This window comes from Sus scrofa, chromosome 7, assembly GCF_054392235.1.
Source record: "Sus scrofa isolate SSC_HxYL_T2T_F1_AM1 chromosome 7, Sscrofa_HxYL_maternal_Yorkshire_Landrace_v2.0, whole genome shotgun sequence".
Lineage (NCBI taxonomy): Eukaryota > Metazoa > Chordata > Mammalia > Artiodactyla > Suidae > Sus > Sus scrofa.
Window position 1 is genome coordinate 84691119 of NC_139389.1, and position 141448 is coordinate 84832566.

The 141448-nt window shown below is 46.5% G+C and overlaps 4 protein-coding genes and 2 pseudogenes across 58 annotated transcripts; 1 reads left to right on the top strand and 5 right to left on the bottom strand.

Annotated features, from left to right (window-relative positions):
* Positions 1-8516: 8516 nt before the first annotated feature.
* MMP14 (matrix metallopeptidase 14) lies at positions 8517-19937 on the bottom strand. Of its 2 annotated transcripts, none has more exons than XM_084966746.1 (10): positions 19561-19937; positions 15066-15214; positions 14693-14815; positions 14033-14340; positions 13052-13217; positions 12358-12514; positions 12054-12192; positions 11772-11922; positions 11182-11297; positions 8517-10542 (listed from the first exon to the last, which is right to left on the bottom strand). In XM_084966746.1, exons 1-10 carry the CDS (start codon positions 19660-19662, stop codon positions 10211-10213), a joined length of 1743 nt encoding a protein of 580 aa, XP_084822872.1. In that variant the 5' UTR covers positions 19663-19937; the 3' UTR covers positions 8517-10210.
* SLC7A7 (solute carrier family 7 member 7) lies at positions 10530-69425 on the top strand. Of its 51 annotated transcripts, none has more exons than XR_014808818.1 (13): positions 10530-10705; positions 14422-14600; positions 32270-32389; positions 36096-36229; positions 36640-37185; positions 63486-63611; positions 64678-64822; positions 66269-66417; positions 66652-66755; positions 67044-67140; positions 67216-68313; positions 68507-68690; positions 68901-69425. XR_014808818.1 is itself a non-coding variant. In XM_084965772.1 (13 exons), exons 5-13 carry the CDS (start codon positions 36687-36689, stop codon positions 69005-69007), a joined length of 1536 nt encoding a protein of 511 aa, XP_084821898.1. In that variant the 5' UTR covers positions 10530-10705; positions 14422-14600; positions 32270-32389; positions 36096-36229; positions 36640-36686; the 3' UTR covers positions 69008-69425.
* On the bottom strand, positions 21463-25629 carry MRPL52 (mitochondrial ribosomal protein L52). 2 transcript variants are annotated; one of them, NM_001185151.1, is made up of 5 exons: positions 25580-25628; positions 25417-25477; positions 25271-25338; positions 22840-22904; positions 21463-22035 (listed from the first exon to the last, which is right to left on the bottom strand). In NM_001185151.1, exons 1-5 carry the CDS (start codon positions 25605-25607, stop codon positions 21883-21885), a joined length of 375 nt encoding a protein of 124 aa, NP_001172080.1. In that variant the 5' UTR covers positions 25608-25628; the 3' UTR covers positions 21463-21882. The 2 variants fall into 2 exon arrangements, with proteins under 2 accessions (NP_001172080.1, XP_005666327.1); XM_005666270.4 differs by having other exon boundaries at positions 21861-22035; positions 25417-25474; positions 25580-25629.
* OXA1L (OXA1L mitochondrial inner membrane protein) lies at positions 66819-100428 on the bottom strand. Of its 3 annotated transcripts, XM_084969247.1 has the most exons (11): positions 100008-100153; positions 99749-99937; positions 98506-98579; positions 89962-90175; positions 72223-72366; positions 71884-71969; positions 71533-71697; positions 70786-70890; positions 70534-70696; positions 70362-70442; positions 66819-70274 (listed from the first exon to the last, which is right to left on the bottom strand). In XM_084969247.1, the coding sequence occupies exons 2-11, from the start codon at positions 99882-99884 to the stop codon at positions 70147-70149; spliced, it is 1296 nt and encodes a 431-aa protein (XP_084825373.1). In that variant the 5' UTR covers positions 99885-99937; positions 100008-100153; the 3' UTR covers positions 66819-70146. The 3 variants fall into 3 exon arrangements, with proteins under 3 accessions (XP_084825373.1, XP_013833683.2, XP_084825374.1); XM_013978229.3 differs by lacking the exons at positions 98506-98579; positions 100008-100153 and adding an exon at positions 100352-100428 and having other exon boundaries at positions 99749-99910; XM_084969248.1 differs by lacking the exon at positions 98506-98579.
* Positions 100429-100896: 468 nt separating this feature from the next.
* LOC102160893 (elongation factor 1-alpha 1-like) lies at positions 100897-111818 on the bottom strand (annotated as a pseudogene).
* Positions 111819-112902: 1084 nt separating this feature from the next.
* LOC100157923 (rho-related GTP-binding protein RhoG-like) lies at positions 112903-113431 on the bottom strand (annotated as a pseudogene).
* Positions 113432-141448: the final 28017 nt, after the last annotated feature.

A 141448-nucleotide genomic window follows, 5' to 3' on the forward strand; every position in this document is an offset into this window, starting at 1 on the left:
CCAAACAAGATTGTGGAACTCTAGAGTCCTTGTCTTAACCACTGTGTGTTACTGCTTCTGTGTGTATGGGAAGCTACATTTTACAAGACTTAAAAGATTTAATCCAGAGGAGGGTGATAGGAATGGTGGTGGTGGGGTCTCCAAGCCACTTCATATGATAAGCTGTTTGTGGAATGAGAAAAGCTTTTTTCACCTAAAAAGAAGCTTAACTTTAGTGAGGGATTGTATAGATGAAAACTAGACCCAAGGGAGTTCCCGTCGTGGCTCAGCGGAAACGAATCCAACTAGGAACCATAAAGTTGCGGGTTCAATCCCTGGCCTCCATCATTGGGTTAAGGATCTGGCGTTGCAGTGAGCTGTGATATGGGTTGCAGATGCAGCTCAGATCCTGTGTTGCTGTGGCTGTGGTGTAGGCCAGCAGCTATAGCTCCGATTAGATCCTAGCCTGGGAACCTCCATATGCCAAGAGTGTGGCCCTGAAAAGTGGGAAAAAAAAAAAACAAAAATAAAACCAGACCCAAATATCTGAAGAGTTGTACTATGGAACGAGAATTTATCTATTCTGTACAGTCTGAAGGGCAGAAACTGGAATTAATGAAACAAATAAAGGCACTCCTTACTCTAGGTACAGAAGCTGAGGGCACAGATAGGGCACAGAAGCAGAGGGACCCCAGTCCTGGGCCTTCAGGGCTCTTGCTAACTCTGTGACTTGTGGATTATAGGATGGCAGAACTTCCCAGAAGACAAGGGCAAAGGAGCTTCTCGAACCACCTTGTGTTAGATGCTAACATGAGGCCAAAGAAAGTGAAAGCAGAGAAGACACCTTGAGGTGGAAAGAGTGGTTTCAGGGAGTGGTTTCAGTAAATGCCTGGTTGGGATACAGATGTAGAGGGTTGGGTTAAAAAGAAATGTCTGGGAGTTCCCATCGTTGTGCAGGAGAAATGAATCCGACTAGGAACCATGAGGTTGTGGGTTAGATCCCTGGCCTTGCTCAGTGGGTTAAGGATCTGGCATTTCTGTGAGCTGTGGTGTAGGTCACAGATGAGGCTTGGATCTGGCATTGCTGTGGCTCTGGCACAGGCCGGTGGCTACAACTCTGATTAGACCCCTAGCCTGGCAACCTCCGTGTGCTGTGGGTGCAGCCCTAAAAAGATAAAAAAAAAAAAAAAAAAAAAAAAAAAAGAAAGAAAAAGAAAAAAAAGAAAAAGAAAGAAGGAAAGAAATGACTGGGGAAGGAATGCAGACAGCTTTTGAAAAACCTTGGCTTGAGAGAAAAGTGGAAAATGAGAAAAAACCATTCAAGACTGCAGCAGCATCCAGGAGAGCTTTTCAAGATGGGGAAACCTCTGTGTTTGAAGAGAATGGGGATTGAAGACTCTACCATATGGCACGGGAGCAAGTTTCCTTGTGCTTTGGAAAGAATGAGATGTGGGTCAGGGACACCCCTTGGAGGTTTGAGAGCAACTGCAATCACATCCATTTTGGGGGCTACTGGCATGTTAAAAAATTAATACTGAGAAGGTTTTGAAAATATTTGGTGTATTTTAACTGTTTGTATTTAAGAATAGAAAACTTTTAGCATATACAGGCAATAGTATAATGTATTCACAAGACAGCTATAGGCCTTTTTTTGAATTACGAAAATTTAAGACTTCAGAGTTCCCCTAGTGGCTCAGCAGGTTAAGAACCCAGCTAGTGGGAGTTCCTGTCCTGACTCAGTGGTAATGAACTCAACTAGTATCCATGAGGTTGAGGGTTTGATTCTTGGCCTCTATCAGTGGGTTAAGGATCCGGCATTGCCGTGAGCTGTGGTGTAGGTCACAGACAGGACTCGGATCCCACATTGCTGTGGCTCTGATTCAACTCAGCCTGAGAGCTTTCATATGCCTCGGGTGCGGCCCTAAAAAGACAAAAAAGAAAAAAAAGAACCCAAGTTGTATCCATGAGTATGTGGGTTTGACGCCTGGCCTCAACCAGTGGGTTAAGGATCTGGCACTTCTGTGGCTTTGGCGCAGGCCAGCAGCTGCGACTCACATTCGACCCCTAGCCTGGGAACTTCGTGGCCCTAAAATGAAAAAAAGAGACAAAGGAAAAAAAAGAAAAAAATTTAAGACCCCAGCCCCAGGGTGCTGATGAGGTTAGGAGGATGGGTGCAGGTTAGAGGCCCCCCCCCAAGAGGCTTGGACATGACCTCCAAAGGTCTCAGAGAAGTAACACAGAAATGTCCCACTCTTAGAGTTACCAAAGCCTGCCTGTCTTGGCCAGAGGGAGTTGTGTCATAGCATTCTGAGGTCCAGGAGTGCAGACCCATCTGGACCACTGACCCTGAAGAGCCCAGGGGACTGGCCTCCTGGAGGGATCGGTGCCTGAGGCGTCCACAGGAGGGCAGTGTGGCAGCTCAGAGGAACTCTGAGGACCGGGCTCCAGATCCTCCATTACTTCGTCCCGCAGACCTTCTGTCCTGAATCCCCTCCACTCCCTCTTCCTTCCTGGAGTTATTCGAGGGCTGTTCACTAACCCCTCGCACAGGGACAGCTGGCGGAAACTCTGACTTTTCCCCTTCTGCAGCTGGAAGACTCAGGCTTGTCATCCTGTCGCGCCCAGAGCCCCACCCCTTTAAGTACAGGTGCTCTGGGTGCAAGCATGGAAAGTCGAAAAGGGGAAGGGTCAGACGGGTGTTATCCTTGGCCCTGGACGTTTGCTAGCTTTGCCCTTGCCTCTCAGTTCTCCGGGTTTGGTTTGCAGTGCCAACACCCAGCACGAGGGGGCGCTACCGCCCCGCGAACCTGCCCAGCTGGTCAGCTGCGGTAGGGGCGCGGGGGTGGGGTGGGGGGGGGGCGGCCAGAAAGAACCGAGAGGGCGTTCCTCTGGGCCCCTTCTCCAGCGTTTCTCCATCTAGAACTTATGCGCAGTTTTGTGCAGGAGCGGCGTGGGGGTGGGAATGCCTCTGGAGCGCAGGCCCGTAGAGTGGCGGAAAGACCTCTGGGGACACCTGGCATGGAGCTTAGAGGGGTGTAGGGAAGAGAGACCTTCTTGCTGGGTGCTTGAGAGTCCAGGTGCAGGCTGCAAAGGGAATGCAGTTTGGAGAACTGGTAATTCCAGAAGAGCTGGATGGACGTAGCCTAGTACCAACCACTATAGGGACAAAGCAGTTGTTCTGGAATTAAGAACCGCTTTACCTCGATATATTTTCTTTCTTCCTTCCTTCTTTCCTTCCTTCCTTCCTCCCTCCCTTCCATTCTTCCTTCTTCTTTCTTTCATCCTTTTGAAGATTGAGGTGAAGAAGTTCTGTAGCACAGTGGGGGTTAAGGATCCGGCATTGCCACGGCTGCGGCACAGGTTGCAAGTGCGGCGGGGGTTCGCTCCCCCAGCCGGGGGAACTTCCACATGCCATGGGTGCAGCCAAAAGAAAAAAAAAAAAAAGATTGGGTGAAATATATAGTAAAATTCAAAATATTCTAAACTTAGATATACAGCTCAATTTTTTTTAGCTTTTTAGGGTCACACCTGTAGCGTATGGAAGTTCCCAGGCTAGGGGCTGAATTGAGCTACAGCTGCTGGCCTGCGCCACAGCAGCACCAGATCTGAGCTGCATCTTTTACCTACACCACCGCTCACGGCAATTCGGGATCCTGAACCCACTGAGCGAGGCCAGGGATCAAACCTGCACCCTCATGGATCCTAATTGGATTCGCTGAGCCACAGTGAGAACTCCCTGATTTTTTAACTTATGTATTTATTACATATACAAACACTTATTACATGTAGGTACAATGCTTATGTATTCACAACTATAGCTCTTTACATATCATGGCTCACACTGGCAATTCAAGCCAAACTTTTATTAAGGGGCTCCTGTGTGACCAGCACCATCCTTACTCTTTTGTAAGGAAGTGAGGACAGAACATTTGTCTGGTGGCTGTGATAGGGTTGGCATTATTCTGAATCATAATCACTCCTCGACGGAACGATACCACTCGTGCATTGGAAGGCAACCGCTGGCTGTGTGATCTACCTGCAGTGGCCATATTTTTGGAGTCTGAAGTGGGACGAGTTGTCTGCTGTGTCTGAATATACACACTCACGGAACCTCAGGAAGATATTATTGGATCCAGGATATTCGGTCAAGGCAGCCACGCTTCTAGCACAGAGCCAGGCGTGGAATGGCCAAGGAGGGCGTTTTTTTGGGGAATTGATCTTGCTCTCTGGCCTGGGGCTACATGTCTCTGGAAGCTGGATGAAGGGTGACGTCTTTGACCACAGGCTGGATCAAAATGAGCTGGAGCCTGTCGCGTGTGTGTGAATCCGTTGGGCCCTTCCGAGGCACCCGTCTCTCCCCAGCTTTGTGGTCAGCCTGGCCTTGCCCCACCCAGACCCCATCCTGCCCCAAATCAGGGAAGTGCTCTAGCGGGAAATCAAGTGAGTGGGCAGGATGTGACCCATGGTGAGGCAGCTCCCAGATCTGGCCTGGCCCCTGAGTCAATGAGCTACTTCGGGCTCTTTAAGGAAGCCCTTCCGCCAAGTCACTGCAATGTGGATACCTCTTCTTTTCCCTCGGCTGCTCCTCCCCATCCAGGTGTGGGTCTTTGGGGGCGGGGAGCTGGTCTCCTCCTCCTTTAAGCCACGAAGGGCCCGAAGAGCCGAAGGGCCGTTTGGAAGAATAAGGGACACCAAGAGACCTGGCCTCAGCCTGGGGGCAGAGGAAGCTGCTCCCTTGGGGGTTTGGTGACAGCCCTGGCCTGGGGGCCTGGTCTTTGGTGGAACCCTGGGGTCCAGGCCTGGTGAGGGACTGGGGAGGATAGAGGGGGCTGGGCCTGGCTGGGGAAGGCTGGCCTGGAAGGCACCCAGCCACGGCCCTGGGCCAGGGTGGAAAGTATGTGTGTGAGCTCATTTGGAAGGTGGCTTCTGGCCAGTCAGGCCCTGCCTCCTTTCCAGGCCCTGGCTGCCCAGCCCCCTCGAAGAAGGCTGCCTCTGGGTCTCCCCAGTCTCCCAAAACTGTCTGAAGGAGGAAGGCTGAGACCCCCCCGCCCCAGACTAGGTGACAGGAGTTGATCTCCTAAAGGAGGTGAATTCAGATTTGGGGGAGGCAGAGTTCCCCTTGTGGCTCAGTGGGTTAAGAACCTGACTAGTATCCATGAGGATGCAGGTTCAGTCCCTGACCTCGTTCAGTGGGTTAAGCTGTGGTGTAGCTCGAGGATGTGGCTCAGGTCTGGCATTGCTCTGATTCGACCCCTAGCCCAGGAACTTCCATGTGCCATGGGTACGGCCCGGCCCTAAAGAGACAAAACAGGAGTTCCCGTTGTGGCACAGTGGTTAATGAATCCGACTAGGAACCATGAGGTGGCGGGTTCGATCCCTGGCCTTGCTCAGTGGATTAAGGATCTGGCGTTGCCGTGAGCTGAGGTGTAGGTTGCAGATGCGGCTGGGATCTGGGATGTGGCTGTGGCGTAGCTCCGATTAGACCCCTAGCCTGGGAACCTTCATATGCCGTGGGTGCGGCCCTAAAAGGACAAAAAAAAATCAAACCCAGATTTTGGGGGGTGGGTTCTATGGGGGTCCAGGGACTGTAGAACAATGGAGAAACCTAGCCTGGGGTTCCCCTAAGGCTTTAGGGAATGGGCCCTGAAGGCTCCCAACACCCCCCCACTCCCTCCTAGGCCCTGCCTCAGACCTTCAGGACCCCATCCCTCTCCCAACTACTGCCATTGTCCCATTCAGTTCCTCTGGTCTCTGAGTCCTGCTGCCTCCTCCCCTCCCTCAGAATACCTGTTTCTGCCCCCAAGAAGGAAGGTGACTCCTGGCCAAGTGGATTCCTGAGGAAGAGCCCGTCTCCCTGTGCTCCTGCTACGCAGCACAACAGGTAGGCACGCATATGCTGACAGATTCCACAGAACACACACTGCCCCACAGACACCCAGCTACACACGGGCCACACTGAAAGAGACACTCAAGAGATGTGGTTGGAATGTGTGGAAGAAAAAGTCCGACAGACCTGTGTTTTTAATTTGAATGAGCGATGAGCTTGAGCAAGTCTCCTCTGGGCCTCAGTTTACACATCTGTAAAATGGGGGCCGTGTTGGTGCCTGTGTCCTTGAGTGTTGTGAGGACCTCTGCGGACGCTGGTTTCCTTCCACCTCCCCTTCGCTGGAAAGGGAAGTAGACACAGCAGATACAGAGAGGCCTGGGAAACCTACCAGACTGCGGGGAGACAGGGCCTGGGGGGAGGGACAGTGAGTGTGCGTGGGGGTCGCTCTGCTCAGTCTTCTCTCCTCTAGGGAGCCTAGCTCCTCTGAGATCTTCCCTTCCCTTCTCATCCCGCTGACCCAGCACCTGGCTGGCAGCCTTGGAGGGGTGGGCCCTGCTGGTGGCAGGAGCCCCGAGAAAGGAGGTGATGACAAGGGAGTCCGGGGCTCCCTCTCCAAATGTGTGGGGTGCAGTGGTGGGCAGAGTACAGCCTCTGCTCAGCGCTCGCCCCCGGTCCAGGCTCCTTAGCGCCGGCTTCCCTGGGTTCTGCCCAAACCTCTTCGCAGATTCCCCTTGGCTCCCTCCTGGCTGCTCTAACTCACATGTGCTGCTTTCGAATAAAGGAACTTGGAACCATAGAAACTGGGTCAGGCCCAATGGACAAAGCAGGGTAGGGCCAGCGAAAGCAGTGTTTGCAGGTCTCTCAGGAGCCCCAGGGCCCTCTGATCGCCCCTCGCCCCAGCCTGACCTGCTGGTTTGCTCAGTTGGGGCCCAGTGGGGTCCTGGGGCAGTTTCCCTGGGCTGGATCCCTCAGGCCTGAGGCTCGTCAGAAGCACGGGACCTTGCAGCCTCCACCCCGCAATTCTCTCTGCTTGGGAAGCCTCTTCTACCTCTTCCCCCTTTGTCTCTGGTCCTCCATTCCCATCTCTCCCCCTTGGCTTCAGAGAGCATCTTGTGATTCCAGAATCAGGGCCAAACAATTTCCTCGTGATGGGGAAACCACACTCCAGCCGCGGGAGCCCTAGGCTCCCCCTCTTCTCCCCTCTGGCGGTCCCCCCTCCCCATGCTCCTCCGCTGGCTCCAGCTGTGTTTTGCAGAACTCCCACTGGATAACATCTGTAATTGCCTCCAGATGTGGGCCACAAAAACACAAAGGGGCCATGAGCTCATCTTTGAGCTCCTTGCCACACGCACTGGCCCCACTGCCCCCAGATGCCCCTGAATTCTCAGGGTCCCCATCCTCTCCAGTGAGGGTGGCAGGGAGGTGGTGTCCAACTCCACTGAGACGCACAGGCTGTGCCAAACAGCTGTTGGCAGGAGAGGCACAGGAGGCCAGGCGTAGGGTCAGGGTTCCTGGCTGGCAGGAAGGTGGGGTACCCCTTCTGCCAAAGCAATCACACGAGTCAGCCCTGAATAGCAGCTGGACAGAACGCCTGGCTTAGGTGGGGCCAGGGCTCTTGGAGGCAGGCCCTGGAGGGGGCCTGGGCTGCAGCCCGGGGAGGGCTGGACTGAGGCAGGAAGGGAAGGAGGGAAGAAAGAGGGCTGCTCCCCTCCAGCTGAGCTGACTCAGCAGCTGAAGGATTCCTCCCTCCAGGCTGGTTTGGAGAAAGAGTGGGTCAACAGCCCAGGAACTGTGTCTGGGGCAGCAGTTTTGAAGGAAAGAGGAGACAAAGCCCTGTCATTCCGCCCTTCCAACCCAACCATCCTCACCTCTTCTGGGCCTCTGGGGGGAGACCCCTGTTTTGCCGCTCCTAACTGCCTATGGGGCAACCCCTTCTTTTCCTTTCTGTGGCTTCTGGCCCTGAAGAGGAGCTCTGGACCGGGGAGAGGCTGAGGTCCTGAGGGCCGGGGTGAAGGGCCTGTCCCCCAGCCTGAGGCTGACTGTGACAGGGAAATCCCCCAGCAGGCCGCATGAGGCCTGACGAAACCCAGGGTCTGCGGCTAAATCACACGACAGGGTCTCGCAATTTAGGAAGATTTTCCGAGCGGCCTCAGCTTGGCCACTTCCTCTTGCCTCTGAAGTCCTGGTCCTCAAAGGTAGCCTCTTAGGCCAGGTTGGGAGAGAGCAGCTAGCGGGCTCTGTGGACCACTCCCCTGGCCCCCCGGAGTGTGCCCGCCTCCCCAGCTCTGGGCCCTGCATCCCTTTTGTCCATCAAGAGTGAACAGATTCAAGGAGTTCCTGTCACGGCGCAGCAGTTAACGAATCTGTAATTCGTTGAGGTTGAGGGTTTGATCCCTGGCCTCGCTCAGTGGGTTAAGGATCCGGCGTTGCTGTGAGCTCTGGTGTAGGTTGCAGATGAGGTTCGGATCTGGTGTTGCTGTGGCTCTGGCATAGGCCAGAGGCTACAGCTCCAATTCGACCCCTAGCCTGGGAACCTCCATATGCCACGGGTGCAGCCCAAAAAAGGAAAGCAAAAAAAAAAAAAAAGAGTAAACATATTCCTTTATGAAAAATACCAAAAACCCACCTCACAGAAAACACTGCATGGCCCTCCTGCTTTCCATTCCCCTCGTAGCCACATCCCAAGGCACACAAATTGCAGCCACACAGAGAATGTGAAACACTGTTTATTCTTCGTGGAAAGGATGAACAAGGTCAAAAATGTCCTTAGAGGGCACTGACCCAGCCCCGCCCTGCAGGTTCCTGGGGTCGGATGCCTCTGCCCCCCCACCCCCACCCCTCCCTATCCCCCTTGTTAACAAAAAGGAACGATTTGAAGGGAATTCATATATAATAATTATAATAAAAATATACATTAAACAAAACAAAAAACCCAAACAAGACAATTTAGCCGAATTGCCAGCACCGTTCACCTCATTCCTCCCACCCCCCTGCCCCCGACCCCTGACATCCCTCTCCCTTCGCTGCCCCCCCCACCCCTGTCCCCAGGGTCTCTCACTCTCCCAAGTCTCCAGTACCATAACCACCTTCGGTGGCCGAAGGAGACTTCAAATGGGTGGGCTGGGTGGGAAGGGGGGCAGGACACCTGTAGGATGGGCTGAGCAGTAGGAGGATCGGGAAGGGAGGGGCTCACCTGACCGAAACGCCCCGGCGCCTGCCAGCCCCATCACGCAGCCTGGCTGATCCTCGGCTCCCTAACTAGGTGGTTGCTCTCACTTCGGTCCCCAGTCCCCAGTCCCAGGACGTGTGCCCTCGCTGCTCCTTTTTCTGGCTCCCTGCCTTCTCCTCCCTGCTGTCTGATAGAAGCAAAATGGCACCACACAGGAGCAGGTGTGCCTTTCTCGGGCCCTTCCTGAGAGCGCCCAGAAAACAAGCCCTCCTGGTACCACAGCCCACCCTGACGCCCTGCCTGCTGGCCTGGCCAGCCCGGCCCCTAGCCGTCCACTCCCGCCGCACCTCCCTGGTTCACTTTTTGGTCCTGTCCTGTTCCCTCTGACTGCTCTGCCCCTGGGTCCCTACCCCAGCTGCCTGTGTTTGAGCAAGGTTCTCTCCACGGCTTCCAGTCTCCCCCCCAGGGCTCCGGGCCAAGTCACCATCCTGGGCTCCACCCTGGGGAGCTGCACCCCCTGGCCTCAGCTCTTCCAACCTTGACGTCCCCATTGGAGGCTAACATTTGGGAGGGTAGGGCTGTCAAGAGTTTCTGCAGCCCCAGTTTAGTCCTTAATGGCTCAGGCTCCTTCCGAGGAAGTTCTCGGGGGCAGGTGGGGTAGAGGCAGATCTTTGTGGAGAGGACTGACCCTCTCTGAGCTTTCCTCCCAAGGTCTTAGTGCAGCCCCCACCCTGTCACTCCCCCAGAGTCTCCCGCACAAGGGGAATAGATTTCTTTTCGCCAGAAAGAGTGGTGGGAGGCTGTCAATTGGGAACACCTGGGGGCTTGTGGGGTGGGAGTGCCCAGAGCCTCCTGAGGTCAGAGTTCAGAGGTTAAAGGTGTGTCAGGGAATGGAAAAGGAGCAGGTGACCCCACTTGACCTTTACCAGCGAGGTCCGAGGGTCCTGCCTTCAAGTGCAGAGCCTAAGACATTCAGATGGGGCTGAACACACACCAAGCCACGGGGGGGCCCCTGAGGGGCAGGGGCCGCTCAGCCCCCAGGGGACTCATCTAGGGAAGAAGCGATGCCAGCGTGGAGGGTGGGACAGGCCAGTCATGGGACAGAGAAGAAGGGAGGTGGGGGGGGTTGGGAGGGGGCTCGGGACGGCTGGGAGCAGCCCACCCACCACCACCTGCTGCCACTGGCCTTCAGAGACAAAGTTCTCGTGGTAGGAGTGGGCGGGCGGCAGTGGGGGTCAGACCTTGTCCAGCAGGGAGCGCTGGCAATAGAGCAGTCGCTTGGGGGTCCCGTGGCGTCGGAAGAAGAAGACGGCGAGGCCCACAGCCAGCACCAGGAGCAGCAGCAGCACGGGCAGCACCACGGCGGCCGCGCTCACTGCCCCGCTGCCTTCCTCGTCCACCTCAATGATGATCACCTCTGTCTCCTCCTCAGTCCCCTCATCCGGCCGGCCCCCCGACGGGCAGCCCATCCAGTCCCGCAGGGCTGACTTGGGGTAGCCCGGCTCGACCTTCAGCTTCTGGTTGTTGAACTTCCAGTATTTGTTCCCCTTGTAGAAGTAAGTGAAGACTGCGGGGTCAGCGAAAAGGCGGCACGGAAGACAGGAGGTGGGGGCAGCGTCCAGAGACGGGCCAAAGAGAGAAGAGCATTAGGAAATCCATCAGGGGACCAGCCAGATGAGTTAATCTCTTCATCTTTCTGAGCATCAGTTTCCTCAGCTGTTTAAAACCAGGTAATTCTAGCACTGAGTTGAGAGAGGGCTGGGGATTAAGGGATCTGAAGCGTGGAGAGCACTTAGCCATGCCTGGCCCATGGCAAGGGCTCCCCTCTACTCATCATTATTTTCTATCCAATGCTCTCCATCTCTCCTCCTGTTCTTTCTTTCTTCTCTTTTCTTTTCTTTTTTTTTTTAGGGCCGCACCTGCGGCACATGGAGGTTCCCAGGCTAGGGATCGAATCGGAGCTGCAGCCACCGGCCTACACCATAACCACAGCAACGCAGGAGTCGAGCAAGGTCTGTGACCTACACCACAGCTCATGGCAACGTCGGATCCTTAACCCTCTGAGTGAGGCCAGGGATCGAACTTGCATCCTCGTGGATGCTAGTCAGATTGTTTCTGCTGAGCCACGATGGGAACTCCCTTCCTGCTCTTTCTCAACTCCCTGTCCCAATCCTCCCCTCTCAGACACCTCCTGTGCCCCTCTCACCTTCATCGCTGCCCATGAATGACCCCCTGGGAGACTCAGGGATTCCTTCCCAGACTTTGATGTTTTTGGGGTACTCGCTGTCCACTGCCCTGAGCTCCTCGTTGAAACGGTAGTACCTGGAGGACAGGATAGGAAAGGAAGTGGTTGGACCCTGGGCGTGTCCTCTGAGGGGCGTGGGACCTGAGACTGAATTCAGCAGTGAGCTGGGGGTGCTGCGGACAGGGTGGGGGACAGGGGTTTGGAGTAATGAGGGCCTACAGCTGAAAGCAGCGGAAGGTGGGGGTGGAAGGGAGGGCCCAGGCTGCAAGGAGCCACCAGCAGCCCTTAATGACAGTGCCGGGCAGCTGGGGCGGAGGCACGGTGTTGGGGGCAGGAGGCGTCAAATGACCAGGTCTGAAATGGTGACCCGGTCATATCCCACTCATTCAGCACCCAGTGGAGGCTGCCCGTTGCTAGGTCACAGCAGAGGCTCAGCCAGCTCTTTCCCCAGGGAAGCACCTCAGGGGGAAGTGGGTCTTCCTCCAGAATGGAAGGAAGCTGGTGGTTCAGTCTGAGGGGGAAGGCCTGCGGCCGAGAGGCTGAGGTCTTACTTGTTTCCCCGGAAGAAATAGGTCTTTCCGTTGGGCATCCAGAAGAGAGCAGCATCAATCTTGTCAGTAGGCAGTCCTCGGCCCAGCTCCTTAATGTGCTTGGGGTAGCCAGGCTCCAGGGAAGCTTCATCAAACACCCAGTGCTTGTCTCCTGGTGGGGAGAGGGAAGGGCGGGACCTGGGTTCCAGCTGGGCTCTAGAGTCTTTGGAGGAGTCAAGTGGAATCCGCTCCACCAGGGAGACCCTGCCCACACCCAAAGACTACGGCAGAACGTCAGGTTACCTTTGAAGAAGACGAATTTGCCGTCTTTCCTCTCGTAGGCAGTGTTGATGGATGCTGGCAGGCCCCGCCAGAACTGGCCGATGGGCATGGGGTATCCATCCATCACCTGGTTTTTCCTCACCCGCCAGAACCAGCGTTCCTGGGAGGCAGTTTATCACGCTTTGTAGCTTAGTCCTCCAGCTCAGTCCCCATCGCGCCCCCACAGGCTCAGGTTTAGTATTTAGTCCTCCTGCTGCTGTTTGCACCCAGCCACCTGGTCACAGAGCCCTTTCACCTCTAATTCCAGCCCATTTGTTCCACTCACCTTGAAAACAAACATCTCCCCTCGGAGCATGGCCACGGTGTCAAAGTTCCCATCACAGATGTTGGGCCCATAGGTGGGGTTTTTGGGCTTATCAGGAACAGAGGGCTTGGAGGTGGTCCTGGGTTGAGGAGGCATCTTGGTGGGAAACCCTGACTCACTTCCTGGAGCAGAGAATACGAGGGGCACTTCAGATTTGGTGGCAGAGTTGGAGGAAAGGACAGACATATGGGCAGACCACACCTTTGGAAAGGTGAGGATGGTCCTTTTGGGGGAGGCTGAAGAAATCAGCTGGGAAAGTGGAACCAAAAGCAGGAGTTGGGGGAGTTCCCATCGTGGCTCAGCGGTAATGAACCCAACTAGTATCCATGAGGACTCGGGCTTGATCCCTGGCCCCACTCAGTAGGTTAAGGATCTGGCGTTACCGTGAGCTGTGGTATAGGTGGCAGACGCATCTCAGGTCTGGCGTTGCTGTGGCTCTGGCATAGGCTGGCGGCTACAGCTCCGATTGGACCCCTAGCCTGGGAACCTCCATATGCCGTGGGTGCTGCCCTAAAAAAAACCCAACAATGACAGGAGAGGGTGGTGGCAGGGTTAGTTGGGGGGCTGGGGGGAGACCGTCGGGCATGAGGGAGGGGAAAATGCACAGGCCAGAGAGAACAGGAGCGGATAAAGAGCAGATGTGGGCAGAGATTACTTGCCATAAAGTTGCTGGATGCCCCGGCGGTCATCATCGGGTAGCACAAAATTCTCTGTGTCCATCCACTGGTAAAAGGGTGCCATGATGGCCGAGGGGTCATTGGAGTGCTCAAGGCCCAGGGCATGGCCCAGCTCATGCACAGCCACCAGAAAGATGTCATTCCCTGGAGGGGTGGGGCGGTTAGGATGGCAGCCTGGGTCCCTTCCCTCAGACTCCCTGCTTCCCCATCAGAAGCTTCAGGTTCACACCGGAAGCCGGCTGGCTATGTTTCTACCCAGAGTGACCAAACCCTGAGTCCCAGCCACATTTTTGGCAGATGAGGCACAAAGCGATTCAACAACTGTTCTGGGTAGAGGTGACAGTGCTCTGGGGGCAGATCCTCATCCCAGCAAGAACTGTGTTAAAAGGTGAAGCCGAGGGAGTTCCTGTCGTAGCTCAGTGGAAACAAATTCCACTAGTATCCTTGAGTACGCAGGTTCGATCCCTGGCCTCGCCCAGTGGGTTAAGGATCTGGCATTGCCGTGAGCTGTGGTGTAGGTTGTGGACACGGCTCGGATCCAGTGTGGCTGTGGCTGTGGTGTAGGCTGGCAGCTGCAGCTCCAATTCAACCTCTAGCCTGGGAACTTCCATATGCCCAAGGTGTGGCCCTAAAAAGCAACAAAACAAAACAAAACAAACCCCAAGGCCTTATCTGGGCCTCTGCTTCTCCCAAAAGCTGGATATGACATTTGCCTGGAAATGTGGGTGATGCAGATGCTCTGATATCCTTGACTGGGAAGTCAATTACTGGGCAAGAGATAGGATCAGATGTAAAAAGCTCAAAACAGGATTCCTGCTTTCACTGGAAGTCAGACTGGGGGATCTTTGTGGTCCTCCCCAAAGATTTGGAGGTCTGAGGTTTGGGGAGGAGGCAGAAGAACCCCCACACAAATGACTCTCAACTCTCCCAGGGAGGAGTCTCCGGGCCACCTTGCTCACCATTCAGATCCTCATTCCGGACAGTCCAGGGTTCGGCAGAGTCAAAGTGCGTGTCTCCTCCAATGTTGGGGCCTGGGAAGTAGGCATGGGCCAGGAAGCCACCCTCGCCATCGAAAGGCGTGCTGTCACCATGGAAACCTTCAGCAAAGAAGATCATGATGTCCGCCTGCTTCTCGTGGCCCTCACGGATGTAGGCATAGGGTACCTCTCGGAAGCGCAGCGGCGTGGCACTCTCCCACACGCGGAACGCCTTGCGGATGGCCTCGAATGTGGCATATTCGCCCACCTTGGGGGTGTAGTTCTGGATGCTGCGGTCCCGCCACGTGGGGAGAGGATGGGAATGTGTTAGGATAACAAGGGGCAAACTCTCCTTTCCTCTGCTCTCCCAGGTCCGCCTGAACCGCCCAGCCACCTTTGTCTGACCGGCTCTTCCTGCCACTTCACGATGCCTCTGCCCCAGGAATTGAAGGCTTTCTGGCTTTGGGTTGTCCCCTCCATAGGCTGCACCTCGCTTCAGGATTAGAGCCGTTTTCCTCCCTACTCCCAAGGATGCTTCCCAGGAACATGGGTGAGTAGGGCAGGGAGCCTCTGGGTCTCTAAGCATCCCCAATAGGGAAGGGTAACCCGATGTGAGAAAGGTCACTTGCCTGTGGGACTCACCAGAAAGTGATCTCGTTATGCTGCCATTTGAGGCCCTGGATGGCATAGCGCTTCCTTCGAACATTGGCCTTGATCTCAGCCCCGAACTTGTCTGGAACACCACAGCGGGGGCGCCTCATGGCCCTGGGGTGGGTTGAGGGGTGAGGATTGTGGTCAGGAGCGTGTATGAAAGAGAAAGGTCTCAGGGGGAATGTGTGGAGTCAGTGTGGGGAAGAGCCAAGGTCCTAGGTCCAAGGGAACAGGGCAGGGTCAGGATCAGCTTGTGGGGACAAGGTATGGGGATGGAAGTAGGCATTCGGGTGGCAGCCTCTCTGGTGTTCAGTGTCATGTCGGTGGGTGCTGGGCAGAATTCCTGCCGGGGTCCAGCACTTACTTCATGGTGTCTGCATCAGCCTTGCCTGTCACTCGCAGACCGTAGAACCTCTGCATGGCAGCAATGGCAGCTGAGAGTGACTGGGGCGAGCGCTGTGTGTGGGTACGCAGGTCCCCAGGGGGCAGGTAGCCATACTGCTGCAGCCAGGCCTGTAGGGAAGGGATGTGGCTTGGAGCATCCCCACCTGGCCCAAGAGGAGCCTCTGCCTCCTCACAGCACCTGGAATGCACCCTTGGCTTGGTGTGGAAAGGGCAACAAGCTCCCAGCTTGGCTCTGGCAGTAGGTCTGGAGGAACTCCCAGGCTGGATCCAAACTCTGGCCCGGGCCCTAGTATGGCGGATTCTTTTGGAGGGGTGGGGAGCCAGAGCTCTGGGCTTTGGCTATAAATCTTTTGATGGGAGCCCTGGTGGTTTAATTGCGTTCTAGGATGTCTTCTCAGAGCTGAGATCGCTTCTAGTGCTTTCCTCCTCTGCGTCAGTGTTCTTCTAAATACAGCATGTCCCATCTGAGACTAGGATGTGCCTACAGGGGGTGGAGAGGGGGAAGGCTGAGGGGACCCCACTTTGGAGCCTGGCAAGAGGCCCTCCTGGGGCATGTATGCCTGTGCCTCCAGGATCTTTACAGCTGAGATCTTTTCAAAAAGGAGGGCAAAAAGAAGCTAGGGCTCTGGAGGGCTGCTGATAGGGAAAGCTGGGGTCTTTAGAGGTGGCAGAGATGTGATCCAGGATCCTGCCACTATCTGCATCCAAACAGCATCTAACCTAGGGCTTGGGACCTAAAGACCCATTTGAGATTCTCGGTAGAGGGAGTGAGAGATTGGGTTGGTGGTTAGGGTTAGAGTTAGTATTTTATTTAATTTTTGCTTTTTAGGGCTGCACCCACAGCATACAGAGGTTCCCAGGCTAGGGGTCGAATCAGATCTACAGCTGCCGGCCTCCACCACAGCCACAGCAATGTGGGATCTGAGCCGTGTCTGCAAACTACACCACGGCTCATGGCAACGCTGGATCCTTAACCCGCTGAGCAAGGCCAGGGATCGAACCTGTGTCATGACCCTAGTTGGGTTTGTTAACCACTGAGCCACGAAGGGAACTCCAGGGCTAGCATTTTAGTGACTATAGTTTATTGCAGATATGTTGTGAATTGTTCATAATATAAAGGCTGGCATATTGCTTTAAAGTTAGGTTTTTGGCGTTTGATTGAAAGGCACACACACTGCATAGGCCTGTTGAGGAAAAAGTCAGCCTTTATTGTAAGAACAATGAAGTCTTTTCCTAAAGCCTGGAAGGTAAAATGAGCTAAGTTATATATGGAATACGAACATGCTGGGATCCTCCTATGGGGAGACATTACCCGGACCGCTCTAGTCTGTGCTCCAGCTTTGCATTTTTTTTTTTTTTTTTTTTTGTCTTTTTAGCTATTTCTTGGGCCACTCCCATGGCATATGGAGGTTCCCAGGCTAGGGGTTGAATTGAAGCTGTAGCCACCGGCCTACACCAGAGCCACAGCAACGTGGGATCCGAGCTGTGTCTGCTTTGTCTTTTTTAAGCAGTCCTCAGGGTGCTTGCTGCAGGTTACCTGCAATGTGAGCTTGGGGTGCAGAGGGGTGCCCCTACCCCAGGTCATTAGGACGGCTCTCCATGTGGCCTGTCACCTCGAGGCCCAGGCCCTGGTGGTGGAGTCCTGCTCTTGCATTGGGGTTGGGGGTGATTCAGGAGCAGCTGACTGGGGACCTGAGCCCGCAGGGGCAAGAATTGCAACATGGTTCTGGGAAGTGATCCCCCATGGCTGATGACGGGAGTTAGGGCCCGAGATGTAAACAATACAGCCTCTCCCCAGCCAACAGGCCTGGCCAGAACTACCCTAGCACCACCCAGCTCTGGGAGCCCCTCCTCTGTGGTGGGGGTGGGGTGGGGAGCGAGGTTTAACCTCGGGTATACCAGAAGGGAGCAGAGCAGAGTGCGTTGCTCCTCGGCTGGTCTCCTGGGAGCTCCAAACTTGCCCTGACCTGTGCTGGCTGATGCCACAGTGAGTGCCTGCAGGAGGCCTGCTGTGGCCTGTGCCCAAGTATGCAGGAAACTCCCTTTGCCCCTGGCCTTACCTAGAGGGGAGTCACACCCCAGGCTTATGACCTCTGGTGGGGGAGCAGCTGCTTCAGCTTTGAGAAAGGATGGGAGCAGCCCACTGCTGGAGCTGGAAGACTGAGGTCAGGCCCTCTCAACCCTCAGGGAGCAAAGCCGAGGAAACTTCTAGGGTAGGATGACAGGATAGAGGGTGGCAGAGAGATGGGGAGAATCCACATCCGGGGGGAGTTCTAGGATAAACCCCGCTTCCTGATGAGACTTTCAAGAAGGTAGGCAGGTCTAAATATTCACACCTACAATCTCCACCCTGTATCCAGCAGAGGAAGGTGGAGACTTAGTCAAGAAAGGGACTTCTCTGGAGTCAGGAGAGCTGCAAGTCCTGGAAAGGAAGGGCCCCCATTCCTCTCCTCCTCCCAGGCCTAGGATCTAAGCAAAGCAAGAACCACAGAGGAGACTATGAGGTCGGAACCACAGAAGAGAGGACTCTTGTGTCTGCGGCTGAGTGGGGGAAGGGCCAAGTGCCAAACAGGCCAGCGGGAGGAGAGGGCTGTCCAGGAGCTGGTGCAAGACTCGAGGTGGTGGGAGGGAGCTGGCTGCCTGAGGCCCAGGCCACCCCAGCTCTCAGCTCTCGTCCAGATTGGCCTGGAGAGGGAGCAACTCTGTTGGGTCAGAGAACTCAATCAGCTGGCTTTGTCTTGAAAATTGAGTGGTGCAAGGTATTGCCCTAGGGGAAAATCAAGGACAGGGACTCCCCTGGCCTAGGAGTCCTTGGGGGGCAGCGGGTTGGGGGACTCTCTGGCTTTTCTGAGGGCCCTGGATCCCAGCCCCTGGGTCTGCTCCTCCCTCCCTCTGCCTCCCATCCTTCATGGCCCAGACGCAAATGGTGGTTCTGGCACTGGGGCTGCCCATGACCCACTTAAAACGGAGCCAGGGCTGCTGCCCCTCCCCTAGGGGACCTAGTGGGGCAGGGGAGGGAAGGAAAGCAGGGCAGGCGAAGTTGGCAGTGGGAAGCCCCCCAGATGCCCAGGCTCCTTTTGTTCGGAGCTCTCCCCTTCAGGCCTCAGAGGAAGACTCCAGGCCTGGGGAGAGGTTGCCTCTTGCTTGTGGATGGTGTCAGATTTAGCCCCTGGGCAGATTTTCACTCTCCCAGGTCACCCCGTTCCTAGGGCCACACTTTTCCCCTCAGGACAGAGGGAGTGTGTTCTTTCTGGAGATGTTTCCTCCAGGGGTGGGACCAGGGCCGGGACCAAGAGGGAGGAAGCCAAGTCCAGATCCCTTCCCCCTGCTCTGCAGCTCAGGCCCTTCCCGGCCCCTCCCGACCGCACCCAGGCCCTGGCCGTGCTGAGTGGGTTGGGATGGCCCAAAATAAGAAGCTGATCAAATCTGTCTCCCACCTTCACCCCAAAATAAAAGAGAGAGAGAGGAAAAAACTTCCTCAGACAACTCCCACGCGGCTTCCTCCCGGGCCCGGTGGGCCAGCGTCGGGGAATGGGTGGGGGGCAACCCAGTCTGTGAGACGTGTGCGGGCACCTAGGGCCAGAGCCTGGCCCTGCTCCCCGGTACGACACCCCCAGTCTCCCTGCAACTGACACAGAAAAGCAATTAACAAAAAGAGCCTAAAGGCGCCGATGGCGGAGCAGGGAGAGGAGGCGGCGGCCAGGCCAAGCCCCCGGCTCACAAGGAGAGCTTTGTGTGTCCAGAAACTCGGGCCAGGGCGCCAGTGCCGCGACCCTCGACGCCAGGGCTCCGGGCCGGGGCACAGAGGGCTCTCTCGTGGAGGTGGGGGTGGCAGGGGGGCCAGGGCCGCTCCGCTGTCCACCCCCCGACCACACCTGGCTGCCGAGGCGTCGGGGGAGGGCCGGGACCGCCCCGGAGGCAGGAGGCGGCAGCGGCGGCCGCAGCGTGGGGGGCCGGGGGCAGCACGGCGCGGTCTCCGAGTCCCCCCGGCTGCCCGAGCGCCGCCGGCGAGCGCGGGCGGGAGAGCGCTGGAGAGCTGGAAAGTTGGAGAAACAACAAACTCTCGCACATGACAAGAAACCGGGACAGCGCGGGGTCTGAGCCGAGTCCAAATATTTATCAGGCTCCTGACCGGTTCCAGGGCTGAGCTCAGAGCCCAGGGGAACTGGGGAGGGGTGGGGAGTGGGCCCCCGCTGGAAAGTTCTTCCAGGGAAAGGAATGGGGAAAAAAAGTCAGCGGCTGGGGTGGGGGGGCAAAAGTTGGATCGGTGAGAGGAGGCAAAAGTTGGATCGACTTGGAAGTTTGGAGAGGGGGAGGGAAAGGAAAGGAAGGGGGATCCTGCAGGCCGAGACCCCGAGAGCCCTCCTCTCCGACCGGGGGCTGTTCCCCCGAAGACCCCCGGGCTCGCCTCCCCGCGGGCGCAACTCCGGGCAGGGCCCGAGGAGCTCACTTACTTCGGGGCTGAAGCTTTGGGCAGAGCTGAGGGAGGCGAGCGCGGAGGCGAGCGTGAGCAGGGGGAGCAGCAGACTGCGGACGGGTCGCGGGGCGGGAGACATGGTCCGCGACCGTCCAGGCAGTCGGGCCGTGCGGGCTCCGCGGCAGGGCCCAAGCCCCGGGGTCGCGCCGCCGCTCCCTCGGGCAGCCTTTGTCTTCGGTAGGCACTGAATTTGGGTTCCTAGGGCGCTGTCCTCTTGGAGATGAGGGGCTTGTTCTTGAAAGCGCCTGTTTGCTCGTCCCCTCTTTTCCGTTTTTTGATCTTTCTTCTGCTTAGTGGGCGAACTGGATCGTGAGCCCTCTCTCTTGCTCTCTCCACTGGTCCCTCCCTTCTCCCACAGCCTCCCTCCGCCCCCGCCCCTATGCCCTCCTTTCCCGGTGCGGACGTGGTTGTTTCAGCCTGAATCCAATTACAGCCAAGAGCCGGGTAAAAAAACCCCTAAGTTGCCTTTCTGTGGTGGAGGCTGCCATCTGCAGGGGTTGAGGCCACAGTCGAGAGCGGGGGACTGTGGAGGGACTCAGGGGACGGGATGTGGGAGACTTTCTCTCTCTAAGCATATTTTGGGTGGCTTGATTCCTCTGGTATTCAGCATTTGTCTCACCTCCGTGGGAAGTACTGAGAGGCTCAGTGGCTGGGGCAAACAAGAAGCTCAGAGTCCGTGATGGTGGCGGGGGGCGGTCTTGCTCGTCCAGGAGACCTGATTTGAGGGGTTGTCTCCTGGGACCTGTGGCTCAACCGTATTTTTGTCCCTTATTCTTGACAAGCACCTGTGTCCCTCCCCTGACCAACCCCCTCCCCCCTAAAAGCAACAATAGCAAGACCTAACTACCCACTGAGAGATCCCACCACCACACTGGATCTGGGGATCCTGTCCTTGTAGAAAGACAAATGCACTTCTTTATTATTGTCATTTGTAATCTGCTGTTCCTTAAATTAGGACTGGCCAGGGAAGAAAGGAGTGCAAGACTATGGAATCTAGGGAAAGGCAAACGGAGTCTGGTGAAATTGCTAGAAAAAGGGAGAATGGGAGTCAGGACTAAGGAGTTCAGTTCCCCCGCTACCCCGGAAAAGGAGGTAATCCCTTAAAAAGTATAATCTCCAGAGGCTGAGGAGACTCTGAGAACAAAAGGTGGAGGTTTGCAGGGAAGGGGGAGGGCAGGCTAGAGCTGATGGTGGGAAAGGGAGACAGATAAGAGGCTGAGGGCTAGATCTGGAAAAGCAAAACGAAAGAGGCAGGAAAAGTGTGGGAGAGCGAAAACTCGACCATCAGCGAAATCTAAGATCTAAGAATTGCATTGGTCAGCGAGAGAGGAAGGAGGTAGTGGGGGGAAAGACAGCAAAAGAAGGAATAATGGAGGTTGGGCGAAATTAAGTCAGGTAGGAAGTTTCAGAAACCCCAGAGACCCAGGAACTATCACATTTGTGGCAGGAGAATGAAAGAAAAGTCTAGTGCTCTGTATTGTATTGGAGCAAAGGTCCTATTTCCCCCAGACTCCATGGGAGGAGCCACGATCAATACAAGGAAAGGTTTCCCTGGGACCTGTGCAGCTAACAGGTTTGCAAGAAGTATACGGTGGCTATGAGGTGCCCTAGTCCACAGTGACTATTTGGTGGCTAAGCACCTCAGGGCTCCCCTATACAAATGGGGGTCAGGAAGTGCAGGCCTCTCTCCAACCGGCCTCTGGAATTCAGTCAGAACCACAGAAACCTCAGGATCCAACTCTTCGGCAGAACAAGCAATGCCCGTCTGCTTTTCCCCGAGTCAGTCTTCCCAGTGGGGCGATCCTCCAGGGCCATGTATCTTAAGTTTAGGAAAACAGATACCAATTGCTTGCCAAGAAGTAGGTCTCAGCTAGGAAAGCCTTTTTCATCAAAACATTTATTAAATGTGTAACTGCATGCAGCCTGAGCTGTATATGGGCTGTTAAAAGGCTTGGGTCCCTGGCTAAAAGCAGGAAAAATGTTGCCCCTTTTTCGTTTGTTGCCCCTTTTTTGTTTTCGCAGAGCTATAGCTCATAGTTAGGCTAGTCCCATGGCCTGAAAAAGAGGCGGTAAATATCCCAGAGCAAGATTCCTTTGAACTGGAAAGGAGCTGGGGGTGGGGGCACCGAGCCATCCCTTCTAGGCAGTAACCTTACAGACGGTTCTTCTTGGTGTCTTTCCTCCTTTGCCCGGGAGACAGATGGGGAGCATAAAGTTTTTCCTCTGGCTGGGAGGCCGGGTCTAGGTGATGGAAAAGAAAGCCAGACACAGGCTGGGGAAGGGAGACAGGAGTTGCTTTTTATTGACTTGGTTGTGGGTTCTGAAGTAGAGCCCCTTTGGATTTAAGAGCATTCTTCTGCTTGCCTTCTTCTTCCTGCAACTTCTCCTGCTGCCTGAGCTGCCATGCCTGTAACCCAGCATCCATTTCCTGTGACAGCAGTACAACTCGTCTCTGAAACAGACAGGAAAACAGTGTGGATAACATCTGGGGCTTGAGCTCTGCACCGTATATCCTTCCATTCACACAGATCAAAGTCAGAGGTTTCAGCTGGAATATGACACCGCTGACTGGGGAAGGGGTGGAACCAGGTCCTGGGCTGGGAAGCAGGAGGAAGGCAGCAAAATGTGTGTCTACCACTGGTTCCTGCCCTAAGAGTGCCCCATGCTATCCTCCCTTCTCACAGTCCTGTTAAAACCTTTGGCTGATAAAACTTTGGAGTGAGGGGTAGGTGTTAGATGCCAACATAGCGCAAAACAAATTACTACTAGAGTTCTCTTGTGCAGCAAGTTAAGGCTCAGGCATTGTCACTGCAGAGGCTCGAGTCGCTGCTGTGGCATGGGTTCGATCCCTGGCCAGGGAACTTCCACATGCTTCAGGTACAGCCAAAACAAAAACAAAAACAACAAATTACGATTTAAATTTTCTCCCCCTGAGTTCCCATTGTGGCTCAGCAGTAACGAATCTGACTAGTATCCAAGAGGACATGGGTTCAATCCCTGGCCTTGCTCAGTGGGTTCAGGATCTGGCATTGCTGTGAGCTGTGGTGTTAAGTCGCAGATGCAGCTCGGATCCCACATGGCTGTGGCTGTGGCATAGGCCGGGAGCTGCAGCTCCAATCTGACCCCTGGCCTGGGAACCTCCATATGCCACAGGTATGGCCCTAACCAAAAAAAAAAAAAAAAAGAAAAAAGAAAAAAAATATTTTCCTCCCTCCAGTTACACACAGTTTGCCCGGCTGGGGTTCTAGCCACTCACTGCAAACTTTTCCCTTTGTGCTTTTCTTCGAAGCTGGCCTTTCATTGGAGGAGCAGGGCGGCCATCTGCAGATAGAAGGGAGAGAAAAGGCAAGTGTTAGAGATGGCCTGCAGCACCCTGGGAAAATGGCTGTGACATGAAAGAAGGAAGAACCAGTCCCCAAGCTTGGCTCTTCCATTTCACACCCATTGTAGCTTAATTCCCCTAGAACACTTCCCTTGTCTTCAAGGGGGAGGTGTGCCAGAACCACCAAGAACACGCTCCCCCTTCTTCCTACTCTATTTTACTCACTCCTCATTAGCTTGGAATTCAAGGTCCTCTGTGGTGCTGAATCTCGTTTGATCTTCAGAAACCCTCCACTCAAGCAATCTGATTACTGTCCTACTCACCTTGCTGAATTCTACTTCACTCCATAGCGAAACACGCTCTTTTCATTTTCTTCTGGCCAAATTCTCTTCCTTAGGCCCACCTCAAGCCCTATCTGTCCCAGAAGTCCTTCACTAACCCCTTTAACTCAATGAGCTCTCTCTTCTTAAAGATGTGCATATCCATCACTTAATATTCACCTATTTGTTTGGAGACATTTATTGTACTATTGATTGTTTTCAGCTTCCTTTCATCATCTTGGGTCCTTCTGGAAAGGGGCAGAGCACTGAAATATTATTACTAAATGTTTTTTTTTTTTTTTTTTTTGTCTTTTTGCCTTTTCTAGGGCCGCTCCTGTGGCATATGGAGGTTCCCAGGCTAGAGGTCTAATCGGAACTGTAGCCGCTGGCCTACGCCAGAGCCACAGCAACGCTGGATCCGAGCCACCTCTGCAACCTACACCACAGCTCACGGCAACGCCGGATCCTTAACCCACTGAGCAAGACCAGGGATTGAACCTGCAACCTCATGGTTCCTAGTCGGATTTGTTAACCACTGTGCCACGACGGGAACTCCTATTGCTTAATTTTTAAAATGTCCATGCTTTGTTTTTCCAGCTGGACTTTAAGTTCCTTGGGATCAGGGACTATATCCCTTCCTTTCACGGTAGTATAGTGTTGGCACATAATAACAATTCCATAAATATCTGCTGACTTGCTGAAAAGATGCAGTATGTGGCCTCAAGTAGTTTATAATAGAGATTAAAATACTTTTACTTTCTACAAAGAAAGAGAGTGAAAACTCTGCCCAAAAGTCTAAAGCCAAGACAAATAAGAGATTATTTATCAGGAAAGGAAACCAGTACTGTGTATATTAGGTGCTTTACGTTGGTTATTTCATTTTATCCTTACAAGAACCATCTGAGATAGGTATTCTTGTTTAACAAATGTAGAAACTGAGATACAAGTAAGTAATTTGTGTAAGACCACAAAGTTAACAAGTAGAGAAGCCTGGATTAAGAATCAGTTTCAGGCTTTCCAATATTCCATACTACTTCAGAGAGATCCTAGGCTTCCTGCAGTAAACACCAGGTAGAGGAATTCTTACTATGGCACAGTGGGATAGGCAGCATCTCTGTGGCACCAGGACACAGGTTCAGTCCCTGGCCCAGGTTAAAGGATCTGTGGTGTGGATCTGATCCCTGGCCTGGGAACTCCATATGCCATGGGGCAGCCAAAAAAAGAGAAAAAAAAAAAAAGTAGGAAAACAATCTTCACCATCCTCCTCTGTCACAAAGTATTTGATTGAGCAGGTTTTATACTCCTACAGAATCCAATACTCAAGTCTCTGTGCTGCTGAAGGGGGCCTGGCCTTTGCCCAGTTCTACTCCTGTCTTTGCTACTACCTAGCTGTGTGCTCCCTAGCAATACTTCTGTAGGCATCAATTTTCCCACCTGTGAACTGGAGTCCCAAGAGAGTGGAGAGAGGCTTCAACTTTTGTAAGGGCTTTCCTTTCTAGGATTCTTTTTTCTTTTTTTTTTTTAACGTAAAGGGAGAAACTTTTCCTAAGGGAGCTCACCATCCTCTGTGCTCGCCCTTTTGCACTTCTCTCTGAGATGCTCATTTAGGCAGCCTTTCAAAGAGCTCTCCTTGAGCTTGGTAACAAATTCTCAACAATGTATTCACCACACAGAAGAGCGGTTCTTGGTAACTTAGAAAAAACCATATTCCTCTTTGACCAGCGTAAAGTCTTGTCACTCCCCCAGGACGTCCCAAATCAGAATTATCTTCTGCTTATCCCCCAAAGCCAAGAAGATCCTGTCTAGTTTTACTTTCCATAGACGGTAGTTTAATTTCCAAAACAAACGACAGGGTTTCTCCCCCCCCGCACCCCGTCCCCACTGCAAAGATAAAGTTCAATACATTTAACGACACCCCAATAAAAGTTAAAGGAAAAAAAAAACTCAATACGTGGTCGGCTCAGACACACCCCCACCGTGACACCTCCCCCAACTCCGTCCAGAGGCGTTTCCTCTGAAGTAGAATTAGCCTGATTAGTGCTCACCCGCGTAAGACCAGTCTGGGAGCTCCGTAAGAGGTCCGTAGCCAGAGGGGTTGGCAGCAAAGCCCTGCCTGGGTGGAGAAAAACAGCCCGGTGAGGACTAAGTTCAGCTTCTGGTCCACCCCAGAGCCCCCCAGACCGGCACTCACTGGAGTCGCCACTGGCTGCCCGCCTGAGCCGCCGTTCCGCAGTGCAGCCTCCGGACACCTGCTGGGAACAGAGGACAGAGTTGGAAGAGCGACTGTGCGGCCAACTCAGGGGTCCCGTCCCATCCCTGCAAGCTCCCGAGCCACCTACCCTATACACACTTACTAGATAGCAATATACCCCAAGCAGCCATGCTGAGGCGCAGAGCCGGAAATGGGCGTGGCCTCGATGGCCACGCGGGACGCTGCGGGGGAAGCCGGAAGTAGCCATCTTGAATCTGGTTTTCAATCACGGGCCCCGCCATCTTGGCTCGCCGTACGGAATAGAGGGATAAAGCTGCCTCCCCGGTTTTTTAGGCGTCGTGTGAATCCTCAGTGGTGGCTACAACTTTGGTGGAAGTCGCGTCCTTCCAGACTGAGCCGTTCTGAACTGTCCTTTGGAAACGCCCTTCGTCGCCCCTGGGGATCTCTAGTCCTTTGAAATTTATTCTCATTTCTCAGTTGAGTGACATTCACGTGACCTCATTCTGTCTTCTAGCATCACTGTAACATTTTCCCCAGCCTAAGACTCAAATCTAGGTTTCAGTTCTCACTTATTTATGAAACAATATTGAAGAGTTTATGTGTGACAAGCACTGTATTCCTTCCGTGCAGGAGAGTCTATGGAGAGCAAAGCAGAAGTCGCTATTAGGATAGAGCTCCTAGTCTAGAGAGAGATGACAATTATCAATTACACACATTGCTGTAGTATTACAGCTGAGATGAGTGCTGGGAAGGGAAGTAGGAGTTGTTTGTGAGTATATGATGAGAACTTGATCCAGAGTAGGCAGTCAAGGTTTTCTTGAGGAAGAGCTAAGATCCCATTTCGTTTTTTTAAGAGCTTCCACCACCATTGTCTAATATAAGCCTGTAAAAACCTTGTGAGGTAGGTAGTAAGTGGCCAACCCAGATCCGTGGCTTCCTCTCTCCTTTTAAACAAAAAAAGAATCACTCACAGACATACTTCATTTTACTGTGCTTTGCAGGTAATGCATTTTGTACAAATTGAAGGTTTGTAGCAGCCTTGCATAGAGCAAGTCTATCCATGCCAGATTTTCCAACAGCTCACTTCCTGTCTCTGTGTTACATTTTGGTAATTCTTGAGTATTTTCAGCTTTGGCATTATAATATTTGTTATGGTGTCTGTGATCAGTGATCTTTGACATTACTGTTGTAATTGTTTTGGCCTTTTTTAGCAATGAAGTATTTTTAAGGTATATCCTTTTTTTTAGACATAATGCTATTGCACCCTTAATAGACTACAGTATAGTGTGAATATAATTTTTACATATACTAGGAAAGTAAAAAATTCGTGGGACACACTTTATCTTGGTATTTGCTTTACCGTGCTGGTCTGGAACAGAACATGAATTATCTCTGAGGTATGCCTGTACTTGCTTTTGGGAAGTCCTTTATCTTTAATTTCTTCATTGAAAAAAAGCTTATTATACCACATTTATGAAAACATTTTAATAATGATAAGGTAAGTGAAAGTGCTTTATAAATGGTGGAACTCCTACAAAAGTGGCCGTTACTGTAGGACTAGACTAGACACTGCTGACTGGGCAAACTTGAAGGAGTGGTGTAATGGCCTATCTGGAAGTTTATCATTTCCTCCTGTAAGACTGGGAGGTTTTTCCACAGGAGGTGGCTCTCAACTGTGCTTTGAAAGAGGGGAAGGGTGGATCCTGGTTTAAGAAGTAAAAGCAGCTGTTTTGATAACAATAAGAATGGCAATAGAGGAGGGCTGACCTAGAAAAGATGGGAATAAAAGAACTTGGCTATATGCCAATGGATGGTCCCAAAAAACTAAGCAAGAGAAGTAAGACAATAGAATACAAATACCATTTTACATTTGTAGCTTTAATTTTCAGTTATCAAAACACTTCTATATAAATTTTCATAAACCTGTAAAGTGGATAAGATAGTCTAGGAAGCAGTCACCTTACAGATTGCTTGCAATTTTCAGAGATCAGGAAATTGAATCAAAATGTGGCTGTAGATTTATTGTGTTACAGTTGCAATAATGACTGAGTAACAGCTTTCCCAAGCCAGGCTCCATGTGGCTTTGGCTGGTTCTGAGATGGACAGCTGAAGCAGACAGTGCTGCAATCCCATTACATAATTTACAGTTGGAGAATAAAGCAGGAGAAGCCAAGGGCTGGGAAAAAAAAAACAAAACCTCAGTGTCAACATTCAAGATCGACAGGAAGATGACAGGCTGGCACTACCACCAATACTATGTAAAGGAGTTGAACCAGCAACACTTCTATCTTCTAGTAGTTCACACACACTGTGGGTGCAAAATCATAAAAAAGGCCACATGCTTTAAGGTGAACTAATAATGTGGACAATAGGAACTCCACATGCAGAAGTGAACATATGCACCAATTTAATAGCTGTGGGAGTCAAGGAACCAGAGCTGAGGACTTTGGGGCAGAAAGGGAAGCTTGATCTGGAAAACTGGGAAATCTGGGAGGCGAAAGGTCTTTGGAAGGAAATCAAGTTCAGCCTTTGACGTGGTTAGAGTGATGTGGCAGGGGGACAATCGATGGGTTGCAAATAGCAGGAAATATGGGTTAGGATTTTGAGAGGGAGAGAGAGAGGGAATACTAGTGCTGACAGCTAACATCATCAGCATTCTCAGGGACCTCATGGAACACTGTTGCGGGGGATGGGGTCTGGCACAGGGACAGCACTTCTCAATGACTTCATCAGACTCTAAGCCACAGGAAAGCAGCTTCATCATCCCCTAGCTAAATGTCTTTCATCCTCTGGATTTCATCCGGCAAAGGTGGGAAGCATCAGGAAACGGAGCTTCATGTCTTTCCTCTCTTAAACTCCTTTGCCTCTCAAGGGCATCATGGCCTGTGTTTGGCTTTAATATTTTGTAATCCACTCATGTTTTTGTCCAGCGTGTTTATTCAAATGCCCTGCTGTCAGGTCTGTATATGGTAATTTTTGTACAAGTGCCCTAGGAAATTCAGTGCTTTTAAAACCGTTGTGATGAATAATGATGACATTGGAGAAAGATGGTAAGTAAAGCTGACTCTAGGGAGCTAATTCCCCCTCATTTTGCAACCTCTTCCCCTTTTTGCATACTGTGACTAAATTCTAAGATTGAAGAAGAGCAAACTATTTGGGAAGTGTCTTGTTTCACATTCCTTCATTAGCTTCCTCCTTAAGACAGCTTAAGATCAAATCACTGTCACCTCAAATCACTGTCACTTCATGCAAGAACTGTGGGAACTGACAGCTATAAACCACCCACTCACACAACACACTGCTTTGCATATTATTTCCTTATTACTTACATAATTTATTGTAACATATTCCTTTTCTTTTCTCATGGCTGTCAAATCCCTGTTCAATCAGTAAGGGCTAAATTCTGCGTTAAATGACACAGCTTCAAGATAGGTAAATTATGACCTCGGGCTACATTCTTTTTTTCTTGCCCCGAAAGCTGGGACTTCTCTGAAGCGGTGTCCCTTTCCACCAGGCTGATCTTGAAGATGGGGGGGGTTCTCTGCGAATCTCTGCAGAGTGGCTTTAAAAGGGGCCAGAGCGGGACAGCGTTGTAGACACAGCAAGGTCTAAATAGGAAACTGTATTGCTTACAAGTCATCTTTTAGTTTCAAAATGTGGTGAAACATTTCCAGATCCCCCTCCTTGAATTAGCCCAGCAACTCCCTCTTTTATTGGGTCCACGCTTCAGCTAAGACTCTTCAGATGAAAGCTGCAGTGGGGACTCCAGTCTCGCGGGCACCCTCAGCCTGAACATTTTTTGTTAAGTGCTGCCTCCTGGCGGCAGCCCTTTGGCATGACACCTTCCCAGCCCGTTGGAGACCACTTTCTTTAATTTGGGATCTGGAAGCTGATGCAACAGCTTCCCTGAGGGGGCGGAGAGCTGTGGTGCCCTTCCGGGAGACCCCTCTCCTGGCTCCAAGCTGGCGCCGCTCCCTCCCCTCCCCCATGGGGCTTTGCGGTCCAGAGTCCCTTCAGAGTTTCAGCCGAGAGCGTCTCGGGGCTGGAGGCGGGGTTGCCAGGGTTCGGGGCCCTCGCCCAGACCCGTCGGGCCGCCAGCTCGTGCTGGATTGGGAGGGAGGGAAGAGGAAGCTGAGCGTTCCCGGGGCGGAGGACGCATCTAAGGGTATCCACGGTCATTTTCATTTGCCAAGGGCGGCGCAGCTGTGCCTGAGCGAGGACAGGACTGGGGAGTGGGTTGCGGGGCCTCTCGGTTCTGAGACCATTGCGATTTTCGTCTACACCCATCACAACCCCCCTCACCTAGAGTTTCCCGGAGCCTGGGGAGGGGCAGAGGCCGCTTGGCCAGGTGGAGGGAGTGACGGGATCCGGGCGAGACGGGGTTCTGATCTCCCAGGGCAGAGCCCGCCTCGGCCTCCGCAGCCAGATCTAGACTTCGGGGGCTACCGAGCTCTCCAGAGGGGCTTTGGGGACAGGCGGTGGCTGGGTCGGAGTTGGAAAGGCGAGATCTTCTGGCTGCAGACACGGAATCCGTGGTCGAGAGAAAGAGGGAAATAACTGGGAACCGCGGGGACGACGTCGGGGGCCGGGCTGGGAGATCTAGGCGGCGGCGGGGGCGGGGGGAACGACGGAGGGGGCAGGGGGCAAAGGTGAACGCTGCGCTGGGCGGGGGCAGGGAGGCCACGCGGAGCAGGGAGGATTGCAGCGGAGGGGGCTGTTCTGGGAAGAGTTCACGCAGCAGGGTTTGCGGTTCCCCCTTCCTCGAACCCACCTGCATTTGTGTGAACCTGAGCGCTCGCCACCCTCTGCCTTCGCCACCTCTGCCCTTTCATCCCTTCGCACCTTGCTCTTGACGCACCCAGACTGGTCACCCGAGCCCGAGCCCGGGTGTGGGGCACAGCAGCTTCCGATCCGGAGAAGTCGAGCTAGATGAGGGGCCTTTTGTTTTTGTTTTTCTATTAATGAAGCAGAAAGTCCCTTTCAAACCATTCCAGGCCTCCTGGTAAAACTGAAAACTCTACTCTTCCCCTTCCCTTCAACCCCTTCTCTCTAAAAAGAATAAATAACCCCAAATACTCAGTTGTTTGGGAGCCAGAGCAGCAGCGAAGTGGGCCTGTGGGCAAGTTCATGGCAAAACTAGAGCCCAACCGGGAAATTACTTTAGGAGAAAGGGCATTGCTCATTCATTTATTCTTTGGGCAAACATTTTTATTTTTATTTTTTTGGACTGTCTACATGTCCTGCACTGGGAATAGAAGTAAGTAAAGCTCTGGTGGTTCTGCATTCTAGTGGGGGAGGTGACAAAGCAACATATTCCAGGTGGTAGTCAGTGCCTTTGAGGAAAAGTCTGACTTGGTGAGAAGGATGGTGATTGGGAAGAAATTAGTTTTCAGAGACTCCTCAGGAAGGGTCTCTCATAAGTGGCTTGGAGCACAGACCTGAATGGAGGGCGCGAGGGAATGAACAGTATCAGTGGGAAGGAATGTTCCAGGCAGTGGGAACAGTACCTGCAAAAGCCCTGAGGTGGGAGGGAGCATGATTGTATGGCCAACAGCCAGGAGGCTGGTGTGGCTGGAGTGGAGGGAGGGGGAGCAGGGACCAGGGCCCACAGGGGCAGCTCTAGGGTTGTCTTCGTAGGACTTCACTCATTTACAACTTGGACCTGAGCCCAGAGTGGGATTAAGGGGCAGGCCAGCTGGGCAAGCAGCCTGGTCTAAAAGGGCACTAAATTATCCTTGGAGTAATTCAGACGTTTGGAGCCAATGAACTCTGATTTCTGTCTGTGTCTCTTGGTGAATTGTAAGTTGGCTCCCCTCCACTGACAGAATCCTTGACCACTGCTGACCTAGGCTACCTGTCTCTGGAATAATTCTGCAACACGCAGGTACAGACAAACTGCAGGATTAGCCCCTAGACCAGCCAGCTGATATTGCCTAAAGGCAGTGATCACAGCTGGAATTCTGAAAATGCACCACACTGTAAAGTGCCACTCCCTGAGATTTATGCTATTGTCTACATTTAAAATGACTTGATATGCCTCCCAAGAACCGGTCTGCTTCAGTAAATTTCACTTGTAATGAAGTCTTGAGATAAGCTCTTTGAGTTGAGTAAAAAGAATGAGGCTTATGGATTTTAGTCTTTATTCTGAGAAAATGGGTATTCAATCAATAGATATTTAAATAATCCTGACTTGAGGGGGGTACCCACTCATAATCTTGCAGGGTGCCAGGGCTTGCTCTGGTCCACTTGCCCACCTCTTACCTGGCAACATACATATCACCTGAAGCAGTCGGGGACCTGAGATGTGAACCGGCTCGCCTAGCGTTCCCGCGTGTGCATGGCTCTGCCTACCCCCACCCCTACGGGCCTTCTTTGGCACCAATTGCCTTACAGGGAGACTGAAATGGCACTGAGGCTCTTGAGATAGGACCATAGAGTGTCAGCGCCCTCCCCATGGATCCTATGCCCTCCCCAGGGCCGCGGATAGTATGTAAGTAGGAGATGAACAGGGCATGGAATGAGGGGGGAGGAGCGTGGTAAAGCTCAGCCAGAGAGCACCGCAGAGCCTAGATCGCTGGGAGAACTTGAGAGCTCAGTGAATGTAAGACAACCAGGAAGTTCAGGGGCTGAAGTAGCGGAGAGGAGGGGCTGAAGCTCTGAGTGGAGAAGGTGCCTGGAGGCGGCTGGCGTCGAGGTCCTCTGGGTCTGAACCGGCAATCCCAGCTCCAAGCCGTCCCCTCGCCCCTCCCCGCTGCCGGCCAGAGTCACACATGTGTTTTCCTGTTTTCCATTTCGGTCCCCGTCGTCACCCTCTGCCTTTTCTGCTCCTCAGAGTCAACGTCTAGCTGCTGGAGCTCAAGACTCACCCCGGGGTTCCCCTTCCCGCACCTGCCCCTCCTCCTGAGCGCTGGTAGCTCCTCCTCCTCGCACCTGCCCTAAGGTCCCAGGACAGGTAAGAGATGGGAGAGGAGGGACAATGGGCGAGAGGGGACATGCTGGAGGATGGAGTGAATCCTGAGATTTGGCTGAACCGGGAGACCCTAGAGTGTCTTGTTTCTTAGCTCTTGCCCTCCCCAGGCAGAGCCTCTGCCCAGAGACTTCAGCCTTTCTACGTTAGTGGAAACCCCTGGCCACAGAAGTAAACAATTTCTATCTTTCTTGCTCCCGCCCCCGCCTTTTAAGGGACTGTCATAGCCATAGTGAAATATAGGAAAACAAATGGAGAATTGGGGAGGGAGGAGCTGAGTTTCCAGCTTGGGGAGATGGGGGGGGTCCAGCCGGAGCAGAGTGCGTCTGTTTTCTGTTTCCGTTGTTAGGGGAGGCGGCACAGCCTGGCTGGAGCCAGAAAGGCAGGACTGGGTGTCTCAGGGAGAAAGCATCTTTTCACCTTAGCTCCCTGAGCTTAACTGAGGAACCAAAACCCTGACATATGCACTGGTTCCTGGAGGAAGAGTGTTTTGGTTTTGTCATTCACGGGTGGGGTCCAGGCAAGGGGCTTCACTGGCTGTTGTGCCCAGCACTGCCTGCTGGGGGCCCTGCTCTCTGGGTTCCCTGTATGTGAAACTTCTCCTATAGGAAGAGTGTGTTGTCCTGAAATCTCCACTAGGACCTCAGAGATGAATGTGCCTCACATGGCAAAGACACGGGGTGCTGAGTATCAGGAATGCTGTTATTCTCTGGGGTTCCAGGCTCTGCAAGGTTCTCTTGTAAAGCCTGGGGTGGGAGAGCACTTCAGGAGAGTCCCAGGCTGCCTGACTGGTGGAGGCATGAACCTGAGAGCTGCGATCTCTGGGAGGACTGTGAGTCACCAAGGACAGTGCCTTCTGGCCACAGAGCTCGTGCTGGACAGTGACTGAGAAAAGAGGGGGCATCCTTCTCTGAAGGACTGGGTCCTCTGTCCAGTTTAGACAGGCTAGGAAGGTGATTCCTCGTGAATAGCACTTCCTGGGGATACCACTAGGGTGTGCTGTTTTCTGGAGTGTGCCATTCACCCCCTAGTTTCTGTCTGTTTCACCCAGGGTTTCTGTCTCCAGATTCCATGATGAGGATTTCACATTTCAGATACCACCAGCCAGGAACTAAACCCTCTGTCCACTTACCCTCACACTTCCCCATCTTCTGTCGCTCCTTCACTCCTTTTTCCTTTGTCCCATTAGGACACACAGTCACCCTTGGTGCCAGGGAATTTGATCTTAAAAAGCCTGGTCTGATGATGTGTTTCCATGTGTTTTTGTTTGCTTTAGAAGTGGGCACCCTGGCAATAGCAGCACTGCCAAGAGGACTGGTAATTTCCTCTCATCCCTGCAAAGGGATGAGCTAGGGGAGGAGCAGCGGGAAGGAGAGGGCCTTTAGCTGACAAAGGCAGAGGGAGTTCTTTCAATCTAATCACCTCCTCACCCAGGTAATTCATTAGAGAGCCATCTAAAGTGCTTTCTTGCCTAGGAGGAGGGCTAGAGACTGGACAGGCCGGAGGGGGTGGGGAAATTGGAGAGAGAGCACAGATCTCGGCCTTTGCTGGCCAGTCTTCCTGCCTCTCTGGCTACTTTGGTATCAGGACAGGTGACTTAGTGTCTGCCTAAGGGGCAGCTGGGGGGATTAAGTGAGATAAGGCATGTAGGTGCTTAGCAGTGTGTCTGGCTTGGGTTAAGTGCTTGGTAAGTGACATCTGTTATTATAGGAACATTTAGAGGGGAGCTGGGAGAAAAGGACAGGCTTCTGGATGGATTTCAATGTATTCGTTAAGGGTGCCTTGGGAGACGCTTGATCTCTGGGAAGGAGGACACCAAGATCTGTGTCTGGGTTAAAAAAAAATTAAGGAACTAGAATGGGAGGCTGTAGGGTAGCGATAAGCTCCCTCCCCCAAGGGCATTTTAGATCTTTATTCTCTGGTAGAGGAATAACCAAAGAGTGTTTGAAAGGGCATGAGAAAGGATAAGAAGTTGGATTTCAGAATGAGTAGGGTTTATTTCTGTTGGTAAAAGAAACCCAGAATATTTAAGTACACTCTAACAACAGAATTTATGATTTCCCCTAAATGCTCAACTTCCGTTGTCTGTTCTGCGCCAGTTCAGCATAACTCAGTGAAATCTTATTTCCCCATATTTTTAGGAAATTGGAGTAGGTTTGTATTCAGGGGGGTGTTTATGGGAATTTAGGCTCCCTCCAAAGGTCTGGCTGAGATGGAAGTGCATGCAATCGGGGTGCAGATGCGGCCAGAGAGTGGAGTCTCATTTCTCCATTGTTTCCTTGGAAGCAGCTCGAGGCTCAGCCTTGGGGTCACAGAGGCAGCTTAGGGCAGCACCCCTCACTCTGTGTGGGGAAGTGGGCAGAGTTCTCTAGGACGTCAGATCACGAGTTGCAGGACTGTACTGACACTTCCTCTCATCTCTGCCTGTGAACAAGCCTGTGTGTCACAATGTGCAACCTTCCTGCCTTTCTTGTTTGGGGTGAGAGGGAAGTGGGGCTAAGGTGGGGCCTGGAGGACAGAGGGAGAATGGACTGTGCATTCTTTCTCAGCCGCAGCCCTGTGCTCAGCTACTTTGCTCCGGGACAGCTTCCCCAGGGTTGCAGCAACTGCACCCAGCTGAATGTCCGGTCCTTTCTTCTGGCCCCCAGTCCTGGAGCAGAGCTGACAAAGGAGATTCCAGAGAGAGCGCCTTCTTATCGCAGAAAGTGCTGAGCCCAGGGCTCCTAGCCTTCCCCTTGCAGATGTGAAGGGCGCGTGAACCTTGGACCCAGACAGTTGCTTAATGCCCCTCTCTCCCTCCTTCTCTCCCTCCCTCCCTCCGCCCTTCTTGACTTCTTGATTTGACTTAAATCCATAAGCATTTGCCTGACCTTTCCTTTTTACTACTGGCTGCAAGGCAGGAGCACTCAGACCACAATTCCTGGAAGCTGCTTCTCTGTGTGGCCACTGCTGCCGCCGGCTGCAGGGAACCTGCTTCCCACCCAGGTCCAGGGAGTGAGTGTGCTTCCCACCCTCCCCCTCAGCCCCTCTCATCTTGCCCATTCTCCTTTTGCTGCTCTGCAGTGTCCAGTCGCTGTCCACTTGCTTGGCCAGCTCGGCCTGTCTTCCTCTTAGCGTCTCCTGCTCTGGAATGCCCAGCATCTGCTACTCTGCTTCAGCTGTTTCTTGCCTGGGCTTTGATGCTGTTTCTCCGGCAGCAGCTCCTGGGTGGGGAGTGGTCATCAGCCACCTGCAATCATCACGAGGTTGGGCTGTATGTTTGGGTCACTGTTCTCTCATCCCTACTTTTTTTTTGTCTTTTCAGGGCTGCACCTGAGGCATACAGAGGTTCCCAGTCTAGGGGTTGAATTGGAGCTACAGCTGCCAGCCTGCACCACAGCCCCAGCAACGCCAGATCCTTAACCCACTGAGCGAGGCCAGGGATTGAACCTACATCCTCATGGAGCCACAGTGGGAGCTCCTCTCATCTCTGCTTTTTTTGGGTGATGCAACTCTGTGGGGATTTGATGGCTGGAGGCCTCAATACTAGGGGCTGGGAGAGGTATCTGGGAAAGGAAAATCAATGGAAAGAGAAGGGCCTGTCTTCTTGTTGGGTGATGCTGGGCTGCTTGGGCTGTGCTGGGGCTGAAGAGTTCCGCTAGGGGTTCTTAAGGGATGCGTCCTGAGCTGGGGGGTGGTTGTGATTTTTCAGCAGGAGATCTCCGAAGCCTTGAGGTTTGCCACAGCTTGGGTCCCTGGGGGAAAAGAGTGGTGTTGTGAGGAGAACCCACAGATTAGCTGCTTACAAGTTTGGTTCCCAAGGTTGCAGCTCATCACTGGTGACAGGTGAGACTGAAATGGGAGGGAAGGCAGACTTTTGGGGGCTGAGGCTGAAAAACACAAGCTCAAATCACGCTTACACCTGGGAACTGCCAAATGGCTCTCGTTCCCGTCTCCAGGGGCCTCAGATAGAACCAGGATTTAGTTGTCTCTTCTGTAGATCAGGTGGGCAGCAGCAGCAGCCGAATGATGAGAAGCACAGGTATTTTCTCTCTGGGGCGTGAGTGCTTCCCCTTTAAGAATCCGGGTAGGGTTATTTTTTGCTGAGCCAGTTAGAGAAGAAGTTCATGTGAGGTGGGAGGCGAGAGAGAGGTCTCTGAAATGGTGGGGAGCGGGGGAGTTGCCCCTACTAGCCCCTGTGGGGAGACTTCTCTGCCCTTGGCAATCTGCTCTATATTTTCACCTTTCTTCCTTAGAGGGCAATGCCAGGAAGCTGCTGAAGGCTTTCTTCTCCTCCTCCGCCATGGTTGACGGCATGAAGTATGAGGTGGCCTCCCAGCACGAGAGGGACGCCTCCCCTTTGGCCGAGGAGGCCGGCCCCCGGTCGGAGCAGGTAAAGCTGAAGAAGGAGATCTCACTGCTGAACGGCGTGTGCCTGATTGTGGGGAACATGATTGGCTCGGGCATCTTCGTCTCCCCCAAAGGCGTGCTCATATACAGCGCCTCCTTCGGCCTCTCCCTGGTCATCTGGGCCGTCGGGGGCCTCTTCTCTGTCTTCGGGGCCCTTTGTTATGCGGAACTGGGCACCACCATTAAGAAGTCTGGGGCCAGCTATGCCTACATCCTCGAGGCCTTCGGGGGACTCCTTGCCTTCATCCGACTCTGGACCTCCCTCCTCATCATCGAGCCCACCAGTCAGGCGGTCATTGCCATCACCTTTGCCAACTACGTGGTGCAGCCCTTCTTTCCCAGCTGCTTCGCCCCCTACGCTGCCGACCGCCTGCTGGCTGCTGCCTGCATCTGTAAGTGGGGCCGGGGGCGGGGCCGGGGGCGGGGCGGGGCGGGGCGGTGTGTGGAGCGGGTCGCGGGTGGGGTGGTGGGCAGAGGCCCGATGTGACTCGGATCAGCCAATAAGAATGAGACGGAAAGGAATGCCTCTGACAAACACTTTTTTCTTGTTGTTAAGTTAATGTATGCTAAGTGTGAAAATGTAGCCGGCGTCTAAGTGTCAAAAAATCCGTTCTCCCAGCTTCCCAGGGTAAACATTATTAGCACGCTCTGCCCTTCCTGATTTTTTCTTTTTCCTTCAGGAGGTGGAGTTTTGTTCTCTTTTATAAAAGATCGGGATCATAGCACACATATAATTCTACAGTTTTCTTTTCTTCCCCCAGAATTTTTGAGTGATGTTCTTTTCTACTTATAGATCTACTTTAAAAAATGCATTATTCAGAGTTCCCGTCGTGGCTCAGTGTTTAATGAACCCGACTAGGAACCATGAAGTTGAGGGTTCGATCCCTGGCCTCGCTCAGTGAGTTAAGGATCCTGCATTGCCTTGAACTGTGGTGTAGGTCGAAGATGCGGCTGGGATCTGGCGTTGCTGTGGCTGTGGTGTAGGTCGGCAGCTGTAGCTCCAATTCGACCCCTAGCCCAGGAACCTCCATGTGCTTCTGGTGCGGCCCTAAAAAGACAGAAAAAAAAAAAAAAAAAAAAAAAAAAGCTTTATGTTGTTCCATGTTAATTTTAACAATGCATTTATTTAACTCATCAGATCTCTGTTAATGCCCATTTAGTTGGTTCCAGTTTTTCAGTCTTACAGATAATGCTCCAGTGAATATCCTATTGCATTTGCATGAGTTTTTCTGTGATTCTTTTTGGGCTGCACCTGCTGCATGTGGAAGCTCCCAGGCCAAGGATCAAACCTGTGCCGCAGTTGTGGCTTGTGCCACATCTGCAGCAATGCCAGATCCTTGACCCACTGTGTCACAAGGGGACTTTCTAGATTCTTTCTTTTAAAATTTATTTCATTGAAGTATAGTTGATTTACAATATTGCGTTAGTTTTAGGTGTACAGCACAGTGATGTATATATAATTTTCCTTTTCAGGATTTCCCTTGTGGCCCACATTCTTTTCCCATATAGGTTATTACAAAATATTGAGTGGAGTGCCCTGTGCTATATAGTACATCCTTGTTGTTTATTTTATATATAGTAGTGTGAATATCTTAATCCCAGCCTCCTAATTTATCCCTCTTCCCACTCTCTTTTTTCTTTTGGTAACCATTAGTTTGTTTTCTATATCTGTGAATCTCTTTCTGTGTTGTAAATTAAGTTCTTTTTTTTTTTTTTTTTTTTTGTCTTTTTGCTATTTCTTTTGGGCCGCTCCTGCGGCATATGGAGGTTCCCAGGCTAGGGGTCGAATCGGAGCTGTAGCTGCCAGCCTACGCCGGAGCCACAGCAACACGGGATCCGAGCTGCATCTGCAACCTACACCACAGCTCATGGCAACGCCGGATCGTTAACCCACTGAGCAAGGGCAGGGATCGAACCTGCAACCTCATGGTTCCTAGTCGGATTCGTTAACCACTGCGCCACGACGGGAACTCCCCTTTTTTTTTTTTTTTAATATTCCTGTGGTTATTTGTCTTTCTCCGTCTGGCTTCCTAGACAGATAATCTCTAGATCCATTGATGTTGCTGCAAGTGGCATTATCTCATTCTTTTTTATGGCTGAGTAATATTCCATTGTATATATGTACCACATCTTCTTTATCCATTCCTCTGTTGATGGACATTTAGGTTGTTTCCATGTCTTGGCTCTTGTAAATAGTGCTGCAGTGAACATTGGCATGTAGGTATCTTTTTGAATTATGGTTTTCTTGGGATAGATGCCCAGGAGTGGGATTGCTGGATTGTATAGTAATTCTATTTTTAGTTTTTTGAGGACCCTCCATACTGTTTGCCATAGTGGCTGCACCAATTGACATTCTCTGTGGGCTAGATTCTTAAAACTGTCTTTTCAGAAGTTCCCTTCGTGGCTCAGTGGTTAATGAATCCGACTAGGAACCCTGAGGTTGTGGGTTCGATTCCTGGCCTTGCTCAGTGGGTTAAGGATCTGGTGTTGCCATGAGCTGTGGTGTAAGTTACAGACGTGGCTCGGATCCCACGTTGCTGTGGCTCTGGTGTGGGCTGACAGCAACAGCTCTGATTAGACCCCTAGCCTGGGAACCTTCATGTGGCGCGAGTGCAGCTCTAGAAATACAAAACAAAAGCAAAACAAACCTGTCTTTTCAATCTACCTTGGCCTTTTCTCTGGCTCATAAATAAAATATTGTTTTAAAATACAAAACGAAAGCAAAACAAACCTGTCTTTTCAATCTACCTTGGCTTTTTCTCTGGCTCATAAATAAAATATTGTTTAAATCTATACATTCAGACAAGCCATCTTGGAGGTACCAGGAGACTGGTCCTCTGGCAGTCCCATCCCTTAGCTGCCTCTGTTCTGGAAAAGTGCCCTCCCACCGTGGGAGACCCTGGGACCTTGGCCACCCCTACCCCCAGCTGTGGTGGAGCTCAGAGGTCCTGTCAGTTGAAGGGCCGCAGCAGCAGCAGCCGCCACGTGGGGCGCAGGCATTTTGTAACAGGTACAAGTGCTTGCCGAGTCAGCCCTCTCAAGCAGCCTCATGTGCTCTTTTCTTTCAGTTTCTTCACTGCCCCGTTTTGCTCTCAGCCTTCTCTCCAGTCTCCCTCTTTGGGCTGTTGTGCCGAGAGCCTGCTGTCCTCTGTGGGCTGCTCCCAGGTGTCGTGTTTGGGTTCAGACTCATGTCTGTGTATGAGGCTGTTTGTCGTGCTGGCCACAGTCAAGAAAGTGCGGAAGGGGCAACTGCCTTGTGTTGCAAGAGGGAGGTTTTCCCTTGAAATCTTTTTTTTTTTTTTTTGTCTTTTTGCTATTTCTCGGGCCGCTCCCGCGGCATATGGAGGTTCCCAGGCTAGGGGTCCAGTCGGAGCTGTAGCCACTGGCCTAAGCCAGAGCCACAGCAACGCTGGATCCGAGCCGCCTCTGCAACCTACACCACAGCCCACAGCAACGCTGGATTGTTAACCCACTGAGCAAGGGCAGGGACCGAACCCACAATCTCATGGTTCCTAGTGGGATTCGTTAACCACTGCGCCACGACGGGAACTCCTCCTTTGAAATCTTAACTGTGATCTCTGTAGTTTCTCTGGCATCGTTTACAGATCATCTGGTAGATTGGCTTACTGATGAAACTAATTTTAGGATCCTGTTGGTCTTGGGGTCCCCTCAGGTGTGAGTGTCCTGTTACGTACCTTGTGTAGAATAAGGATTATTCCATCAATGAGTAGAATTTCCAAGATGGCTGCATCCCTTTAAGCACCAGAATTCTATCTTAGCCATCTTTTTGGAATCTCTTCCAAACCAGTGATCTGTCTGCATGCCCTCAAAACTTGACATTTTTTGGGGTGACTGAGGGTCACTACTGTACCATATCAAATCTTCTATGACTGGGGCCTTTCCTGGCCACCAGCGTGGGGATGAATGATTGCTTCCTCAGTGGCCTCAGAGTGCCAGCCTGGCTTCAGTGTCTCACGTTTTCTTCTTTCATGATTGTGGTGTGTGTCTTTTCCAACACCTGTTGTTTCTTTTTTTTTTTTTTTTTCGGTCCTTTTAGGGGCTGCACCTGGGTCACATGGAGGTTCCCAGGCTAGGGGTCGAATCAGAGTTGCAGCTGCTTATGTATGCCACAGCCGCAGCAATGTCAGATCTGAGCCACGTCTGCGACCTCTGCCATGGCTTGAGGCAATGCCAGATCCTTAACCCACTGAGCAAGGCCAGGGATCAAACCTGTATCCTCATGGATACTAGTTGGGTTCTTAACCCACTGAGCCACAAGGGGAACTCCTATTGTTCCTTGATTCTGGCATTGTGCTTGCCTTCATCAGTCTTTTAAATTTGCTGCTTCTTCTAACTTGGGAATAGAGACGTTCTCAAACTCCTCCTGTGCATCCAAGTACACACACACACATAAATGCGCCCTTCTAAGAACACATGCAGAGTAGGCACTGTTGTGCTTAGTCTGTAGAGCTCTCTAGTTAATAAAAGACAGTTTTGCACCTGAATTTAAGGCATATATTTGAGACAACTCTGGTAGAGAGAAAAGCATATCAGATTTGTGTTTGAGGAGTTCCCATTGTGGCTCAGTGGTAATGAATGAGACTAACGTCCATGAGGATGTGGGTTCAATCCCTGGCCACATTCAGTGGGTTAAGCATCTGGCATTGCTGTGAGCTGTGGTGTAGGTCACAGATGCGGCTCTGATCTGGATCTGGTGTGGCTTGGCCCACAGCTGTAGCTCTGATTCGACCCCTAGTCTGGGAACTTTCGTATCCTGCAGGAGAGGCCATTAAAAAAAAAAAAAAAAGATTTGTGTTGAGGCTGGGCTCAATAGCTGCGTGACCTTAGCCAAGGGATAAGGACTGTTTATTTCCAGGCTGCTCTGAGCATGAAACGAGAATCATTGAAAACTATAAATCATGACTCAAGTGTAAGGTATTGATGATTATGATGTTTCAAATTGCTCTGTCTTGGTTGCTTACAGGACTGTGTTCTATCTGTAATAATCTTCAGAGGGACATAGAGATCTGGAAGAAAGTTCAGAAGGTCAATGGAAATTGTAAATAAGAATTTAGGGACATATGATTCATGAGTTTTTTCCTTCAGCTCTTGTTTACTGAGCGCCCAGGACAAGCCATGCCAAGACATTCCGTCCAAATAGCACCTGGGCAGTATTAGCTCATTTGTTGAACTGTAATCACTTGCGAGAAAACCAAGAAGTAGGGAAAGGAAAAGACCTGCAAGGAGCCAGGGAAGAGGCAGCCTAGGACCAGGTGAGGTGAATTTCTTGTGGGGGGGAGCAGCTAGGAAGGGGTCACAAGGACCATGGTGCCTGGACTAAATTTTTTTTTTTTTAGGGCTGCACCTGCGGCATGTGTAGGTTCCCAGGCTAGGGGTCCAGTCAGAGCTACAGCTGCCAGCCTACACCACAGCCACAGCAACATCAAATCCGAGCCTTGTCTTTGACCTACACCACAGCTCACGGCAACGCCGGATCCTTAACCCACTGAGCAAGGCCAGGGATCGAACCTGCAACCTCATGGTTCCTAGTCGGATTTGTTTCCACTGTGCCATGATGGGAACTCCTGGACTGAATTTTGAATAGATGCCTAGCGGTCTCCTCAGACACTTTGCACAGAGGGAGCTGCTCTTGAAAAAGTGCCGGTGCAGAAAAATGCATAGAACCCGGTCAAGGAATTCCAGGTGGTTGGTATGGCTGGAATGTGGGTAGGAGATGGATGAGAAGGTAGTGGCTGGAAACATAGCCCAGGGCCAGCTCTGGAGAGATTAATATGGTGCCTAAACAGGTTAGACTTTATCTTGAAAGCAGGCAGAAGCTATTGACTTTAAGTGGAGACGGGAAATCAGATTTGCTTTGAAGAAGAGTTCTGGCCTTGTGGAGAGTTTGGTTTGTTTGTTTGTTTGTTTTTTGGCTGACTTCTCCATGTGAAAGTTCCCAGGCCAGGGATGGAACCCTCACCACAGCAGCAACCTGCACCTCTGCAGTGACAATGGTGGATTCTTAACCTGCTGTACCACAAGGGAACTCTGTGGAGAGTGTTTTTGGAAAGAGTGAGAGACACAAGGTAGGGACACCAGGTTGGGGAGCTAGAACCGGAAGAGGAGTGTTGGACTGTGCTGTGGGCGGAGCCTTTGGGAGGGAGATGAAGGGATGGATAAAGAAATGGTTATAGGAGTTCCCACTGTGGCTCAGCGAATCCAACTAGTATCCATGAGGACAAGGGTTCAATCCCTAACCTCGATCAGTGGGTTAAGGATCCGGGGTTGCCCTGAACTGTGGTGTAGGTCACAGACACGGCTTGGATCTGGTGTTGCTGTGGCTGTGGCGTAGGCTGGCAGCTGTAGCTCTGATTTAATCTCTAGCCTAGGAACTTCCATATGCCGTGGATGCAGCCCTAAAAAGACAAAAAAAGGAGTTCCCGTTGTGGCTCAGTGGTTAAAAAACCCAAATAGTATCCATGAGGGATGCGGGTTTGATCCCTGACCTTGATCAGTGGGTTAAGGATCCCGTGTTGCTGTGGCATAGGCTGGCAGCTATAGCTCCGATTTGACCCCTAGCTGGGAACTTCCATATGCTACAGATGTGGCCTTAAAAAGACAAAAGACTGGAGTTCCCGTCGTGGCTCAGTGGTTAACGAACCAGACTAGTAACCATGAGGTTACAGATTCAATCCCTGGCCTCGCTCAGTGGGTTAAGGAGCTGGCGTTGATGCGAGCTGTGGTGTAGGTTGCAGATGGCGGCTCGGATCCAGCGTTGCTGTTGCTGTGGTGTAGGCTGGAAGCTGAAGCTCTGATTCGACCCCTGGCCTGGGAACTTCCATATGCCGTGGGGGCTACCCTAAAAAAAAAAAAAAAAAAAAAAAAAGAAATAGTTATAAGGTGGAATTTTGAGGACTTCTGGAAGTGGAGGGCATGGGAGCTCTCCCAGGTGATGCTAAGGATTCAAGCTTGAATAGATGGGCGGTGATGGGGTTGCCATCTGAAGCAGGGAAGGTGGGCTGAGTGATGAGGTGGGGGGCATATGGGGCTTCTGCTGGGCTGCTCATGTGCCTTCTTAGGGTCATCATGAGTCAGTCGTTTTCCTACCCCAGTCACACGTACATAAGAGAGGCTGAAATGTACATGGTGCTGCCAGCCCATCAGTGTACAGTGATGAGCGTACATGTGTAATTTCTAATGACCAGAAGGTATGTGCTTACTGTTAAGACACCCCCTCTCCTAGAGCCATAGTCCCTGGGAAACAAATCTAGTCCTCAGGGAATTGCTTGCAGAGCATGGAACCAGAACAAAGGACAAATTTTTTTTTTTTGTCTTTTTGCCTTTTCTAGGGCCGCTCCTGCGGCATATGGAGGTTCCCAGGCTAGGGGTCAAATCGGAACTGTAGCCGCTGGCCTACGCCAGAGCCACAGCAACGAGGGATCAAGCTGCATCTGCAACCTACACCACAGCTCACGGCAACGCTAAGTCTTTAACCCACTGAGCAAGGCCAGGGACCGAACCCACGACCTCATGGTTACTAGTCAGATTCGTTAACCACTGTGCCATGACAGGAACTCCTGAACGTTTTGACTGTATGAGGAAAGTGTGCTAAATGTGGTGGTGTCTGTAAAATATGGAGCCGAAAGGTAGAGCCCTTGCCCTCAGGGAACTTATGATGTGGTGGAGGAGACGGGAGGAAAGAGTCAATTAAACAGCATATTCAGTGCTGGGAGCGGGGTGGAGCATGGCTAATTTGGGAGAGGAGGTCTGCCCTCCACCCTGAAGGATGGAACGGAGCCGCAGGGGTGGGGGGGGTGAAGCACCCATTCGCCACAGCCTGCAGGGCCAGCGCCGTCTGACACTGACTGCTCCCTGACCTGTCCCCCTCTCTCTGCTCTAGCTCCTGCCCTTTGTGCTTTCCTCCCAGTTTGCCAGGCCCGTTCCTGCTTCAGGGGTTTTGCACTTATTGTTGCTTCTGCCAGGAAGACTCTTTCCCCAGATGCTCTCAGTGCTTATTCCCTCGCTCTATTCACGTCTTTGCACAAATACTGCCTTACCAAAGACCTGTTCTATCTGAAATGGTCATTCTAAGTCACCCATCCTGTTTTGCTTTTCTCTGTCAATATCTTATGACCTGGGATTAATCACTTATTTGTTTATTGTCTATCGTTCCCTCTAGAATATCCACATCATGAGAGTAAGGACTTTGTTTTGCTCACTGCTGAGTCTCCAATACCTAGGACAGTGCCTGGCAGAAATATCTGTGGAATGAAGGAGGGGCAAAGACATTCTAGGCACAGGGAAAGGCAATGGAAAGGCACAAAGGTGAGAAAAAGTGTGAGAGGGAGTTCCCTGGTGGCTCAGCGGGTTAAGGATCTGGCATTGTCACTGCTGTGGCATGGGTTTGATCCTTGGCCCTGGAACTTCTGCATGCTGTGGGTGTAGCCAAAAAAAGCATATGGGGGAGTTCCCGTCGTGGTGCAGTGGTTAACAAACCTGACTAGCATCCATGAGGACACGGATTCGATCCCTGGCTTCACTCAGTGGGTTAAAGATCTGGCATTGCTGTGAGCTGTGGTGTAAGTCGAAGGTGTGGCTTGGATCCTGTGTTGCTGTGGCTGTGGTATAGGCCTGCAGCTGTAGCTTCGATTCAACCCCTAGCCTGGGAATCTCTGTATGTTGCGGGTGCGGCCCTAAAAAGCAAAAAAAGAAAAAAAAAAAAGCTTGTGGGTATGGGGTGTGTGTGGGGGATTGTGGGATGTGAGGAGCCAAGCAGAGGCAGAGGGTTAGCACACGAGGCAAAACCTTCCTACAGGGTTTGGATTTTTATCCTAAAGCATATAAAGAGCCATAGCAGGGTTTGAAGGAGGGAATCGGCACACAGCTGAGATGGGACATAAGAGCATGGCTGGAGGCAGAGACACGGGCTAGGAAGCTCTTGGAGCAATCCAGGCAGGAAATGACAAGCCTGAACTAGGGTGGCGGTTGGTGGGGGTGGATGGGGGTAGATCAGAGAGCTGGTTTGGAAGGTATAATCAGGGAGTTCCCATCTTGGCTCAGTGGTAATGAACCTGACTAGTATCCATGAGGAGGCGGGTTCGATCTCTGGTTTTGCTCAGTGAGTTAAGGATCTGGTGTTGCTCTGAGCTATGGTGTAGACTGGCGTCGATAGCTCTGATTTGACCCCTAGCCTGGGAACTTCCATATGCCTAGGGTGTAGCCTTAAAAAGACAAAAAGCAAAACACAAGGTATAATCAGTACAACCAATAACTCTTCACTGAGGTGTCTGGTGTAGGAGAGGCAGGTGACAAGGAAAATGTCACCAGCCTGTGAGCTATGTAACAGAGGCTGAGCCTGTCTCATCTACTGTATTCCTGGCAGAGAAACAGGAGCTCAATAAATATTCCTTGAATGGAGAGTTGAGGTTTCTAGTCTGGACAGTGGGTAGGTGGTGGCATCATTTTTGGGGAGGGGGAGGATGAACTCATGTTGAATTTGAAATTGATTTGTAGTGTAGTAGGTGGCTGTGCCTTTTAGAGCTCAGGAAAGAGGTGGGGCTGGGAAGGAGCATTCAACAAATATTCTTGGGGCACTTGCTATTTCCCCAGCACTGGTTATTGTCTTTATGGAGCTGTGTGTGTGTGTGTACATGTGCATGCAGAAAGGGGCAGGATGGGCGACCCACCACAAGATTACAGTGGGTTATATGTGTGTCATGATTTGAGAGGTCCAGGGAGGCCCAGGAGGAAACCTGAACTGGCCTAGGGGTATAGAAACTCTGCATAAGAAAATTTAAGCTGGCACCTAAATGAAGAGGAAGAATTAAGAGTAGAGAGGGAGGAGTTCCTAGCCTGGCTCAGTGGTTAATGAACCCGATTAGCATCCATGAGGACTCAGGTTCTATCCCTGACCTCACTCAGTGGGTTAAGGATCCAGCGTCACTGTGAACTGTGGTGTAGGTCATAGACACGGCTCAGATCTGTGGCTGTGGCTTAGGCTGGTGGCTACAGCTCTGATTTGACCCCTACCTGGGAACTTCCATGTACTGCAGGTGGAGCCCTAAAAAGAAAATTTATTTCAATTTTTTTTTCCTTTTTATGGCTGCATCTGTGGCATATGAAAGTTCATGGTGGCTCATCAGTAATGAATCTGATTAGTATCCATGAGGATGTGGGTTTGATTCCTGGCCCCACTCAGTGGGTTAAGGATATGGCGTTACTGTGAGCTATGGTGTAGGTCAGAGATGTGGCTTGGATCTGTTGTTGCTGTGGCTGTGGCGTAGGCCAGCAGCTGCAGCTCTGATGGGACCCCTAGCCTGGGAACTTCCATATGCTGCTGATACAGCCCTGAAAAAAAAAAAAAAGGAAAGTTCTTGGGCTGGGGTTGAATTGGAGCTGTAGCCTCCAGCCTATGGCCACAGCAACACCAGAGGATCTGAGCCATGTCGGTGACCTATGCTGCAGCTTGTGGTGATGCTGGATCCTTAACCCACTGAGCGAGGCCAGGGGTGGGAATCGCATCTTCACAGAGACAACACTGGGTCCTTAACCTGCTGAGCCACAACGGGAACTCCTGAGATTCAGATTTTAGAATGTGTGATTTTTAGAAAGATTACTCTGGCTTCAGTTTGCAGGACTGAAAGCAGGGAGACCAGTTAGAAAGCTGTTGCCATGATCCTGTTAAGAGATGATGGTGGCTTGGACTAGAGTCATATTTTGAGGATGAGGAGACTGGTTGACTTGGACACTGATGAGATAAGGGAAGAGATTGTCAATGATGGTAAGATACTCAGATGTGGCATCTGGCTTGGGCAGCTGGGTGGATGGTAATGCCATTTACTTATGGAGGAACTCTGGAGGGGCAGGGGGTTTACAAGAAATTGGTGGGATCAGTTTGTGCCTGATGATGTCTTGTAGGTGGTTGAATATTCCTCTGTATCTGGAATCATGACAGTTGGGCTGGTAATTGGGAACGGTCAGTGTGTAGAAGTTAGTTGAAATCATGGTAGCAGGTGAGATGATTTTAGGATAGGATAGGATGTAGAAAGAAAAGGGCTTAGGATAGCATTCTTTTTTTTTGCTTTTTTTTTTAGGGTCACACCTGTGGCATATGGGGGTTCCCAGGCTAGGGTCTGAATTGGAGCTGTAGCCGCCAGCCTACACCACAGCCAGTGACGTTCCAGGGAGGGGAACTCCAGGATAGCATTCTTAGAATTCTTAGAATTATAAGAATTCTTAGAGAAGTTCCCACTGTGGTGTACTGGGTTAAGAATCAGACTGCAGTGGCTTGGGTTGCTGCAGAGTTGCAGCAGAGTGACTGGGTGCAGTGGGTTAAAGGATCTGGCATTGCTGCAGATGAGGCTCCGATTCAGTCCCTGGCCATGGAACTTCCATATGCCATGGGTGAGGCCATAAAAAAGAAATAAAATAAAAATCAAAAAAAGAATTCTGGAGTTCCTGTCGTGGTGCAGCAGAGACAAATCCGACTAGGAACCGTAAGGTTTTGGGTTTGATCCTTGGCCTTGCTCAGTGGGTTAAGGATTAGGCATTGCTGTGGCTGTGGTATAGGCCAGTGGCTACAGCTTGGATTCGACCCCTAGCCTGGGAATTTCCATATGCCTTGGGTGCAGCCCTAAACAAACAAACAAAAAAATCCTAGAACACTGACATTGAGGGAAAGGTATTCTTTTTTTGGCTGCACCTATGGTATGTGGAAGTTCCTGGGCTAGGGATCAAACCCTCGCCACAGTAATGACAATGCCAGATCCTTAACACACTGAGCCACCAGAGAACTCCCAGAGGGAAAGGTATTCTTCAAAAAAGACGGAGAAGCAGCATCTGGAGAGATCAGAGGGAATCAGGGAGATGGTGAGCGGAAGAGAGCAATTTGAGGCATCAGCGGCCAACAGTGTCCAGTTTGCCAAGAGATCAAGCTAGATAAGGACTGAGTGGAATTGACTGGATTTGCTAACAGGAAGACCACGGGTGACTCTGGAGAGGGAAATTTCAGGGCAGTGAGGGTGGAGTCAGATTTCATAGAGATTGTTTATTCAACCAGTAAGATTTATTGAATATCTGCTCTCTGCCTAGTTCCAGGTTAGGTCCTGGGGATACAAGGATAACTCTGACCCAGTCTATCCTCACATGGCTCACAGTTGATGGGAGAGACAGATGTGGAAGCTGTTCAGAGAAGTGTGGTGCACCCAAGGGAGGTGGGTTTACACTCAAAAGGAGCCTTTCCTAGAGGAATGGGTCACTCAGACAGGGAGCGGAACATCAGAACTGGCAAGAAGGGGTAAAGGGGAACTTTGATGGTCTCTTCAGCGGTGTGGAGGAGTGGACATCTGACCACATTGCGGGGATAAGGGCAGAGGAGGGAAGGTAGATGTGCTTTCTAGAAGGTTGACTGTGGAAGCCAGGAGGGTGGTTGTTAGTGAAAGGGACCAAGTCAGAGGGAGGAGTTTATGGGAAAGACTTAAGCCCACCTGAGGGTGTATTTCTGGAAAAGTTGGATGAAATAATCTTACCCTACAATAAGGTCTTCTGCACGGAATGCTTGGGTACCTGCAGTCAGCATTTTTTTTTTTTTTACTGTTATTTTTAATTGTTATTTCCCCAATAGCAGTCAGCATTTCTTTCTGTTGAACGGTGCAGGGCATACCCTTGTCCCTTTGAGAGGCAGCAGTGCATGGTGATTAAGAGCATGGCATCATGGAGTACCCGTTGTGACTCAGTGGAAATGAATCTGACTGGTATCCGTGAGGACACGGGTTCAATCCCTGGTCTGGCTCAGTGGGTTAAGGATCCGGCGTTGCTGTGAGCTGTGGTGTAGGTCGAAGACACGGCTCAGATCCTGAGCTGCTGTGGCTGTGGTGTAGGCCAGTGGCTACAGCTTGGATTCGACCCCTAGCCTGGGAACTTCCATATGCCTCGGGTGCACCCCCACAAAAAAAAAGAAGATAGCATCAGGCAGGTTAAATTTATTAGCTTCCGTTTCCTCCTCTGGAGAATGGGGCTCTATCTCAGAGGCATGATTTCTATTTTTGCTGTGCTTTGATCCTTTTCTATTCGAACAGTGACATTTCAGGAGAACAGATATGTCTCTGCTGCTGCTGGAGTGGCTTTCAGTCCCTTTACAGGCATAGTCCTCTTTTAGAATTGCTGATGAACTACAGCCCTAGATAAGCTAGTCTTGCTAATAGACCTTGAAATCATTTACTGATTATTGCTTAGGTAAGTTTTTCCTATGCATGGGTGACTTCACTCATTGCTGATTTCCTTGTCAGGGTGATCACATGTACCCTTCTCTGCCAGGAATTCTGCCTCCCTTTCTCCAACTCCAGCATTAGCCTCCATATATGCAGTCCAGGTAACTGTGGTCCCGGTGCCTACCTGCACCCACTTCGCTGCCCTAGACTGGACGGGTTGCTTCTCAGTGACTTCGATAGTACCCGATTCTAGTAATGTTTTGTGGAGGCTGGGGACTGGGTCTTAATGACAGAGCCTGGAACACAGTGGGTTCAAGTTCAGCCCATGCTTTCTGACTGGATGTATGGTTGGAGAAGTGAATGGATGAATGGATGAATTTTGAGTTCTGAGGGACCCTTGCTGTCCTGTCCAGGGTGCTAGAAATGGTTACTTTTTCCAACTAGAGGGGCGTGCCCACGGCCCCACCTCACAGCTCTTTGAGGACTGTTCTAGTTCTTTGTAGCCAGAAGCTCCATCACCCCAGAGGGAGATAGTCCCACTTGCAGGTCAACTTCCTTGCATGCAAATAATAGGGGGCATAAAGTGTGGTGGAATGTGTGCAGTCTTTGGAGTAGGCCCCTGGCTGAGTGGCTTCAGTTTGCTCAATGGTAGGAGAAAGGTAATAAACTTACTTCTGTCAGATTAAATTAGGTGATGTAATAAGTTCAGTAGCCTAATACATAATTGTCAGTCAAAAATGGTATTTATAGGAATTCTTCTTGTGGCTTAGTGCGTTAAGAATCCAACATGGTGTCTGTGAGGATGTGGGTTTGATCCCTGGCCTCACTCAGTGGGTTAAGGATCTGGTATTGCTATGAGCTGTGGCGTACGTAGGTCGCAGACGTGGCTTAGATCTGTTGTGGCTGTTGCTGTGGCCAGCGGCTGCAGATTCGGTTTGACCCCTAGCCTGGGGACTTATATGTGCTGCAGGTGCGGCCCGAAGAAGAAGAAGAAGAAAAAAGGTATCTACTGTTTCAAGTTACATCGCCATCTATATATCTTAAAAAAAATTTTTTTAGGGCCACACCTGTGGCATATAGAGATTCCCAGGCTAGGGGTCTAATTGGAGCTGTAGCTGCCAGCCTACACCACAGCCACAGCAATGTCAGATCCTTAACCCACTGAGCGAGGCCAGGGATCAAACCTGCGTCCTCTTGGATACTAGTCAGATTTGTTTCCACTGAGCCACGGTGGGAACTCATGTATATCTTCTTAATTGCTAAAAACTTTGTTTTCAACGTCTGTCTTTAGATGACTTAAAAGTAGTTTTAATTTTCCAGCAGCTCGGAGATCAGAGGGGAGGGCTGAGACGCTTCTTCTTTGCGGGAGAATGGAGGTGGCAGTTTTCTCTTGGCGTCACCAGGTCTGGGTGTCCAGAAACCAAGCTCCACCTGACAGCCCTTTCTTTGGAGCCATTTGGTCCATTGTTGGCAGTGCTGAACGTTTCTGCTCCCGCCTTGCCTACACTTGCCCACCCTCGGACCTAATTTTTTTGGTCTAGATCTTTGCCTTTTGTTAATGAGACAGTTTTTCTTCTGTGTGCTGGGTCTGCTGTACCAGTCGGCCAGCAGCTCACCTGTGGGGGCCCTGTGAACAGACTGCTCTTCAGAGATCGGGCGGTCTTTGCTGGGGCCTCCTGACTTTTGTGCAGTGGAATGTTGGCTGGAGGCTTGGACGGAAGGGATGGCTCCAGAGTCAGCCTGGCCAAGAAGGGAGTTGCATGCTCTCGGCTCTCAGAGTACTGGTGGGGCTGCTGGCCGCTGTAGGGCCTGTGTGGACAGCTCGTCCCCTGTCTGCAGGAGCCGCTCGTGGACTCTGGAAGACTTAAGATCTCTGGGAGCTTTGGCCCGTCCTCAGACAGCTTCTCCTGGGACCAGAACCGCTGGCTTCAAGTCCTTGTGGCCAGTGAGGTGGAAAAGCCAGACTCTGGGCCCCCAACTGCCTTGTGCCTCGAACTTTGCCTTTTGAACTTTCTACTTGGAAGCTAGTCACTTCTAGTCACTTCTTCCAGAGAGATTTTCCATTTTGAGATGGCAGTGAGGAAACTCACATTTCATGTTCTGCATTCATAGCAACAAATGGGCTGAAGTCAAAGCCTTGGCTTCTTTCTGGTTTGGGATCGTTGTGAACTTTTTTTTTCTTCTTCTTTTTAGGGCTGCACCCACGGCATATGGAGGTTCCCAGGCGAGGGTGAATCCGAGCTACAGTTGCTGGCCTACACCACAGCCACAGCAACGCCAAATCCAAGCTGCATCTGCGACCTACACCACAGCTCATGGCAACACCAGATCCTTAACCCACTGATCGAGGCCAGGGATTGAACCTGCAACCTCATGGTTCCTAGTCGGATTCGTTAACCACTGCCTCACAACGGGAACTCCCAATGTAGACTTTGGAGCAAACTCTTCACCAGCAGGGAGGGAGGTAGAGCTCTGTGCTGGCCTGATCCCCCAGGCTTTTCAGGGGTTCACCCTTGGTCTCTTTTTCTGGTCTTTCTGTTTGCCTCAGAAGAGGCTAAGAGGGCAGCCTAGGGGAGGTTGGGGAAGGAGCTAGGGACAGAGGGCCCCAACCTTGGCTGAACATTAGAATCACCTTGGCAGGTGGGGGGGAGGTTTAAAAAATACTCATGGCCCCTTCTTCTCCCTCCCTGTTCCCCCAACCAAATAACTCTGGACCCCTGGGTAGAAGACTGGGGATGGGCTTGGAGAACAAGAATTGAGGAAGCAGAAAGTTGCTGCTGAAAACTGAAGGAGACCTTGGAAAGAGAGGTGTTCAGCTGTCCCTGTTCTTGAGAATTGCCTGGGGAGCTTGAAACACATGCCAATGCCTGGGCTCCACCCCGCAATTTGACTTCGTTGGCCTGGGTGGGGCCTGAGCCCTGGACTTTGTTAAAGCTGATCGAGCGATGTCAGCTGGAGCCAGGAGCCCAGAGTTAGGTGAGGGCTTGGGCTTGTTCTCATCAAAGTGGTTCTGTACGTGATGACTTGATGATGGTAGCACGCCCCTAAGCAGGCCGATCAGCAGACTCCCCTGGGGAACCCCATCTCAGACTTCCTGAATCAGGGGTGCACCCCAGAGGTGTAGGTTCATGTTCCTCAGGTGATCCTGCTGCTCACTCGGGCTTGCAGTCCTGTTTCTGAGAACCTGAATTGGACCTAGCTGAGTGAACCAGTTAGGATCCAGTGAACAAGGCCTTGCTGGCTTTGAAGGGGCCAGTGGTGTCGATTAGCAGGAGACCCTCCAGGTACAAGGTGCTTGCTTGCTCCCTCTAAGCGGGGCAGAACCATGGTGACTGAAGCGCTGACTGAGTTCGTGGAGGCAGAGTGGGAGGAACCTGATCCAGTGACCAGTGGGGATTATGCTTTGTGTCTTTTTTGTTTTGTCTTTTTAGGGCCGCACCCTCGGCATATGGAGGTTCCCAGGCTAGAAGTCTAATCAGAGCTACAGCCTACACCAGAGCCACAGCAACGCAGGATCCGAACCATGTCTGGGAGACCTACACCACAGCTCATGGCAACGCCGGATCCTTAACCCTCTGAGCAAGGCCAGGAATCGAACCCTCAATCTCATGGATACTAGTCAGATTTGTTTATGCTGCACCACAATGGGAACTCCTGAAATGTCTGGTTTAAGGCAAGAGATCTGAGGCTTTTTTGGAGAGCTTAAATCTGGTCCTTCTGAGGAAGCAGGCTCAGTAGAGTATTCTGGAGACAGCTGGGTATTCACAGCCTGCATGTACCTGTTAAGAGGCTGGGCTGCTCCCCAGCAGTGTGACTCCAACTACACCAAGACCGGCCTAATGCAGCGAGGGGTGGTTTTTCTTGAGCAAGGTGACGAAGTGCTTGCTCACAGCAGTGAAGCCCATAGATTGCTGTCCTGCTGATTGCTGGGGGCTGAATGACGTCACTAGTCAGAAGACGCATGAGCTGTGTCACTGGTGATTTTAAAGTTCAAGATAGTGAAGAGAGTGGCAGGTAGAATCTTCTTTTTTTTTTTTGTCATTTGAAAACTGTGTATGTGGAGAACCCCCCCCCCCCCCCACAGAACTGGTACCAGACGGTAAATGCCAAGATACCAGAAGGATAGACTTTGGTGAGGGGATGGATTTCGTAGTGATTGAGAGATACACACTTAATAAAGCTTTAAACTAAAAAAATTTTCTTGGCTGTGCTTGTGGCATGTGGAAGTTCCTGGGCCAGGAATGGAACCCGTGCCACCTCACTGACCTGAGACACTGAAGTGACAATGCTGGATCCTAACCTAACTGAGCCACCAGGGGAACTCACTCCTAAACTGAAATTTTAGAGGAAAGGAGAAAAATGCACAGATAAAAGTATATTGGAGTATCTGGGTATTTTGGAGGCTGTGAAGTATTCTAGAGAAAGAAGAATAAAGGTGGAAAAGTTGCTTAGTAATGCACCACTTGGAGAAGATAGAAGACTGGGAGTGATGTTTTTGGATTCAGAAACATTCAATGAGGCTAATAAACACATTTTCTTTTCTTTTCTTTTTCTTTTTTTGGCTGTCCAAGATATGTGGAGTTCTGGGCCAGGGGTCAGATCTGAGCCACAGATGAGACCAAAGCCACAGCTGTGGCAATGCCAGATCCTTTACCCACTGTGCTGGGCCAGGGATCGAACCTGTGTCCCAAAGCTCCCAAGATGCCACTGATCCTGTAGCACCACAGCAGGAACTGCAGCACATTTGCTCCTTACTTTTCCTGCAAGGAGGAAACAAGTTCAAGTCTGATTAGAATATGACAATGAAAGAGTACATGTCGTTCAAAAGTGATGGATTTGCTAGAAGAGCTGAGATTGATGTGGCATATCAAAGAGAGGTATGATGATCTGCTCTAATAAGGGATGCCCGTTCCCTCTGGGCAAGGTCACATTTTGAGTCTTTTGATTCCAGTGAGAGGGAAGTTTCAGGACCAAGACACAGAGAGTTGTCAAAGGATTTTATCTCCCCCTTTTCTCTTTCCCAACAAATGTAATGAACAGTGCTACCTAGTACAGCCTCCAGGGCCTGCCTGCAGGTGGGCTGCTTCTTACAACTAAACAGAAGTCTCTTTCTTTCTCATGACAGATGCATGACCCATCTCTTAGAAAGGGCACCCGGGAGTTCCTGGTGGCTTAGCAGGTTAAGGATCTGGCATTATCACTGCTGCAGCTCAGGTTGCTGGTGTGGCTTGGGTTCAGTCCCTGGCCTAGGAACTTCTGCATGCCATGGCTCAGCCAAAAAAACAAAACAAAACAAAACAAAACAAAAGGAATCCCTATTGTGGCTCGGTGGGTTAAGAACCTGACCTTGTCTCTGTGAGAATATGGGTTCTATCCCTGACCTGGCTCATTGGGTTAAGGATCTGGCATTGTTGCAATTGCTGGTATAGGTAGAAGATGCAGCTCAGGTCCAGGGTGGCTGTGGCTGTGGTTGTGGCCAGCAACTGCAGCTCCGATTAGGCCTCTGGCCCTGGAACTTCCATGTGCCACAGGTGTGGCCCTAAAAAGTGAAGAGAAAAAAGAAAAAAAAAAAAAAAGGGCAGCAAGGTTCTCTTAGCCTCTGTTAATCCCATCTGCTTATCTTGGAAGAATTATTACATGGTGCTATCAGAGGGCTCTTGGTTTCCACTTGGTGATTTTTCCTGAAGGTCTCCCATAGTAAAGTGCATGGAAATAAACCCCCATCCTAAGGGAAGAAGTGCGGTGAAAAGAAAAAGAGGATAAAAGCAAAAAGAAGTAGGAATGATGTAATGGTGGGCATATGCCATGCACCATTAGATTGGAAGAATAAATTCTTTGCTCTCCTTGTAAAAATTATAAAATTTGTATAAAAGGTAAACATGGTAGCAAAGGAAGCTTCAGTACCTTGAACATCTTTTGCTAAAATTGCATTCTCTGAGAAGTAGGAACTCATTACGTTTAACAAATGGTTTAGTATGGAACACGTTTGGGGTTTTTTGGGGGGCCACGTCATGCAGCAGCTTGATGTGGGATCTCAGTTCCCAGACCAGGGATTGAACCCAGGCCACAGTAGTGAAAGCACTGAGTCCTAACCACTAGACCGATAGGAAACCCCCAAACACTTTTTTTTTTTTTTTTTTTTTAATAGCACTCATAGCACATGGAAGTTCCCTGGTCAGGGATTGAATCTGAGCTGAAGCTGTGGCAACAAAGGATCCTTTGACCCACTAGGCTGGGCTGGGGATCAAACCCACGCCTCTGCAGTGACCCAATCCGCTGAAGTCAGATTCTTTTTTTTCCTTTTTAGGGTCATACCTATGGCATATGGAAGTTCCCGGGTTAGGGTTTGATTCAGAGCTGCAGTTGGCCAGCCTACACCACAGCCACAGCAACGCCAGATCTGAGCTGCATTTGTGATCTATGCTGCAGTTTGTGGTAATATAGGTTCCTTAACCCACTGAGCAAAGCCAGGGATTGAACCCACATCCTCATGGATACTAGTTCAGTTCTTAACCTGCTGAGCCACAACGAGAACTCCCTGCAGTCAGATTCTTAACCCACTGTGCCACAGCAGGAATTCCACATGTTGCTTTTTGATGAGCTTAGATTTTTAGAAATAAGATATACAAGAGACTATGAGAGGTGATGTAACAAGACTAAATAAATACAGGAGTGGCCCAGACCTGCCAGGAGAATGCCCCAAAGGCTAAAGACCAGCATAAACTAGGACCTGAAAACTGACTAAGGCTAACAAAAGACTCCAAAAGCAGTGTTTAGAGTGAGAACAGCAGGGGCAAGGCTGGCTGCTCTGGGGCAATTGGATCTATGATGCTATGAGTGTCCACAGTCCCACTTCTAACTTTGCCTGCAGAAGGACTGCTCACCTAAGAATTCAGTAAAAACCCAACAGGCCAATAGATCTAGACCAACAACAACAACAAAAAGGACCAAGAGAGTTGAAGAGATAGTAATAAAGCATGTCACTGCCCTAAATGTTTTTAACTATCCCCTGCAGGCAGATGGAAAGAACTTATAATTAGTTGAGATGACAGAATGACTGACTGTTAGGCATCTCCAGGATCTTGGAGAACAGGAAGGGTGTAAAAAGGAAGCTGTTGTGTGATGTATTAGTTTCCTATTGCTGCTGTAGCAAATTACCACCAATTTCATGGTTTAAAACAAAGCAAATTTGTATGATTTCCCAGTTCTGTAGGTCCAAGGTATGAATGGGTCTCACATCAAGGTGTCAGTGTGCCATGCTCCTTTCTGGAGGCTCTGGGGTGAACCCCTTTTCTTACCCTTTCTAGCTTCTAGAGGCTGCCCACATTCCTTAGCTCATGGGGCCCTTCCATCTTCAAAGCCAGCAGTAGCTAGTCAAGTCTTTCTCACATCAGATCATTCTGACCCTGACTCTTCTGCCTCTTAGGGCCGCAACTGTGCCCATCACAAGTGATAACCTGGCTTTCCAAGAAAGAGGAAGCGGTGGAATCTGAGCATTCTGCACTGGTAATCCGACATTGATCCCTGCCCCAATTCTAGGCTCATCTGTTCAACCTGGTTAGCAAAGTATGAAGGGTTGAAAAGAGGCTCTCTAGTAACCTGTATGGATTTACTAAAAAGAAGTGAACCTCATTTTGGGGGTTCAGTTTTAATTTTTTATTCAAGTGTAATATATAAAAGGAACAGTGCCTGTGTCACAAGTGGGGAGCTTGATGTGTCTTCAATTTGTGAAAATTCATGTGCCACCAGCATCCACATTAAGAAACCAGCCCTGGAGTTACCTTTGTGGCTCAGCGAACCCAACTAGGATCCAGGTTCGATCTCTGGCCTCGCTTAATGGGTTATGGATTCGGTGTTGCCGCGAGCTGTGGTGTAGGTTGCAGGTGCTGCTCGGATCTGGCGTTGCTGCGGCTGTGGCTTAGGCCAGCAGCTGTAGCTCCGATTTGACCCCTGGCCAGGGAACCTTCATATGCCATGGGTACAGCTCTAAAAAACAAAAAAAGAAGAGGAAGAAATCAGCCCCCAGAACCTCTCCTGTGTTTCTCCCAGTCACTCCCCCTGGTCCCACCCCCACTGTTCTGATGTCTAGTAGCATAGATTAATTCAGCCTGTTTTTATGTCCTCTCTTGTGTCTGGTTTGTTCACTTACTATGTTTGTGCAGTTCATCCATATTTTTGTCTGTAGTTGGAGATAGCTCATTTTCACCGCTGTTTAGTATCCATTATGTATTCTCCTATGTAGCCATTCTACTGTTGATGGGCATTTGGGTTGTTCAAGCTCTTGACTATTAGAATGGTATAGCTATGGACTTTCTAGCATAAATATGTGCTATATTTCATTTGAATCATTTGACAGCATCATTAGATTGCTAGAGCAGAGATGTTTGTATACAGATTTCAGAGAGGTTCTTGGCAAACCTTCATGATATTCTTGTTGACAAGGTAGAAAAAGGTGGACTAGGTAAAAGTACTTTGGTGGATTCTTGGTTGATGTCGTGGAATAATGACGCAGAGAGGAAGGTCTATAGTGATAGGCTGAGGAGTTTCCTTGGTGGCTCAGTGGAAGTGAATCTGACTAGTAAGCACGAGGATGCAGGTTCAATCCCTGGCCTCGATCAATGGGTTAAGGATCCAGTGTTGCTGTGAGCTGTGGTGTAGGTCAGAGATGTGGCTCAGTGGAAGTGAATCTGACTAGTAAGCACGAGGATGCAGGTTCAATCCCTGGCCTTGATCAATGGGTTAAGGATCCAGCGTTGCTATGAGCTGTGGTGTAGGTCACAGATGTGGCTCAGATCTAGCGTTGCTGTGGCTGTGGCATAGCTTGGTAGCTGTAGCACCTGTTTGACCCCTGGGAACTTCCTCTGCCTCCGGTGTGGCACTATATATATAGTGCCAGGCTAGCATTTTTATAAGTGACTTCAGCGAAGATACAGAAGGTATGCTAATCAGATTTGCAGATTTCACAAATTGAAAGCATTTTAACTAACCGATTAAAATTAAGGGGAGGATTTTCTGTTGTGGCTCAGCAGGTTAAGAACTCCACTAGTATGAGAATTTGGTTTTGATCCCTGGCCTCACTCAGTGGCTTACGGATCTGGCGTTGCTGTGGCTGTGGTAGACTGGCAGCTGCAGCTCTGATTCAACCCCTAGCCTGGGAACTTCGCACTTTTAGGTGTGAGCCTGACAAAAGAAAAAAAAAGTAAAATTAAGATGAAAGATCCATTTGTAGTAGATAGGAATGATGCCTAAATATTCAGAGAGGAAATTTGCTAGGAAGGCCTCATATTTTGGATTTAAAAAAAATCACTTTTAATAGGCCCAAAATGGAGAGAGGGAAAAGCTCATTAGTTTGGGGTAGGGGGTGGGGAGGGAGTTATAACTGACAGTGAATTCAAACTAAGACTCCATAGCCTGCAACAATATCTGTAGTTTTCTGTGTGGCTCCCAGTTTCCAGGGAGACACTGACAAAATGAAGTTAATGCAGAAGAGTAAATTGGGCTGATTAGTGGGAAACCATATTTGTCACACAAGAGGTTGAAGAAAATAGGTCTTTAGCCTGAAGAAGGAAGACCCAAGGGGGACAGGATGTTAATCTTTAATATTAAGAATGACTATGATGTGAGAGAGGCTTTAATTTGATTCCATGTGGTTCTGGAGGGGAGGTCCAAGACTACTGGCCAGAAGTTGTGAGAAAAGTTTTTGGCTTAGTGGGAGGAAGAGCTGTTGATCTCTTTAAAAATGGAATGAGTGGCCTAATAAAGTGTTGAGGTTTATATCATCCCTGGGGATTTGAAACAGAAAATGGCTTAAATAGCAGCCTAAGTTGTATGTTATATGTATTTGAAGCTAGTAGTGCTCGGAGTTCCCTTGTGGCAAAGCAGATTAAGGATCTGGCATTGTCACTGCAGTGACTTGGGTTGCTGCTGTGGCATAGATTTGATCCCTGGCTTGGGTACTTTCACATGCTGTGGATGTGGCAAAAACCACAGCAACCCTAAAAACAACAAAAACAAAAAAACTAATGGTGCTGGGAGAATTGTAGGTTGAATGTTCTTTTTCAGGGACTGTTTAGTTTGAGCATCTAAACTAAATCTGGGGAGTTCCTGTCGTGGCTCAGTGGTTAACGAATTGGACTAGGAAGCATGAGGTTGCGGGTTCGATCCCCGGCCTTGCTCAGTGGGTTAAAGATCTAGCGTTGCTGTGAGCTGTGGTGTAGGTTGCAGACTCCACTCGGATCCTGGTCCAGCATTGCTGTGGCTTTGGTGTAGGCTGGCGGCTACAGCTCTGATTAGACCCCTAGCCTGGGAACCTCCATATGCCACGCGTGTGGCCCTGGAAAGGGCAAAAAGACAAAAACAAACAAACAAAATTTGGAAAAAAAAAGAAATCTGGGCATCTGATCCCGAGTGGGCCTGCAAGCTTTGTTCTGCTCTGGATCAATGCAGGCAGGTGCTGTTCTTGCTTTCAGTTCTAGAGCTGATGTTGGGCTTTAGTCCTGAAACTGGCCACCTCCTCCAAGGGGCCCATGGAAGCTGGGTTTGATGACCATTCAGGAGCGTCTCTTTAGATGATTATAGAAATGATTTCGAACCTGCTTCTTCCTCCAAAGCAGGGGTCAAAGCCAGAAGGGAGCTGCACACAAGTCAGGGGTCTGTGGTGATTTTCAGGCCATCTTCCTATGGACTTGGCCCAGTGTTGGTGGAGATTGAATTGTACCTAGAGGTAGGAGGTAGTGCATCTCTGTCCTTGAGGGTAACTCGCAGTTGCCTGCTTATTATTTTAACCCTATGTCCCTTGCTCCCCCCCACCATGCCCCCACCTCTGAAGCAGGACGTTGGGCTCTACTTCAAGAACAGTGTATTTGGCTGGGTTCTGGGGCCGCTGGTCAGCTGTATCCGCTGGGGGTGGAGACAAAGAGCCTGGTCAGCACTGCAGTCTATTTCCTGCTCCCACAGCCAAGAGGCCCTGGAGGAAGCTGGGTGCTGGAGAAGATGAAGGGCCAGCCCTTTCCATACAATTCCCTTCATTCAAATGCAGCCTCCTGTGCTCATACAGAGAGCAGATCAGGGCAAGATGGTGGGTCAGTGGCTGAGGACAAAGGCTCTGGATTAGGGGCAGGAGAAAACACTGTGGGGTAAAAAGGATACAAATGGATGGATAGGGAAGTAGAATAGAGAAGCAGTAGAGATTAAAATGTTAAACAATCCATGAATTTTCTTTTTTTTTTTTTTAAGGGCTGTACATGTGGAATATGGAGGTTCCCAGGCTAGGGGGTCCAATTGGAGCCACAACAATGCTAGATCCAAGCTGCGTCTGTGACCTACACCACAGCTCACAGCAACACCAGATCCTTAATCCACGCAGCAAGGCCAGGGATTGAACCTGTGTCCTCATGGATACTAGTTGGGTTCGTAACTCACTGAGCCACAACACGAACTCCATGTATTTTCTTTCAGAATTTGTTGTAGTAAAGGATGAGTTGGCTTTTCCCTGCCCACATCCCTCAACAAAGCTGAAAACAGAACCTGTGGCACATGGCTGCAGACTGACTGTGAACCAGAAATAGTCCCTGGAGCCTCAAGCCTATCCCAGTTTGGTGTGGGCTCCCAGGTGACCCCAAGGGCTAACCACACCTTTTAATTAGGGGATCCCATTCCCTTGTGCATATGGCGGCTTCAGTTGTCCCTGGTGTTTTTAATCCAAACCTGGCTTGGGTTATGTTTGTTAAGTCAGCAGCAGAGCCCGAGGCTAAGGGGTAGAGGTTACAGGAAAGAGAGAAGGGGCAAGAGGGCTGTTCAATAGCTGGAGGCAGAAGTTCAATGGGGAGCAAAGGATGGATGACCGGCTGAGGAGGATCAGCAGATCTGAAAGGTCTGGCCATTTTGTGGGGTGCTTGGGAGACTACATGCTTGTGTCTTTAATTATTAACTTAGCCCTGCCTTGGCCTGCAGTTATGGGTGCATTTTTGCCCAGCCCTGTGATAAGGTTTGGTTGTTCATTGTCTTGTTTACTAAGCAGAAAGGCAAATGTTTGTTTGGGATAGGAATGCCCCCTTTCTGGAAGAGCAGAAAAGAACTTGGGCAGGCAGGGAGGGGGCAACAGAAGGTCAGACAGCTGTTCCGAAGGGCTGGTCTTTCCTGCTTCTCAGGATGAAGGCGGCTCTGGGCCAGAGTGTGACGAGACCAGGACACGACAAAACAGGAGGACTGGGGACACTGAGGGCCACACCACTACCAGAACTGAGACAGCGAGTACTTGTGACTGTGCTGGTGGCCTGAAGCAGGCAAGCCCAGCACTTTCTCCACTGGTGAGGCAGGCTGGCTCTCACCTTGCCTTTGGAGTTGCTGGGAGAAGGGCTGTTAAACCCTCATTGTGCTCTAGCTGTTGAGCTGGGAAGGAGGGAGCAGAGAGGCGGTCCACTTTGCCGCAGCAGGGAAGGTACGGGCTGCGTGTCTGCCTGCTTGCTTAAGAGGTTGGTGGGGGATTGAGGAATATTCTGCTGAATTTCAGAATTGTTTCTTTCAGCTTTTTTCCCTACCACATCCCGGGGCTATCGGTCGACCTTACAGCACGTGTGGGCCTCCCTTCTTGAATTTCTTCATCTGAAGTAGCAGTTCATAGCTTTTTGGGGGGGAGGGTAATGGATTTCTCTGAGATTCTGATGAGTTATGGACATTTTTCTTAGAAAAATGCATAAACTTTGGGCATATTTCAGTCTTTGTGGAAGCTCCAGGTTAAGAACTGTGGCTCCAAGGGCAAGTCATGAACTTTACTGGAGCTTGTCCAGGTAAAACGATTGCCTCTTCCCCAGGGTAAAAGGACTTGAGAAATGTTTATGGCTCTGACTTTTGCATTGTCCAGTCAGGAAAAATGCCCTGTCCCCTTTCTATAGGAACCTTGGCTCCAAGAATCTTTCCAAGCATGAAAACAGGCAGCTGAGCTGGCTGGCGGTAGCAGGAAGTCTGGCCTCCAGCCTAATCCTGGCCACACATCCTGACCTGCTGGCCCAGACGTTGGATAAGTCACAACAGGACTTGTCAAGGTTAACAGTAATACCACAGCATTAGCGTGCTGGATCCTGGGGTCCATCTAAGGGGGGATACAGGGCTGGAGAGGGGGAGAGACCGTGACTTTTCAGAGCCAACAGCCGGAACACATCATTAATCCTGTAATGCTAACAGTTGCCTCCTATTGCTGTGAACATTTTTGTGTGTAAGCAAATCCACACTTTGTTGTATGTCTCCCGTGTAAGTGCTGGGGGTGTGTGTCTGTGTGTGGTGCTATGTACACAGGTGCTCAGCAAGTGCCTTTGAATGATAACGGTGGCAGAAGTTTCCAGTGCAGAGCAGGTCAGAGCCCAAATGTTTCTGTCCTTGGCCAAAGGGTCTATTTTGGTGACTGGTACAGGAAACATTGCTTGGGAGTTTAATAAGGCCCTCCGGATGGTAGGGTCAGTCACCAATCAGTATTATTTTTCTTTCAGGTCTCCTAACCTTCATTAACTGTGCCTATGTCAAGTGGGGAACCCTGGTACAAGATATTTTCACCTATGCTAAAGTATTGGCACTGATCATCATCATCATCGCAGGCATTGTTAGACTTGGTCAGGGTAAGAAATAATAGGAATAGCAACTAACATTTGTGAAGCATTTTCTATGAGCCATACTCCTCTAATTGACCTTTGTGCATGGTTTCATTTAATAGGTACTATTATTAGTCCCATTTTATAGATGAGGAAACTGATGCTGCAGAATTAAATATCTTGCTGAAGTCCCTAGTTTTGTTTTTTGTTTTTTTTTTTTTGTCATTTTAGGGCCATACCTGTGGCATATGAAAGTTGCCAGGCTAGGGGTTGAATTGGAGCTACAGGTGCTGGCCTACACCTCAGCCAAGGCAATGGAGGACCTGAGCTGCGTCTGCGACCTATACCACAATTCACGGCAACACCAGATCCTTAACTCACTGAGCGAGGCCAGGGATCAAACCCATATCCTCATGAATAGTAGTCGGGTTCATTACCACGGAGACACAACAGGAACTCCCTGAAGCCCCTAGCTTAATAAATAGTGGAGCTGAAATTTGTACCCTGGCAGACTGATGCCAAAGCCTATCCTTTCACTCCTGTGTGTGCTGCCTCCCAGAGGAGGTTCATCCTGGCAAAAGGGCTGGCAGCCATGTGCCAGAGCTGGCTTTTGACGATTGTCGAGCCCCATGCTGAGGCTATAATTGTTAGCTCCTTGGGGATCAACAGAATGAACCTCTTGTACTCACTCCTCTTTCTAGGGGTGAACACCTTCCCTGTAATTACACTGCTGGCTGGGCACACGGAGCCCTGCCATTCTTCCACCCTGTTTCAGCTATCTGGAGTTAGAAAGAGGGCAAACAGAACTGCATCCCTCCTGTTCTCCAGCCCTTCTGCTCCGTGGTGGTTCTTCACCCTAGAAATCCACTGGGGTCCTTCCTGTTGAGATCCTTGTGCTGCCCCCTGAACTCTGGCCGGTTACTGTAGATGTATGTCTTCTGCTCCCTTTTCTTTCACTTGTACCCTTGCTGCAAGGGTAGTTCTAGGCCACACACCTCCTATTGTCACATTCTTCCTCTCCTTTGCTGGGTCACCTTGTAGTTGTGGTGTAGGCTACTGATCTTCCTGCTTTTCTGTGTTCTCTGGGTTCCAGGAGCCTCGACTCACTTTGAGAATGCCTTTGAGGGTTCATCATTTTCAACAGGTGACATCGCTCTGGCACTCTACTCAGCTCTCTTCTCTTACTCGGGCTGGGACACCCTCAACTATGTCACTGAAGAGATCAAGAATCCTGAGAGGTAGGTACCTCATCATCAACTTTCCGTAACAACAGCCACCACTTACTGAGCTCCTGCTGTGTGCCAGACAGCATGCCACAACCAGTCAATTTTATCAGCCTCATTTAATGGATGGGAGGGCTGAGGTTGAAAAGTAACTTGACCAAGATCACAGTAACAGCTAAGAGGTGAACTTTCTTAGGTTAAAAAAAAATTTTTTTTTACAGGCTTTTTCATATTCATGCATTTCTGTATTAACTAAAACAGGTTGTACCATGTGCTTGTGTATATTTAAAATACTTTGATTTTTTTCACACTTATCCCTATATAGGTAACTTTAGGTCAAAGACTACCATAAACCTTCCTCTCCTCTGATCCCTTCCTTGTTTCTCAAATTCATATTGACTAATGGTATTGTTTCAGTCATTCAATGATATTACCCACTGTTACTCTGGATTGCTCTGCAGTCAGGTAGAGTGAAAAGAACAGTGAGGGAAGAGTGAAAGGGCCTGGACCAGTTTTCCACTGATTTGTGGAATGACCTTGCGGGAATCCCGTCATCTCTTTGCCTGATCTTTATCTGTCATTGACGGGGTTATATGTTTTCCAGAGCCTTTCCTGGTTCTAAAATTCAATGATTTTAGGAACTAAGATTTCCCAGGGAGATGTTTTTGTAAATTTCAAAGCCAAAATAATAATAAACTCCTTTTGGCTTTGAGAAACAAAACATACTCTTGATACATATCCAGTGTTGCAACCTTGGGAGCAGAAAACAGCAGATCAAGGCCTGGGTGGTGCTTCCACCTGCCGGACAGAAGGTGAATGACCTAAGTATTTACCCTTCTCTCTTGTTTTCCTCCCAGTCTCATGGCAAAGAGTCTGTAAAGATCATAGCTTTATTGGGCCAGAGGAACCTTGAAAGGTCTCTCTTTGCCACTGGTTAGAAAGGCATCCAAGGTTCTCTAACTAAGGCAGGGGGTTGGGGGAATGGACATTTCCCAGATTGCTCGTTCAGGTACATGTTTTGTTCTTCCTACTGAGGGCCCATTTGATTTTCTGGAGATGCTAGATTTCACAATTTACCTCCATAATTTCTTTTATACTTAAAGACATATTGACTAATGGTATTGACAACGTTAGAGAAGGAATCCTGACCTCTAGATGTAAAACAAAAACCACATAAAACCTTCCTGTGCAATTATTATGCTGTGACATAGTTCTTTGTTGATCCTTTTTCCTTTTCCTTTTTTTGTGTGTGGGCCTTTTCTCAATGTGACATTTCCTTTCACTTGATGCTCTTGTAGTTCTTGAGTTCAGATCCTAAGCCACTATTTTAGGCAACTTCAAAGGCAAAAGCACTGGGGAAATGCCAGGGCTGGCCTCATCCCCAGATGAGAGTAGCAGAGAGAAGTGGAGAATGAGGGAGACTGTGGGACTAATGTGTCCATCATTCTGTTTTGACTGTAGGAATCTGCCCCTCTCCATTGGCATTTCCATGCCCATTGTCACCATCATCTACATCTTAACCAACGTGGCCTATTACACTGTGCTAGACATGAGGGACATCCTGGCCAGTGATGCTGTTGCTGTGGTAAAGGATTTTCACTAGCAGAAGGGTGAGGGTGTGTTTGTGGGCTTCTGGGTATCTTGCTGCTCTTGAAAGTCCCCCAAAGGGGGTAGTCCTTGAAAGGAATATACGTAGTATATTGGGCTTGCAGGAAAGTCCTATTAGGCCCACCATGTAAGAAGGGTTGGGTGGGTAGTAGGGGGGACCTAGGGGCATACTTGTTCTTCCTTGCCTTCCATCCCTGTTAGGTCCTGCTAATGACTTTTCTGTTCATTTTCCTTAGACTTTTGCAGACCAGATTTTTGGAATATTCAACTGGACAATTCCAGTGGCAGTTGCATTATCCTGCTTTGGTGGCCTCAATGCCTCCATTGTGGCTGCTTCTAGGTATGAGTGGCATCTTTTACTGGGGTATATGGTGAAGAGCTATATACCAGGAGAGAGTAGAACTCACAGGATACAGAATTTAATCACGGAACTCCCCACATGATCGCCACAACCCCTTTGTTCTTGTTCCCATCAGTAACCTACAGTTCTCAGAAATCTCAATATTGAGCTCTATTCCATATTAAAGTCCTTTTGAATAGGCAGAGATGGGGGGCCTTGTGGCATGTGAACATGGTCACACCTAGTGTCCCACAAATTTCTTAGCCTCTCCTATCTCACCCAAAATAGGCTTTTCTTTGTGGGCTCAAGAGAAGGCCATCTCCCTGATACCATCTGCATGATTCATGTTGAGCGGTTCACACCGGTACCTGCTCTGCTGTTCAATGTAAGTGATCTCAAGATTGGGGCTGAAAGCCTGAGGTGGAGGAAACTTTCGTAACAATAGATAAAACTGTTCTAGCTTCCCAGAAGCTCTAGAGAAGATTCTATTGACGAAATCAAACTATTGACGAAACATCCACCATGGGCAAGACATTGCAAACTGCTGCAGTGGTGCTTGAGAGAGAACCATCTTCTCTAAGGAATGGTGACCTCCGCTGGTCTAGGATAAGGCATAAAGTTCATGGAATATACTGTAATGACTGCTGTGGCAGACAGTGATGTATTGTTTAGGGGGAAAAACATTCACCTCCATGTGGGTAGAGGGTGAATGAGGAAAGACTTCTTTGTTTTTCAGGGCTGTACACACAGCATGTGGAAGTTACTAGGTGAGGGGTCTCATCAGAGCTGCAGCTGCTGGCCTATGCCACAGCAATGCCAGATCCGAGTGGCATCTATGACCTACCCACAGCTCACGGCAATGCAGGATCCTTAACCCACTGATTGAGGTCAGGGATCGAACCCACATCCTCATGGATACTAGTTGGATTCGTTTCTGCTAAGCCATGACAGGAACTTCCAAGACTTCTTGAGAAAGTGAATGTGAAGTGGACTTTTAAGGTTAGGGTTGCCAGTGGTAGAGATGGATAGGCTTTAGGTTAAGAGAAATGGCATCAGAGTCTGGAGGTGAAGCAGTATGGAATTGGGTGTTAGGAGGTAAGAGCTGGAGGTGTAGTTTGGAGCAAAAGCTATTTGAGGAATTGTTTTGAGCTGTATAGAGAAGTAACCTATATAGTTATAAAAGAGCACAAGTTTGAAAAATGTGCTGGAAAAGCAACTGAGGAGCTACTGACTTAATAGGAAAGGAGGGAGATGCTGAAACTAAGGTGGTAAAGGGGGTAGGAAGAGAAGACAGTTGGGGAGACTGAGGACTTGACAAGGGGGTGGGTTTGTGGGGGATAAAGGAGAGTGAGGAATGTCCTGCATAGTAAAGGCTATGAGAGAAGCTGACATGGGCTTGTGCCTGCAGGGTCTCATGGCGCTGATCTACTTGTGCGTGGAGGACATCTTCCAGCTCATCAACTACTACAGCTTCAGCTACTGGTTCTTCGTGGGGCTCTCTATCGTGGGTCAGCTCTATTTGCGCTGGAAGGAGCCTGACAGGCCTCGTCCTCTCAAGGTAACCCCTCTCCATCCTACCTCTGCTTCAGGGGACTACTCAGAAACCTTTGCCCAGGACTTGGGAGTGGTACCCTGTGGAGATGAAGGGGATGGCAAAAAGGCTCAGAGCTCTGCTCTTCACAGGCAGCTGGGGTCACTCTAGCGGTCTGTCCTGAGCTGTCTAACCTCAGGTATTTCTTCTGTGTCCTCAGCTCAGCATTTTCTTCCCCATTGTCTTCTGCCTCTGCACCATCTTCCTGGTGGCTGTTCCACTCTACAGTGATACCATCAACTCCCTTATCGGCATTGGCATTGCCCTCTCAGGCTTGCCCTTTTATTTCCTCATCATCAGAGTGCCAGAACACAAACGACCTCTTTGTCTCCGCAGGATTGTGGGTAAGCCTTGCATCCTCAAGTTGGCTCAGCTCTTATCCTTTTTTTTTTTTTTGACTTTTTCTGCAAATCTAGTCTCCCAACTTGTCTTTGCTATAGTGCCTACCTATTGTTAAGGCTTAACTGTCCCCCCCAGGCCTAGTCCCATTCAGTGCCACTTGAACTCAGCCCACCTGACCTCTTCTCAGTTCTGACTCAAACTTCTCTTTGTAGCATCCATCACATGGTACCTTCAGGTCCTGTGTATGTCAGTTGCTGCAGAGATGGATTTGGAAGATGGAGGAGAGATGCTCAAGCAACAAGATCCCAAGTCTAATTAAACATCACAAGGAATCTTGAGATGTGGAAAGCAGGGGCCTCTTTTATCTCCTACCAGCCAGAGCCAAGAAGTTGAGAGGAAAGCTCACTTCATTGGAGGCAGCTACTAGAAGCCTCCTAGGCAGCTTCACCAACCTCTGAACTTGCCTTTTGAGAAATGGAGAGTAATTTATTTGTTTTGCTACATATTGTTCCAGGTTTCTTTTAAAGGGATGATAAAGCAGACTGTGATGGGGAGCATGCCAGGTGTGGGCTTGGTTGTTCTGGCAGCACGCTGCCATGTATTAAGATAGTCACTCACCTCTGGGGTGCCTGCCCATTCCTTTCTGTTGAAAGATCTAATAATGCTCCAAATTTCCAGTCTCCTTTAGAGACATGAAACTGTCACAGGTACTGGGCAATAAAAGGGTATGATCCTGAGCTCTCAGTGGCTTCATTTTTATATAGTGTCTTGAGGACAGCTCACATTAGCCTGGCAGGAACACTAGAAACAATCGTCTGTAGAAAGTATCTGAGTATTTCTTCCCTCTCAAGCCAAATGCTGAAAGCTGATACAACCATCTCTACTGAAGAAAACACCTAAGCTGCTATAGCAAAATATTAGCTTGTTAGCTAAAAGCTCTATCAACTTCTGTTCTTAATTATGATTAAAAACTTGAACACATCTACTTTTTATATATAATCTTGGAGTAAATGAATGTGGTTCCTCCAGATAGAATCTCCACTTAACAGACGCATTTCTGACTATACGGCAAGTATGGACAGGACAACACATCTAAGCCCTTCATACCAGGTTACAACACTGAGATACCTCCTAAGAGCATAGGCCAGCAAGAGCAATCACCACCCAACCTATTGTTTTTTTCTGAAGCACACAATCCATTTCCCTGTTTAATAAGCATCCAAAAGCAGAGGGTAGTACAGAGGTCTATTAACTCTGTGGATGGGAAGATCACTTGGTTCCCCAGTGCTCTCTTACACTTAGGTGGAAGAGTCTGGAGCAGAATCCACTTTTAAAGTGAAGATCAACATGTCCCACGGTTTCTAGGTCTGGGGCAAGGACCCAGCATCAAATCTCATTCTAAGGCTGAGTTCTCTGAAGAGAGAGAGAGTTCCTGCCAGTACGAGGAGGGAACAGAATTCAGCCAAGTGTGTCACGCCAGGGATGCTTTGCCTTTGGTTTGTTGCTACTGCTGTTAGTGGTGACGGGAGCGTCATTCTTTCCAGGCTGTAGCAGAGGGTTGTGGGTAAAAGTCTGGCGTAAAGGACCTGGGAGAAGAGGAGAAAAAAAAAATCTCAATGAACAAAGGAAAGGAAGAAACAAACGGCAGAATTTAGCCTGCAAGGGTTATTTACCCCTGGCTGCTAGCTCCAAGTGATTCTGCATGCGTCGTTCCCGCTCTTGTAGCTGATGTGCCATTTCAGCATTCTTCCAACCTGTGTGAAGAGGAGTGAGATAATCACTCAGTCCTGGAGCCACTTCTGGACCATTTCCCCGGGGTCTTGTTCACAGAGAACAGGCCATTACCTCTTTTGAAGCTCTTAATGAAGCCTTCCCGTGGAAGTAATGTGCTAGAGTCATGTACAACACGCTGGGGGATTTTAAGTACTGTGCGGACGGCTGGAATACGGAGGCAAAGCACCTGGCCCAGGGAAAACATGTTGGAGGAGAACCAATACATGAACACTGCCTGCACGAGAAGGAAGAGAAGTTACTCAGAAGCTGCATCCTGGTCAGACTGCCAGGAGACTTGGAGCCAGCCCCTAAACCATTACTTACAGAGGGAAAATGGATAGTTATGGGCAAGACTGCCAGGGGCATCAATCTGATAAAATTTCTCATCCACTGAAGGTCAGAACTTTGCATGCCAGTTTCTGCACCTAACTGAAGTTAAAAAAAAAAAAAAAAAAAGCACAGAGGAAGAATAGCAAATACATGTCAATTTTAATTGCATTTAGCTCAGATTTCTTTCTTTCTTTTTTTTAGGGCCACACCCATGGCATATGAAAGTTGCCAGGCTAGGGGTTGAATCAGAGCTGCAGCTGCTGGCCTACATCACAGCCATACCAACATGGGATCCAAGCTGCATCTGTGACATACACCACAGCTCACGGCTACGCTGGATCCTTAACCTACTGAGTGACGCCAGGGATTGAACCTGCATCCTCATGGATCCTAGTTGGGATTGTTAACTGCTGAGCCATGAAGGGAACTCTTTTTTAAAAAGAATTTTATGACTGCACCCGTGGGACATGGACGTTTTCGGCCCAAGGACTGAATCTGAGCCACTGCCACAACTGCAGCAATGCTGGATCCTTTAACCTACTATGCTGGGCTGAGGGTCAAACCCATACCTCTGCAGTGACCCCAGGTGCTGTAGTCAGATTCTTAACCACTGAACCACAGTGGGAACTCCCAGCTCATACTTCTTATCCATCAACTCGAAAAGAATGACTATTCTGTACAACTACTTTCCCCTCAGTCCCCACACTGTGCAAGTCTGGCACTTGGCAAACCTGAGCTTACCTCAAGGACACCCCACATTGTAGCAGTGACCACCAGGGGTAATATGTAGGTGGGGTCAGATAGTGTGAGATCTTGGAACCACCAGAGACCACCTGTCTGCAGGCTGGGCACAGGAAGGTTGGCCATTTCCCTCAAAGCAATGAAGAAGGAGATGAAGATCGGGGCCTATGGTACAAGATAAACAGTGTCAGGACCTTTTAGCAGAGGGGACATTGGCATTACTCCATTACTGAAACCCATGTAGCATAGTATCATCACCACCTGCTTTCTGGGGGTCTAGAGCACGGGAAACAGGAGATAATCTGACTGGTTCTAGATGAAGTTAACGAAGGGAAATGTGTATTTGCTCACCTGAGTCAAAGGCAGAATAAGAGGTTTAAAGAGTTTAATATCATGCTTTTTCTGGTAGAACGTCATTTCCGAGGAGGCCCTGTAAACTGTAAAGGGAGTGGAAGTTAATGGCTGGGCTAACAGCTATGCTGGTGGAGGTGACCATCCTCATCACATGGCCCGTGAGATTTCTAACTGACCCGGGCCAGTCACCGGAAGCATCAGGCCTAAGAAACAGGTGAATCTTCAGAACCTGCTCGACTGTAGCAACTCCTGACTTAGGCTGTCCCTCCCCCTTGGCTGAATGGCAGGGAAAGGGCAACTCTGGTCCTCTCCCACGCTCGTTCTTAACTGACTCACACTCAGTGTGGTTTCCTGTCAACTTGGCTTCTCTGATTCGAGTGGAAAACTTCTGAATCTCTGGCAAGTGGTTGTGGATCTTGGCTGCCTCTCGCTGGCCCTTCACGATGAGAGGAAACACCAGGCAACGGGCAAGGACTGTACCTGGAAAACACAAATGAGGACTGGAGTGAAATTCAAGCATTCTGCAGCTACAAGGCTGAAGGTTTTTAGGTCCTACTGAAAAGGTCTCTTAGCTCAGACTTTTCTACCCTCTGATTCATGCCAAGGGGCCCCAAGACAAAGGACACGGGTAGGACTTAGTTCCTTCGAGTCTCAGTCTTCTGCTTTGACATCAAAAGTCTGGCATTAACTTCTCTAAACAAATGACCAGGAATCTGGTTTGTTTCCCTGAACAAAAAGGTAGGTGACAGAAGCCACTTTTCTAGATCAGTGGTTTCTAAACTTTTCTATAACCAATGGAACCCTTTTTGCCTCAACTCTTAAGTGGAACCCCAATATACATAACAAATAAAATCAAGCTGCCCTGGGTGAGGAGATAGTCTGACTACAGGATTGTTCAAGCTCTGGCCTTTGCTTTATGCAGAAGCACTTTTATAGATGGCTGGGGCTCCCAAGAATGAAGAATGAAAGCCACTGTCCTTAGAAATCTCTGGAGTAGGAGGTAATCTGGTGGTCTACTGCTTTAGTTTCTTCCTATTTCTTTTCTTACACTTCACATTCCTGATCATTCCAACAACTATTTATTTAGTTTATGTATCTATAGATAAGCAAGTGGGCCTGGATTGAGAAAAGGCCAGGGGGAGATAAGAGCTTTAGGCTTTACTGACATTACGGTGGATGGTGTGGAGTGGAAAGAGACGGGAGTTAAGCTGTGCCACAATGGGAACTCGCCCAGAACACTCTTTTAAATAGTATCTACAAAAAGAAGGAGAAAAGGTAGTACGGGATCAAGGAGAAAGGGGATCAAGATGGTGGAGGAGTAAAACCTGACACCTTCTCACACAAACACATCGAACCCCCCCACAACAGGAGTTCCTGTTGTGGCCCAGCGGTAATGAATCTGACTAGTATCCATGAGGACACAGGTTCAATCCCTGGCCTCACTCAGTGGGTTAAGGGTCCAGCGTTGCTGTCAGTTGTGGTGTATGTCACAGACGTGGCTCAGATCCCTTGTTGCTATGACTGTGGTGTAGGCTGGCAGCTGTAGCTCCAATTCGACTCCTAGCTTGGGAACCTCCATCTGCCACAGGTGTGGCCCTAAGAAGCGAGAAAAAAACAAAAAACAAAAAACAAACAAAAACCCCAAAACAAAAAACCACATAAACACACTCCTCAAAACCCATACACTTGTAGAACGATTTACACAGAACATCTACTGAACTCTGGCAGGAGACCCGAGACCTCCAAAAAGGGCAAGAAACCCTCCAGAGCAAAAAGGGGTGGTGGGGTGGGGGTAGAAAAGAAAAAAAAAAAGAGAAAACAGGAATTAACATGGGACCATCACTCCTGAGAGGGAGCTGTGAAAGGAGAAAGAGCTAGGACAGACAGGGAACCTCAAAGTCTCGGAGAAAAAGCTTAAAGTGCAGCACCGGGACTGAGGAGGGCAAAGCCAAGAGAGATGCACAGACCACTGATACCACTGCTTGGGACACCACAACACAAAGGTGGGGGCTGGATGCTGAGACTTGGGTCAGTTCCAGGGAGAGGACTAGGGTTGGCTCTCCCTGAAAGGGCTGGGAAGTGGAGCATCACAGCAGAGTGAGTACAAGAGGAGTCCTGGGCCTGAAGGAGAAGCAAGGCACCACTGTTGGGAGGAGTGAGAGAAGGAGGGGCAGGACCACCATAAGAACATCTTTCTCTGGGCATCTGTGGGTTCTTGGGCAGTGGGGCACCTCTTGTATGGACAGCCATCTCAGACTCCAGAGGTGGGGGTGGTTCATCACCACTACTGTGTCCCATGAAGAGGTACCACCTGTGGCCCCAGTCACCTGCCAAGGAGGGCACTGCAACCAAGTACCACCCATTGCCCTCACTCCCCTGGGAACACACATGCCCTGCCTCACTGCTGTCAAAGGCTCTGGGAGCTGTCTCTACCTCCTTGAGCATCCCTGCCACTGCCCAGGGCCATGGCAACCAGGAGCAGCCTTTGCCCTCACCTCCCTGCAGGTCCTCACCACTGTCAAAGGCCCAGCAACAAGGCATTGGCTAGAGGCCCTGCCTATTGCCCTCATCTGGAAGCACACACAGGCTGTACACTGGCATACCCCCAATCAAGGGGATAACAGCTTGTACATATCGAAGAAAGTGACAGCAAGCATCCAAACCAAAGAAAGCCCTCATACCAAAATACAAACCAAAAAAACAGTAAGCCCTCACAAACTATCCAAGAGCACTCTATATATAAATAACCCTCTAAGACTATAGTAGATAACTGTTTTCCTTAAACTCAGAATAAGAAAACTATAAGCAAAATGAGCACAGGACCCATTCCCAGCTAAAAGGAGAATTTCCCTGAAGGAAGAAACGATGAAAGAGGCCTCTGCAGTCTAACAGACACGGTGTTCAAAAAGTAGGTAATGAAAATACTGAAGAAGGAGTTCCTGTTGTGGCTCAGTGGTAATGAACCCAACTAGTATCCATGAGGATGTGGGTTTGATCCCTGGCCTGGCTCAGCAGGTTAAGGATCTGGCATTGCTGTGGCTGTGGTGTGGGCAGGAAGCTGTAGCTCCAATTTGACCCCTAGCCTGGGAACCTCCATATGCCGCGGGTGCGGCCCTAAACAGCAAAAAGAAACAAATGAAAATATTGCATGACTTAAGAGCAGGTATGAACAGTAATGCAGATTACTTTAGAAAGGAACTAGAAAATATAAGGAGCCAAGAAAAATGAGAAAATTCATTTTCAGAGACACAAGCTGAGCTAAAGGCACTGAAGAGCAGACTGAATAATGCAGAAGAATGAATAAGTGACTTGGAAGATAGTATAATGGAAATCACCCAATCAGGACAGCAGACAGAAAACCAAATGAAAAAACATAAAAGCAATATAAGAGATCTATAGGATAATATAATTATCTACATATAATTGGGATTCCAGAAGGAGAAGAAAAAGAAAAGGGGATTGAAAATACATTTGAAGAAATTATGGCTGAAAACTTTCCGTACCTGGGAGTTCCCGTCATGGTGTAATGGAAATGAATCCGACTAGGAACTATGAGGTTGTGGGTTGGATCCCTGGCTTCACTCAGTGGGTTAAGTATCTAGCGTTGCCATGAGTTGTGGTATAGGCCGCAGATGTGGCTCAGATCCTGCGTTGCTGTGGTGTAGGCTGACAGCTGCAGCTCTGATTGGACCCCTAGCTTGGGAACCTCCATATGCCGCAAGTGCAGCCGTAAAAAGCAAAAAGAAAGAAAGGAAAACGTCCCACATCTAAAAGAAACAGATTTCAAGATACAGAAAGCACAGAAGGCCCCAAACAGGTTGAACCCAAACAGACATACAACAAGATATATTATAAGGCTATCAGCTGATTTCTCTACAGAAACACTACAGGGCAGAAGAGAGTGACAAGATATATTCAACATGCTGGAAGGGAAAAATGTGCAGCCTAGATAGAAAACTCTACCCAGCAACATTATCAAAAATAAAGAAGTTCTCCAATAAACGAAAACTAACTAAAAGAATACAACAATACTAAACCCATACTAAAAGAAATACTGAAAGGTCTCCTCTAAATAGGAAAGAAGAAAGAAGATACAGGATGGAAGATATTTCAATTGGAAAGTAATTACTTAAATAAGCCAGGATACAACTCCAAAAGGAAAAAAAAAAAACTATTTGTAAAAGCAACACTAGGCATCCTCATTGTGGCTCAGTGGTAACAAATCTATTATCCATGAGGATGCAGGTTTGATCCCTGGCCTTGCTCAGTGGGTTAAAGATCCAGCATTGCCATGAGCTGTGGTGTAGGTCACATATACAGTTCGGATGCTTCTTTGCTGTGGCTGTGGCATACGCTGGCAGCTGCAGCTCCAATTTCACCCCTACACTGGGAACCTCCATATGCTGTGGGTACGGCCCTTAAAAAAAAAAAAGTGACAATAAACACAAGGAAAAACCAAAGGATAAAGATGAAGATGTAAAAAAGAACATCCAAAGAATGTATTTGAGCCTATATGACTATCACGCTAAAGCAAGCAGATATAGGAAGGGGTTAACATACTTGAAAAACAGGGCAACCACACATACAAAAAAAGGAACACAGGAGAAACAGAATCAACCGGAAAGCAAAGTTGAAAATGGCAATAAATATGTATTTATCAATAATCACCTTAAATGTCAACAGACTGAATACTCCAATCAAGACAGAGTGGCAGATTGGATAAAAAAAAACAAGAGCCTAAAATATTCTGCCAACAAGAGACTCACCTTAGGGCCAAGGAAAAGTGAAATGAACGAAAATGAACGGCTGGTAAAGATATTTCATGCGAATGGAAATGACAGGAAAGTGGGAGTTGCAATATTGACATCAGACAAAATAGACTTTAAAACAAAGGCCACAGGAGTTCCTGCTTCGGCTCAGCAAGTGAAGAATATGACTGGTATCCATGGGGATATGGGCTCAATCCCTGGCCTCAATCAGTGGGTCAAGGATCTGGCATTGCTGTAAGCTGCAGCTCCAATTTGACCCCTAGCCTGGGAACTTCAATATCCCACAGGTACGGCTACAAAATTAAAAAAAAAAAAAAAATTTAGAAAAGGACGAACAAACAAAACCTAAAGTCAGCAGAAAAAAGGAAATCATAAAGATGAGAGGGGAAATTTCTCAGAGATGGGATTAAGATGGTGGACTAGAAGGACCAGAGCTCACCTCTCATAAAAGCAACGAAATCACAACCAACTGCTGAACCACCTTCAACCAAACAGACTGCAAACTATTAAAAAAAGATATCCTACTCCAGAAGATGAAGAGGAGGCCACATCAAGACAGCAGGGGGACTATTACATGATACAAACCTGCTGGGTGGGTGGACAGACAAGAAAGTAACTATATCAGAGACTCCCCTATGTGAGTGAGAGTTCCGAGCCCCATGTCAGGTCCCCACACCTGGGGATCTGGCATTGGGAGAAGGGGCCTCCAGAGCACTTGGCATTAAGGGCCAGTGGGGCTTGTGTGCAGGAGCTCCATGGGACTAGGGGAAATGGAGACTCCATTCTTAGAAGGTAAACACAGGCTTTCATGTGCACTGGGTCCCAGGGCAAAGCAGTCTCCACAGGAATCTGGGTCAGACCTGACTAAGGTTCTTGGAGGATCTCTTGGGAAAACAAGGGGTGACTGTAGCTTGCTGTGGGGGAAGGACATTGGAAGCAAAAGTCTTGGGAATAATCGTCAGTGTGTGTTCCTCTAGAGGTGACCATTTTGGAAATACCTGGCTCCACCCATCAGGGCTGAGAGGCCCCAGGACAAACAATAATCCAGGTGGGATCGCAGCCCGCCCCCCCATAGCTGTCTCTAATCCCACGCAGAGACAAGGCCCCACCCACCAGAGAGATAAGAATCAGCTCCACCTACCAGTTGGCAGGCACCAGCCCCTTCCATCAGGAAGCCTGCAAGAAGCCCCCACACCAACTTCAGGCATAAGGGGGACACAGACACCATAAGTAAGAGAGGCTACAATTCTGTTGTCTGCAAAAAGGAGACCACATGAAAAATCTATACAAAATGAAAAGGCAGAGAACTATGACTCAGATAAGGGAGGAAGGAAAAAACTCCCAAAAAACAGCTAAGTGATCTGGAGATTATCAGCGTTATCAGACTTTAGACTGATGACGCTGAAGATGAGGCAAGACATTGGAAATAAACTGGAGGCAAAGACTGATAATTTATAGCAAACATTGAGCAAAAATATACAAGATTTAAAACTTAAGCAAGCAGACATGAAAAATATAATAACTGAAATAAAAATTCATTAGAAGCAGCCAACAGCAGAATTACAGGAGGCAGAAGAACGAATAAGCAAGGTGGAGGACAGATTAGTGGAAATCATTGACGTGGAACAAAAAAGAGAAAAAAGACTGATAAGAAATGAATACAGTCTAAGAGAACTCTGGGAAAATGTTAAAGGCACCAACATCTGTATTACAGGGGTGCCAGAAGGAGGAGAGAGAGAGAAAGGGCCAAAGAAAACATTTGTCAAAGAAAACATATATATCATAACCGAAAACTTCCCTATATGGGAAAGGAATCACTCAAATCCAGGAAGCACAATGAGTACCATATCAAATAAACCAAAGAAGGAACAGCTTGAGACATGTATTAATCAAACTGACCAAAATTAAAGACAATCTTTTTTTTCTTTTTAGGGCTGTAACCATGGCATCTGGAGATTCCCAGGCTAGAAGCTGTAGCCACTGGCCTACACCACCACCACAGCAACGTAGGATCCAAGCTGAGTCTGTAACCTACACCACAGCTCACGGCAACACCAGATCCTTAACCCACTGAGCAAGGCCAGGGATTGAACCAGCAACCTCATGGTTACTAGTTGGGTTCGTTTCCGTTGTGCCAAAAAGGGAATTCCACAAAGAGAAAATATTGAAAGCAGTTAGGAAAAAGAAACAAACATCCAAGGGAACCCTGATAAGGTTATCGGCAGATTTTTTCAGCAGAAACTCTGCAGGCCAGTAGGGAGCAGTACAATATACTTAAAGCAAGGAAAAAACCTCCAACCAAGATTACTCTACTCAGCAAGGCTCTCGTTCAGATTTGATGGAGAAATCAAAAGCTTTACAGACAAGCAAAAGCTAAGAGAATTCAGCATCATTAAACCAGCCTAAAAACAAATACTAAAGGAACTTCTCTAGGTGGAAAAGGCCACCACTAGAAACAAACAAAAATATTACAATGACAAAGTTCACCTCAGTAAAGGCATATATATAGTAAAGGTAAGAAATCATCCACACACAAATATACTACCAAAATCAGAAATTGTGAGGAGGGTACAAATGCAGGATACTGGAGGTGCACCTGCAATTTTGAGACCAACAACTAAAACAATCTTGTATATATAAAGACTCCTGTATCAAAACTTGAGGGTAACAGCAAACCAAAAATCTAGAATAGATACACACACAAATAAGAAACAGCAATCCAGGAGTTCCTGTCATGGCACACTGGAAACAAATCCGACTAGGAATCATGAGGTTGTGGTTTGATCTCTGGCCTCACTCAGGGCTGTGGTATGGGTTGCAGACCTGGGAACCTCCATATGCCATGAATGCGGCCCTAAAAAGAAAAAAAGAAAAAAAAAACAAAAACCAAAAACCCCAAAAGCCAAAAAACCAAAATAGGCAATCCAAAAACAACATTAAAGCTAGTCATCAAACCACAAGCGAAGAGGAGTTCCCACTGTGGCTCAGCAGGAAACGAACCTGACTAGGATCCATGAGAATGCAGGTTCAATCCCTGGTTCCCCTCAGTGGGTTATGGATCTGGTGTTGCTGTGAGCTGTGGTGTAGGTCAGAGACATGGCTTGGATCTGGTGTTGCTGTGGCTGTGGTGTACGCTGGTAGCTGTAGTTCCGATCTGACCCCTAGCCTGGGAACCTCTATGTGCCGAGAGTGTGGCCCTAAGAAGACCAACCAATCAACAAACAAAAACAAAAGAAAACAGAAGAAAAAGGACCAACAAAAACAAGTCCAAAAACAAGTCTTATTGCCATTCTTATTAAAATGGCAATAAGAACATACATATCAATAATTACCTTAAATGCAAATGGATCAAATGCCCCAAGCAAAAGACATAAACTGGCTGAATGGATATAAAAACAAGACACATATATACATATATAGGCAGTCTTCAAGAACCCACTTCAGTTCTAGGGACACATACAAATTGAAAGTGAAAGGATGGAAGAAAATATTCCATGCAAATGGGAATTGAAAGGTGGAGTAATACTACTCATATTAGACAAAATAGACCTTAAAATAAGGAATATTATAAGAAGGACATTACATAATGATCAAAGGATCAATCCAAGAAGAAGATATAACAATTGTAAATATATATGCACCCAGCATAGCATCACCTCAAATATAAGGCAACTGTAACAAACTTAAAAGTAGAAATCGACAATAACACAAGAATGGGGGACTTTAACACCCCATTGACAGCAATGGACAGATCATCCTGACAGAAAATTAACAAGGAAACACAGGCCTTAAACGATGCATCAGACCTCATGGACTTAATAGATATTCTATAGAACATTCCATCCAAAAGCAGCAGGATACACATTCTTCTCAAGTGCACATGGAACATTCTCTAGGATTGATTACATTCTGAGCTACCAATCAAGCCTCAGTAAATTTAAGAAAATTGAAATCATATCAAGCAACTTTTCTGACCACAATGCAATATGACTGGAAATCAAAAAGAAAAAAACTGCAAAAAACACAAACACATGGAGACTAAACAACATGCTACTAAACAACTAAAGGATCACTGAAGAAATCAAAAAGGAAATTAAAAAATATCTAGAAGCAAATGACAATAAAGACAACAACTCAAAACGTATGGGATGCAGCAAAAGCAGTTCTAAGAGAGAAGTTTACAGCAAAACAAGCCTACCTTAGGAAACAAGAAAAAGCTCAAACAAACAACCTAACTTTACATCTAAAGCAACTAGGGAGAGACGAACAGACAAGACCTAAAGTTAGCAGAAGGAAAGAAATCATAAAGATTAGAAAAGAAGTAAGTGAAATAGAAATAAGAAAACCATAGAAAAGAGCAATGAAACTAAAAGATGGAACTTTGACAAGATCAACAAAATTGATAAACCCTTAGCCAGACTCATCAAGGAAAAAAAAGGACTCAAATCAATAAAATTAGAAATGAAAACAGAGAAGTTACAATGGACATCCCAGAAATATAAAGGATCATGAGAGACTACTACAAGCAACTATATGCTAACAATACAGACAACCTAGAAGAAATGGACAAATTCTTAGAAATGTACAATCTTCCAAGATTAAATCAAGACAAAATAGAAAAGATGAACAGACCAATCACAAGTACTGAAATTGAAACACTTCCAACAAACAAAAGTCCAGGACCAGATGGCTTCATAGGTGAGTTCTATCAAACATTTAGAGAAGAGCTAACACCTATCCCTCTGAAACTATTTCAAAAAATTTCAGAGGAAGGAACACTCCCAAACTCATTTTATGAGGCCATTATCATTCTGATACCAAAATCAGACAAAGATACCACAAAAAAAGGAAAATTACAGGCCAATATTACTGATGAACATAGATGCAAAAATCCTCAACAAAATACTAGCAAACTGAATCCAACAATACATTAAAAGGACTGTACACCATGATCAAGTGGGATTATCCCGGGAATGCAAGGATTCTTTAATACTGCAAATCAATCAGTGTGATGCACCACATTAACAAACTGAAAAACAAAAACCATATGATCCTTTCAATAGATGAAGAAAAAGCTTTTGACAAAATCCAACACCCATTTCTGATTAAAGACCCTCCAGAAAGTGGGCATAGAGAGAAACTATCTCAACACAATAAAGGCTATATATGACAAACCCACAACTAACATCATTCTCAACAGTGAAAAGTTGAAAGATTTTCCGCTAAGATCAGTAAAAAGTCAAGGATGTCTGCTCTCTAGTTACTCTACCACGACTATTTAACATAGTTTTGGAAGTCCAAGCCATGGCAATCAGAGAAGAAAAAGAAATAAAATAAATCCAAACTGGAGAGGAAGAAGTAAAACCATCACTGTTTGCAGATGACATGATACTAAGAAAATCCTAAAGACATTACCAGAAGACTGTTAGAGCTCATCAATGAATTTGGTAAAGTTGCAGGATACAAAATTAATACACAGAAATTGACTGCATTTCTATACACTAACAACAAAAGCTCAGAAAGAGAAATTAGGGAAACAATTCCAATTTATCACTGTATCAAAAAGAATAAAATACATAGGAATAAACCTACCTAAAGAGACAAAAGACCTGGAGTTCCCTTTGTGGTGCAGCAGAAAAGAAACCAACTAGGAACCAGGAGGCTGCAGGTTCAATCCCTGGCCTCGCTCAGTGGGTTATGGATCTGGTATGCCATGAGCTGTGGTATAGGTTGCAGATGTGGCTCAGATCCTGCATAGCTGTGGCTGTGGTACAGGTCAGCAGCTGTAGTTCTGATTTGACCTCTAGCCTGGGAACCTCCATGTGCCATGGGTGTAGCCCTAAAAACCAAAAAAAAAAAAAAAAAAAAAAAAGGGAGAGACAAAAGACTTGTACTCTGAAAACTATAAGACACTGATAATCGAGGATGACACCAACAGATGGAAAGACATACCATGCTCTTGGATTGGAATAATCAATATTGTTAAAATGACTATACTACCCAAGGCAATCTACAGATTCAATGCAATTCCTATCAAATTACAAAGGACATTTTTTCTTTTTTTTTTTTTTTTTTTTTTTTATTAAATTTTATTTTCCCACTGTACAGCAAGGGGGTCAGGTTATCCTTACATGTATACATTACAATTACAGTTTTTCCCCCACCATTTCTTCTGTTGCAACATGAGTATCTAGACATAGTACAAAGGACATTTTTTCATAGAACTAGACAAAATATTTTAAAGTTTGTTTTGAAGCACAAAAGACCTGGAAGAGCCAAGCCATCCTGAGGAAAAAAAAAGGAGCTAGAGCAATCAGGCTCCCTGACTTTGGACTATATTACAATGCCACAGTCATCAAAACTCCATCATACTGACACAAAACAGAAATACAAATCAGTGGAACAGGATAGAAAGCTCAGAATTAAACCCACACACCTACAGTCAACTAATCTACAACCAAGGAAGCAAGAATATACAATTGAGAAAAGACAGTCCCTTCCATAAGCAGTGCTGGGAAAACTAGACAGATACATGTAAAAGAATGAAATTAGAACACTACCTAACACAGTACACAAAAATTAACTCAAAATGGATTAAAGACCTAAATATAAAGAACAGATAGTATAAAACTTAGAGGAAAACATAGGCTGAACACTCTCTGACATAAACCACAGCAGTATCTTCTCAGATCCACCCCCTACAGTAATGACAATAAAAACAAAAATAAACAAATGGAACCTAATTAAACTTAAAAGTTTTCACACAGGAAAGGAAACCCTAAACAAAACGAAAAGACAACCCACAGAATAGGAGAAAATATTTGCAAAAGAAGCCACTGACAAAGGAGTAATCACCCAAATTTATAAATACCTCCCACAGCTCAATACCAAGAAAAACAAAAAATCCCATTGAAAAATGGGCAGCAGATCTAAATAGACAATTCTGCAAAAAGACATACAGATGGTCAAAAAACACATGAAAAGATGTTCAACATCACTAATTATTAGAGAAATGCAAATCAAAACAAGGTACCACCCAGAATGGCCATCATCAAAAAGTCTACAAATAATAAATGCTGGAGAGGGTGTGGGAGGGAATGTAAACTGGTGCAACCACTATAGAAAACAGCAAGGAGGAGTTCCCGTCCTGGCGCAGTGGTTAACGAATCCGACTGGGAACCACGGGGTTGCGGGTTTGGTCCCTGCCCTTGCTCAGTGGGTCGACGATCCAGCGTTGCCATGAGCTGTGGTGTAGGTTGCAGACGCGGCTCGGATCCCGCGTTGCTATGGCTCTGGCGTAGGCAAGTGGCTACAGCTCCGATTTGACCCCTAGCCTGGGAACCTCCATATGCTGCAGGAGCGGCCGAAAGAAACAGCAAAAAGACAAAAAAAAAAAAAAAAAAAAAAAAAAAGAAAACAGCAAGGAGATTCCTCAAAAACAAAACAAAACTCATCTATCCAGAGAAAACCATGACTTGAAAAGATATATGTACTCCAATATTCACTGCAGCACTATTTACAAAGGCCAAGACATGGAAACAACCTAAATGTTGACTGACAGAGGAGTGGATAAAGATGTGGTACATATATGCAATGGACTATCACTCAGCTATAAAAAGGAATGAAATAATGGCATTTGTAGCAACATGGATGGACCTTAAAAATTATCATGTGGGGAGTTCCCGTCGTGGCGCAGTGGTTAACAAATCCGACTAGGAACCATGAGGCTGCGGGTTTGATCCCTGCCCTTGCTCAGTGGGTTAACGATCCGGCGTTGCCGTGAGCTGTGGTGTAGGTTGCAGACTCGGCTCAGATCCCGCGTTGCTGTGGCTCTTGCGTAGGCTGGTGGCTACGGCTCCGACTGGACCCCTAGCCTGGGAACCTCCATATGCCGCTGGAGCGGCGCAAGAAATAGCAAAAAAAAAAAAAAAAAAAAAAAAAAAAATATCATGTGGAACCTAAAAAAAGGATACAATGAACTTCTTTGCAGAACAGATAATGACTCACAGAATTTGAAAAACTAATGGTTTCCAAAGGAGACAGGTGTGTGTGGGGCGGTGGGGGGATGGGCTGGGGGTTTGGGATGGAAATGCTATAAAACTGGGTTGTGATGACTGCTGTACAAGTATAAATGTAGTAAAATTCACTAAAAAAAAAAAAAAAAAAAAAGAAAAAAATAAAACCGAGAGCTGGTTCTGTGTATTTTTTTCTCCCCTTGGGTGTTTTGTTTTTATTTTTGCTTTTTAGGGCTGCACATGCAGCACATGGAAGTTCCCGGGCTAGGGGTCAGATCAGAACTACAGCTGCCTGCCTATGCCACAGCCATAGCAATGTGGGATCCAAGTCGCATCTGTGACCACCACAACAGCTAATGGCAATGCTGGATCCCTGACCCAATGAGTGAGGTCAGAGACTGAACCCACAACTTCATGGATACTAGTCATTTCTACTGAGCCACAATGGGAATTCCCAAGAGCTGGTTCTTTGAAAGGGTAAACAAAATCGACAAACCTCTGGCCAGACTCACCAAGAAAGAACCTAACCAAATAACAAAGAAATGAAAAAAGAGAAATCTCAACAGACACTGCAGAAATATGAAAAACCGTAAGAGAATACTATGAACAATTATATACCAACAAATTTGACAACATAGAAGAAATGGACAACTTTCTAGAGACATACAGCCCACCAAAACTGAATCAAGAAGAAACAGATCATTTGAACAGACGAATCACTAGAAATGAAATTGAATATGTAATAAAAACACTCCCTACTGGAGTTCCCGTTGTGGCGCAGTGGTTAATGAATCTGACTAGAAACCATGAGGCTGTGGGTTCGATCCTGGCCTTGCTCAGTGGGTTAGGGATCCGGCGTTGCCGTGAGCTGTGGTGTAGATAGCAGATGTGGCTCAGATCCTGTGTTGCTGTGGCTCTGGTACAGGTCGGCAGCAGCAGCTCCAATTAGACCCCTAGCCTGGAAAACCTCCATAAGCCGTGGGAAGTGGCCCTAGAAAGGGCAAAAAGACAAAAAAAAAAAAAAAAAAAAAAAAAAAACTCCCTACAAACAAAAGTCCAGGACCAGATGGCTTCACAGGCAAATTCTACCAAATAAAGAATACCCATCCTTCTTAAACTTTTCCAAATGGTTGAAGAAGAAATGCTCCTGAAAACATTCTATGAAGCCACCCTCACCCTAGGACCAAACTCAAACAAAGATACTACCAAAAATGGAGTTCCCGTCATGGTGCAGTGGTTAATGAATCTGACTAGGAACCATGAGGTTGCGGGTTTGATCCCTGGCCTTGCTCAGTGGGTTAAGGATCTGGCGTTGCCATGGGCTTCGGTGTAGGTTGCAGACACGGCTCGGATCCCACGTTGCTATGGCTCTGGCATAGGCCGGTGGCTACAGCTCCCATTAGACCCCTAGCCTGGGAACCTCCGTATGCCGCAGGAAGCGGCCCTAGAAAAGGCAAAAAGACAAAAAAAAAAAAGATACTACCAAAAATGAAAATTTTGGCCAATACCTTTGATGACTATAGACACAAAAATTCTCAACAAAATTTTGGCCAACTGAATCCAACATATAAAAAAGGTCATGCATCATGACCAAATGGGATTCATCCCAAGTTCACAAGGATGGTTCAACATACTCAAATCAGTATCATACACCGCATGAACAAAAGTAAAGTCAAAAACCAGATGATCACCTTAAAAGATGCAGAAAAAGCATCTGACAAATCCAACATTTCATGGTAAAAACTTTTACCAAAGTTGGTATTGAGGGAACAAATCTTAACATAATAAAAGCCATTTATGAGAAACCCACAGCCAATATAATACTCAATGGAGAAAAGCTGAAAGCATTCCCGCTAAAATCTGGTACATGACAACGATACCCACTCTCACCACTTTTATTCAACACAGTATTGGAAGTCCTAGCCACAGCAATTGAAAGAAATAAAAGGTATCTAAACTGGAAGAGAAGAGGTAAACTGTTGCTATGTGCAGATGATACAATATATATAGAAAACCCTTAAGGACTCCATACAAAAACTACTCTAACTGATCAACAAATTCAGCAAAGCAGCAGGATACAAGACTATCATTCAGAAATCAGTTGCATTTCTGTATACTAACAATGAAATATTAGAAAAGGAATATAAAAAAACAGTACCCTTTAAAATTGTACCCCAGGAGTTCCTGTTGTGGCTGAGCAGGTTAAGATTCCAACTAGTATCCATGAGGATGCGAGTTTGATCCCTGGTCTTCCTCAGTGGGTTAAAGGATCTGGTGTTGCCTTGAGCTGCAGTTTAGGTTGCAGATGCAGCTCATATTTGTCATTGCCGTGGTGCAGGTGGATAGCTGCAGCTCCAACTCAGTCCCTAGCCTGGGAATTTCCATATGCTGGAGATGCGGCCCTAAAAAGACCAAAAAAAAAAAAAATTACCCCCCCCCGCCCCAAGATGAAATAACTAGGAATAAAATTGACCAAGGAGATCAAAGACTTACACACTGAGAACTATAAAACATTAATCAAGGAAATTAAAGAGGATTCAAAGCAATGCAAAGATAGCCCATGCTCCTGGGTGGGAAGAATTAATATTAATATCATTAAAATTGTCACACTACACAAAGTGATCTACAGATTTAATGAGATCCCTATCAAAATTACTCATGAGGAGTTCCCGTCGTGGCGCAGTGGTTAATGAATCCGACTAGGAACCATGAGGTTGCGGGTTCGGTCCCTGCCCTTGCTCAGTGGGTTAACGATCCGGCGTTGTCGTGAGCTGTGGTGTAGTTTGCAGACGCGGCTCGGATCCCAAGTTGCTGTGGCTCTGGCGTAGGCTGGTGGCTATAGCTCCGATTAGACCCCTAGCCTGGGAACCTCCATATGCTGCGGGAGCGGCCCAAGAAATAGCAAAAAAGACAAAAAAAAAAAAAACCCAAAACCAAAAACAAAATTACTCATGACATTTTTCACAGAACTAGAACAAACAATCCAAAAATTTATATAGAAGACCCAGAATTGACAAAGCAATCCTGAGGGGAAAAAAAACAAGCATGAGGCATAACTCCTCCAGACCTCAGACAATATTACAAAGCTACAGTAATTAAGACAGTGTGGTACTGGCACAAAAAGAGACATACATACCAATGGAACAGAGAGCCCAGAAATAAACCCAACACCTATGGTCAATTAATCTTTGACAAAGGAGGCAACAATATTAAATGGGAAAAGACAGTCTCTTCAGCAAGTGGTGCCGGCAAAACTTAACAGCTGCACATAAACCAGTGAAACTAGAACAGGCCCTCACACCATGCACAAAAATAAACTCAAAATGGTTTGAAGACTTAAACATAAGACACCATAAAACTCCTAGAAGAGAACAAATGCAAAACATTCTGACATCAACCATACAAATATTTTCTTAGGACAGTCTCCCAAGGCAATAAAAACAAAAATAAATCAATGGGATCTAATCAAACATACAAGATTTTGCATAGCTAAGGAAACCATAAAAAAAGGGAAAAAACCTACAGAATGGGAGAAAATAGTTGCAAATGATGCAAATGACAAATCTCCAAAACAGACGAACTTATACAACTCAACAGCAAGAAAAATGAACAACTCAATTGAAAAATGGGCAGAAAACCTAACAGACATTTCTCCAAAGATGATACATGGATGGCCAGTAGGCAAAGAAAAAATGCTCCACGGAGTTCCCATTGTGGCTCAGTGGTTAATGAATCCGACTAGGAACCATGAGGTTGAGGGTTCAATCCCTGGCCTTGCTCAGTGGGTTAAGGATCCAGCGTTGCTGTGGTTGTGGTGCAGGCCAGCAGCTACAGCTCTGACTGGAACCCCTAGCCTGGGAACCTCCATATGCTGCGGACAAAAAAGACAAAAAGAAAAAATGCTCCATATCACTAATTATTAGAGAGATGCAAATCAAAGGTACAATGCAATCCCACCTCACACAGGTCAAGATGGCTATCATAAATAAGTCTACAAATAACAAATGCGAGAGGGTGTGGAGAAAAGGGAATCTTCCAGCACTGTTGATGGGAATGTAAACTGGTAAAACCACTATGGAAAACACTATGGAGGTTCCTCAGAAAACTAAATGTAGAACTACCATATGATCTGGTAATCCCACTCTTAGGCACATATATGGACAAAACTTTCATTCAAAAATATACACACACCCCTATGTTCATTGCAGCACTACTCACAATAGCCAAGACATGGAAACAACCTAAACATCCAATGACAGATGAATGAAGAGGATATGGTACATATACACAATGGACTGCTACTCGGCCACAGAAAAGAACAAAATAATGCCATTTGCCGCAACATGGATAGAACTAGTGACTCATACTAAGTAAGGCAGAAAGAGAAAGATAAATACCACATGATGTCACTTATACATGGAATCTAAAATATGGCACAAATGAACCTATCTACAGAACAGAAACATTCTCACAGACAAGGAGAACAACAGACTTACGGTTGCTGAGGGGGAGGGAGAGGGAGTGGAATGGACTGGGAGTTTGGGGTTAGTAGATGCAAACTATTACATTTAGAATGGATAAGCAATGAGGTCCTTCTATATAGCACAGGGAACTGTATCTAGTTACTTATGATAGAAAATGAGAGATGATAATGCGAGAAAAAGAATGTATATATATGTATGACTACATCACTGAAGTATAGCAGAAATTGACAGAACATTATAAATCAACTATACTAAAAAAAAAAAAAAAAAAAAAAAAAAAAAAGAAATGAATGAGGAGAAATTTCCCCCAAGAAATACATGGTATGCTTGAGCAAGTTTATATGTCCAGCGTGGCGCAGTAAAGAGGGAGAAGCTGAAGACAAAGGGGAATAGAAAGGATGATCACTGATGCAATCTATTTGAAAAAGCAGAATTTAAGCATAATTTTAGTGTACAAGAGGAGCAATATGTCTTCCAATTTTAAGTGCCTGACCTGACCTTCTGTTCTTCTCAACCAAGCAGCTTCATCACTAATGAAGTCCCCTTACTTGAAACCTAGTCTAACATCCAAATACCTACACTTCTTAAATCTCAGATGATCAAGTGGTTTTATAATGCCCTTAAGGAAATATAGGCAGAGTGTATCTAAGTATCATGAGTCCCTAGCCATCATTTGAATCATTTTCTTTTCTGATCCCTAAACTTCTGTTAACTATTTCCTCAACCCACTCACAGAACTGATATCTTTAAAACTCTATTCGTAAGTCCCCATTTCCTCTACCCTTGTACAGGATATATTCTCCTTACATGTAGCAATGGCCCCCCACCAAGGCAGGCCTAGGTTAACGTGCATAAATTCCAGTAAGTTCTGGATCAGTCCCACTGGCGTGTATGACCCCAAACCAAGTTCACTGAAGCTCTGTTCTGCAGCAGCTTGGACTATATCTGCAGTTTCTCCAGAAGCCACCTCAGGTACTGCTGTGGGTGGGGGAGTTGCAGGAGTAACTGGAGGAGCCTGAACCTGTACCGGGGAAGAAGAAAAAAAAAAAAAAAAAAAAAAAAAAGCCGCATGAGATCTTCATAGGGAGAACACATAGAAATCTAGGTTCCCCTATGATAACGAATAATGGGGTACTTTTTGACTTTCTACTTATCATTCTCCCAGAAAACACTGTCCAGATACTTCCAAGTTTAAAATGGACATTTCATTTTCTCCTTTAGGCAGGAAGATAATTTACTCAGAGTAAGATTTCATGACTCGGAGCTCCCATTGTGGCACATCGGAAACAAATCTGACTAGGAACCATGAGTCTTCAGGTTCCATCCCTGGCCTCGATCAGCGGGTTGAGGATCCGGGGTTGCTGTGATGAGGCTGGGATCCTGTGTTGCTGTGGGTGTGCTATAGGCCGGCAGCTAGAGCTCTGATTCCACCTCTAGCTTGGGAACCTCCATATGCTGTGGGTGTGGCCCTAAAAAGAAAAAAAAAAAAAGATTTAATGACTCTCCTTCATGTTGTCAAGTTATTTCTTCTTTCAGTGTTTTCCAAACTTCAGTCATCTGAATATCACGGGCATAATTTTGCATATATTGAAATGTTATATTTATAATTCTTCTTTAAACAATTCGGTTTTAAGTTCAAAATATCTATTCAGTCTCATCCTGAGAAATATTAACGTCCATGAAATCAGGGACCACATATATAAAATTATAAAGTGTGTCTAGGGGACACAGCAGGGAGTTCCTGCTGTGGTGCAACAGAATTGGAAGTGTCCTGGGAGCATTAGGATAGGTTTGATTCCTGGCCAGGCACAGTGGGTTAAGGATCAGGTATTGCTGTAACTGTGGCTCGGAATTTCAAATGCTGCAGGGAGGCCAAAACAGAAACAGAAAAAAAAAAGTGGGTAACCTAAAAGTTGAGAATTGTTTTTTTTATCTGGGTCATTACTGAGGATTTAAGCCCAAGAAATAGCCTCTCATCTCTGAGGGGCTGTTCCAAAGAGGAAAGGAAGGAATCAGGATATATAGTTCTTGTGGAAAAAACCCCAGGTGGTCAAGTACCAAGAGATTACTGTTAATTAAATAAAAACCAGATGTCTCAATTTAATGAGTTAAGTGCTTTTCTTTTCTTTTTCTTTTTTTGCTTTTTAGAGCCAAATGTGAGACATATGGATGTTCCCAGGATAGGGATTGAATTGGTGCTGAAGCTCCTGGCCTACGCCACAGCCACAGCAATGCAGTAACTGAGCCATGTCTGTGACCTACACCACAGATCATGGCAACGCCAGATCCTTAACCCCACTGATCTAGGCCAGGGATCGAACCCAAGTCCTCATGGATATTAGTCGGGTTTGTAAACTGCTGAGCCACACTGGTAACTCCTGAATCCAGTGCTTTTCTGTGTACAGAAAGATGCAAGAGTCTGAGTTTACTGAAATTACTTCTTCTTCTTGCCTTCTTCCCACGGCATATGGAGGTTCCCAGGCCAGGGGTCTAATCGGAGCTGCAGCCACCTGCCTACACCAGAGCCACAGCTACGCCAGATCCGAATCATATCTGCAACCTACACCACAGCCCACTGCAACGCCAGATCCTCAACCCACTGAGTGAGGTCAGGGATCGAACCCAGCAACCTCATCGTTCCTAGCTGGATTCGCTAACCACTGCACCACGACGGGAACTCCCCTGAAATTATTACTTCTTTGATACAAAGCCTAACTATCTAGAGCCAGTATCATGCATTTCTCCATACTGAATCTCCTCAGGGTGCACCATGGGGGGTGGGGAGAGGGTTGCAGCAGCTGATGGCTTGACTACCCTAACATCCTGTTTACTGATACGCAGGTGATATTCTTTGTCTTTAGTACCTTCTTCCTGGTTATAAATTTGACCTGGTTATAATTTTGACTTGGGAGAGATTTCATGACCAATTCTGTCCCATGGCGCCAGGAATTATCATTCCTAAATCAGACAAAAGATTCTGTTGATAGGCCGCTCAATGTGCCAATTTTTTGATTAGGCCTTGTTGATAATCAAAAATTCTCTTGATTGCCTGTCTTATGTGGACAAAAAATGTCCAGCTGTATCAGTAAACAAAGGATAGCCACCAAGCCATCAGCCACTCCCAATGATACACCCTGAGTGGATTAAAGATAGAGAAAAACAGGACACTCCTAAATAAAGTTCGTATCAAAGGAATGATTTTAGGAGTTCCTGCTGTGGTGCAGTGGGTTAATGATCTGGCTTATCTCTGTGGCAGTGCCGGTTTGATCCCTTGCCCAGTGGAGTAGGTAAAGGATCCACTGTTGCTGCAGCTGTGGTGTAGGTTGCAGATGCGGCTCAAATTTGACCCCTGGCCTGGGAACTTCCATATGCTGTGGGTATGGCTGAAAAAGAGTAAAGAAGAAAAAAAAAAGAAAAGAAAAAAGGAATGACTTCAATGAGCCCAGATTCTTACATCATTCTGCACATAGAAAAGTGCTAAACTCATTAGCTTGAGCTATTTAACTCTAATAATCTTCTGATGTTTTGAATACCTGGTTTTCTTGCAAAACTCCCATATAACCTGGTTCCTCCTTTATTTGTTTTTGGAGTTAAGTCCTTCAGAGCTTAGAGGCTGTCTTTGGGGTTCAAGCCCTTAGCAAGTCTGCTGAATAAAACGTAATTCTCAATTTTTAGGTTGTGCTTTTTTGTTGTTATAAACAATCTTGGTGACGATGAATGGATCCTAAGCAGACCTCTCTCCTTCACCTCAACTCTACGAGGATCCAGAGCCTGGTAGCAGCAGAGGCCTCTGGGCCCTGCCTCCCTCCTTGGAGAGTCCAGAAGAATTTGGGTGAGTCTCTTCTGATTCTTGGTAGATGATCCTGAGTTTTATTTGTCAGTGTCTAATAGGTACCTGGCTCCCCAGATGAAAGATACTAGGAGTTGCTCAGTTGAGACACTGACAGGTCTGGACTGGGTGATTACGTTAAGAGGCTGCCTTAACATCTCTGCCTGCAACTAACACTTTCACCAGGTCTACATATGTACAAACTTTACAAGTATCTACTTAATTGGGAATTAAAGGAAATCTTGTCCTGAAAATGGCCAATATGGGGCTCTTTTATTGTGTAGGCCAGTAAGTCAGAGAAGGCTAGCTTGATAAAACATCTTTTCAGGAGTTGTTCAAGTGGTGCAGATGTCTTTCTTTTATTGTACCTAGGTTTACTCAAGGTCATTAAGTTCATGTTATTTCTATTGTGGAATTTGTCAACAAGAAAAAAATTAACCTGATGTGATGTTTTCTTAAGTTATAAAATAAAGGTAAATGAGCTAAGAGTGTTCAGGTGAATTCCTTACGAATAATTATGTTTTGGGTATGTCTGCCTGAAATAGTTTATCCAGATTTTTGTACATCAGAGTTTTGCAAAATTAAAATGATGAGAGTCTACTGAATATCCAAGTTATTTCAAATAAGAAAATACTGAAACATTAACTACTAAACAAATTTAACTACTTTTGTCTTCTTACAAGAGGAAAACTAAAGATATTTGGGGCTTATTAGACCCCCAAATATCAATGTTTTGTCCCACATTAAGAAATCTAAAAAAATACTATGAAAAGGTGTATATTTCTAAAGGTTATAGAATATTCCTAAATTTGTTAACCAGGAAATACAGGTATAACAAATTGTTCACAATCACTTGCTTCTTTTTTTCTTTTTGTCTTTTTAGGGTTGCACCCCAAAGCATATGGAGGTTCCCATGCCAAGGGTAGAACTGGAGCTGTAGCCACTGGTCTACACCATAGCCATGCCAGATCTGAGCCACATTATCTGACCTACACTGCAGCTCACAGCAACACCGGATCCTTAACCCACTGAGTGACGACAGGGATTGAACCTGCATCCTCATGGATGCTAGTCAGATTTGTTTTCATTGAGCCATGACAGAACTCCCAAAATAACAAATTCTAACTCAAGTTATTTTGATCTCCAGCTAACTCTGGGATGCTTCAAAGAAACCCTGAGGCATCTCAGAGAGAAATATTAAACTAATTTAGGCTTATCTGGTATTAAATTACTTGACAAAGACTGTCAAGTGAATGTAGAAAAGCCTTAGGTTATATTGTATGTGTAAATGTGACTGATATAAGTACTTCAAAATTTACATGGAATTCCTAAAAAGTCTGATATATCCTGGTATAATGTTATCAGTCATAATTATAGTTATCTTAAAATGGTGTATGTTGGAGTTCCCGTCGTGGTGCAACGGAAACGAATCTGACCAGGAACCAGGTTTGAGGTTCCATCCCTGGCCTCGCTCACTGGGTTAGAGATCCAGCATTGCTCCATTTGGACCTCTAGCCTGGGAACCTCCATATTTTGTGAGCGCAGCCCTAAAAAGGGGGGGGGGGGAAGAAGTTGTATGTCAAAGAAATATCCAAGTTTCTTGTCAATTACATTGCAATCCGATCTTTACCCATGCCCTTGTCTTAAAATGACTCCACTGGTTTGAATTACCCCCCCCTTCCCTCTTTGGTTTCAAATTTTACCTGACTGAGCTAATTAATTAGGTTCAGGTATTTGTGGGCAATAGTTACATTTCTGATTTGGAGAGATGTGCAAGACAAAGGGCGCTTGCTTTTTTAATTCCCCAAAGAACTGGTAGGTCACCTAAAAGATACTGAAAGACTGATTTGCCCAACTATATTTTAACTTTTTTTTTATATCACTGAGAAGTTTTCCAACTAAACTGAAGATCACGAGTTCTACATTCTAGAACTTTAGGGTTCAATAAAAGTTTGTACAAGGCATTCAATAAAGGCCCTCTTTCTGAGTGCACCAGTTAGACCAGAGCCAAGTCTCTATTTTTAAATTAGCCCCTGAACATTAGATCCCAGTTTTTACTTTATATAGTGTGCGCTCTGGTAACCCTATAGGTTTCCTTCAGCATGCTTAACTAATATTGTCTGAGGGGCAGGTTTAAATGCGGCCCCCCCCTTTTGCTGCACCTGCCATATGTGGAGGGTCCCAGGTCAAGGATCAAACCCTCGCCACAGCAGCAACTTGCAGTGTTTCAGAAGAGAACTCCTGCCCTGTCTTAAAATTACAGGCAGGGGGTACATTCTCCAGTGAGACATGTCTAATAATAAAATTAGGCAAAAGAGATGTAACCATCTTACATAAAGCTCATTTAAATATACCAATTTTTATAAACTTTTATTTCAATTCTATCAACTTCTATACCTTTTAGTTTCCATTAGGATCCCATCAACGAGCCTTGGTCTTTTTTTTTTTTTTTCCTTAAACATAGCTGCACCCACGGCATATGGAAGTTCCCAGGCCAGGGATCAAACCCAAGCCTCTGCAGTCACCAAAGCTGCTGCAATTGGATTCTTAACCCACTGTGCCACAGCACGAATTCTGACAAGATTTGGTCTAAAATGAGTCCAGAAACCTTCCTTTTTATCCTGATCATTTAATCTATTTTTGTATAAAAGGCTCTGGGGTCCCCAGTGAGAGGCTGAACCAAGGACTCAGGCTTTTTAATTTTAAGAGCTGCAGCTGGGGCATATGGAAGTTTCCAGGTTAGGAGTTGAATTGCAGCTGTGGGCCTAAGCCACAACTACGCCAGATCCGAGCTATTTCTGGGATCTACACTGCAGCTCACAGCAAAGCTGGATCCTTATCCCACTGAGCAGGGCCACGGACTGAACCTGCAACTTCATGGACACTAGTCAGGTTTGTTACCTCTGAGACACAAGGGGAACTCTTTGTGTTAGTCTTTCTTTTAATTTGATCAATTGGCCTAACTGTAGCCCCAAGCAACTGCTGGTCAGGTACCTTAGTGTCATATTCTCCCAGACTTTTAAAAAAAAAAAAAGGAGTTCCCATCATTGTGGTGCAGTGGAAACGAATCCAACTAGTAACCATGAGGTTGTGGGTTCGATCCCTGGCCTTGCTCAGTGGGTTAAGGATCTGGTGTGGCTGTGGTGTAGGGTGGCAGCTACAGCTCCTATTGGACCCCTAGCCTGGGAACCTCCATATGCCGCGGGTGTGGCCCTAAAAAGACAAAACAAACAAACAAAAACCCAAAAACAAAACCAAAAAACAAAAACCTGGGGTAAATAGAGTGGACTTGTTTGGAGCTTTTCAGTGTTGGGGACCAACGGCCAGGGGGTGGGGGTCGGGGGGGTTGTCTCTGTGGTCTATCCAACCTTAGTATTCTGTTAAAATCTTTTGTTTTAATCTCATTAACATCTGCTTTATTTATCTCATTTCTTTCTTTCTTTCTTTTTTTTTCCCCATTGCAGTTCCTGGGCCAGGGACTGAACCCACACCATAGCAGTGACCTGAGCCACAGTAGTGACAAATGACAATGCCAGATCCTTAACAGCTAGGCCAGCAGAGAATTCCTCATTTCCTAATGACCACCTAAAGATTTATCCATTTGGGACAATTTCCTTTAAAATTTCCATCTTGCTGGAAAGGAGTCTCTAGACTTTTCCTTCGTTTTTAAAAATTTATTTCCTTGTTAAAGAACCTAATTAACATTAATTACCTTCATGTTTTTATCAGTATCTGTAAGACCCACTGAGGGGAAGCAGAGACCACAAATAAGGTTTTCCAACTCCTTTTTTTTCCTTTAAAAAACTAAGTGAGTTCTGAAAGTTTCCGCTGCAGCACAGTGAGTTGAGAATACAACTGCAGTGGCCTGGGCTGCTGAGGAGGCACCATGGGTTTGATTCCCAGCCTGGCAACTTCCATATGCCATGGGTGTGGCCATGAAAACAGCAACAACAACAACATACACACACACTCCCAAACCAAATCGAAACACAGCTAACTTCGTAGGTTAACTATTTTGTGTATGTGTGTATGTGTAACAGACATATATACACACATACACACATATTTTTTTCACCTTGTAATTTGGCTTTTTCAGTGGTAACAATAAAACAGCTTTTTATAATGAGAACTCTCAAAATTTACCAATTTAGAAGTCTTTCCAATTTAAAGGATCCAATGGCTATTAACAGGTAGTATATTAATTATGACTCAAAACGACTAAGACGCAGGAAGTAGCCCCAGAAGAGAGTAAAAGGATGTAGCCTTCACAAATCTAGACAGTCTACTCCTAAAAAAAAGTCTAAGAAAATAAAGGTCTTTGTGGTATAGGCTGAAGCAAAGAGGTTAAGTTGACTAAAGTCCCTGAGAGTGGGCATAGATAAAAGACCACTCAGAATCTCGGTCTAAGTGACTCTCAAATGTACACCAGATATGTATGTACCCTTCTGGATGTCAGAGACAAACTTCTCAACACACACACACACACACACACACGCAGGACTCTAAGATCAGGTAGAACATTCACATCTCAAGGACACGGGGAGAGAAATCTAAGTTCCCCCTAGATGGGCTTTTGTTTCTTTGCAAGGTCAGAAATCTGAATAGATGTTTTATCAAGCTGGCTTTCTGCAACCTAACTGCACATGAAATAAGTGATCCATGTTGGCCATTTTCAGGGCAAGATTCCCTTTAATACTCATAATATATATATACATATACATATATACACATATTTTGCTTTTTTGGGGCCACACTTGTGGCATAAGGAGGTTCCCAGGCTAGGGGTCAAATGGGAGCTACAGCTGCTGGCCTACACCACAGCAACACCAGACCTGAGCCGCTTTTGTGACCTGCACCACAGCTCACAGCCATGCCAGATCCTTAACCTACTGACTGAGGCCAGGGATTGAACCTGCTACCTCGTGGTTCCTAGTCGGATTCATTTCCACTGCACCCCACAACAGGAACCCCCCCATAATATTTTTATTTATTCATTTATTTATTTTCTTTTTAGGGCCACACCCGAGGCATAATGGAGCTTCCCAGGCTAGGGGTCAAATCGGAGCTGTACCTGCCAGCCTACACTGCAGCCACAGCCACACAGGATCCAAGCTGTGTTTGTGACTTACACCACAGCTCACGGCAACGCCAGATCCTTAACCCACTGAGCGAGGCCAGGAATAGAACCCACAACCTCTACAACCTCATGGTTCGTAGTCGGTATTTGTTTCCCCTGAGCCACAACCGGAACTCCTCCATTTAATACCATAATACCCAATAAAGTAGTACTTGTCAGTTTAAGTATAGAAACCTGGCTAGGGTGTTAATTAGAGGCTGGCTTTCTGAAAAGATGTTAGGCCAGCTTCTCACCTAACCACCTGGTCCAGACTATTCAGAGTCTCTCAACTGAGCAACTCCCAGTATCTTTCAAATGGAGAGTCAAGCACCTATTAGCCACTGTCAAATAAAACTTAGGATCATCAACCAATAATTGGGAGACCCGAGAACCAGGAGAGACTCACCAAATGCTTCTGGACTCTCCCAGGACACAGATGGGCACAAGAGGCCTCTGCTGGTCCCAAGGCTCCAGTTCCTCCTAGAGTTCAGGCGAAGGAGAAATTGCTCTAAGTCCCTTCTTTGGTAGCCAAAAAACTGTTGACTGAAAAAAATGCACAACCTAAAAGTTGAGAATTATGTTTTATTTGGAGCATTATTAAGCCCAGGATACAGTCTCTCAACTCTGACTGTTGCCAAAAGGTAAGAGAGGAGCCAGAATATTTAGAAGTTTTGCCCCCCCACCCCTGCAAAAAAACCCAACAAACACCAGGTAGTCAAAACACTAATAGATTACTGCTAATTACAGAATAAACAGACATCTCAAGTTAATGTTTGTTTCTGTGTTTGGAAAGATGCAAGAGTTTCCTTGTGGCAGAGCAGGTTAAGGACCTGGTGTTGTCACTGCAGTGCCTCAGGTCGCTGCTGTGGTATGGGTTCCTCCCCTGGCCAGGGGTGCCAAAACAAAACAAAACAAAACACACACACACACAAAAACCACGCAAAAGTCTGGGCTTATGGCAGTCATTCCTTTGATATGTACCTTAACTATCCAGGGCCAGTATTGGGTTTCTTTCTATCTTGAATCCCTTCAGGGTGCACACTTGGGGGTGACCTCAGATGGCTTGATGGCAGTAACATCCTTTGTTTACTTACATAGCAAGTGACATTTTTTTTTTTTGTCCATACTTGATATTCAAGTTAGACTTTTTTTTTTTTTTGGTCTTTTCTAGGGCCGCTTCCCACAGCATGTGGAGGTTCCCAGGCTAGGGGTCTAATCGGAGCTGCAGCCACCGGCCTATGCCACAGCCACAGCCACGTGGGATCGGAGCCGCGTCTACGACCTACACCACAGTCCACGGCAACGCCGGATCCTTAACCCACTGATCAAGGCCAGGGATCGAACCGGCAGCCTCATGGTTCCTAGTTGGATTCGTTAACCACTGCGCCACGACGGGAACTCAAGTTATAATTTTTAATACATACACAGAATCACATTTCATACCACTATCAATGGCTTGCCATCATTGTGGAAACACCTGGTACATAATGAAGTCTCTCCTTCAGTACTCTCAATCATTTCCCTACTGATTTGAAAACCTATCCCAAGCTAGATGGAGTGCTCCACGATTCCCCCAGTCAAAACAGGATTAAAAACAAATCAAGAAACCAGCACCACTCCTAACGCTGCTGGGTCGAAACGTCACTTACCTGGGCTTCTGCATAAAATATGGCAGAGGTACTGAGGCCCCGGGGGCCTGGGGCCGCGAGGAGGACATAATGTGGGTGTCCGCAGCGCCGGCCGGCTGGGAACCGGAGCCCGGGTGTCAGCGGCTTCCGTGGCCATTGGCGGAGCCCTGCGACGCTGTGGAACTGAGTGGGTAAAAGAAGGATGTAGTCCTTTTACCGAGATAAGTCAATAGTTACGCTCCGCCCCCACCCTTCCAAGAAAAAGGCAGTCCGCTACCACAGGTGAGGACATTGCTACTCCTTGCGCTCAGACTGCGAGTGTGAAGGCATATAATCAGCGAGTCCTGCATTTCAGCTACCTCAGAGCCACCCAGTGGCCCAGAGTTTCAGGCTGAGGTTTCCTTGGAAGGGATGACGCCTGTTTCTGGGAACAGACCAGGAGACCCGGCTGTTGAGCCCGTAGGGTTGGGGACGTAACCCTACCGCGTCCTCCTGTGACCTGAGGTCAGGAGACGCAAGTCCCAGTGAGGTGTGGGCCTACTCATTCATGCACACAGCACGAGTCACCCCTGGCTCGTCACAGGGATAGGGTGGCATCAGAGCTCAGTCTCGGGGTGTCCTTACTTGACGCTGAGGCTGTAGCAAGCGCAGAAGCTCCCGGCGTCCGCACATCAACCCCATCGCCATCTCGCCGGAGAAAGGGCTTGCGTTTGCGCCTGCGCACTCAGAACCGCAGTCTCGCGAGAGGAGGCCCTTTTGGAAGTGGGCGTTAAGCCACAGCTGCCAGCAGGCTCAGGAGGTAAAGGAAACTGGAGCTTGGCGGCCATATTTGAAGAGGGTAAGAGGACACAGAGCTGCTTTAACAAGATCTCGCAGAGGGTGTTCTCCCGAGATTGAAGTTCAGAGCCTTCTAACAGGCTTTCGTTAATGGCTGCGTGATCCTGGGGGCTTTTCCTTCGTCCTCTAAATTTGCGATTCTTCTGTGATTTGTTAAGTTAAAAAGCGTCCTCGCCACGTCAGGTCTTGGCTGTACTTGGAGTGGGTTTTTCTTGCCCAGTGATGTTCAATTCTTGTTGCTAGATAATATTGCAATCGCAGATAAAGTGAAATTTGAGAGTGGTCTGGAGTTTGACAGAAATTGAGGGAAATATATATCTCCCAGACAAAGCTTAAAAGGAGATGCCATACTTCCCTTTTCCTTTCCCCCAGTAGGGTCTGGTTGAGGAGAATCTTGTGACACTGAGGGCATAAATCTTTACATCTTTTTTTTTCTTGTACTTAACGGCTGCACCTGTGGGCTAGGGGATGAATCAGACCTGCAGCTGCAGACCTGTGGCAACACAGGATCCTCAACCCGTTGAGTGAGGTCATTGATCAAACTTGCATCCTTATGGACTCTATGTCAGGTTCTTAACCTACTAAACCACAAAGGGAACTCCAGAGGGGCAAGTCTTTAAAGATGCTGAAAGGTAACCTGCTGAAGGTGGTTGTATGGAAAGATAGAAGAACGCTGATGATGTCACTGGGCTGCTGCAGCAAGCTTGGAACCACCTAATTCTAGATTTTGTTGTGTACCATAAATAAAGGTCTTTGTTGTCTAGACTCTTAAGTCTCTGTTGCTTGGGTTCTTGAAACTGAAATCATTTCTGGAGATATATGAGGTAAAGTTCCTTTCTTCTAAAGGGGGGAAAAAAGTACTGCTTAGAAAGATAGGAGTTGACTATGTGAGAAACCCTATAAAGCCTCTCAAACAGCAGAGTGCTTTTGGAATAACAAAGTGTAGCTTTAGGAAAGATGTGATAGCCCAAAATGCTTTCAATCATTGCTAGTTTAGGCTGATTATAAATGTACCTGACAGGAATGGTTTAAAAAAAAAAAAGGCAAAGGAATATGATACAGATTTAGTAGTAATTTGGGGGTATTACCTATCAGTCAAGTATGTTGGATACTATCATAAACGATTTTTTTTTTTTTGTCTTTTTGCTATTTCATTGGGCCGCTCCCGCAGCATATGGAGGTTCCCAGGCTAGGGGTCTAATCACGGAGCTGTAGCCGCCAGCCTATGCCAGAGCCACAGCAACGCAGGATCCTAGCCACGTCTGCGACCTACACCACAGCTCACGGCAACGCAGGATCGTTAACCCACTGAGCAAGGCCAGGGACCGAACCCGCAACCTCATGGTTCCTAGTCGGATTCGTTAACCACTGTGCCACGACGGGAACTCCGTAAACGGTATTCTTAAAGTTACTTTGAAAAATCAGGGAGTTCCCAATGTGGCTCTGTGGTAATGAACCCGACTAGCATCCATGCAGATGTGGGTTTGATCCCTGGCCTTGCTCAGTGGGTTAAGGATCGTGTTTCTGTGAGCTATAGTGTAGGTTGCAGACAAGGCTCAGATCTGGTGTGGCTGTGGCCGGCAGCTGTAGTTCTGATTTGACCTCTAGCCCGGGAAATTCATGTGCTGCAGGTGTGGCAAGCAAAAAAATAAATAAAAAATAATTACTGCAGTTAGAGGTGGTGACAGCTACAGTACTTTTGGCCAAACAAAACAAAACAAAAACAAAAAAACAAAAAACCAAACCAACGCCCCCCCAAAACCCCACAAAAAAAATCCTAAAAACAACTTACAAAAAAGTAAAAAACTTACTTTTGTGCCCCAAGTAAATCATGCCTCCAAATTTTGCACCCCTGATAGTTTCTTCCTCTTGAATCTGGGTTGGCCTATGACTTGCTTTAGTCCTTAGAATGTGTTTTAGGACTATGCCTTAAGAAGACAATAGCTTTTGCTTGGGCATTTGGGGGAAGCCACTACTGTAATTTTGACTTGAAGACTTCCATGCTGTGAAAAGCACAGTTTGACCATATGGAGGAACACTGGGCCCTTGACTAACAGCTCCAGCTCAGCTCCCAGCCAGCAGTTCCCAACTCTTCAGTCATGTGAAGAAGGCTGTTTTGGAATTGATTCTTCAGCCTACTGGAGCTACTTTGGGTGACTCCATATGGAGAAGAAAAGGCTGTTTTTTCTCTGTCTGGCTTTGCCCAACATGAAAAATAGAAGCACACAAAATGACCTGGTTCCAAGCTACTAAGTTTTGGAGTACTTTGTTGTGTGGCAATAGATAACTTGAAATGTATTCTAGTGTTATTTGAGTAGGTATTTGTACTTGGGAAGCGAGCATTTCCTTATCAGTAGAGCTGAGTTCTGCTTATATTAGTTTACACTAATTTCTGACTTATTTCTGTGTGTTTTTATTGCCTCTTCATGGGAATTGGTCCTCTTTTCCCCTTTAGATTGTACATTTCTAGAGGCAGAGAGCAAGTCGCCTGTCTTTTGCACGTTTCTCTCCCCTCATTAAGCTTGTTTTCAATGGATCTCAGAATTCTGTGACATAGGAGTTCCTGTCTTGGTGCAGTGGAAACGAATCTGACTAGTATCCATGAAGATGTCAGTTCGATCCCTGGCCTTGCTCAGTGGGTCAGGGATTCCGCATTGCTATGAGCTGTGGTGTAGGTCACAGGTGCACTTTGGATCCTGTGTTGCTGTGGCTGTGGTGTAGGCTGGCAGCCTTAGCTCTGATTCAGCTCCTAGCCTGGGAACTTCCATGTGATGTGGGTGTGGCCCTAAAAAGCAAAAAAAAGAAAAAAAAATCTGTGACAAATGTTTGGTCAAATTGTTCATTAAAAAGTACTAATTTAAAAACTAATAACTTAAAACCGCCCCATATAAAACAAGTGGTCTACAAAATATATTTAGAAGAAATATATTTCAGAAGAAATTCTGAAGGTTTTATGATACATTGTTATCATTAACTACTTTTTTTTTGTTTTTTGTTTTGTCTTTCTGTCTTTTCTAGGGCTGTACCCACAGCAAATGGAGGTTCCCAGGCTAGGGGTCTAATTGGAGCTGTAGCCACCAGCCTACACCACAGCCACAGCAATGCCAGACCCGAGCCGTGTCTGCAACCTACACCACAACTCACGGCAACACTGGATCCTTAACCCACTGAGCAAGGGCAGGGATCGAACCCGCAACCTCATGGTTCCTAGTCGGATTCGTTAACCACTGAGCCATGATGGGAACTCCAATCATTAGTCTTTTACTATTAAACTTAAGCGGCCAATTGAGACAAATAGCTCTGGGACCATTCTTCCACCACTGATTAAAATGGGTGGAAAGTATTGGGGATAACATTCTCTTGGCTTTCTGGGCAGACTTGGTGTCCTTGCTAGCTCCAGCTGCCTTCTGGTCCCCTGCTTTGATGACACCCACAGCAACTGCCTGTCTCATGTCATGAACAGCAAAATGGCCCAGAGAGGGATAGTCAGAGAAGCTCTCAACACACATGGAATCATACCGGGAGCCATATCAATGATGGCAGCCAGCATCACCAGATTTCAAGAATTTGGGGCCATCTTCCAGATTTCTCCCAGAATGACCATCAATCTCCTACTTTAGCTCAGCATACTTGCAAGCAATGTGAGCTGTGTGAGAATTCAGCACATGTGTGTATCCAGCACTGATTTGGCCTGGGTAGTTCAAGATGATCACCTGAGTTTTGAAGCCAGCTGCTTCCATTGGTGAGACTTTTTTTTTTTTGGTTTTTTGAGGGCCACACCCATGGTATATGGAAGTTCCCAGGCTAGAGGTTGAATTGGAGCTGTAGCCACAGGCCTATGCCACAGCCACAGCAATACCAGATCTGAGCCTCGTCTGTGACCTCCACCACAGCTCACAGCAACGCCAGATCCTTAACTCATTGATCAAGGCCAGGGATAGAACCTATGTCCTCATGGTTACTAGTCAGATTTGTTTCCTCTTAGCCACGATGGGAACTCCCTTGTGTGTCATTTCTGCTGTCACCAGCCTCATTGCCACAATGAACATCTTTGACAGACACATTCATGATACTGAAAGCCACACTGTCCCCAGGAAAGCCTTCACTCAAAGCTTCATGGTGCATTTCCAACTTTACTTCATTTGTAACATTCACTGGAACAAAGGTGATCACCAAGCCAGGTTTTTGTTTTTTCTTTTTAGGGCCACACCTGCAGCATATGGAAGTTCCCAGGCAAGGGTCAAATCATAGCTGCAGCTGCCAGCTTATACCACAGCTGCAGCAATACCATATCTGAGATGTGTCTGCGACCTATACTGTAGCTTGTAGCAACACTGGATCCTTAACCCATTGAGAAAGGCCAGGGATTGAACCTGCCACTTCATGGATACTAGTCATTTATTTTTGTCTTTTTAGGGCTGCACCTGTGGCATATGGAAGTTCCCAGGCTAGGGGTCAAATTGGAGCTGCAGCTGTTGGCCACAACAACATGGGATCTGAGCTGTGTCTGTGACCTACACCACAGCTCACTGTAACACTGGATCCTTAACCCACTGAGCAAGGCAGGGATCAAAGCTGTGTTCTCATGGATGCTAGTAGGGTTCGTTACCACTGAGCCACAATTGGAACTCCAATCATTCCAGGTTTGAGAACACCAGTTTCCACTTGATCCACAGAGACAGTACCACTAACACCAATTTTGTAGACATCCTGGAGGGGCAGACACAAGGACTTGTCAGTTGGACAAACTGGTAGCAGGATGCAATCCAGAGCTTCAAGCAGCAAGGTTCCACTGGCATTCCCATCTTTACAGGTGACTTTCTATCCTTTGAAGCAAGGCATGTTAGCATGTGTCTCCGGCATGTTGTCACCATTCTAACCAAAAATTGGTACAGATGCTACTGGGTCAGGTTATAGCAAATTTTCTTACTGTAGGTGCTGACCTCTTTAATGATTTCCTTGTATCTCTTCTGGCTGTAGGGTGGCTTAATGGAATCCATCTTGATAGCACCGACAATTAATTGTTTCACACCAATAAGTTTATTTTTTATGACTGTGAGTCTCTGTTTTGTAAGTAAGTTCACTTGTATAAGTGATGTTATGATATTTGTCTTTCTCTGACTTCGTTTAGTATAATAATCTCTAGGTCCATCCATATTGCTGCAAATGGTATAATTTCATTCTTTTTGATGGTTGAATAATATTCCATTGTGTATTTGTACCACATCTTCTGTTATCCATTCATCTATCAATGGACATTTAGTTTGCTTCCATGTCTTGGCTATTGTAAATTGTGCTGCTGTAAACATTGGGATGCATGTACCTTTTTGAAGTAAGAGTTTTCTTTTCCAGATATATGCCCAGGAGTGGGATTGATGGATCATATGGTAGCTCTATCCTTAGGATTTTAAGAAACTTCCATAGTGTTCTCCACAGTGGTTTCACCAACTTACATTCCCAGCAACAGTGTAAGAGGGACCCTTTTTTTTTCACATCCTCTCCAGCATTTATTACTTGTAGATTTTATGATAATGGTTGTTCTGACTAGTGTGAGTTTATATTTCATCGTAGTTTTGATTTGCATTTCTTTAATAATTAGCGATGTTGAGCATCTTTTCATGTGCCTACTGGCCATCCACATGCCTTCTTCAGAGAAATGTCTATTTAGGTCTTCTATTTAGGTCTTCTGCCCATTTTTTTTGATTGGGTTGTTTGCTGTTTTGACACTGAGCTGCATGAGCTGTTTGTATATTTTGGAAATTAAGCTCTTCTTGGTTGTATAATTTGCAAATATTTTCTCCTATTCTGTGGGTTTTCATTTTTTTTTATGGTTTCCTTGGCAGTGGAAAAGCTTATGCATTTCAGTAGGTCCCATTTGTCTATTTTTGCTTTTACTTCTATTGCTTTGGGAGACTGACCTAAGAAAACATCACTGCAATTTATGTCAGAGAATGTTTTGCCTATGTTCCCTTCTAGGAGTTTTTTTTTCTTTTCTTTTTTGTCTTTTTGCCATTTCTAGGGCCACTCCTGTGGCATATGGAGGTTCCCAGGCTAGGGGTCCAATCAGAGCTGTAGCCGCCAGCCTACACCACAGCCACAGCAACCTGGGATCCAAGCCACGTCTGTGACCTACACCACAGCTCCGCGGCAACACCAGATCCTTAACCCACTGAGCAAGGACAGGGATTGAACCCGCAACCTCGCAGTTCCTAGTTAGATTTGTTAACCATTGAGCCACGACGGGAACTCCCCCTACTAGGAGTTTTGTGGTGTTATGTCTCAAATTCAATTCTTTAAGCCATTTTAAGTTTATTTTTGTGTATGGTGTGAGAGTGTGTTCTAACTTCACTGATTTTTTTTTTTTTTGGTCTTTTTGCCATTTCTTGGGCCGCTCCCGCAGCATATGGAGGTTCCCAGACTAGGGGTCCAATCAGAGCTGTAGCCACTGGCCTACCTACACCAGAGCCACAGCAACGGGATCCGAGCCGAGTCTGCGACCTACACCACAGCTCCTGGCAAAGCTGGATCCTTAACCCACTGAGCAAGGCCAGGGATTGAAACCACAACCTCATGGTTCCTAGTCGGATTCGTCAACCACTGAGCCACGACTGGAACTCCCTAACTTCATTGATTTACATGTGGCTGTTCAGCTCTCCCAATACCACTCGCTAAAGAGATTGTTTCTTGTCCATTGTATATCCTTGCCTCCTTTGTTGAAGATTGACTATAGGTATGTGGGTTTATTTCTGGACTGTCTATTTTGTCCCACTGATCCATGATGCCTAAATTATTGTTTACTATGTGCTGGGCATTGTCCTACGCTATATATATTATCTCACTAAATCACTGATTTAAACAATAAGGTAGGAGTTCCTGCTGTGGCACAGTGGGTTAAGAAGCCAACTGCAGTGGCTTGGGTCTCTGTGGAGGCACAGGTTTGATCCCTGGTTTGGCACAGTGGGTTAAAGGATCTGGCATTGCCACAGCTGTTGCATAGGTTGCAGCTGCAGCTCAGATTCAGTCCCTGCCAGAGAACTTCCATATGCTTCAGGTGTGGCCATGAAAACAAACAAAAAATACCACCCCCACCCCCCCAAATTAAGGTAATATAGTACCAGGCTTGGGAAAATGTTAAATCATGATAAGCTGTAGATTTGGGGTTTTATTATGTAGACATGAAGAATAATTCGAAGGCCAGAAAATCATACAAGGAAGGCACTTTAGAAAGATTAGCAACAGAACAAAACAGACTCAACTCTATTCCAGGGGTCAGCAAACTTTATCTGCTAAAGGCTGGAGAGCAAATATTGGAGGTTTTGTGGACCTTGTGGTCTGTCATAACTACTGAACTCTGTCATTTTTGTGTGAAAGCAGTGACAAACAGTATGTGAACAAATGGGTGTGGCAGTGTCTCAATAAAACTTTATGTACAGAATAGGTGGTGGGCTAGATATAGACCTTTGGCTACAGTTTGCTGACTCCTGAATAGACAGTAACAGAAAAAAACTGGCAGTCTGAGACCAGTTAGGAGGAGAATATCACAATTACCCCTATCTGCAATGAAGTGGGCCTGAATTACACCAGGCCAATGTGATAGAAAGGGACAGATATTGGAGATATTTTAAGAGAAAAATGGAGATCAGTGGCTGTGGGACTTGAGGTCGAAAAAGACTAAAGATACTGAGGATTCTGAGCAGAAAAGTCAGGAAAATAGTGTCACTGACATACCTGGATAAATTAGTGCACTAGTCATTTTCTTGGTTGCTCTCAGATCCTTCTCTGTTCTTACCCTCCCTGTCTTCTATCACATGGAACTACATTTCCCTGCGTCTGGCTTCTGAAGAACTGGCAATGGGTCACTGGCTGAAGAGTGTAGAAAGAAACGAGAGAATCTAGGGGGTTTCTTAAAAAAAAGAATTTCTGGGTGGCTTCCCTGTTTTTTCTTTGACTTCATTGCCCTTCTGTTACCCATGTACCAATTCCCTATGGTAAAATTCCTCTGACATCCTTTGAATGGTTTCTCTTTTCTGGCTGGACCCTAGCTAACATATCTCAGAAGTTGTGTCAGTTATTAGGTAATTGTTTTAGCTCCCCAATCTGACCTCTTTGTGATGCTGGGTGGGGGTGAGTCGCAGCAATAATCTACAAACTGCATTTCTGCTCCACCCCGGCTCCTTGTTCAAATCTGGCAGTAGAGGGCGCTAGAGGGAGACTGAAGCTTAGAGAGGGGAAAGGGATTCACTTATTCCCTCTGGGCTTCTTTTCTCATTGCATTTCATAGGAGCAGCATCCCAGACATGTATTGTTACCTCAGCAATTATTCTCTTAGCATTTGCTGAATCTGATTTTCAATTTTCCCCAACACTTGCAGAAGAATTTTTTTTTTTTTTGTCTTTTTAGGGCTGCACCCAAGGCATATGGAGGTTCCCAGGCTAGGGGTCCATTCGGAGTTGTAGCCGCTGGCCTATGCCATAGCAATGCCAGATCCAAGCCTCATCTGTGACCTACACCACAGCTCACAGCAATGCCGGATCCTTAACCCACTCAGTGAGGCCAGGAATTGCACCTGTGTCTTCATGAATACTAGTCATATTTGTTTCCGCTGAGCCATGATGGGAATTCCAGAACTCGTCTTAAAGCACCTGCTCAGAGACACCAGCACCAGCTGTCTGGTGCTCCCTCCTCGGATCTCTGAATTCAGTTCTAGGATTCCCTTTGCTAAGCTTCAAAGTTCTACTGACACCAGCTCTTTCCCAGTTGTTTCCTCCCCGTGCGGGTAGTAGCTGCTTTCTGTGGTTGCTACTTCTGCCGTATTTTAAGAGTTCTCTTTTTGCCCTCTTGGTTAGAGAATTAACAATTTTAGACCTAACTTAACAACTCTATATCCAGTTCTCTCTGTGGAAATAACTGATGTGGTTTCTGTCTCTTGACTGGAGCCTGACTGTTGCAGAAGTGAAGCTGGATTTCAGGGAAGGTGTCAGGTTTAGCTTTGGCTATCTGGATTTGCAAAGACAGTGGGATATTTAGGTAGGACTATCTTGTCCATGAATGGGAAAATGACACTAGAGTTTGTGGGAGAGATGGGAAACTGAAAAATGTTTGTCATTGTTGGTACCGATGTGAGGATGGAAACTGTAAGCCTGCTTGAATTCTCCCCATGGGTGGAGTGGAGAGCCAAGGGCAGATGGAGGACAATGGTTTCACATGCACTCACGAAGAAAAAAGTAGCAAAATTAGAAAAAAAAATCACAAACTTGAAAGTATAATGATAATTTTATGATTAAAGCACTGCTAAAATGAAGCTCATACCAAGGTTTTTTTTTGGGGGGGATATAGTTAACTTCTTACTCAACTGGTGTTTCCAAGCCTGTCCCAATATTGGGGTTATTGCTACACATGAAAGCCTAAGTATCCCAGGGCTCTTACTGTTTCTCCAAGACCTTTGGGGAAAGCCACCAGGTCACATCAAAGCCCTTGACTTATTTTTCCTTTTTCATCTTTTGGTCCTGCCAATCTACTGCCAACACGATAGTGATACTGCAGAAGATTACAAAAATGATGAAAAATTCTTATTATCTAATGAACAGATGAGACTCTATTACTTGACCATTATTTTTTCAATGTCTTATCAGTTCATTCAAACATCCACTGTGTGGCTACTTTGTGTTGGGTGTCTGTTATGTGTGGAGTTTACTGCTCACACTTGTTCTAAGCCTTTTCTCTCCTTTGGTTCCCTCTGGCTGCCCCTCAAGTAGCTGTACCCACTTCTCTCTCTCTCTTTGTGTGTGTGTGTCTTTGTAGGGCCGCACCCACGGCATATGGAGATTCCGGCTAGGGGTCTAATCTGAGCTGTAGCTGCCAGCCCACGCCAGAGCCACAGCAATTCGGGATCCTTAACCCACTGAGCGAGGCCAGGGATCGAAACCTCAACCTCATGGTTCCTAGTCAGATTCTTTTCCGTTGTGCCGTAACAGGAACTCTTACTCACTTCTCTTTTAACAGGGGTTCTTACCTCCCACTTTCCAGACAAAATTAAGAAAAGGTCATGTGACACTTCTGCCACAAAAAGATTTCCAAGACCATGTATAAAATGATAGAAAAACTACAATAAAAAAAGAAATTAAGAATACTAATTTAGCATCTAAACTTATCATTCATTTCAACTTGTTTTTCTTTGGGCCGGAAGGGATTTACTTAGAAGGCAGTGGTTACTGGAAACTTAAAAGGGGAATCCATTCATCCCAAGGAGTACAGGTTAGCACAGCCCTCCTGTCCTCAGCAGGAACCGGTGGGAGGGTTCCATTTCTATCCTAATTAGAGACATCAAACCCTCACTTTGCTAATCTCTGGCTGCTTTTTCACCCCACAAAAGGATTGTTAGAGAGAGACAAGCATGGCAAAGAAAAAAAAATAACCAACAGTGGGTGGGAAATACCAGAAGCCTCATTTACAACCATGAGCTTTAGAATGTACCTTAAGACAGAAATGGCACACCAAAAAGAACTTAAAACAAAAGGGACAAATAGCGTCTGATTCTACTTATATGGGGTACCTAGAATAGCCAAAATCATAGAGATGGAAAGCAGAGCAATAGTTATTAGGGCCCAGAGGGAGGGGAAGATGGGAAATTACCGTTTAATGGGTACAGAGTTCAAGTATGGGGTGATGAAAAGTTCTGGAGATGGAGAGTGGTGATGGCTGCACAACAGTGTAGATGTACTTAATGGCACTGAACGTACAAGTAAAAACAGTTAAAGTGGCAATTTTATATTATGGATATTTTACCACATAAAAAAATCAAACACAGGGGAAAAAAAAAAAAGATACGTGAAATGAGCCTTTTAATTCACTCCAAAATAATTCTCTCTTTCTCCCCAACTCAGAAGAACTGAATTTCCACTTTTTAAGTTTGAACTATCCTTGTGTTCTCAGTCCTCTTTGTTTTCTCCCTTGGGGGTGCTACAACATCTAGAATCAAAGATCTTCTCCCTTAATTAACTGCTTTTTTGTCTAGCTTAAGCACCTTTAATTTCCTCTTCTCTCTTTTGCCTGCAGACATAATCTTTCTTCCCTGTGCTGGAAAACACACATACACATATACACAACCTTCCTTTGACCTTGATGCAATTCTTAGCCTATTTTTCTCATCCTTTTATTGCAAGTTTAGGAATGAAACTCCATTTTCTCAATGCACAGTCACTCCTAGTTCTGCTCTCTTGACCCGTGCTGTTCCTTCAGGCTCTGTCCTTGTCATTCGGACTGGTCACTGAAAGGCCATCCTGGCTTCCTATCTCAAAACATGGTGGGTTTTTCTTAGCCTTCATTCTCTTAGCTTCTCTGTGCTATTTGGCACTGTTTTTTTTAAATTTTATTTTATGATTTTTATTTTTTCCATTATAGTTGAGGCGTTTGACACTATTGATCTCCACCCTGCCTTAACACTCATTTCTCATTTTCATAGCACAACATATGACTTTCTTCTCATCTTTTTGCTCTAACCTCTTCAAATAGTTTGGATGACTAAATACTGGAACTTAATTTCCAATATCTGTTGCAATTTGAAGAGGGCATGCAAGAATTCTGGGTGTCACTAAGAGCTGATTGCTGCTCAAATAGGCTTTGTAAGATGCTGTCCAATGATGTTAAAATATCCTTCACTTGGAAGGTCTATGTATTTGACTGTGTCCAAGGCTGGTTAAAGTAACCAATCTTTTAAGAGATAATGGTCCCTATGTAGTGTCTTCTCTGAACAGAGCTTGCCATTTCAATTCCCTTTCTTTTTTTTTTTTTTCCTCCACTGGATACAGGGGGTTTTATTGATGCTGGTGGGAGTAGGAAAGGCCCCCAGGATCCCTGAGGGGATGGGGTGGGGGCTTGAGTCAGTAAGTGCATGCATAGGGCCTGGGCACATGGGGTAGGTTAGGGTACATTTATCTTCCTAGGATTCTTTGGCTACTACTTTGGGGATGGGAGAGAGCATCTTAAGGCAGGAGCAATTGGAAGAGCTCCAGTCTGAGAGAAGGCACAACAGGCAGTAACATCTGTGTGGAAAGCTGGACCAACTGGTCAGTAGGGGAAAGTAGGGAGGGGGCACTGGGTTGGCTTCTTGGGGAGGGGGCTGACCTTGGCCTGCGTGAGCTCTCAAGAATATCTGGTGTTCCCAGAGGGGTGGGGCCCAAGGCCCCTTTCCCAGTGGGTGTCCTTAAGGAGAAAAAGGTATTTGGGGAGCCCCCTAGCAAGGGGTGCCAGAATTAGTTCTTAAGGCACAGCTGGGGGAAGACAAGGCACCAAGGCATAACTGGTAGGGGGGCAGGGCAACTCCAAGCTGAGGGCCAGGGTCACCCGAGGATGCAGGACCGCCCACCCTTGATGGGTAGGCTTTAGTACCGCCTGGACAGCCTTTGCAAAGCCTTGCTTGACACCCTTCTGCTGCAGAGCTGAGCACTGGAGTAGTGTACAGAAGAAATCTGCATGGCCAGCGTGGCCTTGCTGCAGTGTGATGGACGCCTGACCCTGCTTCTAGAGACACCGTAGGGTGTCAGGCTTGGCTCTCAGGCCCTTTTTGGTGCCCACTTCTGGATGCCACTTGTGCCACACATTCTCATAGGAGGGCAGAATGGCAATGGAGAAACATGACAAAGACGCTCGTCTGAAGAGTGTGCAGAGGTTGTCATACTCCTCCTGGCCCTCTATGTCCCACAGGTCCCAGTTCACAGGATGCCCCTCCACTGCACTCTGGGCACTGTATTGTTGACCACTGTGGGGAGGTGCTCCTTGGGGGAAGGCGCTGTTTGTGTAGCAGAGGAGCAGGCACGTCATCTTGCCTACAGCACCATCGCCCACCGCCACACACCTGTGGCTCTGCATCATGTGTGGGGCTGTTGCAGTGGCGGCTATGCCTCCTTCCTCTTCTGGCCTGGTTCCCTTCCAGCCTCTGCTCAGGGGGCGTCAGGGGTGGGGGTTGGGGGGAGCTGAGGGCAGTGGCCCCAATCCCCTTTCTTTTCCAAAATTTCAACCTTTCAGTTACTAATTTCTCCACTACATTAATTCCATTATTGAGGCCATGGTCAAGTTCTGTCTTCTGACCTTTACTTTGTATTTCCCTAAGGGTATGTGTTGACTTTATTTGTCAGGTTTTTAGAGTTCTGAAGGTGTTTGCTGTCACCTCACAGTGTTCTATGTAAGAAAAAAGCTCCAGTTTGACAGGCTTTTCTCTCTTAAATGTAGGAGTTATTTAACATAATCTAGATTTTGAAAAGTAGAATGCTTCTTGGAAATTTTATGTTTATAATTCAAGATGCAAAAATAGAGCTTGCTGTCTGAGAGGAATTCTCTTCATAGTGAGTACTTGAAAAAGTCCTCATCTTACTGAGACTGCATAAGAATAAGAAAAAATCTGTTCTTATAAATGAGATAGTTCTGTATTACGCTAAGTTATAGGTGAACTTCTAGTTTTTACTTTTGTTAGTTGATACTTATCATGGAGACTTAGGCCAAATGGAAAGAAAACTGAGCATTGTGAGTTGATGGAAAAAGGAGCCTCTACAACAAAGAAAAGAAGGCTGAAGTTGTTTCTCTATGAACTTTAACTATAATTTATCCCTGATTTTAATCATGGCAGATTTTACTAGAGCTTTAAAACTCATCCTTGCTGCTGTCATTTACTTTGTGTTAACCACTCATTGCTGAAACTTAAAGATTCAAACTAGAGAGATTTCTCTTCTTAAGGTTCAGAGCCCTTCTCTAATTTTCCCTTTTTTATTCTCTTGTGTTGTACTGCCTTTTCCCTACACATTTGTTGTAGCTGAGTTGTACAGTTCAAATTCACAGTCTATTTTTTATTTCCATGTGAGGGAATTTCAGAGTATAAGGTCACTTGGCTAATAATAACTAAGTCAGGTCAAGAATTTATCCTCCAATTAGCAAAATTGGGATCAATTAGAACCTCAAAATTCATAATAATAGAAATATAATAATACACTAACTTAAGAATCTGCGAATCCATACCCATGTACACAAAAGAATGAATAAATATGTAAAAGGTAAAGAAAGGAAAATCTCCTTCCAGCAGAATGCCAACTAATGAATGTAATAAAGGAGGAAGGAAGGAATGATGGAATTAGAAAATCACCACTTGGCAACCACCACGTTAATAATTGTTTTAGGCAAAAATCATCAATAGAAGCCAACATTTGTGGAGGAGTTTGCTAAGGAACATGACACACGGTCTCAAACTATCTCCTCCAAGATTTATCTAGTGATTACAAAGGGAAAGATAGACCCTGGTAGACACTGTCTTAATCAAATAACCAAAGTTAATATTGCCAATAAGGAGACCAAGTAGCATCTTCTCCCTCTGATGTGATGCACTGATACGTTGGCATTCCTGATCCAAATGCATAAACTCAGTCTAATCATGCAGAGACATCAAAATAATCTCAGTTGAGGGACTGCCTACAAATAACTGGGATGTAGTCTTCAAAAAAAGTTCAGGTCATGAAAAACTGATTAACTGTTCCAGATTAAAGGAGACTAAGGAGACATGACAGCTAAATGTAACATGCAATCCTGGAATTGGAGACTGTATTTAAAAAGGAAGGACATTGTTGAACAATTTATGTACTTTTACTATGGACTGTAGATTACAGAATGGTATCATACTGATGTTAAATTTTCTGATTTTGATAATTTTATTATAATTATGTAAGAGAATGTCCTTGTTCATAGGAAATGCACATTGAAATATTTAGGGGCAAATAGCTATGATGTTTGCAACATAATTTCAAATAATAATTGTTCAAAAAAGCAAATACACATACACAGAAAGAATAATAAAGCAAATGGGGCAAAATGTAAACACTTGGTGAATCTGGGAAAGAGTATATTGAAGTGTTTTCTATGATTCTTGCAACTTTCCTGTAAACTTGAAATTATATCAAAATAAAAAGTTACCAAATAAACCCAATTCTGACTTTTGGGAGTTAGTTTTTTAAAGGTAAAATCTTTTTTTTTTTTGGCTATGCCCACGACATGAAAGTTCCTGGGCCAGGGATCAAACCCAAGCCACAGCAGTGACCTGAGCTGTTGCAGTGACAATGTTGGATCCTTAATCTGCTGTGCCACAGGAGAACCTCTTTAAAGGTAAAGTCTTTAATTGTAGTAAGCACACAGAAGAGTGCAGACACCAAAAGCGTACAGCCTCATACATTTTTATGAAATGAACCTCCCATGTAATCACAATCCAGGTCAGGAACTAAAACATTACCAACATTCTGGAAGCGCCCTTCCTAGTCGTTACTGCATCATTCCTCGGCAAAGGCAGCCTTTCCATGACTCCTATTATCACAGTTTTTCCTCTCTTTGAATGTAATGTAAACAAGATCATACCATATGATTTTTTTGTGTTTATTTTTTTCCCCACTTTTTTGTCTGTGAGAGTCATTTCCTATTGCATGTATCTGTAAATCATTTATTTTCTTATTAACATTGCACTGTATTTAAATAAGCCATAATTTATTTTACCTGGTCTACCACTGTTAGACATTTGAGTTGATTTTTTTTTCTTTTTAGGGTCACACCTGAAGCATATGGAAGAAGTTCCCAGGCTAGGGGTCAAATCAGAGCTACATCTACTGGTCCACACTACAGCCACAACCATGCACAATCCAAGCTGCATCTGCAACCTACACCACAGCTCACTGCAATGCTGGATCCTTAACCTGAATCCTCATAGATACTAGCTGGGTTTGTTTCCACTAAGCCACAACAGGTCCTCCCTGAGTGATCATTGCCTCCTGTTATTCATCACCTCATGTAATCCTCTCTCCCTGAGTGTGAACTGGACCCAGTGACTAGCTTCTAATGAATAGAATATGGCAAAAGTCATGGAATTTCACTTCTGAGATTAAGTTACAAAAAGACTATGGCTTCCATTGTGACTCCCCTCTCTCAGATTGCATATCTGGGGAAAAGCAGTGCCATGTCATGAGGCAGCCCTCTGGAGAGGTCCAAGAGGTGAGACACAAGTGTGCTTGGAAGCAGATTCTCCAGTCCCAGTCAAGGCTTGAGATGACTGCAGTATCGCAACAGACTGTGAGCTAAGCCACACTGGATTTCTGTGAGAGGCAAATGTTTGTCATTAGCTGCTAAATTTGGGGGTAATTTGTTTTGCAGTAATTTAGGTCTAAGAGATTCTTTCTAGTTTTTGACTATTTCAAATAGTGTTGGACGAATCTTCTTATATGTGCAGTGCACATATGTGGGCATTTATTTTGGAGTGTATACCTAGGAGTAGAATGACTGGGTCATAGGGTACATTTCTGATAGCTTTAGTAGATACTGCCTTACAGTTTTCCAGAGTGGTTTTACCAGTTTATACCTCTACCAACAACATATAAGAGTTCCCGCTCTTTCATATTCTTGGCAGCACTAAGCATTATTGTTTTTTTTTAAATTTTAGTCACTATGGTATCTCATTTAAAAATATTTTATCTTGAAATAATTTCAAACTGAGAGAAAAGTTGTGAGAACAGTACACAAAACTTTCATGTTATCTTTACTAGATTCCTAAATTTTAACATTTTACCGTATTTCACTCTCCCTCTAATGTATATGATGATTTTTTTTCTGAGAACAAATTGCAACATAATGACCCATCCCTTAAATAACACAGTGCATTTCCTCCAAACAACAGCACTTTCCTATATAATCATAACATAACCACTCAGAATCAGAAAATCAACATTGATACACTACTATTCGATCCATAGACCCTGTTAAAAATTTTTTTTCTTAAAACTTAAGCTTTGTTTTTTTTTTTTGGTCTTTTTGCTATTTCTTGGGCCGCTCCCGCAGCATATGGAGGTTCCCAGGCTAGGGGTCTAATCGGAGCTGTAGCCACCGGCCTATGCCAGAGCCACAGCAACGCGGGATCCGAGCCGTGTCTGCAACCTACACCACAGCTCACAGCAACGCCAGATCCTTGACCCACGGAATAAGATCAGGGGTTGACCCCACATCTTCATGGATACTAGTTGGATTTGTTAACATGATGGGAACTCCTATTAGTACTCTTGATTGGGGTTTGTCCAATGCTTCCTCATGTCCAGGCTCAGGCTATGCATTTGGCAGAAGCACCCCCCAAACTGATGCTGTGCTCTTCTCAGCACATCACATCAGGAGACATCCGATGTTAACCAGTCCAATTGCTGATGGGGTTTACCATGATCGCCCGGCTAAGTTGACACTGCCAAGTTTCTCCACTGTGAAGTCATCATTTTTCCACTTGTAATTTAATAGTGTTTTGTAAAGAGACAGTCCCAGACTATTCCAATATCCTGTTCCTTATCAAACCTTGCCTACCAATCTTAGTATCCATTGATGATTCATTCCTCAGTCAGCCACCAATATGGTGGCTGCCAAGTGGTGATTTTTATTTTTATTTTATTTTATTTTATTTTTGTCTTTTGTCTTTTTTTTTTTTGTTGTTGTTGTTGTTGCTATTTCTTGGGCTGCTCCTGCGGCATATGGAGGTTCCCAGGCTAGGGGTTGAATCGGAGCTGTAGCCACCGGCCTACGCCAGAGCCACAGCAACGCGGGATCCGAGCCGCGTCTGCAACCTACACCACAGCTCACGGCAACGCCAGATTGTTAACCCACTGAGCAAGGGCAGGGACCGAACCCGCAACCTCATGGTTCCTAGTCGGATTCGTTGACCACTGCGCCACGACGGGAACTCCTGATTTTTATTTTTTTAATTAATTAATTATTATTATTATTATTTTGCCATTTCTTGGGCTGCTCCCGCGGCATATGGAGGTTCCCAGGCTAGGGGTCTAATCACGGAGCTGTAGCCACCGGCCTACACCAGAGCCATAGCAATGCTGGGTCCGAGCTGATCTGTGACCTACACCACAGCTCACGGCAACGCCGGATCCTTAACCCACTGAGCAAGGCCAGGGATCAAACCAGCAACCTCATGGTTACTAGTTGGGTTCGTTAACCACTGCGCCATGACAGGAACTCCCATGTGGTGATTTTTAAAGTCTACAATTGCTTTTACATTATTGGATGATATTCTATTGTAAGGAAAAGATTTCCCTCCTTCCTTATTCAATCATTCTTTTGTTCATATCTTTATGGACCCAGGGATTCCTATGTTAGTCAGTGGATTAGGGTCTGTTACTATTATGATGATGATGATCAGGTTGTCCCAGGTTTGGCTAGTGAGAACCCCCTCAGGCTAAATCCTGTCTTTTACACATATTCTTTGAGTACTTCCTTATTTTCTCTTATAAAAGGATATTCCAAGATCATTTTCTGCCCAGTCCTAGAACCAGTCATTTCTGAAAGGAGCCCCAGTTCCTTTTAGCAGAGAATGTATTTAGAAACCAAGATCTGGGTAACCAGTAGGCTTATAATAACTATGTATCACATGAATCCACTGATTATCTATCTACCCATCATCTATTTACTTATTTTTTGGCCATGCCTGCGGCATGCAGAAGTTCCTGGGCGAGGGAGTAAACCCAGACCACAGCAGTGACAGGTTAAGGAATCTGCTGAGCCCAATCATTTATTTTTATCAAGTGTGAGCTCACACCAACATCTCTAATTCCAATGCAGTACCTCCAGTGTTTTTTTTTTTTGTTTTTTTTTTTTCCTAGTCTCCTTCCATTCCATATGTGTTAATTCCTCCTCAGGTTCTGATAAGCCTGGCTCCTATCTTCATGTATTTATTTATTTCTCAGTCTTCCTGTATGTAACCAATCTCCCAACCACAAAGACTGCCTCCTTGGTTGGCGTCCTTCTTGGTCCTCCCAACTTTTCAGTTCTATCCCTGATGCCACCTCTTTGTCCAGCATCTGCCTTTGTTTGTTCTTTTCCCATGCCTGCCTTTTTTGGTGGCCATACTGGCACCTTCAAGGGATGAGCAAGGAAGGGCAGGGAAGACGAAGAGCCATCCAGCTATTCTGAATCTTAGGCCAGTGTTTTATTCATCTGGCTCCTTAGTGAGAATCTGACTCTCTTTAGAAAATTTATGTCCACCAAGAGGTTGGCTCCTTAAGATATTCCAGGGTACTGGGTTATTTAATGACTTAAAGTAACTAATATTTGCAGGATTAAGCATTGTTTAATGAGACTAGGGTAAAGAGAAGCAGGAGCAGGTAGGAAAGAAAATTTAGGGAAATATGGAGAACAGTTTGGAGGTACCTTAGAAAACTATACATAGAACTACCATATGACCCAGCAATCCCACTCTTGGGCATATATCCAGACAAAACTCTACTTAAAAGAGACACATGCTCCTGCATGTTCATTGCAGCATTATTCACAATAGCCAAGACATGGAAACAACCTAAATGTCCATCGACAGATGATTGGCTTAAGAAGATGTGGTATATATACACAATGGAATACTACTCAGCCATAAAAAGACCAAAATAATGCCATTTGCAGCAACATGAATGGAACTAGAGACTCTCATACTAAGTAAGTTAGAAAGACAAATACCATATGATATCATATCTGGAATCTACTATTTGCCACAAATGAACCTTTCCACAGAAAAGAAAATCATGGACATGGAGAACAGACTTGTGGTTGCCAAGGGGGAGGGGGAGGGAGTGGGATGGACTGGGAATTTGGGGTTAATAGATAGATGCAAACTATCGCATTTGGAATGGATAAGCAATGAGATCCTGCTGTATAGCAGTAGGAACTATATCTAGTCACTTATGATGGAGTGTGATAATGTAAGAAAAAGGAATGTATACATGTATGTTTGACTTGGTCACCTTGCTGTACAGTAGAAAATTGACAGAACACTGTAAACCAGTTATAACAGAAAAAATAAAAATTATTAAAAAAAAAGAAAATATAGAGAAATAATCACTATTCCAATTGGGTCTTAGATAGAGGTCAACTCCAGTCTTAGTTTTCTTTTCTTTTTCTTTTTAGGGCTGCACCTGTGGCACATGGGGGTTCCCAAGCTAGGGGTCACATTGGTGCAGCTGCTGCTGGCCTATGCTACAGATGCAGCAATGCCAGATCCTAGCCATGTCTGCGACCTACACCACAGCTCACAGCAATGCCGGATCCTTAACCCGCTGAGCGAGGCCAGGGATCCCGCATCCTTATGGATGCTAGTCTGGTTCACTACCATTGAGCCATTGACAGGAATTCCCCTCCAGTCTTAGTTTTATAGTGAGAATGTTTCCCATCAGTGCTCCTGCCCTGGAGCATGAATTTGCTATAGAAAGGCTGGTTGGGTTGGCATGGGGATGGTAGATAGGTTTTCAGATCCATCCTGTAGTGGAATGCACATTTTAGAATCAACTTGGCCTCCCTAGATGCTCTGTGGTCAGGCTGGACCCTTAAGCAGCTTCAGATTCCCAGGCCCCTGCCCCCAGGCTGGAGTCAAATGGCCTCTGGAGGGCAGAGGAGCACCATGTGATCTTCCCCAGTGCTCATCGGCGCTAACTACTTCCACTGCCTTGTTCATTTGCTATAAACTTCTAGAACTCCTTGGCAGGCTCTTCCATATTTTGTCTAATAAACTGTAAAGAATAAGAGTTGTATGGTCTGGCATCAAACTCAGAAAAGTTAAGTGACATTTATCTAATGTTATAAAGTTATATCTATATATATTTATATGAGACTCTTTGGTTCATAACTATAAATAGGTAATAGCAATTAGCAATCATGAATTAATGTTAAGTACAAAGATTTGTTTGATGTAGTCATTACTGTCAGTCTGTAAGATATAGCTGTTTGAATTTCTAACAGTGGGTGATGATAGCCGAGGTACCCCATATTTGGCTGTGTAGAACAGTGGCTAAGTTCAAGGATCATCTCCGACTGCTTGGGTTTGTATCCTTTTTTTCTGGTCGTTTTATGGCTGCGCCTGAGGCATACACAGGCTCCCAGGCTAGGGGCTAAATCAGAGCTGTAGTTGCTGGCCTACACCACATCCACGGCAATACGGGATTCGAGCTGCATCTGTGATCTGCACCACAGCTCACGGTAATGCTGGATCTTTAATGCACTGAGCAAGGCCAAGAATTGAACCTGTGTCCTTATGGATGCTAGTCAGATTCGTTTCCGCTGAGCCACGATGGGAACTCCCTTGGGTTTGTAACTTGATAGCACTCACTAGACGTGTGTCTTTGGACATGTCAGTTGCCTTTCTGTGCTTCAGTTCACTCATCTGCAAAAGTACTGCATGGGGCTCTTATGAGGTTTACGTGAGAAACCATATGTACAATTTTTAGAGCAGTGCCTGGCACATGAGAAGCATGCAATAAATATCAGTTTGCAGTTGTAATTGTTATCATCATCTTAAGCATCCTTAGCAAAAAATTCCACAACAAATCTAATCATCTTTGTCTTGGTTCTCCTTTTGACATCAGGAGCTTATTGTTTATGACTGAACATATATAGAGAGCACCTCTATTTGCTTTTTTGAAATAGATGAGACTGAGTTGGTCCATTCTGGGAAAATAGCTGGTTGGATCTAGCTGTAGTTTTCTTCAATCCCATTTATGTTTTCATCATTCTCACTGGGAAGTTGAAACTGCTCTTCATAGATACCAATGTTCCACTATCTGACCCAGCATTTGCTGACAACTTTTCAATCACTGTGGTCTATTTAATTCTCTCTACTCTAGAGGGATTTCTCTGTCAAGAAAAACTGAACTGAGCAATTTCAAACTTGTACTTTTTTTTTTTTTTTTTTTTGCTTCTTAGGGCTGCACCCGCAGCATATGGAGGTTCCCAGGCTAGGGGTCAAATCGGAGGTGTGGCTGCTGGACTATGACATGGCCACACCAAGGTGGGATCCAAGTCATGTCTGTGAACTACACCACCGCTCATGGCAACACCAGATACTTACGCCACTGAGCAAGGCCAGGGAGTGAACCTGTGTCCTAGATGCTAGTCAGATTCATTAACCACTGAGCCATGATGGGAACTCCAAATTTGTACTTAACTTTTAACTTAAAAAAAAACCTCTTCTGTTGAGGAAGAAACACTGAATGATGTTGGGTGGAGCTCTGAATTGGGAGCCAGAAGGCCAGAATTCAAGTTTCAATACTGTAGCTATTTGCAATTATCTACTGGGTATGTTCTAAGTGTGAAGCAATATGCCTGCCAGGCACTGAGGGGATTCAAAGAAAGGATTCAAACAAGTGGACTTTCTTCTCAGAGTCTCACAACCTAGTTGGAAAAACAAAGCAGCTGTCATACAAGACTGAATCAAATAAATGCAGAATCCAGCATCTCATAGTAAACTGGGGGAAAGAAGGAAATTGTAATAAGGGCGTTGGGGAAGGGTGCCCTAGGCAGTCAGGGCCTCTTCCACCCGTTGTGTGGTCTTCTTTGTATCACAAAGTCTGGAAACCCTGAATGGTATTCCCCAGACTCCTTTACTTTCAGGGTTCTTACTGTAGTTTATGTTCTTCCAGTGAGGGGCACTTGGCCAAGTTTGGAAAGCAGAAGAGAAGTCCAAAACATTTACCCCCATCTCGTGTGGCAGTGTTGGTAAGTGGATGTGTGGGCTTCTCAGACGTGAGCTTTCACAGTGGCCATGATGCTCCCCAGCTGATTCAGGGCTGTGAGGTCTGGGTGAGCAGCAGCTTCCGGCAGGTTCCTAATTGCTTGAAATCAGCTGTTTCTCATTCAGTACTCACTCTCTAATAAAACTAGGTCTTCTGCAATGCCATGCTCTTGTTCATTTCTGAGTCTTTACTTATCTGTCCCCTATCTGTCACCTATGTTGTCCTCCTACTCCCCCCATTTGTATTCTGTCTTTCATGGCCTAGCAACTAGTCAGTGATTGTTACATATTAAGCAACCAATACTTCTTTTGATGAACAGAGGAATGAATGAAAGAAAAGGAGAGGTTACAGATTTGGGCAAATCTGTAAGTGGGATGGGGATGGTGACCATAGTGGAGAGGGTAGAATATGAAGAGACAAAGCAGAGCAACAGTTGAAGGGGTTGGGATCATGAAGAGGATAAATGGAAATGTGGGCCTTCACGGAGTAATATCATTGGGTTTCTAATAATCTACTGAGAAAATACTGCCTGCCATGTCAGTAAACAAAGGATGTCACAGTTATCAGCAACTGCAGCCACCCTCATGGTGAGCCCTGAGGGAACCCGGGAAGGAAACAGTATCTGCCATCTAGCAGCCATCAGACAACTCTCCAAAGGGTGCAGCTCGAGGAAACTCAGGCTGTGAAAATACAAGATACTGGCCCCTGATATCTGAGGTGCATATCAAAGGAATGATTTCATTGAGCCCAGACTCTTGTGTCTTCCCATGTAGAAAAACACTAAATTCCTTAACTTGAGATATCTAGTTTTCTTTTATTAAAAATAATCTTTTGTTCCAACTACGTGCTCTTTGTTGCAAAACTCATATATGTCCTAACTCCCTCATTGCCTCCTTGGAGTTTTCTCAGGGTTACTTGAGATGCTGCCTCCTGGGCATGAAGTCCTAAGAATGTCTGCCAAATAAAACATAAGTCTCAACTTTTAGGTTGTGTATTGTTGTTTTTTTAAGTCAACACTACTCTATATGAAAAAAAAAAAAAGAAAAGCATCAAGTTTTGTTAACTATATAAGCATTTGCTAAAGAATAAAGGTCAAAGATAGGATGAGTGAAGAAGCATGTCTGGTATAGCTTGAGGGTAAGAAGAATGAATTGTCGGAGGTCAACCAGGTTGGAGATAAGCCATAGAAGAATATACCAAAGGAGAGCCCAAATAGGAAGATAGGTTCTATAGATGAATAATGGGGAAGGACACCCAGGCTGAGATAGATAGTAGTATTTTTATAGGATGCTTTAACACAATACCAAAAGTGTTTTTCAGGTGCATTATCCTGTTTATCCTCATAGCAACTCTATGAGAAAAGTACATACTACTATTAAAAATAAGTTTGCTTGGAAGAGCAATGTGTTTATTGTGGAAAATTAAAATACATAGACACACAAAGGGAAAGAAAAAAAAAATCACTCTTAAAACCATCTTTATGGAGTTCCTGTCCTGGTGCAGTAGAAAAATCCAATTAGGAACCATGAGGTTGCAGGTTCAATCCCTGGCCTGGCTCAGTGGGTTAAGGATCCGGCGTTGCTGTAGCTGTGTTGTAGGTCTCAGATGTGGCTTGGATCTGGCGTTGCTGTGGCTCTGGCGTAGGCTGGCAGCTGTAGGTCCGATTAGACCCCTAGCCTGGGAACCTCCATATGCTGCAGGTGTGGCCCTAAAAAGACAAAACAAACAAACAACAAAAAACCCATCCTTATTAACATCTTGATGCTGGCCTCTCAGCTTTTGTATGCCTATTTATTTCTAAATTAAACAATGGGATATCATATACTTCAGTTTGTTCTTAAGCTTGCTTTTTTTCGCTTAGGGTATTATGAACATATTTTTAGTTTTTTTTCTTTTTATGGATGTACCTGTGGCACATGGAAGTTCCCAGGCTAGGGGTCTAATTGGAGCCATAGCTGCTGGCCTACTCCACAGCAGGATTCAAGCCACGTCTTTAATTTATACCACAGTTCACTGCAACGCTGGATACCTAACCCACTGAGCAAGACCTGGGATCAAACCTGCATCCTAATGGATACTAGTTGGGTTTGGTATTGCTGAGCTACAACAGGAACTCCCTGAACCAGCCTAATTTTAATAACTAAGTCTATTTACCTAATTAAATTTAACCTAATTATAGCCTGACCATGCATAAAACTCCTTTTTCTGGGCTCCCTTTCCACAAACATCAGGTGCATTATCCTGTTTTATCCTCATAGCAACTCTATGAGAAAAGTGCATACTACTATTAAAAATAAGTTTGCTTGGAAAAGCAATGTGTTTATTGTGGAAAATTAAAATACATAGACACACAAAGGGAAAGAAAAAAAAATCACTCTTAAAACCATCTTTATGGAGTTCCTTTTTCCATCCAGAAACCATTATCTATAGGACCAAAAAAAAAAAAAAAAATCACTCTCTTTAACACAGTGTATTTCCATTCCTCATACCTTCTTTTGCTAAAGACACACATCCTACTCTCCTTGCATACTGAAAATTTTTTTGTGGGTTTTTTTTTTTTGGTCTTTTTAGGGCCACACCCACAGCATATGGAGGTTCCCAGGCTAGGGGTCCAATCAGAGCTGTAGCTGCCAGCCTACACCACAGTCACAGCAACACAGGATCCAAGCTGGGTCTTCCACCTACACCATAGCTCACAGCAATGCCAGATCCTTAACCCACTGAGCAAGGCCAGGGATCGAACTCAAAACCTTATTGTTGCTAGTCGGATTTGTTTCCATTGCACCATGACAGGAACTCCTGAAACGTTTACCTTAATATTTTTAGTAGCTTTAATTACATATTATAATTTTGACCCTTAAAACCTTAATATCTAGTGAAAACCAACAAGGATAAAGTAATTGTGAACTTTTCTCATACCAGCATTTTCTTTTTTTTCTTTTTTTTTTTTTTTCTTTTGTCTTTTTTTGCTACTTCTTGGGCCGCTCCAGCGGCATATGGAGGTTCCCAGGCTAGGGGTCGAATCGGAGCTGTAGCCACCAGCCTACGCCAGAGCCACAGCAATACAGGATCCGAGCCACATCTGCAACCTACACCACAGCTCACGGCAATGCCGGATCATTAACCCACTGAGCAAGGCTAGGGATCGAACCCGCAACCTCATGGTTCCTAGTCGGATTCGTTGACCACTGCGTCACGACGGGAACTCCATCATACCAGCATTTTCTGATTGGAACATTCCATAATCTCCAGAAGCATTCATTTTCTCATAGCATTAATTCCTTTCTTCTTTTTTTGTCTTTTTCTAGGGCTATACCCGCAGAATATGGAGGTTCCCAGGCTAGGGGTCTAATCGGAGCTGTTGCCACCAGCCTACACCACAGCCACAGCAACATGGGATCCGAGCCACGTCTGGGACCTACACCACAGCTCATGGCAATGCCAGATCCTTAACCCACTGAGCAAAGTCAGAGATCGAACCTGCAACCTCATGGTTCCTAGTCAGATTCGTTAACCACTGAGCCACAACAAGAATTCCTAATTCCTTTTTTCGATGTGGTAAAAGGTGTGTCTAATAAACACAAAAATGTTTAGCTTCTCTCTCATAAGGAAACAAAAGCAGGTAAAATTTAGATCTATTTAGCAATTAATATTCAGTATTTTATTTGAAATGACCTGGATATTCAATAATTTCCCATCATTTACCTTGACTAAGCAAAATTCAGGTTACCAAAAATTTGGAGAAATTATTTATTTTGGAGAAACTATTTAGATAGACATACCCAACATAATTATTCCTACAGAGTTCACATGAGAATTCTTATCTAAGGTATCTTATTTTATAACTTACACAAATATCACCATACCAAGTAATTTTTTTTGTTACTAACAAACTCTGCAACAGAAATAACATGAACTTATTGACCTTCAGTAAACCTAGGTACACTAAAAGAAAGACAGGTTTTTGGGTTTTTTGGCCATGCCCTTGGCATGTGGAAGATCCTGGGCCAAGGATCAAATCCACGCCACAGAAGTGACTTAAGCCACAGCAGTGGCAATGCCCAATCTTTAACCCACCGTGCCAAGGGAATGCCAAGAAAGACAGGTCTATGTTGATTAAAGCAGAAAGCTGCAGCTAGCTTTAATACCAGATATTAATATTGAATACATATTAACTTAATATTGAATATTTCTAGGTCACATGAACCTGAAATTCATTCTGCCCAGTTTCATTTCTATTTAGAAGCATTTAATTCATAAGCATTTATTTATTTTTTTAGGACCACACTCGTGGCATATGGAGATTCCCAGGCTAGGGGTCGAATGGGAACTACAGTTGCTGGCCTATGCCACAGCCACGAGGGATCCAAGCTGCATCTGCAACCTACACCACAGCTCAGGGCAACGCCGGATCCTTAACCCACTGAATGAGGCCAGGGATTGAACCTGCAACCTCATGGTTCCTAGTTGGATTCGCTTCCGCTGCCCCACAACAGGAACTCTGTAAGCACTTACTTTTAACTCAGTAAAATAGCATTTTTTATCAGTTTAATTTTGATAATATTTCCTGGAGGTAGAGATCTCTCATATGTACTATGTATACACAGACATGTAAATAGACAAATTTAGAGACCTCATAGATTCATTCCGAAAACTTAGTTATGAATAGGTATTACAATATAAACCTACTAGTTTATAAATAACAGTTGTCATTAAGTCAAATTTATTTGCTTAGATGACTACGGCTTTAGTCTTTTTCTAGGGCTGAATCCGTGGCATATGGAGGTTCCCAGACTAGGGGTCTAATCAGAGCTGAGGCCGCCAGCCTACGCCAGAGCCACAGCAACACCAGATCCAAGCTGAGTCTTTGACCTACACCACAGCTCATGGCAATGCCAGATCCTTAACCCAATGAGCAAGGCCAGGGATCGAACCTGAAACCTCATGGTTCCTAGTCGGATTTGTTAACCACTGAGCCACAATGGGAACTCCAAGGCTTTAGTATTTACAGAAAAGAATTTTAAGATTTGTATTTGCCTTTAATAAGCCCTTAAATCTATGAATTAGATTTGGAGTGAGAGAGACTTTCTAGCAGTTTTATTTTTATTTTATTTTTTGCTTTTTAGGGCCACACTTACAGCATTAGCAGTTTGAGTTTTAAAAGGCCCCTTTTCCTCCCCCCCCTTTGGTTTCAGGTTTTACTTGATTGAGCTAATTAGGCTCAGGTCTTTATAATTAGGCTCAGGTTTCTAATTGTAGAGATTTGCAGACAGTTCTTTTTAATCCTCCAAAGAACTGATCAGACACTTAACTATTAAAAGATTAATTTCCCCAACTGCATTTTCTTTTGGTTTTTTCCTTTTTCCTTTTTTTTTGGGTCTTTTGTCTTTTCAGGGCTGCACCCGCGGCACATGGAGCCTTCCAGGCTAGGGGTCCAAACGGTGCTCCAGCCGCTAGCCTACGCCAGAGCCACAGCAATGCGGGATCGGAGCTGCGTCTGTGACCCACACCACAGATCACAGCAATGCCGGATCCTTAACCCACTGAGCGAGGCCAGGGATTGAACCTGCAACCCCATGGTTCCTAGTCGGATTTGTTTCCGTGCGCCACGACGGGAACTCTTTTTCTTTTTAGGGGCGCACTTGGGGCATATGGAGGTTCCCAGGCTAGGTGTCAAATCAGAGCTGCAGCTGCCAGCCTACGCCACAGCCACTCAGGATCCAAGTGGCATCTGTGACCTTCACCACAGCTCACAGCAATGTCAGATCCTTAATCCAACTGAGCAAGGCCAGGGATCAAACCTGCAACATCATGGTTCCTAGTCAGATTCGTTTCTGTTGTTAAACCCAGAGCAAATCTCTATTACTGAGGGGCAGATATATATGCCCTGTCTTATAACTCCAGGCAGGGGAAGCATTCCCCAGCGAGACATAATATCTGTGCCGCAACATAATTAGGAATAAGCGATGTAACCATCTTATATAAAGCCCGCTTAGATATACCAATTTTTATAAACTTTCATCTCAAGTCTATCGACTTTTATACTTTTAACTTTAGTTTCATTAGGATCCCATCAACAAGCCTTGCTCTTACAAAGAGACCAAAAACATTCCTTTTTACCCTGATCACTTTATCTATTTTTGTATAAAAGGCTCTAGGGTCCCCAGTGAGGAGTTGAACTAAAGGACTCAGGCCTTTTTCTCAATTTTTTGAGCTTGATTAATTGGCCCAAGCGATTTGCTGGTTGGGTATCTCCTCACAGTTTTCTTCCAGCCACATATATATACATATACACACATTAAACTGGGGTAAATAGAACAGACTTGTTTGGCACTCTTTAAATTTGGTATTGGGCTGCACTCCGGGGGCATACAAGTTTTGTAACTGCCTAGCTTTGAGACCAAAGAAAGTGCCCCAAGACAGCGACAGAGACATCAGTGGTTCATAGACAGGGGATCTTACACACCTGAGGCAAGGTCCTAAGGTCCTGGCATGGCATCCCACTGCGTATGACAGGGTGCAAACAGGACAGGGCTGCAGTCTTTGCTACCTGGGGAAGAAGGAAGCTACCATTTATTTATAGGGGGAATTGCCATCAGGTTGGCTCATTAGTTGCCAAGGAAACCGACAGTTGGGGTGTGTCGTTCAGGTTAACAACCACTCAGGTTAGTCCCTCAGGTTAACTCCTCAGGTAAACAATGTTTCCCTTTAATAAACAAGCAGGTGGAGACTTTCTGGCCCAAGGACCAAGGGGTGAGCACATTCTTGTGAGTAGGTATAGGTGAAGCAGGAACTAGTCTAGCAGGGAACACACAAAGAACAAGAGAACAGCCATCCTGAGTGGCCTGAGCATACAGTTAGGGACAAATGGGAGTCCTTTTGACCCTTAGGTAGTGCTGTATCAAAACCTTTTTTTTTTTTCTCTGCACCTGAAGTATGTGAAAGTTCCCAGGCCAGGGATTGAGCCCTTGCCACAGCAGTGACCCTGACCACAGCAGTGACAATCCTAGATCCTTAACCTGCTAGGCTACAAGGGAACTCCCCAAAGTTTTTAATCCTATTAATACCCATTTTATTTACACCATTTCTTAATAACCATCTAAAGATTTTTATCCTTTTGGGATGAATTCCTTTAAAATTTCCATCTTGTTAGGAAGAAGCCTCTAGATGTTTCTTCAGTTTTATCTTACTTCCCTGTTAATCAGCCTAATTAACATTAATTATTCTAATGTTTTTATTAGCAGCTGTAAAACTCATCTGAGGGGAAGCAGAGATCACAAATACATTTTTTAAAATCGAGTTCTTAGGTTAGCCATTACACACACACACACACATTCCACCTTCTAATTTGTTTTTATCTCCATAGGTACTGGTAAAACAGATGTTTATAATGAGAGCTCTTTAAAAATTTGCCAATTTAGAAGTTTCTCCAACTTAAAGGATCCACCATCTGGCCATTAATAGCCATTAATATTTTTATAGTGACTCAAACCAATAAGATACAAGAGATGTTCCCACTAGAGAGTGTAAAGAATGCCACCTATACAAGATCCAGAAAGTTTATTTCCCCAAATAGTCTAGGAAATTAAAGTCCTTCATTGTACACGCTGATTTGATATCAGAGAAACAGCAGCGAATGTTGGCATGGAGCAATATCTTAATTTTCTGCTCAGGAATTGAACCTGGGCAGCCTGGTTGAAAACCAGGAGTCCTAGACACTAGACTAACTAGAGGCTAGAAGCAGAATTTCCCTGATTCTTGCCCCCTCTTGAAAGCAAGAATGTTTCAAGGAGGCAAAGACTTGGAAAATACATAAGGTTTATTGTTAGAGTCACAGTATGGTATGTGGGAGAGCACACAAAGAAGTAGTTTATTTAAGTCAGAAGCAAAGCAGTAATACACGCCCTAAAGATGAGTGCAGGTGCGGGTGTCCCCCTCAATGAGGAGGACGCCAGAGAGGTGATTAACTCACTTATATAGCACAGTTCTTCCTGGTCTTTTTTTTTTTTTTAAACATTTAGCCAGTTATCTTGTTTTATTTCTCATACCTGACTGGACACAGGACCCTCCCTGATATGCGATATGTCTGCACATCTTTTGGCAAAAAAGGATTCTAGAGCAAAGGGTGCCAGGGCGGTATCAGGACTTATTATGGCCTGGCACCCCCTCTCATTTTGACCCCTAGGAGCATCACTGCGCATGTTGAATTGGGGAGCTCTCCCTGACCCCAGGAGTGATTGATTGGTCATCATATCTTTCTGCTCCAGCAGAGCTCAGCTCCTGCCATTAACTTTTTCCTTGAGGTGTCAAAGAGAGAGAAATAAGGTCCAATTTACTTGGCCTAACAAGTCCCAACTGTTCTCAGCCCAGGGGCCCATCTACCTCCTACCTCAGATTCACTGAAGTTTAAGATGGCACAAAGCCCCTGAGAGTTGGCACATTCAGGCAAAAGACTGCTCAGAATCCCAGTCTATTCCATCAGTTGCCAGATGTATGCCATATGTATACTTTCTGGAGGGCAGAGACTAAGTTCTCAAGATACACACACAACACACACACATACACACACACAGCCTGCAGAAAATCAGGTAGAACATTTACATTTCAAAAGAGAGAAATGCAAGTTTCCACTTAGAAGGGGTTTTTTCCTTTAAGATCAAAATTCTGAAAAGATATTTTATTTTTTGCTTTTTAGGGCTGCACCGGTGGCATATGGTAGTTCCCAGAGCTATAGCTGCCGACCTATGCCACAGCCACAGCAACGCTGGATCCTTAACCTACCAAGCGAGGCCAGGGATTGAGCCTGTATCCCCATGGATCCTAGTTGGGTTCATTAAATGCTGAGCCACAAAGGGAACTCCTGAAAAGATATTTTATGAAGCCAGCTTTCTGTAATACAACTGCGTACTCAATAAAAGAGCCTCATGTTGGCCATTTCCAGGGCAAGAATTCCTTTAATTCCCAATTAAGTATTTTGTACATACATAGACCTGGCAAGAAGTTAGTTGGAGGCAAAGATGTTAGGCCAGCCTCTCACCTAATCACCCAGTCCAGACCTCTCAGTGTCTCAATTGAGGAACTCCCAGTGTCTTTCAGCTAGAGTCCTCCAGTAGCTCTTGACTGGGGGGAGGGGGGGTGTCACTCTGCAGTATCTTTCAGCTGGGGAGCCAGGTACCTGTTAGACACTACCAAATAAAACTCAGGATCATAAACCAATAATCAGGAGATCCAAGAACCAGGAGAGACTCATCTAAATTTGTCTGGACTCTGAGGATGCAGACGAACCCAAGGGGCCTTGGCTGGCACCAGGATCTCAATTCTTAGAGTTGAGGTGAAGGAGAGAGGTCTGCTCTGGATCCCTTCATTGGTCACAAAACCTGTTGGCTGAAAAAAATGCCCAACCTACGAGTTGAGAATTATGTTTTATTTGGCAGACTTAAGCCCAGGAGACAGACTCTCAGCTCTAAGGGACTATTCTGAAGAGGTAAGGGAGGAGCCTGGATAACGAGTTTTTGTAAAAAGGAACAGGTATCTTGTATAGCGAAAGATTATCTTTAATTAAGAGTTCCTGTCGTGGTGCAGTGGTTAACGAATCCAACTAGGAACCACGAGGTTGCGGGTTCGATCCCTGGCCTTGCTCAGTGGGTTAAGGATCCGGCGTTGCCGTGAGTTGTGGTGTAGGTTGCAGACACAGCTCGCATCCCACGTTGCTGTGGCTCTGGCATAGGCCGGTGGCTACAGCTCTGATTCGACCCCTAGCCTGGGAACCTCCATATGCTGCGGGAGCGGCCCAAGAAATGGCAAAAAGACAAAAAAAAAAAAAAAAGAAAAAAGAAAAAAAGAAAAAAGATTATCCTTAATTAAAGAAGACTAGATATCTCAAGTTAATAAATTTCACACTTTGTATGGGAAGATGCATACATCTGGACTCACTGAAATCATTCCTTTGATATGCACCTTAACTATCTAGGGCCAGTATCCTGTTTATTTCCACCCTGAATCCCCTCAAAGTGCACTGCTGGGGGTACCTGCAGTAGCTAATGATTTGAGGGCCACAGCATCCTTTGTTTACTGACATGGCAGGTGATATTTTTTGTTTACAAGTGGAATAACTTGGATCAGTAGGTTTACATTTCATGACTCCCCCCACCGCCACATTTCCAAGACTGGACTCCTGAAGAATCTCACCAGCTGTTGGAGAGCATCTTTCCTGCAAATCTTCTACAACACAGGGTATTACAATTTTTTTTTCCATTTTTAGATGCTAAAATAAACATTATTCTCATTTTTAAAAACAAGAGCTGAGGTCAAAGGAGGCTGCAAATGGTATGGCATGGATGGCAGAGCCTAAATATATCCAGGCCAACACTTTAACCTCATGTTCTCTCAGTTGCTCCTCTCCCAAGGATGAACCCACACTAAAGGGCTGTATTTTGTCTCAAGTAAAACAGATGTCAGGCCACCTATATTATATTGTTAAAAACCTCAACATGATGGTGGACCCCATTAATTGAATATGACTACTGGAAGAAGATGTTTATTTCTTGGAAGTTTCATATAAAAGATCCCTTAACTGTTCCCCACTTTAATACTTTCCTAATATGACAACCGCTTTTTTTTTTTTTTTTTTTTTTGACAACTGCTTTAAAGCAGGGGGAGAAGGGAAAGGCTTGTTTGACTCTGTGTATATGTAAGAAAGAGAATCATGGTACATTTTTTTTTTTTTCCTTTTTTGGCTGCCCCTGCAGCATATGGAAGTTCCTGTTCAGGCCAGGGGATGGAATACAAGCTGGAGCTGCAATACATGCCACAGTTGCAGCAACATTGCATCCATTGCACCCACTGCACGGGGGTGGGGATTGAACCTTTGCTTCCACAGAGACAAGCTGGATCATGAATCCACTGCATCACAGCAGGAACTCTTTCTTTCTTTCTTTCTTTTTATTACTCTACGAATTTACTACATTTATAGTTGTACAATGATCATCACAATCCAATTTTATAGGATTTCCATCCCACAAAACCCAGCGCATCCCTCCACCCCCCCCAAACTGTCTCCTTTGGAGACCATAAGTTTTTCAAAGTCTGTGAGTCAGTATCTGTCCTGCAAAAAGTTCATTCTGTCCTTTTTTCAGATTCCACATGTCAGTGAAACCATTTGATGTTGGTGTCTCATTGTATGGCTGACTTCACTTAGCATGATAATTTCTAGGTCCATTCATATTGCTAAAAATGCCAGTATTTCATTCATTTTAATGGCTGAGTAATATTCCATTGTGTATATGTACCACATCTTCTGGATCCACTCCTCTGTCGATGGACATTTAAGTTGTTTCCATGTCTTGGCTATTGTAAATAGTGCTGCAATGAACACTGGAGTACATGTGTCTTTGTGAGTCATGGTTTTCTCTGGATAGATGCCCAGGAGTGGGATTGCTGGATCAAATGGTAGTTCTATGTTTAGTTTTCTGAAGCATCTCCATACTGCTTTCCACAGTGGTTGCACCAATTTACAATCCCACCAACAGTGTACTAGGGTTCCTTTTTCTCCACACTCTCTCCAGCAGTTATTGTTGGTAGACTTTTGGATGATGGCCATTCTGGCTGGTGTAAGGTGGTACCTCAGAGTGGTTTTGATTTGCATTTCTCTAATAATGAATGATGTTGAACATCTTTTCATGTGTTTTTTGGCCATCTGTATGTCTTCTTTGGAGAATCATCTGTTTAGATCTTCTGCCCATTTTTGGATGGGGTTGTTTGTTTTTTTGGCATTGAGCTGCAGAAGGTGTTTATAAATTTTGGAGATTAATCCCTTGTCAGTCGATTCATTTGCAAAGCTTTTCTCCCATTCTGTGGGTTGTCTTTTCGTTTTGTTTAGGGTTTCCTTTGCTGTGCAGAAACCGGCAGGAACTCTTTCATGGTACATCTTGATATGGGCTTAGGGAGACTGTCAAGCTGTTTTCCAAAGTGGTTAAATCATTTTGCATTCCTACGAGCAGTGTATGAGCTCCCGCCATCTGCAGACTCTTTAAGGATCCTTCACATACATACACTCTACTTTTCCTACTGTAATGGGTCATTTTGGGAGGATCCTTTCTGTGAAAGCTTCAGAGAAGGTTATGTAATCTGTTTCAGTTTCTCACTCTAAATGGGTAGCATAACAGACTCCATTATTAGGAAACTCTATTAAGAAAGAAAGAATATTGAATGCCAGTCCTCTTTATTCATCACTCCTCTGAATTCTCTTTACCCTCGTCATTAGGATGACCAAAATTAAAAACTTTGGCTAGCAAACCAATTAGTAATATCAAGGATTTTTATCTCTGATATTAAAAAAAAAAGAACAAAATGCATTTCTGGGCTTCTACTCATTCTTCAATTTTCCTTTTTTTTCTCTCTTTTTTTTTTTTTTTTTTTTGCTGCATCCGTGGCATGTGGAAGTTCCTGGGCCAGGGATCAAAACTGCATCACAGCTGTGACCTGTACCACAGCTGCAGCAATACCAGATCCTTAACCTGCTGTCCCACATGGAATTTTCCTCTTCAGTTTTTCTTTATCTGTTCTCTCTGAATTTTAATTTTATAGACAAAAGCATTTCCTGGTGATTTATATTTACCCTCAGTTTCACTCTTTTTGGAAGTCCTCTCTCTCCTTCTACTCTTCATCAGTGTGTTCCTCCAGTGTCCCCTATGTTCTCTGCCTTTGGGATTGGTGGCTGCATCTGCCTGCATTGTTCCTTTGCACTGGGACAGCCCAGGCCTTGGCTCATTTTTGGCCTTCCATAATACAGAATGTTTCTGCTTCTTTTTGCATGCTGTTAGAAGGGAAATAGAGAGTTACATGATGCTCTGACTGTGTGTGTCCAGGAAAGGCCCTGTGAGCATGAAAGCCCTGGGTTTTTATTATCCAACCAGAGGGAGGTATTCATTTTCACTTGAATAGAGACACACAGTTCTTTTTTAGACTAGAGCTGGCTATTTTGCATAAAACAAAGAAGTTATACATTAGCATGGGGTAACTGGCTTTTCTCAGTAGCTATCGAACAATGGCTAGAAACAATGGTTTAATTATAAGTTGCCACAGTTAAAAGACTCATAACCCACACACAATATCTTATCAAAATTTCGCCATTCCTTTGGAAAGAGGTTTAAACTGGTCTGTGGGTCTAATGAAGAGCTTACTTTGTACTTTCCATTTCCTCACTGCTCCCAAAGCCTTTCAGGCCTATTTCAGCCTCTGGCCTTTGCCAAAGCTGTTCCCACAGCCTGGGGTGCCTTCTCTCCTTTCTTTTACTTATCTATTATTTACTTCTCTTTCAAAGCTCTTTTCAGGCAATTCTTCCTTTTAGAAGGTTTTTTTTTTTTGTTCCAACTTTACAATTTCAGTCCACTGAGCTCTCCTGTCTATGAACATTCATTTCTAGTCCATGTAATTTAACTCAGATTATTCTTCAGTTGTATGAATTGGTGGTCTTGTCTCTTTTTGCAGAAATGAGCTATTTGAGAGTAGAGACCACGTCTTTTCTCATTTTGCATTGCAGTGCCTAATACAGATTCTGACAACATAAAATTCTGTTGAACCAATGAGGACTGAATGTTAGGCACATGGCAGGTACTCAATAAACAATTGTTGATTGGTTGATTAAGGGGCCATTGTAAGAAATGCTAGTGAGTTCCAGCTGTGGTGCAGTGGGTTAAGAGTCTGACTGCAGTAGCTCGGGTCACTTGCAGAGGTGCAAGTTCCATCCCTGGCCCAGCACAGTGGGTTAAAGGATCTGGTATTGCCACAGCTGTGGTGTAGGTGGCAGCTGTGGCTCAGATTCAGTCACTGACTCAAGAACTTCCCTATACTTGGGTGCAGCCATAAAAAAATGCTGTATTTTTTCTCAGGTAACCGTGGGGTGAGAGCGCTGAATCCTAACCAGTAGACCACAGGGGTCAGCAGGCTTGACGGCTTGATGTAGGTCCCCAGTCTTGTCTCTTTGGAAAAAAAACTCAGCAAAGAGACTGAAGGTAGTGAGGCAAGTGAAGTGTTTACTGAGAGAAAGCATGGGTGGGCTCAGAGAGACAGAGACAGAGAGAGCCACATGCTTTGGGGTGGTTGAATCACTTATGTGGGGGTGGTTCTTCTTGGCTTCCTCTGGCCAATCATCTTGCTTTGTCTGGCCTTGAGTCCATATTTGGCCTGACTCAGGGCCCTTCTCTGTATGCATGTGCATCTTTTAGCCAAGATAGATTCTAACACAAGGGTTTCTGGGAAGTTGACAGGATGTACTATGATCTGGCACCCCCTGTCTTCTCTGACCCCTGAGGAACCTCTCGGTGCACGTGTAGTTCAGGAGGTCTCTGTGACCTCAAGAATGAGAAATATATGGTCTCATCTTTTATCTAAGCGGGACTCAACTCCTCCTTGTTCCTGCCATAATCTTTATCTGTCCACAGGGATGGATTCTAGTTGCCCAGGCTGTGGCTGATATATCTCCTGCCTCAGTATAAACTCATTCACAGCATCAATTTAATGCTGGTTTGCACTAGCTGTAGAGGTTCAGTTAGAAACTACCCACCCTTGGAGTTCTCCTGTGGTGCAGTAGGTTAAGAATCTGGCATTGTCGTTATAGCGGGTTGGGTTGCTGCTGTGGCATGGGTTTGATCCCTGGCCTGGGAACCTCCACATGCCATGCGTGTGGCCAAAATTAAAAAAAAAAGTAAAAAGAAAAGGAGTTCCCATTGTGGCTCAGCGGTAACAAACCTGAGCAGTATCCATGAGGACCCAGGGTCAAACCCTGGCCTTGCTCAGTGGGTTAAGGATCTGGCATTGCCATGAGCTGTAGTGTAGGCTGCAGATGTGGCTCGGATCCCATGTTGTTGTGGCTGTGGTGTAGGCCAGAAGCAAGAGCTCTGATTTGACCCCTAGCCTGGGAACCTCCATATGCTGAGGGTGCAGCCCTGAAAAGACAAAAAAAAAAAAAAAAAAAAAAAAGAAAGAAAGAAAGAGAAAAGCAACTACTCACCCTCACCCTCATGTCTTCCTCCATCATTGACTCCTTTTCTCTCCCTACAGTGAGTTGTATAGCAAAGGGGTAGATTAAATAAAAGAGGAGAGGATATGGAGGATTAGGAGGGATAAACAGACAACTGGAAGATATTTTAAAATATTTTGAAATCTTGGTTATGAATTGTATGTGGCTCCACAGGTTGAAAATTATATTTCATAATGATTACGTGAAAAGTGTTGGGCAAATAATGACTGGGCAGGCAAGGTTTTGTTCAACATATGGTTGGTACAAACCACTGAGCATAGTACCTGTTTCTAAGGATGGCAGGGGCTTTTGCAGTGAGGATCTCACACAGCCCCCTGGGGGAAGGGACACTGTGCCCAAAGGGAAGGTTTCACCTGGATGTCACAGGTTTAGGAAGAGAAGCCAGAATAGCATTTTTTTTTTTTTTTTTGGTCCTTTTCTAGGGCGGCACCAGTGGCACATGGAGGTTCCCAGGCTAGGGGTTTAATCGGAGCTGTAGCCGCCCGCCTACGCCACAGCCACAGCAAGTCAGGATCCAAGCCTCATCTGCCATGTACACCACAGCTCACAGCAACGCCGGATCCTTAACCCACTGAGCAAGGCCAGGGATCAAACCCGCAACCTCATGGTTCCCAGTTGGCAGAATAGCATCTTAGTATGCCTTCTCCATGGCCAATCTCTCTTTCCTCCTCTCTCCAGTTATTCCAAGGCAGGCAGCTGTGAGCAGCACAGGGAGGAAGGAGAGCCACGCTGCACTGCTTGGGCTCCCACCTCCAGCCTCCTAAGCGTTATCCTTCTGTCAGAGAAAGAGCCTTCCAGATTGAGAAGCTAGCCAGACCTTCATTTGAGATTTTTCTCTATGAATTGTTCTGATGATTAAGGCAGAAGTACAATTATATGTCAACTCTGTTCTCCAAGGAACAAGCAAAGAATGATTTCACTTGATTGTTAAAACTATAATGTGATTTGAGAACCCTAAGGGACAAGTAGGTAGTGGCAGATAAACACAGATGAGGGAGGACCTTGTTGTTCTGTCTGTAGACAGCAAGAGGATGCTGAAATAACAATTACTAGGAATTCCTGTCATGGCTCAGTGGTAACAAACCTGACTAGTATCCATGAGGATGCAGGTTTGATCCCTGGCCTTGATCAGTGGGTTAAGGATCTGGTGTTGTCATGATCTGTGGTGTAGGTCGCAGATGTGGCTTAGATCCTGCTTTGCTGTGGCTGTGGCATAGACTTCAATTGTAGCTCTGACTCAACCCCTAGCCTAGGGATCCTCCATATGCTGCAAGTGCAACCCTAAAAAGCAAAAAAAAAAAAAAAAAATTACTGAAGGAATGAATATATGAATAACATGCTACTCACCATTCATTAAATATTTATTGAGCACCAACTATATGTTAGACCTGAAACCAGTCCTTGTCTTCAAGAAGCTAACACTGAATTAGGGAAGGAAATATTCGCTTTGAATATTTGCAGTGCTGTCAGTGAAACAAATAGGTGTTGAAGTAGAAAAACTGAGCGAGAGGATCTATATAAATTGACTGATCAGGGAAGACCTCCCTGGGGAGTGACCTTTATGCTGACACCTTAGGAATGAACTAAGCTCACATGGGCAAGGCTGGGGGGAGAGGAACTCTCCAGAGGAAAGGGCATGTGCAAAGGCCCCATGCTGGGAGAGCTGGTGTATCCTAGTACCAGAAGGAGGCCAGTGTGGTTGGAGGGTGATGGGTAAGGGGCAAGGGCAGGAGTTGCCACTGGCCAGCTAGACCTGGGCCAGATAAGGCACCCTGTAATCAGCTGGGACCTCTCTCTTAAAAATTGAATGCTCTTGGAATCACCAAAGGACACTGCAGGTTAAAGTAAGCCATTTGGGTTTAATTTGAAAGTTAAAGGGAAGCTACCCATGAGTTTTAGACAGGAAAGGACTTGACCTTATTTCCATTTTATGAAGTTCACTCTGGAAGTTCCTTGGTGGCGCAGTGGGTTAAGGATCTGGAAGTTGTCACTGGTGTGGCTTGAGTCGCTGCTTGGCACAGGTTTAATCCCTGGCCCCAGAACGTCAACAAGCTGTGGCACAGCAAAAAAAAAGAAAAAAAGAAAAAAGAAAAGATCACATTAGCTGCTGTGCAGAGGAGAGGCAGGAGGCAGGCAAAGGAGGGCTCAGGGAGGTGAGTGAGGATATCATCACAACTCATCCACAAGAGATGCTGAAGATCAGGTGAGTGCAGTGAGATGGGAGAAGAAGTTGGCATTGAGGTTTGTTTACAAGAAAGAAGTGACAGAGGTTAAGTGTTCCTTTTCAAAAGTGACAGAGGTGCGGAAACTTGAAAGTCTCCCTGAACCACTGAAGCCAGCTCCTATGCCAGGATTTCTCCCACAAGGGGACCCACAGGCACCTTGGGAATCTCCTTCAGAAAGACAAAGGAGGAGTTCCCGTCGTGGCTCAGTGGTTAACAAATCTGACTAGGAACCATGAGGTTGTGGGTTCGATCCCTGGCCTCGCTCAGTGGGTTAAGGATCCTGTGTTGCTGTGGCTGTGGTGTAGGCCGTTGGCTACAGCTCCGATTCGACCCCTAGCCTGGGAACCTCTGTTCCCTGAAGGGTTTCTTCTAAAGGAGAGTTGGTGAGTGCCTGCTCCTGGTGCTGTGAGCATGGCAGAGGGGCTCCTGTGGCTACAGAAAGCCCTTAGATCTCTTTGAAATGCACCGTTGGAAGTTGCTAGTATGTGTTGAAATGGTGAAAGGCCTAGTGAATACATGTGTGTGTGTGTGTGTGTGTGTGTGTGTGTGTGTGTGTGTGTGTGTGTGTGACCAACCTGTCTGCTACACCTCCCTTCTATGTAAGAACTGGAATTTGGGGACCCTTCAGGGGAGGAACCTGAAGACCCAATAAGGAGATAACTGGAATTGGTGTCAATAGAGAGGACAAGGACTTGTATAATTAACTGAAAAAAAAAAAGATATGACCACATGCAGCCACATATCTCCATGGATTAGTGGAGCAGTTGATATATTAGTTAAAAATGGAGAGATGGATGGATGGCTGTATGAATGAATGAATTTTATACCAAGGGAATTTGGAGTTGTTTGGTTTGTGGTATGAACAAAGGTAGATACTACATATACCATGTATCTGTAATTTACCTTCTAGTACAAAAGGTCTTAGATCCTTTACATGAACAATGTGAAGTTTCTGAGGTTCCTAAGACAGTGTAACTCTCAAGTGTGCAGTGTAACGTTGGAGAAAGATAAAGGGACGCACTGAAGGAAGTGAGTTGGGCACTGAGACCAGGAGTCTGCAGCA

What these genes read in the sequence shown, in the direction of transcription:
- SLC7A7 (XM_084965761.1), top strand. Translation starts at nt 36,687, where the DNA reads ATGGTTGACGGCATGAAGTATGAGGTGGCCTCCCAGCACGAGAGGGAC. An exon ending in GCTGGCTGCTGCCTGCATCT is followed by an intron (nt 37,186 to 63,485) that starts GTAAGTGGGGCC and finishes TTTTTCTTTCAG; the next exon opens with GTCTCCTAACCTTCATTAAC. An exon ending in GAGATCAAGAATCCTGAGAG is followed by an intron (nt 64,823 to 66,268) that starts GTAGGTACCTCA and finishes TTTTGACTGTAG; the next exon opens with GAATCTGCCCCTCTCCATTG.
- MRPL52 (NM_001185151.1), bottom strand. Translation starts at nt 25,607, where the DNA reads ATGGCTGCTTGGGGTATATTGCTATCTA. An exon ending in TTGGGGTATATTGCTATCTA is followed by an intron (nt 25,478 to 25,579) that starts GTAAGTGTGTAT and finishes CTCTGTTCCCAG; the next exon opens with CAGGTGTCCGGAGGCTGCAC. An exon ending in GGCAGCCAGTGGCGACTCCA is followed by an intron (nt 25,339 to 25,416) that starts GTGAGTGCCGGT and finishes TTCTCCACCCAG; the next exon opens with GCAGGGCTTTGCTGCCAACC.
- OXA1L (XM_013978229.3), bottom strand. Translation starts at nt 100,414, where the DNA reads ATGGCGATGGGGTTGATGTGCGGACGCCGGGAGCTTCTGCGCTTGCTA. An exon ending in TGCTACAGCCTCAGCGTCAA is followed by an intron (nt 99,911 to 100,351) that starts GTAAGGACACCC and finishes TTACCCACTCAG; the next exon opens with TTCCACAGCGTCGCAGGGCT. An exon ending in CAATGTGGGGTGTCCTTGAG is followed by an intron (nt 70,891 to 71,532) that starts GTAAGCTCAGGT and finishes TTTTAACTTCAG; the next exon opens with TTAGGTGCAGAAACTGGCAT.
- MMP14 (XM_084966746.1), bottom strand. Translation starts at nt 19,662, where the DNA reads ATGTCTCCCGCCCCGCGACCCGTCCGCAGTCTGCTGCTCCCCCTGCTC. An exon ending in CCCAAAGCTTCAGCCCCGAA is followed by an intron (nt 15,215 to 19,560) that starts GTAAGTGAGCTC and finishes CCTTCCCTACAG; the next exon opens with GCCTGGCTGCAGCAGTATGG. An exon ending in CAAATTCGTCTTCTTCAAAG is followed by an intron (nt 11,923 to 12,053) that starts GTAACCTGACGT and finishes TCTCCCCACCAG; the next exon opens with GAGACAAGCACTGGGTGTTT.